The 144,179-nt window shown below is 40.0% G+C and overlaps 2 protein-coding genes and 1 long non-coding RNA gene across 6 annotated transcripts; 1 reads left to right on the forward strand and 2 right to left on the reverse strand.

The window, feature by feature from the left end:
• On the reverse strand, nucleotides 10,813-13,675 carry LOC102177798 (oocyte zinc finger protein XlCOF19-like). Its single transcript, XM_013966073.2, has 2 exons — nucleotides 13,610-13,675; nucleotides 10,813-12,443 (listed from the first exon to the last, which is right to left on the reverse strand). Exons 1-2 carry the CDS (start codon nucleotides 13,673-13,675, stop codon nucleotides 11,685-11,687), a joined length of 825 nt encoding a protein of 274 aa, XP_013821527.2. The 3' UTR covers nucleotides 10,813-11,684.
• LOC106502429 lies at nucleotides 14,184-65,852 on the reverse strand. Of its 3 annotated transcripts, none has more exons than XR_001296011.2 (4): nucleotides 65,555-65,852; nucleotides 31,339-31,539; nucleotides 29,777-29,833; nucleotides 14,184-14,203 (listed from the first exon to the last, which is right to left on the reverse strand). It is a non-coding gene; the product is annotated as an uncharacterized LOC106502429 (long non-coding RNA). The 3 variants fall into 3 exon arrangements; XR_001296013.2 differs by lacking the exon at nucleotides 65,555-65,852 and adding an exon at nucleotides 35,596-35,699; XR_001296012.2 differs by lacking the exon at nucleotides 14,184-14,203 and adding an exon at nucleotides 18,769-18,857.
• On the forward strand, nucleotides 74,135-99,476 carry LPL (lipoprotein lipase). Of its 2 annotated transcripts, XM_013966067.2 has the most exons (10): nucleotides 74,135-74,525; nucleotides 79,977-80,146; nucleotides 86,423-86,602; nucleotides 88,222-88,333; nucleotides 89,324-89,557; nucleotides 90,911-91,153; nucleotides 92,391-92,511; nucleotides 93,424-93,606; nucleotides 95,129-95,233; nucleotides 97,516-99,476. In XM_013966067.2, coding segments are annotated over exons 1-10 (1,437 nt in total). In that variant the 5' UTR covers nucleotides 74,135-74,437; the 3' UTR covers nucleotides 97,517-99,476.

Here is a 144,179-nt window from a genome sequence, read left to right on the forward strand (position 1 = left end):
AGGCCAGACTAGCTGGGGAATAGTTGAAAAGGTAAAGGACTACAGTGCCAGGGTCCAGCCCCGGTGGATCCAGGGTAATTTGAAGCAGGGACGGAGTCAGCGTCCTAGGAATTAATTGCTTAATTAAAGATATAGAGGGAGATTAGAAAGAAATAGTGTAGTAGGAAAATTAGTGGAGAAAAAGAAGCTGAATAACTTGGTTTACGCGGGATACCAATAAAGCTTCAAGACAAGAAGCTTGCACCACCTACGTAGGCCACTGGCGCCCACTTGAATATCAGAGGGTGCCCCGCCTTGGGCTCCCTCTGGCGTGGAACTTAAAAGCCAGGGCAAAATTAGCAGGCTTGGTGAGCACCCACGCTCCAGATGGGAATTCAGCCAGAAAAATGGAGAACAAGAAAGAACGACATGGGGGCATCAGTCTTTCCAGAAACTGATCTGATTTCTTTATTTTCAGCTTTGCTTTTATACCTTTTGTTACACATAGAGACAAATGGAAATTTTAAAGCCACGTGGGGGTCAGCAGTCCTGACCTTTATCAAAATCAGGTGCTTCATATAAATATACAAAAGGTCTTAGGGGTTTTAGATCATCTTCTGGCCAGGGGGCCTACTAACATTTTATGATCCTTTCTTTCTGATAACGGTCAGTCAACCAAAAACTTATTTTCCAGGGGTGATTTTTCTTAAACCAGGTACCACCCTCCGAAGGTACCAGATAAAGTTGCATTCCTATAGGGTGAGGGTGTAGTGGGTTACAATTAAGGAAGGAATTTATTTAGCCTAAGGTTAACATGATTAATCTTAAAGGTTAATACTTATTTCTTCTATATGCTAGTTATATTCATTATAAGGGCAGGGAATATGGAGACTTAGCAGCAAATATTGGTCCAACAAATGAAAAACCCTTCACCAATATAATTTCTAATCAACCCACTATACTAATAATTTCTAACTTCCTAAAAGAATCTGCCTTTAGTAAGTCTAAAACATCTCGTGCCTCTCACAGTTGGGAGGCTGTAAACAGTCATGTGGCCGGACGAACCCGTACAGGCAGGCTAGATAACCTTCAGAGGAGTTCGTTAGTTGAAACACTCTTGTCATGCCCAGGAATTTTTATTAACTGGAGCTGTAGGTTAACTCCTTCTCCGAAAGAGGTGATGGGGGAGAGCCCCCTGTAAAGTCAGACGTGTAGGTGAGAGCATAAAACAGTAAAGTGGGTAGACTCTGGTTTTGGGGGTAGATGCTCGGGAACAGGGGGTTTCCTGAGGCTCATTCCCACCTTTGTGTATGCCGAAGCCTCCTTCCTCATGACCTTTGCCATGGGCGGAGTTCCTCACACTGGCTCCCGGCAGTACAGATGGTGTGGGGCATTGAAGGCCATCACAGTTCTCACTTTACATAATACTTTGGAGATTCACCCATGTTGTTGCATCATTTTTCCAGTGAGTAGATTTATCTATTAACTGGTTAATGGACATTTGTGTTGTTCCCAGCTTATTGCTATAAACTTCCCTCTCAGAACTGCTACAGTAGCTCACATAAGGTTTGGTAAGTTTTGCTCTATTTTTTAATCTCAAGTATTCTTGGTTTTTCTTTTGATATTTTAGTTGACACATTGGTTATTCAAAGTGTGGTGTTTAATATTTACAATTGTAGATTTTCCAGCTTTCAAGTTACTGATTTCTAATTTTATACCACTGCAGTCAGAAAAAATTACTTGTTACTGATACTGATCCAAACATGGATCCACTTGCATGATGCCAGTTTGCAAGTGTGGCACATGGGAGTGTGGTAGAGGAATGTACACTGTTCATTGCATGATACCCAGTGTGAAGCCAAACAAAAATGGGCAGCTCATCCTCAAAAGAGATTCAGCTCTACCAAGCCTGGAATGAGCCTGAGTTGTTTTGCTAATATATCTGCATGGCAGTGAAATCTGAACAAGTAGTGAGAACTACTAATTCATAGTTTTGCTTTGGATCCATGCAATGTTGTACCAAATCATAAACATAACATGTTGAAAACAATAGATAATTGCACTTGGTTTTTGTGAGACCCCTGAAGGCCTCTGCTATTGAGGCTCCATTTGTAGCAGTAAAATGCCTCAATGATTAGCAAAATATTAAAATGATGCGTCTCAGCCAAACTTCCACTTGCAGCTCCCTGACTTCAAAGGGCACATGTTGGTGGTTTATGATCTAAGACAAAGTATATTCTCTCACAGCATTTACAGAGGTACCATAATTACAGCCCAAATTTGTCCCCTATAGATGCCTTGCTATAATACAGCTTTCAATGGTATTCATATCATTATTTAGATGTGTTACTACATTATATACTTTTCTTTCAATAAACTGTAGATTTATGAGTAGTCGTTGTGGGCTCTGTGTAATTTCTTTAGAATTTGAACGCATGTTACATGACACATTTAGTGTAGCTACCTGTCAAATATACCTACACACACACACACACACACACACACACACACACATACTGCATGGAAAAGAAAAAGATCAATCTCTTAAATAAAATGATAAATTTAACCTCTCTGTGTGCATATGGTTGCTGTCATGTCCAACTTTTTGTGACCCTATGGACTCTAGCCCACCAGGCTCCTGTCCATGGGATTCTCCAGGTGGCAAGAATACTGGAGTGGATTGACATACCCTTCTCCAGGGGACCTTCCTGACACAGGGATTGAACCCACATCTCTTACATCTCCTGCATTGGCAGGTGGGTTATTTACCACTAGTGCCACCTGAGAAGCCCTTACCCTCTCTGCTGCTCTTCAATTTTATCTTGTAGATACAAGTATTCATCTCATCTGACCTTACTACAGCCTGAAAAACTCTCTTTTCTTGCAGTTTTAAGTAGCAGGAGTTTCATTAAATAAAGCCAAAGTACAGACCTGAGAAAGGATGAGTGGGTTGCATGGAAACCAGCAGCAGCCTGGTTTTCATTTTTATACGGCATATCTGCTGTAACAAAATCTCTCAGTTGTCATTTTTCTAACCTCATTTTTGCAATACAGTCCCTTGATATAGATTTCTGGATTAACTTTTTTGTGATGAGAAAGATGTCATCCGCCAGGTTGTTTCCATGTATAATAAGGTCTCTATATTCCCTCCAGAAGCTTTATTAAAAAATAATCTGTTGTAATTTGTCATGCCAACTCAGCCTATTGATACCTTCCTTTTTTTCCTGCCAAGAATGCCTGGGCAAGTACATTTAATGTGTTGATAAAGTGAACTCCACAGACCTCTCCCACCATCAGCACTGGGGATGATGTTATAACTGCACCAGCCCTTTTGATTTTAATTATGATTATAGGACACAACACAGCAAGAAACCATCAGGCTACTTTGAAGAACAAGGTTTTTTACTCACAGGTCCTTGCATGTAGGTGGCAAATGGGGGCCACTCTGAGTTATGTGGAGAATGGGAGGAAGGGCACCCATGGGGATCTCTGTTAATTAAAATTAGGAGGGTGTGGTGTCAATAATTTCATGGGTTCACAATTTTATGGTGAATATAAATGATAGGAGCTGTAATTAAGGAATGGGAAAGCGCTCCAGCAGGTCAGTTATAAGGTTACCCAGAAAAATCTTTTCCTTTATGTACATATTACTTTGGATGCTAAGGGTCTTAATTGCAGAACATAGGAGCTTCGATCTTCATTGTAGCATATGAACTCTTAGTTGCAGTATCTGAAATCTAATTCCCCAACCAGTAATCGAACCTGGGCCCCCTGCTTTGGGGGAATGGGGTCCTGGCCACTGAACCACTAGTGAAGTACCCATCCAGTACTTTCTAAAAGGGAAATTTTATGGGCAGGGCAGTCTGTTTCCTCCATTAGTAGTTTTGCTAATAGCTTTGTCACACCACTGGCAATACCTTTGAGATAGATGTCTTTAAAATTGATGCCAGGGCAATCAGAAGTTTTGTGTAGGCACTTATACTACAATCCACCCTATGATGTCAAGGTATCAGATTTAATGGTGAGGACATTAACAGCCTTGGTAGCAAATAAGCTAAGTCAGGGGTAGATACCAAGAAAGTATGCATCTGATTTCGATTATGATAGCAAATCTGATAATTATACAAACAGTTGTCGGAAATCCAAACTCAAAAGGTACAGCCATGAAAATGCATCATTACTCTTGGAGGCCTAGGGACTCTTTTGAAAGCTGTGGATAAAATTATGGAATATTTTATTGTTTTGGACCATGTAAGTCTGAACTTGTCTTAACTAGTGATGAACATGCAACAAGTGGTCCCAAGGAGAGCACAAACTGCTTTTCCTTGGCCAGAAGACAATCTAGTGCTGGGTGGTTTTCTGAAACCACAATCTAGTGCTGGGTGGAGCAAGAAACACACGGGACTGTTGCACAAAGGAGAGGGTTTCATGGAAACTTTGTGTATGTTTGGTTAAGACTGACAAAGTTGTATGTTGGCCCCAACTACCCAATTTAGGTGAACAGGGCCAGTATTCTCATGCCCAGTTCAGTCAGAGTAGAATGCCAAAACCCAAGACTGAAATGAAAATGGCTTTTTGTCAGTAGTAGACAAGCAGATTAGGAAAGAGATTCTTTGTGTCCAAAGGTTCACATCTTCAGAGGCAGGAAGAGGGATACAAGGGTGCACTTGGTAGGTAGCCCTGGGCAAGTGAATCAGAAGCCTGAGGTAGAGTCATGGACTGTGTGGGATTCTCTCGCTGTGGGCTTACAGTGCAATCTAAAGGTGACCATTCTTTTTCTTTTTTTTTTTTTTTACTTTATTTTACTTTACAATACTGTATTGATTTTGCCATACATCAACATGAATCCGCCATGGGTGTACACGTGTTCCCCATCCTGAATCCCCCTCCCACCTCCTTCCCCATACCATCTCTCTGGGTCATTCCAGTGCACCAGCCTCAAGCATCCTGTATCCCGCATCAAACCTAGACTGGCGATTCATTTCTTATATGATATTATACATGTTTCAATGCCATTCTCCCAAATCCTCCCACCCTCTCCCTCTCCCACAGAGTCCAAAAGTCTGTTCTATACATCTGTGTCTCTTTTGCTGTCTCGCATACAGGGTTATCATTACCATCTTTCTAAATTCCATATATATGTGTTAGTATACTGTATCAGTGTTTTTCTTTCTGGCTTACTTCACTCTGTATAATCGGCTCCAGATTATAGAATTGATTCTCATTAGAATTGATTCAAATGTATTCTTTTTAATGGCTGAGTAATACTCCATTGTGTATATGTACCACAGCTTTCTTATCCATTCATCTGCTGATGGACATCTAGGTTGCTTCCATGTCCTGGCTATTATAAACAGTGCTGCGATGAACATTGGGGTAGACGTGTCTCTCTCAATTCTGGTTTCCTCAGTGTGTATGCCCAGCAGTGGGATTGCTAGGTCATAGGCAGTTCTATTTCCAATTTCTTAAGGAATCTCCACACTGTTCTCTATAGTGGCTGTACTAGTTTGCATTCCCACCAACAGTGTAAGAGGGTTCCCTTTTCTCCACATAAAGGTGACCATTCTTACTGTAAAATATTCACTGGGCCTTCAGTGAAACAAGGACTTCTTGTCTGTCTCTGCTGAGTTTCAGTGGCATGGTTAAAGGGGTACATGACCAAGATTTGTGTCTGGGCAAAGACTTACCAAGGAAGTTTGAAGGTTAATCTCAAAAGGATCCTTTAAGAGCTACTGGAGTAGAAAATGGGTGCAGCATGTAACTGAAGAGTGGACAGGTAAAAGACATCATTTGTTAAGTGGAGTTGACTGAAATTGAATATGTCATTAGAGTATCAGTTCAATTCAGTTCAGTTCAGTCACTCAGTCATGTCCCAACTCTTTGCAATCCCGACTGCTGCACACCAGGCTTCCCTGTCGATCACCAACTCCCAAAGCTTACTCAAACTCATGTCCATCGAGTCAGTGATGCCATCCAACCATCTCATTCTCTGTTGTCCCCTTCTCCTTCCGCCTTCAATCTTTCCCAGCATCAGGGTCTTTTCCAGTGAGTCAGTTCTTCGCATCAAGTGGCCAAAGTATTGGAGTTTCAACTTCAGCATCAGTCCTTCCAATGAATATTCAGGACTGATTTCCTTTAGGATGGACTGGCTGGATCTCCTTGCAGTCCAAGGGACTCTCAAGAGTCTTCGCCAACACCACAGTTCAAAAGCATCAATTCTTCAGCACTCAGTTTTCTTTATAGTCCAACTCTCACATCCATACAGGTAAAGTATAAGAGACTGTATGAGATTGAAAAGTCAAACAACAAGCCTAGCAATTTCTGACTTCAAAGTAGGGGCAGCCCACTTAGCTACTGGGTATAAATGTTGGTAGTATTTGCAAACCATCTTGCCGGTGATGTGGAAAGTGTAGGGGAAGTGTAGTGGATGAGGTTGTGAGTATAAGCGGTAGTCCTGGTAGGGAATGGTTGCAGCCAGCAGGCATCCCGGTTGGGAATTCTCATGCAACCACAGTAAACTGGAAGGTCATGGGAGCAGGGGAAAGCAGCAAGTCTGAATAAGTAGTACTTCTTGGAAGGAAAGCTATCTGCTCTGACAAGAGAGTGTATGTGCAGTCTGACAGGCATATTCATATTAGGTAAGCTGTGCTATCAAGCCATGCCCAGAAAGTTTCTACATGGGTTTTCAGTTTATGAAGGAGTTACTGAATCTCCTCAGGAGCTTCAGAAGGCAGTGGCACAAGATGTCCACAATACTTAGAGTTGTTCATTAATTTTTTTTTGCAACACTGTATTAGGGATTAGAGCCATTGCTTTGTTCTTACCCAGCAGTAAGGCCAGTTAAGAACCACAGGGCTGGATATATATGAAAATAGCCAATATGCAACAAGTTTGTACTGTGCTGTGCTGAGTCGGTCATGTCCGACTTTTTGTGACCCCCATGGACTGTAGCCTCCCAGGCTCCCTCTGTCCATGGAATTTTCCTGGCAAGAATACTGGAGTGTGTTGCCATTTCCTACTCCTGGGGATCTTTCCCACACAGTAAACTCACCAAGTTTATTGCACACAATACAGGTTAATCACAGCAGTGAACATTCAAAGGAAATAATGAACCACACTAAAGGAGAAGTTGAAGAAAGAAATGTTTCAGCACCAGCAGCAGTCTCTGGTCAAGTAATTAGTCTATAGAGACAAGCAGGAGTGGGAAGTCACCTCTTGCTCCCATACTTACTCTAGAAGAATCAGCCTGAACAGCTGTGAGTATGGTAGAGAGGGGTCATCTAGCAAAGTACCTTCAAGTTGCTGAGTTGAATGGTCTCATTTGAAGGAGTCTGCCAGGAGGGCATAATGGTTACACCCCAAGGGGTCACCACATCTCTTATTAGCTGCTCCTTTTGACCCACTGAAGTCTTTTCTTGGATCTGGTCAAAAAAATTCCCTATCTAAAAAAAATTTTTTTTTTAATTCCAGTATAGTTGGTTTATAATGTTGTGTTATTTTCTGGTGCACAGCAGTAATTCAATTATATAAACACACACACACATACATATATATACACACATACACATAAATACAACAAGAGAAAGAAAAACAAAACCCAAAGTCAGCAGAGAGGAAAAAATCATGAAGATCAGAGCAGAAATAAATGAAATAGAAACAAGAAACAGCAAAGATCAATAAAATTGAAAGCTGGTCTTCTGAGAAGATAAAATTGATAAACCTTTAGCTGAAGTCATTAAGCAAAATAAAGGGGGGATTCAAATCAATAAATAAAATTAGAAACCAAAAAGGAAAAATTACAGCTGACATCCCAGACATACAGAAGATCCATCCTAAGAGACTACTAATACAAGCAACTATATGTGAATAAAATGGACAGCCTGTAAGAAATGGAGAAATAATTGGAAAGATTCAACCTTTCAAGACTAAACCAGGAAGATATTAACAGACCAGGAACAAATAAGGAAATAGAAACTGTAATCTTCCAAGAAACAGAAGTCCAGTGAAAATGGCATCACAGGTGATTTCTATCAAACATTTAGACAAGAGCTAACACTTATCCTGCTCAAACTCTTTCAAAAAGTTGCAAAGAGAGGAACACTACTAAACTTCTTCTATAAGGCCACCATCACCCTGATACAAAAATCAGACAAAAAAATTCAAGTTACAGACCAATATCACTGATGAACACAGACACAAAAACCTCAACAAAGTACTACCAAAGAGAATCCAACAACAGATTAAAAGAATCATACACCATGATAAAGTGGAATTTATTCCAGGAATGTAAGACTTTTTCAATACAGGCAAATCAATCAATGGGATACATCATTTTAACAAATTAAAACCATATAATCATCTCAATAGATTCAGAAAAAGCTTCTGACAAAATTTAACACCAATTTATGACAAAATCTTTCCAGAAGATGGGCAGAGAGGGAACTTACCTCAACATAATAAAGGCCATATATCACTAATCCATAGCAACCATAATTCTCAATAGTGAAAACCTGAAAGCATTCCCTCTAAGATCAGTAACAGAACAAGGATGTCCCCTCTCATCATTATTATTCAACATAGTTTTTGAAGTCCTAGCCATGACAATCAGAGAAGAAAAGGAAAAAAAAAAAAGGAATGCAAAGTCGAAAAGAAGTAAAACCATTACTGTCTGCAGATGACACAATCCTATGCATAGAAATTCCTAAAGACACCACCAGACAACTCCTAAAGCTAATCAATGAATCTGGTAAAGCTATGGGATACAAATTAATGCACGGAAATCTCCTGCATTCCTATACACTAAAAACTAAAGTGCAGAAAGAGAAATTGACTACACGACTCGAAGAAATCTACAGATTCAAATGCAATCCCTATCAAACTACAAATGGCACTCTTCATAGCATTGAATTTTGCAAAGAGTTTTACAATTTGTATAGAAAAACAAGACCCCAAATAGCCAAAGCAATTTTGTGAAAGAAAAACAGCTGAGGGAATCAAGCTCCCCAATTTCAGGTGATAATGCAAAGCTACAGTAATAATGACAGTGTGGTACTGGCACAGAAATAGTAATATAGATCAATGGTACAGGACAGAAAGTCCAGAGAAAAACCCAGGCATCTATGGTCAACTATCTATAACAAAAGAGGAAATAACATGAAATGGAGAAAAGACATCCTCTTTCCATTAAGTGGCACTGGGAGAACTAGACAGCTGCATGTTAAAGAATGAAATTAGAACACTATCTAACAAGATACACAACAATAAACTCAAAATGAATTAAAGACGTAAATGTTAAAGACCAGATAGTATAAAACATTACAGAGGAAAAGATAGGAAAAACACTCTTTGACATAAATTGTAGCAAGATCTCTTTTGACCACCTCCTCAAATAATGAAAATAAAAACAAAGAAATGAGACCCAATTATAAATAATGGCTTTTGCACAGCAAAGGAAACCATAAACAAGATGAAAAGACAACCCTCAGAAGGGGAAAAATATTTCCAAATAAAGAAGTGAACAAAAGGTTAATCTCCAAAATACAGAAGCAGTTCATGAAGCTCAATTTAAAAAAAAAATCCCAACAATCCAATCTAAAAATGAGCAGAAGACAGGAAATAAAGACATTACTAAATAGACATTACTCCAAAGAAGGGATACAGATGACGAAGAGGCACAAAAAAAGATGCTTATCATCACTAATTATTAGAGAAATGTTAAAACTACAATAAGGTATCATCTTTCACCTGTCAGAATATCCACCATTAAAAAAATCCACAAATAGTAAATGCTGGAGATGGTATAGAGAAAAGGAAACACTCTTGCATTGTTGGTGGGAACATAAATTGATACAGCCACTGTGGAAAAGTATATGAAGATTCTTTTGAAAACCAGGAATAAAACTACCATATGACCCAGCATTTCCTAGTGGGCATATACCTGAGAGAACCATAACTCAAAAAGATGCAGGTACCCCAATGTTCAAGGAGGCAATATTTACAATAGCCAGGATGGAAATCATTGAATGTCCAACAGATTAGCAGATAAAGAAGATGTGGTACATATATACAATGGAATATTTCCAGCCATAAAAGGGAACGAAATTGAGTCATCTGTACACAGGTGGACAGATTTGGACTCCTTCTTGTAGAGTGAAGTAGGTCAGAAAAGGAAAAAAAAAAAATATTAACCCAGGTACATGGAATCTTAAAAAACGGTACCAATGAACCTAGTTGCAGGGCAGGGAGAGAAGATGCAGGCACTGAGAACCAACCATGTGGACACTTGAAGGGAAGAGGAAGGTGGGATGAATTGGAAGATGAGGTTTGACATAAATACACTACCACCTGTAAAATAGAAAGCTAATGGGAATCTGCTGTATAGCACAGGGAGCTCAGCTCAGTGCTCTGTGATGACATGAATGGATTGGATAGGGGAGGGAGATCCAAGTGGGAGAAGATATATGTATACATATAACTGGTTCACTTCTTGTATAACAGAAACTAACAAAAAATTGTAACAGAATTATATACCAATTTTTTTTTAAAAAAAAAAGTAAGTTATCAAAATGGAGGATTGCATAATGATAAGGAGGTGGAGTCAAACAGAAGATATAAAAATCCTTAAAAGTATGGTTCAGAAAACAGTTCATCAAAATAAGAGGAAAAAACTGATAAAAATTAGCTTGAAAGTTCAGCAGAATTCCATTTGCACTTAATGGATTCATCAGTCAAAATAAGCACACAGTTGAACTGAGCAGCACCATCAATCAATGGGATCCAATCAACATTTATACAATATTTTATTCTATGACATTAAAACACACATTATTTAGCTCAAAGTCTGAGATAGACAATATTGTGGGTAAAAATGCACAATTTAAAGTTCGCAGAAGAAATCCTTCAAAGTAGGATCCCACTGAGTAGCCTGGCTGAATCAGTAGTCTGTCCATAATTGATTAATATCAAGGACTGTTCTCCTGTGTGAGTCTTCTAATGTCTAAAGTGGGCTGAAATCTGGTTCAAACATTACTCATTCACAATAAACATAAAGGATGTCTCTGAGTTTTGTTGATGGATGGTTGATTTCTCATAGACAAAATTTCCTGTTTTATTATATTCACTGAACTTCCTCTGAGTTCTCTGATGCTGCACTACCGGTCAGTTTCCACCCACCCCACCCCACTCTCTTTCTAGTACATCCGTACAGTTACTCTGACAGTTTCTAAGATCTGACTTTTAGGTAAAAGCTTTCCCATGATAATGGGGTTTCTCCCCTATGTGACTTCTCTGATGTATTCCTAGGCCTGAAAGGCTGCATCAAGTTTTCTAAAGCTCATTACATTCATAGCAGGTCTCTTATGTGTGGAGTGATATACTCTGAAGATTAGTTTATAAGAAAAAACTTATCAACTTTCAATACCCATAAAATTTCACCAAGTGTGAGTTCTCTGAAAACATTATAGGACTGGCATCTGTCTACAATCTTTTTCACAATCGATGCATTCATAGGATGTCTCCCCTGTGAATTCACTGATGAAGGATTAGATGAAAATTTCCACAGGATTTACCACACTTATTAATTACACTCCTCTGGTTTCTCTCTTGTATGAATTTTCTGATGCCTAGTGAGGTGGCACTTCTTAGAGAGACATTTCCCACACTTACTTCATAGGTTTTCTCCCTATTATGAGTTCTCTGATGCATTTTTAGGAACGATTACAAGGCAAAGGCATTTCCACATTCACTGCACTCAAAGGTTCTTCCTGGGTGTGAATTCTCTCATGAACAGTGGGGTAACTTTTTGTACTGAAGGATTTTCCACATTTATTACACTCATAGGGTTTCTCTCCTGTGTGACTTCTCTGATGAATAGTGAAGTAACTTTTTGTACTGAATGATTTCCCACATTTATCACACTCATAGGCTTTCTCCCCTGTGTGACTTCTCTGATGAACAATAAGGTAACTTTTTCCATAGAAGCATCTTCCGTATGTGTTACACTGATACGCTTTTTCCCTTCTGTGAATTCTCTGATGCACAATGAGGTATGCTTTGCTAGAGATAGATTTCCCACACTCACTATATTCATAGCGTTTCTCCCCTGTGTGAATTTTCTTATGTTGCTTGAGGTATGACTTGCGGGTAAAAGCTTTCTTATATTCATTAGATGCAAAAGGTTTCTCCCCACTATGAGTTGTATGATGGTCAATGAGGTTTGACTTCCTAGAGAAGGATTTTCCACATTCTTCACATCCATAGGGCTTCACACTTATTTGAGCTCTCTGATGCACACTAAAGGTATTCTGAGAAGATAAGGTTTGCTGAAATATTGTACCATTGCAGAAGCTCCTCTTTGTGTCAAGTTTCTGGGATATGGTAAGGGCTGCATGAGAGTTTAAGTGACTTCTAATTTCAAAGGTCTTGATTCCTGAGTGACTGTTCTCATGTTCTCTGCAGTGTGACTTCTAGCTGAAAGTTTTCTCACTTGTGTCTGTAGTTTGAATTGACTAAAGTCTTGCTGCAAAAGTTTTCCTTCATTTGCCAGGCTTTTCTTTAAGAGGTTATCAAGTCTGCATTCTTAAGAAAGGAAAAAAAATGGTTAATGAAGATGAGACAACACATTTCTGTTTCAGGATGCAGCCTTTATATGTGTCTTATATTTTATTTGACCATTTGGTTTTTAGTCACCAAATCTTACCAAAATAAACAAATTCCAAATGTGTTCCCATACTCCTTGAGAAACAAAGACACCAAAATTATGATTATCACTATAAACCTGAATTTTAAAAATAACAGAAAATCAATAACTAGAGAACTCTCAAAAGTGGTCCACTAAGAAACATGAAAATTAGAGTTTGGGATGACTGATTCTCAGCAGTAGGTATAACTGCAAGAGAAATCTGTCAGTAATGGTTTTCAACACTATATCAAAGAAGGAATTGGACTGTAGAATAAAATCGATGTCTAGGTTCTTATACATTCAACTAGAGATCACAGTGGTAGGATACTGAGTAGTCAATAACCTTCAGCTGGAGTTTCCTCATTTCAACTCCACATATAAACACTAAAACAAATTCATACTTGCACCGATTTTTCTCCTGATTAAAGAAGCAATTCTATAGTTCAAATCCTCCTGAAGAAATTCACAGGTATATAAATGTACAGAAGTTAAAAACTGATGAGACATAAAATAACACACTGACCTGCAATGAACCCATTTTTTATATGCTGGCTGTGATGCCTCAGTTTATCACATCAGGGTTGTTCAACAAAACACTGTTGAACATCAAATCATAACTTTTCCCTTTCATTATGATTACGCACTCTCCTGAGCATAGTCTTTTTTATTTTTATTTTTTTGCCATACAACATCCAGTGTGAGGTCTTAGTTCTCTGACCAGGGATGGAATCCCTGAACCCTGCAGTGGAACTAATGACAGGAACGTCCAGGGAAGTCACCCTGAAACTCGTCTCAATCAGCACGAAGCTCCATGTAAGTATTCCATGCACTGATGAACATATAGTAACAGTTTCTATTAACTGAGACCCTTTAATCTCATGCTTCACCCTATTTCCAAAAGCCTACTTTATTAATTTCTCATAAGTTTCTTTTATGTTTGACTGCTCTTACCCAGGATGTTTCACTTCCCATGTAACATGCCAGACCTACGCCCAAATCTAAGATGGCAGTGAGCATGCCACTCTAAATACAACAGATAAAAAGGGTCAAGTGGCATCATGCTGAAAAGCAAACTTTTAAAAAATCTGCTTTTAGGCATATTGGATATTCAGGTTCAGTTCAGTTCAGTCACTCAGTCGTGTCCAACTCTTTGCGACCCCATGAATCACAGCAGGCCAGGCCTCCCTGTCCATCACCAACCCGCAGAGTTCATTCAAACTCATGTCCTTCGAGTCAGTGATGCCATCCAGCCATCTCATCCTCTGTCGTCCCCTTCTCCTAATGCCCCCAATCCCTCCCAGCATCAGGGTCTTTTCCACTGAGTCAACTCTTCACATCAGGTGGCCAAAGAGTATTGGAGTTTCAGCTTCAGCATCAGTCCTTCCAATGAACACCCAGGACTGATCTTCTTTAGGATGGACTGGTTGGATCTCCTCTCAGTCCAAGGTACTTTCAAGAGTCTTCTCCAACACCACAGTTCAAAAGCATCAATTCTTCAGTGCTCAGCTTTCTTCACAGTCCAGCTCTCACATCCATACATGACCACTGGAAAAGGATATTCAGGTTACTATTTCATAACTCTGTGATATTTTTCTATTCTAGTCTGGCCAGGCCATATGTCTCCCATTCTGTCTCTTAGTTGTTCAGTCCTGTCTGACTCTTTGTGACACATGGACTGTAGCCACCAGGTTCCTGTCTTCCTTAACTATAATAATACTTATCATTTTCAGTAAGTATCTTCTACCCACATTCTTTCTCTAAGTAACTCTACATCACAATTTTGAAATTAAAGATTAATCTAGATATCTTTGAGGCCATGCTATTTTCAAAAGTTAACCAAGAATATATATTCTAGAGTTTCCCAACACTAATTTACACTTTCACAATACTGCCTATGTCATTTATCTTAACAATGAATACATGAAGAGCACACACATTTTAAAGTAAATTACTATTATTTAAATCAGGATCACTTTAAATTGATGGCACACTCAGTTCTTAGCAATCCCTAAAACAATGATTTGTCTTTTAACTGATACCATTTCACATCCTAGAAAATATATTGCATGCAGCTTTGAACTCCTAAATCTGGAACAGAACCCTCATTCTGTGATTATTTTTGCACCCCTCAAGGAGATCCAACCAGTCCATTCTGTAGGAGATGAACCCTTGGATTTCTTTGGAAGGAATGATGCTAAAGCTGAAGCTCCAGTACTTTGGACACCTCATGCGAAGAGTTGACTCATTGGAGAAGACTCTGATGCTGGGAGAGATTGGGGGCAGGAGGAGAAGGGGACGACCCAGGATGAGATGGCTGGATGGCATCACGGACTCGATGGACGTGAGTCTGAGTGAACTCCGGGAGATGGTGATGGACAGGGAGGCCTGGAGTGCTGCGATTCATGGGGTCGCAAAGAGTCAGACACAACTGAGTGACTGAACTGAACTGAACTGTGATATAAAATAAATTAACAAGTCCTTAAAATACAGTCCTTAAAAAACAGAAACTAACCTCAGTTTTGTTGGCTCAGATTCAATGCAAATATACATGATATTTCACAAGTGAAAGACATCTGACTGATGCATCAATAAATATGAAATACCACCCTCAAAGCCAACTCTATATTCAATCCAATGTAATGATACATTACCAGTTATACAAAATATTCCAGAAGAGGCAGGAACCAAGTAGGGAATAATATTTTGTGTTGCAGCGTGGGCAGCTGCGATGGCGCACAAGCACGTCTGAGAGGAGCTACCCCACGTCCGAGGTCAGGGGCAGAAGCTGGGAGGTCCCCATGCCTGAGCGGCAATGACCAAGAGGCGCTACCCCACGTCTGAGGTCAGGGGCAACGGCCGGGAGGAGCTACCTCACATCCAAGGTCGGGGCAGTGGCTGAGAGTGCCAGGCTGCGACAGCTCAGGAGCAGCCGAGAGGAGCTACCCCATGTCCGAGGTCAGGGGCAGTGGCCGAGAGGAGCTACCCCATGCCCGAGAAGCAGTGGCTGCATGGGTGCAGGAGGGCCTAGAGCAGCTACTACACGTTCAAGGTCAGGAAGGGCAGTGGTGAGGAGATACCACTCGTCCAAAAGAGTCTGAAATGCAGTATTTGGATGCAATCTCAAAACCAACAGAATGATCTCTGTTCGTTTCCAAGGCAAACCATTTAATATCACAGTAATCCAAGTCTATGCCCCAACCAGTAACGCTGAAGAAGCTGAAGATGAACAGTTCTATGAAGACCTACAGACCTTTTAGAACTAACACCCAAAAAAGATGTCCTTTTCATTATAGGGTACTGGAATGCAAAACTAGGAAGTCAAGAAACACCTGGAGTAACAGGCAAATTTGGCCTTGGAATACGGAATAAAGCAGGGCAAAAGCTAATGGAATTTTTCCAAGAGAACGCACTGGTCATAGCAAACACCCTCTTCCAACAACACAAGAGAAGACTCTACACATGGACATCACCAGATGGTCAACACCAAAATGAGATTGATTATATTCTTTGCAGCCAAAGATGGAGAAGCTCTATACAGTCAGCAAAAACAAGACTGGGAGCTGACTGTGGCTCAGATCATGAGTTCCTTATTGCCAAATTCAAACTGAAATTGAAGAAAGTAAGGAAAACCACTAGACCATTCAGGTATGACCTAAATCAAATCCCTTATGATTATACAGAGGAAGTGAGAAACAGATTTAAGGGTCTAGATCTGATAGAGTGCCTGATGAACTATGGATGGAGGTTCATGACATTGTACAGGAGACAGGGATCAAGATCATCCCCATGGAAAATAAATGCAAAAAAGCAAAATGGCTGTCTGGGGAGGCCTTACAAATAGCTGTGAAAAGAAGAGAGGCGAAAAGCAAAGGAGAAAAGGAAAGATATAAGCATCTGAATGCAGACTTCCAAAGAGTAGCAAGGAGAGATAAGAAAGCCTTCCTCAGCGATCAATGCAAAGAAATAGAGGAAAACAACAGAATGGGGAAGACTAGAGATCTCTTCAAGAAAATTAGAGATACCAAAGGAATATTTCATGCAAAGATGGGCTTGATAAAGGACAGAAATGGTATAGCCTAACAGAAGCAGAAGATATTAAGAAGAGGTGGCAAGAATACACAGAAGAACTGTACAAAAAAGATCTTCATGACCAAGATAATCACGATGGTACGATCACTCATCTAGAGCCAGACATCCTGGAATGTGAAGTCAAGTGGGCCTTAGAAAGTATCACTAAGAAAGAAGCTAGTGGAAGTGATGGCATTCCAGTTGAGCTGTTTCAAATCCTGAAAGATGATGCTGTGAAAGTGCTGCACTCAATATGCCAGCAAATTTGGAAGCAGTGGCCACAGGACTGGAAAAGGTCAGTTTTCATGCCAATCCCAAAGAAAGGCAATGCCAAAGAATGCTCAAACTACTACACAATTGCACTCATCTCACATGCTAGTAAATTAATACTCAAAATTCTCCAAGCCAGGCTTCAGCAATACGTGAACCGTGAACTTCCAGATGTTCAAGCTGGTTTTAGAAAAGGCAGAGGAACCAGAGATCAAATTGCCAACATCCGCTGGATCATGGAAAAAGCAAGAAAGTTCCAGAAAAACACCTATTTCTGCTTTATTGACTATGCCAAAGCCTTGATTGTGTGGATCACAATAAACTGTGGAGAATTCTGAAAGAGATGGGAATATCAGACCACCTGATCTGCCTCTTGAGAAACCTATATGCAGGTCAGGTAGCAAGAGTTAGAACTGGACAGGGAACAACAGACTGGTTCCAAATAGGAAAAGGAGTACAGCAAGGCTGTATATTGTCACCCTGCTTATTTAATTTCTATGCAGAATACATCATGAGAAACCCTGGGCTGGAAGAAGCACAAGCTGGAATCAAGATTGCCAGGAGAAACATCAATAACCTCAGATATGCAGATAACACCACCCATATGGCAGAAAGTGATGAGGAACTAAAGAGCCTCTTGATGAAAGTGAAAGAGGAGAGTGAAAAAGTTAGCTTAAAGCTCAACATTCAGAAAATGAAGATCATGGCATCTGGTCCCATCACTTCATGGCAAATAGATGGGGAAACAGTGGAAACAGTGTCAAGATTTATTTTGGGGAGCTCCAAAATCACTGCAGATGGTGACTGCAGCCATGAAATTAAAAGATGTTTACTCCTTGGAAGAAAAGTTATGACCAACGTAGATAGCATATTGAAAAGCAGGGACATTACTTTGCCAACAAAGGTCCATCTAGTCAAGCCTATGGTTTTTCCAATGGTCATGTATGGATGCGAGAGTTGGACTGTGAAGAAAGCTGAGCACCGAAGAATTGATGTTTTTGAACTGTGGTGTTGGAGAAGACTCTTGAGAGTCCCTTGGACTGCAAGGAGATCCAACCAGTCTATTCTGAAGGAGATCCGCCCTGGGTGTTCTTGGAAGGAATGATGCTAAAGCTGAAACTCCAGTACTTTGGGCACCTCATGCGAAGAGTTGACTCATTTGAAAAGACTCTGATGCTGGGAGGGATTGGGGGCAGGTGGAAAAGGGGACGACAGAGGATGAGATGGCTGGATGGCATCAATGACTCGATGGACGTGAGTTTGAGTGAACTCTGGGAGATGGTGATGGACAGAGAGGCCTGGCATACTGTGATTCATGGGGTCTCAAAGAGTTGGACACTACTGAGCAAGTGATCTGAACTGATAATACATTATAATTTACACAGAAACATTTGTATATTTTGTGCATATGTGTTACTTTTAAAATTCAGGTATATAGTGATAACCGTATAATTTTGGTGTCACCAAAACTTCCACTGTCCATGAAATTTTCCAGACAAGAATAATGGAGTGGGTTTCCATTTTTGATCCCAGGGGATTTTCCCAAGCCAGGGATCAAACCCACATCTCTTGAGCCTCCTGCACTGGTAGGTGGACTATTTACCATTGGGCCTTCTGGGAAGCCTATACTAGGTTTACTGTTTCTAAACTTCAAGATTTAAGTCCCCACAAAGAACACTGTTTAACACTGTTTCACAATGGTCACCTCTAACTGAAACATTTTCAATCTTATTTCCCCAGGAGTTGTATTGACACTTCAGCTCACCTGCATGAGTCTTGTTTATAGACTCCTCCTTTAATAAAAATGGATCTTTTCCTTGCTTCAACTTGACAATTACATCTGGTTTTGTAAAACAATAACCTATAAATGGGAAATAATTTAGGATTTAGTTCAACTCCAAGTGCTTTCACATACATGAATGAAGGAAGGCACTGTTACAGGAGTGCAGCATGCTGACGGTGCTCATTTGACCTTTCCTTTGGAGGGAAGCTGAATATCTTTTTTTCTGGATCAAAAAAGAAACTGATCTCATTAAACTCCTGTATCATAATCAGTCTACATATACATAGGTTTAAATAAGGCTCTGCAAACAAACTTCCATATCATGGCCTTGATAGTGTAAGAGGAATGGCATACACCCTGCAACTGGAAACTGGTCAAAAAATAAAGAAAATAAAAAGACACAAAAAGGAATCAGTTAACAGAAATCATGAGGCAGAAGAATGAATAAGTGAGCTGAAAGACAGATTGGTAGAAATCACTGCTGCAGAATAAAGAATGAGAAGAAACAAGGATAGGTAAAATAATTTTTAAAATGGGGAGGGAAGGTTCACAATTTGCAATTTCAATTACTCTGTTTACATCAAACCCTCCTGTTTCTCATTTATATTACTGTCTCTACTCACAAAATACTTTTGTATTCTCAATACTACCTCACTTCTGATTGCTGAGTATGGGTGTTTCAATTCAGTTCTGACAGTATCTGCAGATCCCACTGTCCAGGGGTTGAGTCCCACAAAATCACCTCCCCAAAATTTAGATGTCAATTACAAGTCTAGATTGCGACCTGTCACTCAGATCAACTGCCTATAAATCAGAGGTCCCATATCTGATTTAATTTGCTAGAACTGCTCACAGAACTCCAAAGAACAGTTTCTTACCTCTAATAGATTGCCAGTTTTATTACAAAGCATGCATCTCAGTAACAGTCAGATAAAAAAGCTGCATAGGGCAGACCTTCCAGGCCATCTAAGAGCCTCACCCTACCACCACCTCCAAATGTTCAGCAACAATGAAGTTCTCTGTACCCAGAGTTCAGAAATATTTATGGATACCTCAACATATAGGAATAATTGTTATTAGTAATTAAGTCAATCTAAACCCTCCCCGCTCCCTCCCTGCCTGAAAGTCAAGAGTGTGGGACTAGAAGTCACAACCCTCTAATCATTTGATTGGTATTCTTGGAACAAGCCTACATCTTCAGGTTTTCAAAGTCACCTCTTTAACATGAACTCAAGTATGGTTGAAAGGGGTTTGTTATGAATAACAAAAAGCATTTGTTATAAATATTGTTTTGAATATTCTGTTACAGAAAACAAAATAATATCAATCTCTCTCTTATCATTTAAGAAATTGCAATCATTTTAGAACTCTGTACCAGAAACACAGATGAAGACTAAGTACTTATTATAAATCACAATATCATACATTACTACTTCTTATTATTCATCACAATATCATATTCTACTTTTTTTAAACCTTCAGTTTTCCAAATATCTTTTTTTTTTAATTAACCATTTATTCTTGGTGTGCTGGGTTGTCATTGCTGTGCTCAGGGTTTCTCTAGTTACAGTACATGGGCTTCTCATTGCAGTAGCTTCTCTTGTTACAGAGAGCACATGATCAAGTACAAGGGCTTCAATACTTGTGGCTCTTAGGCTCTAGAGTGTGGGCTTGGTAGCTGTGTCACAAGGGATCTGTTGCTCAGAGGCAAGTGGAATCTTCCCATTGCAGGAACAGAACTCATGTCCCATACATTGGCAGGCAGATTCTTATCCACTGTACTACCTGGAGAGTCCTACCTTACTATACTATTAAGGTAGTACTGATGTAAGAATAGACATGAAAATAGAGACCAAAAATGAGTAATGAATCTAAACACAGAGGAAAAAAAATTGTAAAATATGAAGAAAAAAACCTAGCAGTGGGAATTCCTGGGGCAGGCGGCAGGGACGGGGTGGGGGTCCAGTGGTTAACAATCCACATGCCAGTGCAGTCAATCCTGCCAATATCCCCATCTGGGAATATTCCACATGCCTCGGGCAACAGCCCCAGTACCACAATTACTGATGCACATAAAAACTACTGAAGCCTGCATGCCCATGAGCAGATATTCTGCAACAAGAGAAACCAGCGCAATAAGAAGCCTGCACACTACAACTAGAGCAGCCTCTGCTCACTGCAACTAGAGAAAGCCCACGTGCAGCAAGAAAATCCCAGCGCAGCCAAAATTACATTTAAAAAATGATTAATGTTTTTATTCTGAGTTAGGTAACCTTTCTTAGATTTGACAAAACCAAGTAAAACAGAAAACAGTTCAGCTGGATGGTATCAAAATAACAAACTTTTGTGCTTCAAAGAGCTCCATGTAGGGAGTGAAAAGACAACTCAATGAATGGGAGAAAATATTTACAAAATATGTAATTGATAAAGAAACTTGTATCTAGAAATTTACTAAAAAAAACTTATAAGTCAACAGTAAAAGGACAAATGACCCAATCTATAACTTGAGAATTGATATGAACAGATATTTTTCCAAGGAACATATATGAACAGGCAATAAGCAATTAGCACATAAAAGATCCTCAAAGTCAGGGAGATACAACTCATAACTATAATGAAACTCATTCATATTCCTTAGGAGGGCTTTACAAATAAAAGACAGAAAATAATAATCATTAAGGTATATGTGGGAAAATGGGAACTCTAATTCATTGTCAGTGGGCTGCTAAAAACTTGCCACTGCTTTGGAATAGTGTTTTGGCACTTAAACAGTGTTACTATATCTCCCAGTGATTTCACTCAAAATATATACAAAGTAGTATGAAAAACTGAACACAAAAATGTTTCTACAACTACTCATAGCAGCATTATTCACAACTGTCAAAGTGGAAACAACCAAAGCTCATCAAGTGGTAAACAAAATATGATATAACCATATAATCAAAGATTACTTAACCAGAAATTGAAGTGGATGATAGATACATACTATAACTCTGGTAAACTATAAAAAGATCATGCTTAGTGGAAGAAGCCACAAAAGGCTATATATTTTGTGATTCTATTGATGTGGAACCTCTAGAATAGTCAAATCTTACAGACACAAAGTAAGTAGTTCCTAGGGGCTGGGGAGCAGAAACGGAGAGTGACTACCAATGGGTACAGAGTTCCTCTTGGGGGTGATGAAAATATAATAAAAAAAAGTAGTGGTGATAGTCCCATATGTCTGTGAACATATTTAAAAGTACGTTTTAATTGTATAAACTAAAAGGATCAATTCTGGGTACATGAATTATACTGCAGTCAAGTTGTTATTTGAAAAAAAAAAAAAATGTTCTGACAAAGAAAACTCCAGGTCCAGATTGCCTCCTTAGTGAATTCTAGTATGAACATTCAAGGAAAAAATGATACTAATTTTATGGCACTAAGAATAGGAAGAAAAGAAATAGGTAACAATGAGCAACTATTTAAGTCCTATGACTAATATCATACTTGGATATCAATAATAAATTATTTCACATTAGATCCTAGTCAAAAAAACAAGTTAAAAGAAATGAAGATTAGAAAAATATAAAAATATCTTTATTTACAAATGATATTATCTAATATATAAAATAGTTTAAGGAATCTTCAAAATAGCTAGTAGGAATAACAAGTGAAATATCAAATAGAAACAACAAAAATGAACATAAATTATATATCTCTATAAATCCAAAAAACAATTGAAACTTGAAGTTTGAAAAGTATCATTGTAGTATCAAAAGACTTAAGGGCACAGCTCACAACAAAGATTGAAGATATGTAAGTGAAAACTATAACACATTCCAAAGGAACATTAAAAGCTAAGGAAAAGGAAAGACATTGTGCACAGATCATAAAATTCAGTATGAGATGCAAAATTTCCCCCAAATCTTCTACATATTCAATAGAATCCTCACAAAATACTACTAGAGTTTCCAAAAAATATTTTTTTTAATTTATAGGGAAAGAAACTAACTATCTAAGAAAAAACTAAGAGGACTTATTCTTTCTGATGTGAAAACATACTGCAGAGCTAGATTAATTTAAAAAGTACATGATTCATATTCACATAGCTATTTAGATCAATAAACCAGAATGCTATTCAGAGATAAGCCTATGCATATATACACTATTTAAAAAGGTGCCAAGGCAACTAAATAGGGAAAAGATAATCAGTCCATTAAGTAGATTTTTGGCTGCAAAGAGAAAGACAAGTAATATTTCACACCAAGTACAGAGATTAACTGGAAAAAGTCAAAAGACTTAAATGTAAAACCTAAACCAAGGACATTTACAGAAGAAAAATACAGGACAAAATCTGAATGACCCTGGCTTAGCCAATTTATTAGAGGGATGGGGGGCAATGGAATGGAAACTGAAGCAAATGATACACTGAACCTTATTACAACATGAAAATATTTTGCCCAATTGTTTAGCAAATGGTCAACCATAGATTAAAAGAAAAAATTTCCAAAAGGTGTATCTTATAAAAGTTATCAAGATTATATAAAGAAGTATATTTTGAATTACTAGACGAAAAACTCAAACAAAACAAACGGTAAGAATCTGAACATACCTTTTTAAAAGCTATGTGAATGGCCAACCAGCATACGAAAGTTGTTCATCATCATCAAAGAGAAATGAAACCAAGTATATACAACAGACACCCAATAAAAGGATCAAAATTCGTCAGGTTTACAACACAAAATGAGGGTGTACACATGGAGTAAGCAGAACTACTATATCTTGCTAATGCCCCATAAATGACACACGTACTTTAAACAAATCTGGCAACTGCTTTTTTTTTTCCTTCATATACAGGCAGATCTTAAAAGATACTGCAGGTGTGGTTCCTGCAATAAAGTGAATATCACAGTTGAATCACAAACTGTTTGCCTTCCTAACACATAAGAAAGTTGTGTTTAAACACAGGGAAGCCTAATTATGTACAACAGCATTATGTCTAAAAAATTATATATTCCTTAATTACAAAACACCTCATTGTTAAAATATTATTAACAATCCTCGGAGCATTTTGTGCCTGATAACTTTGCTGCTGGAGGATCCTGTGTCAATGCTGACATCTGCTGAGTATTAACAGTGATGGCTACTAAAGGATGGAATGGTTCTGGCAATTTCTTTAAAGACAACAATGAAGCTTGTCACACCAATTAACTCCTTTCAGGATCTCCCCATAAAATGCAACATAAATTGACAGTATTTTTCAATAACCCTAAAATCTCTTTAAAAATTATTGAATCCTCTCAAACCCTGCTAAATCAACCTATGTACTGTCATCCAGGCTTTGTTGTTGATTTATGAAGCTCAGGCAAAGAAGATTCAGCACAATTCTTAAGGGCCCTAGAATTTTCAGAATGGCAAATGAGCACTGCCTTCAACTTAAAGTCACCAGCTGCACTAGCCCCTAACAAGAGAGTCAGCGTGTGCTTTGAAGCTAAGCATGGACATCTGTCTACCCATCATCTACCTATGAAAGTCCTACATGGTATCTTCTTCCAACAGAAGAGTATTTCACTTATTCTGAAACTCTTGTGAAGTGTGGCCACCTGCATTAATCATCTAAGCTATAGTAGATCTTCTGGATAATAACTTCCTGCAGTTTTTTTGTCAGCCCTTGCTGTTCCCCCTGACACATTCATCTTATAGAGATGGCTTTCTTCCTTAACCTTCATGAATCAACCTATAGTAGATTCAAACTCTTCTTTTGTAGGTTTCTTGCCTCTCTCAGCCTTCATAGAATTGAAGACACTTAGGACCTTGCCAAGGACTTAACTGAATGTTGTGGGTGGTTTGACCTACTTTTCAGAACACTGAAATATTCTCCATATCAGCGATCACGTTGTCTCCCTTTCTTATCCTCCATGTGTTCACTGGAGTTGGCACTTTAATTTTTCCCTCAAAGTTTTGCATTCATAAGTTGGCTAACTGGTGTAATAGGCCTAGCTTTTTCAGTATCATCTCGCCTTTCAGCATAACTTCCTTACTAATAATTTCTAACTTAAAGTATCATGTAACTCTTCCTTTCACTTGAACAGCTATAAGCCATTGTATGGTTATTACTCAGCCCAGTTTCAATCTTACTGTGTCTCAGGGAATAGGAGGCCTGCCTGAAGAGAAAGAGACTGGGGAATGGCCAGACACAGGGGAAATCTGAACACACACAATATTTACGAATTAAGTTCACCATCTCATATGAGTGCAACTCATGGTGCCCCAAAACAATTACAATATAACATCAAGATCACAGATCACCATACCAAATATAACAATGAAATAGTTTGAAATGTTATGAGAATTTCCAAAATGTGACACAGAGACACAGAGTGAGCAAATACTGTTCAAATACGGATATGTGGTCCAACCCAGGGGATTGACACAAACTTTCCATTCATAAAAAACATTCTCAGCTGGGAAGCCTAATAAAGTAAAACCAGGCATTCCTACAGGTATAATTATTTCATGAGACCCAGGAAACCACCCGAGATTCTTTTCACAAGGGAATAAAAATATGGCCTCACATGATGTAGATGCAAATATTCATACCACATTTAATTATGATTAGCATCAAACTAAAAAGGATCTAAACATCTATAATTAAAAATACACTGCTGCTGCTGCTAAGTCACTTCAGTCGTGTCTGACTCTGTGTGACCCCATAAACAGCAGCCCACCAGGCTCCCCCATCCCTGGGATTCTCCAGGCAAGAACACTGGAGTGGGTTGCCATTTCCTTCTCTTCAATAAAAGGAATAAATACAGATAAAACAACATCAACAGTCACCAAAGAATTATACAAGGAGAAAGAAGTCATACAGACAGTACATAAAGTGTGATTCCATTTATATGAATTTCCGAAAAAGGGAAAAGTAGGGAACGTCCCTGGTGGTCAAGTGGCTAAGACAACACACTCTCAATGCAGGGTGCCCAGGCTTCATCCCTGGTTAGGGAACTAGATACCACATGCAGCAACGAAAGATCCGGTGTGCCACAATTAAGACTTGGCACAATCTTTTAGAAAAAAAAGGGGAGGCAAGGAGAAAGTATTGAAACAAAAAGAGGATCAGTGATTATCCGAAAATAGGTGTCAAGAGAGGACAGAGAACGGCCAACAAAAACTTGCACGTGGCAGAAATAATCTGTATTGTGATTTTGGTGGCATAGCTGTATGTATTTTTCAGAATTCATTCTGTTATACACAGAAACGTGTTAAATTTTCTTTTCTGTCAATTACTCCTCAATACAGGTAATTTACTTTAAAAAAAAAAAAAGCAGGAACAGATCAACTGCACCCGAGTCAGAGTCCTATAATAAAGTAGGCTCACCCTATAGTTCTCCAGCATCACATCTCTGTACAGGGTCCTCTGAGCAGGATTCACATGCTGCCACTCCTTCCAAGTAAACTCCACACTCACATCCTTGAATGACACTGATGCCTGTGATTGATTTCTCATCAATCTGAAGAATTCAAATTTAGGTGGTGTGGAAAACACCTTTGGAACTAATTTCTATCAGTTTATGGTTAAAAATATAAGACAAAAACTGAAAATTGTTTCATATTATCAAAAATAAAAAATATCCAACAGTACACTCTTTATATGCAATGTCTTAGTGAAGCAGGCACACTTTTGGTTCAACCTCCAAAATCCACACAAATATTATTTTCCTTTAGAAAAAAAGGTTAAAAGAAACATATTTTATTCAAAGAGTTCTTTTTCCAAATTATATCCATGACCACAATGCAAGCTTGGGTGAGAGTTTTCACATCAATATTTACGAAGTATCATTCTCAGACTCAAGTTTAACAGCTGGCCAAAGCATCCCAGGCTCTTTCCATTTAAGCTAAAGTGGAATCAAGTAAAATCAGCTGGGGCTTCCCTGATGGCTCAGTGGTAAAGATTCTGCCTGCCAATGCAGGATACTTGAGCTCAATCCCTGAGTCAGAAGATCCCATGGAGAAGGAAATGACAACCCACTCCAGTGTTCTTGCCTAGAGAATCCCACGGACAGAGGAGCCTGGTAGGCTAAAGCTGATAGGGTCTCAGAGTCGAACATGGCTCAGCAACTAAACAACAAAATCATCCAACCCATCATCAAATCTTGGGAGAACTGAAAGAGCCTGCTAACTCATCTGTTTCTGCAACTGCTTCACTAGAGTCCATTCTGAGAGTTGTACCTTAAATTATAAGTCAGGCCATGCCCTTTCTTACCTCAAAATTCTCTAAAAAACTACTAAACAGAGATAAATATTGAATTCATAAATTAGGAGATTCAATATGGTGGAGCTATCACTTCTCCACAAAGAGATCCACAGATTCAGTGAAATCACAGGTCTTTTTTTTTTTTTTAAGAATCACAAGCTAATTCTAATATTTATGTTGAAAGGCTCAAAAGCATAGAATATGAAAAGCATTTTGAAAAAGAACAAAGTTGGAGGACTAATATTACTTGATTTCAAGACATACCATACAGACACTAATCAAGACAGTGTGTAATATTTAAAAAACAAAACACATAGATCAAAAGGAAAAGCTAAAAACAATATATACTAGCACACATGCACACACACACATTTCTTTAATTGTCCAGGCAATTCCAGGAAGAAAGTACGAAAATCATGCTAGACTAAAAAACTCTATTAGAAAACAATAATAATATAAAGTTGATTTATACTTTGTACCACAAATAAATAATTTGAAATGATCACAGACCTCAATGAGTCTGATTTCTGCTTAGATTTTAGACTCAGAGTGTTAGAGAAATTAAAATGGAGGAAGTCCTGTTCAGGCTTCAGAAGCAGGAGAGCAGGCCTCAGACCTGCTTCTGACCTGACTGGACAATGCCCGGATATAATGCGAGCCTGTAAGCACAGCAAGTCAGACAGCACTCAATATAAGAAAGGGAGTGGGTCTTAGAATCTCTTAAGCCCTCTGGAGTCTAAGCAGTCTTATGATTCACAAGGTGAAACAAACAGCATTGTAAAAGCTAAACCAGAGCTGAATTTTTATATGCAAACTGATGATGACATCAGGTTTTGGTCTGGGATTATAAGCAGGAGCCCCCATACTGCAGTTTGAAGTCTCAACCATAGTGTGGCTGCACCGGCCAGGACCCTTTCCCAGCTGGGACTGCAGACTGCTGTTAACAATGGACAGCCCAACACTTTCAGGTCTGGATGTTGGTTGCCCCACTTTGGTGATGTACACCCCGTTACTTTTGTTAAGTCAGTCTTCTATTAAAAAAAAAAAAACTGAAATTGTTTATTTGTGAGTAACGAGTGGTTTAACAATCCTTTATTTTGAAATTGTTTATTTGTGAGTAATGAGTGGTTTATTTTGTTAACAAATTCTTCAAACCTAAAACGAAAAAAAACTTTCAGCAAAACACAGAAGAACATATCATCTATCTGAAAAAGAAACTGACAGCTGGCATACAAAAATTGTTGTTGCCGATTAGTTGCCAAGTTGTGTCTGACTCTTTGCAACACCATGGACTGCAGCACACCAGACTTCCCTGTCCCTCCCCATCTCCCGGAGTTTGCCCAAGTACATGGAGGAAACAGCAAAAGTGTTGAGTCTATGTTCCCTCAATTCAGTATTTAGAATATGCTACCAATAAAATTTCCAACCCATCCTCAGACCCTGAAATTCTAGGTTTCTGACAGGGCCAATGGGCCACACATTTGGTTGTTTTCTGATCAGCATTCCCTCTATTAAATAAATTTAAATAATATATGAAAACAAAAATTATAGACATAACAAGAGACATAATACTATCAATAATGTTATGAAAATATATTTAAAAACAGACAAAAATGTACAATTTTCTGTGAAAATGTAGTAAAAAAAAAAACCTATGATTTTTTAAATAAACTAATTCAATAATTGACATGGTTTAGTTGCTAAGTCATGTCTGACTCTGACAACCCCATGGACTGTAACCCTCCAGGCTCCTCTGTCCATGGGATTTCCCAGGCAAGAATACTGGAGTGGATTGCCATTTCCTTCTCCAAGGAATCTTCCCAACCCAGGGATCAAACCTGGATCTCCTGCATTGGAGGCAGATTCTTTACCAACTGGGACACCAGGGAAGATGTACTTACAAAGTCCAATTTTAGAGGTAAGTTTAAGGAAATATGTGACAGGGAATTTTCTCCTATTAAAGAGAGAAAAGGGTGAGGGACAAGAGAGAGGGGAGGGGAGGGGAGAACAGAAAAGAGCAGACAGTGCTCCAATAAGACTAATAATAACTGAGATACCACAGGGGGAGACCTGGCTCAATTCCTGGGGTGGGAAGATCCCCTAGAGAAGGGATAGGCTATCTACTCCAGATGTGCACAGTTCCTGGCCGTCTGATTTTCTCTTACAGGCCTCTTCCTTCCATCACAGCCTATAATGGGGGCAGGTGAAGGAAACTATCATGTCCTTCAGCCTTTGCAGTAAGGTAGAGAAGAAAACAAAACTATAGGTTAATCTAGTCCGTCAATACAAGAATAAAAATTCAAACCTGCGTGCTCAGTCACATCCAAATCTTTGCGACCCCATGGACTAAAGCCTGCCAGGCTCCTCTGTCCATGCAATTTTCCAGACAAAAATACTGGGTTGGGTTGCCATTTCCTACTTCAGAGGGTCTTCTCCACCTAGGGATTGAACCTACATCTCCTTTTCTTCTGCATTGGCAGGTGGATTCTTTACCACTGAGTCACCTGGGAATCCCCCAAATCCACTTACGCTACCTCTAATAACTGCAGATTAAAGAAAACCAGCTATACCTTTACTTCAATAGATACAAAAAGGTATTCAATATAATTCAGGATATGTTCATGATTCAAGCAAAAGTTTAGCAAACTGATAATAAAAGGGAAATAAGTTACATTCATAAAAGATGAGTAACACAAATGGAGAGCAATCTGAAATCGAGTTAAATGCACACCACAAATTGGGGGATGAATAAAGAGCTCACCTCAGATATGTTCATTTTCAGTGGGTCTCGGGAGAGTAGAGGACAGTGACGATTCAGCTGCAGGGGCAGAAAGAAGACAGGGTCAAGACACCTGGCCTGCCACACAGTTCCTACATTCACCTCCCAATCATGTCGGCAGGCCAGCTGGGGGGTAGCCTCCGTACAGCATCCCCTCAGACCTTGAAAAGGGAAGGACCTAGTGGAAGCACCACCTGTCCATTTTTCAGTTTAAAATTATTACAGGGCTTAAACCTACCACTTCTGACTTAGTGAAAATTTTGTCTATTGATTTAAATAGATTTAAATAGGACTTCCCTGGTGGCTCAGTGGTAAAGAATCCACCTGCCAATGCAGGAGACATGGGTTCAATCCCTGATGGGGGAAGAGTCCACAGGCTGCAGAGCAACTAAGCCGCTGGGCCACAGCTATTGAGCCTGTGCTGTGGAGCCCCACAGCCACGATAACCAAAGCCAGTGTACCCTAGAGCCAGGGCTCTGCAACAGAAGTCCCCACAGTGAGAAGCCTCGCACTGAAACTAGAGCAGCCCGTGCTCTCCACGAGAGACAAGCCCGAACAGCACCTACGACCCAGCACAGCCAAAAAGAAATATCAATAAATAAAATAAACAGATTCAATTTGTGTCTGTTGATTTCTATTTTGTCTATTGATTTAAATAATACAAACAGAAACCTAACAACAGCTGACTGAAGAACATCAAAGGATAATACTATTGCATTAAAATTCACAGCAGAATACACAACTGTATTCTTTATGTTCTTCAGTTTTCCTAGCAAAACTGTTTACCCACTGAGGTAAGGAATTTACAGGAAGCCAAGTAAAAAGGATGGCGAACTTTAAGGTAATTAAAAAAAAAAAAAAAAAAAGACTGAAGTGGACTGCAGTTTCTCAAAAAGGACTCTTAGTAAGTGTCTTCTGATGACAGAAAAGTATGAATGACCGTTCAACTCCTGGCTGTGGCATAAGCTGGGTGAGCCTAGAGAAATCAACAGTCCTCTCAAATTCAGGACCACCTCACCAACCTGGGACTCAGCTTTGCTTCTTGTTTCCTGTGTTTAATGCAGGTCACACCGTTATCACGAGATAACTAGGAGACTTAAATAAACCACCCAGTGAAAAGAACACAGCGTCTTTTAAATACAACAGCTGTTACATTTCTTCGGCGGTTAGTACCTAGCACTTGGCTAACTCCTCTACTAATGACGCCGCCTCGAATCCTCGGATCAATCTCATGAAGCAGACGTTACCCATAGCCTTCTTTGCAGACGAGTGACCTGATTCTGCTCCACATTAGTTCTCCCGCCCACAGTACATGTGGCGCAGCGGGGAACTGACAAGGTCTCTCTGGTTCCGGAGCAGGGCTGCCCAGCACACCTGCTCACGCTCCGCCAGCGTGACGACCGCTGTCCGCCCAGTGTTCCCCCGTCAGATGCAGGCGAGGCCGGGTATTCGCACCCAACACGGACCAAGCCCCTGCTCCTAACGGATCTCAGCTCCACCTGCGCTGGAGCCTACCTGAGCCGAACTGGGAACACCGCACCCACCTTCCCAATGCTAAGGTCCAAGCCAGACCGGGGCACTGCGGGGTCCCGCCTGGGCATTAGAGCGGCCCAGGACTTCCTGCTTCCGCCTCCGCCACAATAAGGCCGCTCTCACCAAAGCTCGAGGCCGCTCGAGGTCCGGTTGTGCTGCCTAGCTCTCGCACCTGCCGGTAACTGAGAAACTCCACGAACTTCTCACCGGACCTGCAAAGGCGGACAAGAAGAGACCAAGGCTGCACATGTGCAGAGGGAGCCCGCGGAGACCAGGAGCGCTGTGGGGCGGAGAAAGACTACACTTCCCATCCTCCGCGCGCTCCCTGTGACTCTGAACGGAGCTATCAGGTTCTTGATGCAGAGTAGGAATACGGGATAAATGTGTGTCCCAGAGTCCTGGTTCTCAGAGGCCCCAGATGGGGTGTGTCTCCACACTGCTGGTCTTAGGCCGTCTCTATACCTGGCTTAGGTGAAGGTTCAAGGACAAAACTGGAAAAGTTCATGGATGAAACCATTCTCCAAATTGCTAGAAGTCTGGAGAAAATATTCTCCTAATGGAATACAATTTTCTATCTCTCCATTAATCAACCTGCTTGCCATCATGTAGATTTCCTTTGTAAAGGACAAATAGCGTCTTTTTTAAAAAGTGAGGTTACTAGTTAGTCACAATTGAACAGACTTCTTTTTCATTTCTTGTAATTCTGTAACCAGTTAGGACTACACAGGGCCCTGCTAGATACAAAAGGCTTTTCCTGTCCCTTGAGTTTTTAGCAGGAAAAAGGCATCAGCCTCCAAAGCCTTTCCTGAATTCCAAAGGGCAGATTCGGACAATTACTGGCAAGGGATGCAAGGTAGAAGAAATGTGGAGCAGTCAAAAAACAATGGTGAATTACTTTGCTGTACACTGGAAACTAACACAACATTACAAAGCAACTATACTTCAATAAAAATGAAAAAAAAAAAAAGATTAAAAAGAATAGTGCAGCTAAAAAGTAGAGACCTGGTTCCTCCTTAAGAGATATACGTAATAGCTTATCTTTCAATTCTTATGAAGGAACTAAGGCAGCAACCCAGGTGGAGGATGGCAACTTCAGGTGCAGAAGGTGAGCCCCGAACACCACACTGTTAGCTCACCACCAACCAAAGCAACGCACACTGTGCCTTTTGCCTGACCTTTGCCTATAAAAACTCTTCCCCCCACCCCAGATAATACAGAAGATTAAGTCTTCAGCACACGAGCCACCAGTTCTCGTCCTTTAGCCTTAGCAGTAAAACTGCTCCAAATCCCAGCGTTTTGGTTTTTTGGCTTCAGTATTCAGCAGGCACAGGAATTTGTATTTGGCAGGGATTTTCTACAAAAAATTTCTTGAACTCCAAATTCTAAATCTAAATGTCACTCTTTTGTTGTTGCTGTTGTTCAGTAGCTAAGTTGTGCCTGACGCTTTGTGACCCCATGGACTGCAGCACATCACACTTCTCTGTCCTCCACTATTTCCCAGAGTTTGCTCAAATTCATGTCTATTGAGTTGGTAATGCCATCCAACCGTCTCACCCTCTGTTAGCCCTTCTCCTCTTGCCTTAAGTCTTGCCCAGCATCAGGGTCTTTTCCACTGAGTCAGTTCTTCACATTAGGTGGCCAAAGTATTGGAGCTTCAGCTTCAGCATCAGTCTTCCCAATGAATATTCAGGGTTGATTTCCTTTAGGATGGACTGGTTTGATCTCCTTGCAGTCCGAGGGACTCTCAAGAGTCTTCTCCAACACCACAATATGAAAGCATCAGTTCTTCTGTGCTCAGTGTTCTTTATGGTCCAACTCTCACATCCGTACGTGACTACTGGAAATCCCATAGCTTTGACTAGACAAATCTTAGTTGGTAAAGTGATGTTTCTGCTTTATAATATGCTGTCTATGTTTGTCACAGTTTCTCTTCCAAGGAGCAAGCATCTTTTAATTTCATGGCTGCAGTTACTGTCCACAATGATTTTGGAGCTCAAGAAAATTAAGTCTGTCACTGCTTGCATTGTTTCCCCATCTTTTTGCCATGAATTGATGGGACCAGATGCCAATATCTTAGTTTTTTGAATGGTAAGTTTTAAGCCAGCTTTTTCACTCTCCTCTTTCACTGTCATCTTTAGTTCCCCTTTCGCTTTCTGCCATAAGGATGGTGTCATCTACATATTGGAGTCTGTTGATATTTCTCCTGGAAATCTTGATTCTAGCTTGTGATTCATCTAGCCCGGCATTTCTCATGATGTACTCTGCATATAAGTTAAATAAGCAGGATGACAATATATAGCCTTGATGTACTCCTTTCCCAATATTGAACCAATCCATTGTTCCATGTGTGATTCTCACTGTTGATTCTTGACCTGCATACAGGCTTCTCAGGAGGCAGGTCAGGTGGTCTGGTATTCCCATCTCTTTCAGAATTTTCCAGTCTGTTATGGTACTGAGTTGGCCCAAAGGCAAGAGATGCCAATTTGAGCAGGCAGTGAAGATTCCCCAATGAACATGCCCAAGAAATGTGGAAATGATAAAATATCTAGTCTGTGTAAACATTTAGAAATAAACTACTAACAGGAATTGGCATCAGTTCAGTTCAGTTCAGTTCAGTCGCTCAGTCGTGTCCGACTCTTTGCGACCCCATGAATCGCAGCACACCAGGCCTCCCTGTCCATCACCATCTCCCGGAGTTCACTCAGACTCACATCCATCGAGTCCATGTTGCCATCCAGCCATCTTATCCTCGGTCGTCCCCTTCTCCTCCTGCCCCCAATCTCTCCCAGCATCAGAGTCTTTTCCAATGAGTCAACTCTTCGCATGAGATGTCAAAAGTACTGGAGTTTCAGCTTTAGCATCATTCCTTCCAAAGAAATCCCAGGGTTGATCTTTAGAATGCACTGGTTGGATCTCCTTGCAGTCCAAGGGACCCTCAAGACTCTTCTCCAATACCACAGTTCTAAAGCATCAATTCTTCAGTGCTCAGCCTTCTTCACAGTCCAACTCTCACATCCATACACAACCACAGGAAAAACCATAGCCTTGACTAGGCGGACCTTAGTCGGCAAAGTAATGTCTCTGCTTTTGAATATACTATCTAGGTTGGTCATAACTTTTCTTCCAAGGAGTAAGTGTCTTTTAATTTCATGGCTGCAGACACCATCTGCAGTGACCAATGGGAAAAAGTAAAAGCTAGCAGAAAATGATACAAATGAAAACAAATACACAATCAAGGAAGAGCAAAGAGAATAAGAAAGGTGATAAAGTGATTTTACACTAGGAGACGCATAAGTAAAGAGTAATGTAAAATTGTCATATAGTTCAGCAATGTAAACCCCAAGTATGTAACCAAAAATTGCAAAGTAAATGTTTACTGTAATGGGAGTAAGGAAGAAGGAAAGCTAAACAGAGATTTATAATAAAATGGAATCAACAGATAATGTGTAAAATGAAGAAATCAGGAGGCACCACTTTAAAACTAATATCAAAATGATGTTTAAAGATGAATACAAGAAAACACAGCTAAAAAGATTGAAGGTGCTTACTAATTTCTGTAGAACAAGAGAAAGGAAGGGAGAGAAAGAGTGTGGGGCTATAGACTGTGATTTTTGTTGTGTTATTTAATTACACTGGATTAAACATTTTAAAATTCTAATTGGAGGATAATTGCTTTACAATGTTATGTTCGTTTCTGCTGTATAACAAAGTAAATCAGCTATAAGTATACATATATCCCTTCCCTCTAGAGCCTCCCTAATACTCCCCTCCATCCCACCCCTCTAGGTCATTTCAGAGCATCAAGCTGAGCTCCCTGTGTTACGCAGCTGGTTCCCACTAGCTATCTATGTTACACATGGTGGTGAATATATCTGGGGCTTCCCAGATGGCTCATTGCAGTAAAGCCTGCCATTGCAGCAGACATGGGTTCAATCCCTGGGTCGGGAAGATCCCCTGGAGAAGGAAATGGCAACCCACTCCAGTATTCTTGCCTGGAAAACCCCATGGACAGAGGAACCTGGTGGGCTACAGCCCATGGGGTCACAAAAGAGTTCGTCATGACTTAATGACTAAAACAAGAACAAAGTGTATATATGTCAGTACCACTCTCTCAATTTGTTCTACCCCCTCCTTCCCCTGATGTGTCCACAAATCTGTTCTCTACATCTCCATCGCTATTCCTGTCCTGCAAATAGATTCATCAGTACCATTCTTCTAGAGTCCATACATGTTCATTAATATGTGACATTTGTTTTTCTCTGACTTACTTCTTTGTATGACAGACTCTAGGTTCATCCACATCACGACAACTGACTCAATTTTGTTCTTTTTTATGGCTGAGAATTACACTGGATTTCAAAACTGTGGTCCATGTCTGCTGATTAAAGTTTAGAAATCTATTTTAAAATTTAAACTTAAATTTTAAAATTATAATGCTCTTGTTTAAAGAAAGAAAATGAAAAAAGTTTTATACTCACCAGCAGGTGGCACTATTTTCCCTCAGTGTGAGACTTTTCTTCCAAATCCTGTCACCTCTGCTTTTTCCTCACTCATTCCATTATATTAAATTGTACAGCTTTTCCTCACAAGAATTAAGAAGCCCAAGCTGATTGGTCTTTACTGAGAAAATTGTTTGTTTATATTGTTTTCTTAGTCGTTCAGTCGGTCCGACTCTTTTGCAACCCCATGGACTGTAGCCCGCTAAATTCCTCTGTCCACAGGGATTCTCCAGGTAAAAATACTGGAGTGGGTTGCTATGCCCTCCTCCAGGGGATCTTCCCAACCCAGGGATCGAACCCAGGTCTCCCACACTGCAGGCAGATTCTTTACGGTTTGAGCCACCAGAGAAGCCCAACATAAATTTTAGGCAATCACAAATATGTCCAAAGTGATTACATTAAACTGAAATTATCACATTTTCTTCTTCTTTTGTAAAGCAGAGGTGATTTCACCAAACTCTTCTCTTTTTAGAAAGTTTTTTTAATTTAATTTTTTATATTTGGCTGTCTTGGGTCTTTGTCTCTGCTCTGGCTTTTCTCTAGTTGCAGCAGCAGACTTCTCGTGGCAGTGGCTTCGCTTGTTGTGGAACACTAGTCTCAGATGTTCAGGCTTCAGTAGTTGTGGCTTGTGGGCTCAGAACTTGCAGCTCCCGGGCTCTAAAGCACAGGCCCAATAGCCGCAGTGTGAGGACTTAGTCGCTCTGCGGCACGTGGAGTCTTCCCGGACCACAGATCTAACCTGAGCCTCCTATACCAGCAGGTGGATTCTTCACCACTGAGCCACCAGGGAAGTCCAACTCTTCTCTTATTCATAAATCTTGGCCATCAAAGAAAACCAGCAAAATTTTCACAGAACCGTTTATTTGTTTAGCCCATCGACAGTGGAGCCTGGCGGGATACAGTCCGTGGGATCTCAGAGCCGGACACAACTGAGGGACTAAGCACACCACTTAACCTACAAGTTCGTGAAAAACTATCGAATTTAAGGGTGACATTAAAGATTGATTTTATCCAACTCCTAGTGCTATATAACGCTGCAGAAAATAGATCTCTGTGCTTTGTTCTTTCTTTATAGGTTTAGGTTAGGACAAGATTAGGGTTAGGGTCAGGGTCCTCCATATTTCTTTCTTTTTACTGCCCTTCTGAGGCAGTTATGTGTTCTCTGTTATCAAAAATCAGCAACAACATCTCCCTTATAAAGAGAGGTAACGTGTATGGTGGACTATGAAAATGATAAAGGGCTTTACAAATAAAAGTCACCAGTGTCTGTACAAACAGGATATTGAGACTTTTTTCTTCTTCTTCTTCTGATATTGGATAACCTGGTATGGGTTAAATGGTGGAAGTATTTTTTAATAACTGATTTATTTTTGACACCTACACACTTATTTATTTATTTATTTTTGGCTGTACTGGGTCTTTGTTGCTGCAGGCAGGCTTTCTCTAGTTGCAGAGAGTGAGGGTTACTCTCTAATTTCAGTGCATGGGCTTCTCATTGTGGGGCCTTCTCTTGTTGCAGAGCACAGCCTCTAGTTGTTGCATCATGTGCCTCTGTAGTTGCAGCTTGCTGACTCTAGTGTTCTTGGGTTTCAATAGCTGTGGTACAGGGGCTGATGAGTTGTGGTTGGTGGGCCCTAGAGTGTACAGGCTTCAGTAGCTACAGCACGCAAGCTTAGTAGTTGTGGCACACGGGCTTAGTTGCTCTGGGGCATGTGGGATCTTCCTGAACCAGGGATTGAACCCTGACTTCTGCGTTGACAGGCAGATTCTTATCTACTGGGCTACCGGGGAACTCCAGTGGTGGAAGCATTTTTGTCTCAGCTTTAAAATGAGACTTGTAAATGGTGAGACTGAGGCTGAAAATGAATTAGCTATGAGTAGAATGACAAAGAACAGAAAAGTATGGGACAAGTAACCTTACTGACATCTTCACTCCTCACAAATAAGCAAGCTGAAACAGGGCTCTTTACCCTCAGTTTCTCAGGACTGTTTCTTTATCTGTAAAAAGGACACTATAATATTGATAACACACATGCTTGAAGCCACACCCCTTGGACCTGGAGAAATCTTGATTTCCTGTCCATTTTTAAGATCTGTAATTTTAATCCACAGCTGGCTCAGAGGTTAAAACGTCTGCCTCCAATGCGGGAGACCTGGGTTCGATCCCTGGGTCAGGAAGATCCCCTGGAGAAGGGAATGGCAATCCACTCCAGTATTCTTGCCTGGAGAATCCCATGGATGGAGAAGCCTAGTAGGTTACAGTCCACGGGGTCACAAAGAGTCAGACACGACTGAGCGACTTTACCTTCACCTTCACCTTCACCTTCAAACAGCTTCTGGAAAGAAAAGGCTTAATAAAATAAAAACTTTATTCAATAATTCAAGAGTCGAGTCATTCTATGAAAATAGAAGGGCAGGGGACTTCCCTGGAAGTCTAGTTGTTAAGACTCCAGGTTTCCACTGTAGAGGGTGGGAGTCGTGGGGGGCACACAGGTTTGATCCCCGGTAGAGGAACTAAGAGCCCACGTGCCATACTGCATTGCCAAAATAATTAAATAAATAAAACTGGGGGGAAAAAAGGGGGGGGGGGAGATACAATGCACAATTTTTTAAAAAAAAGAAAATATAAGGGCATTCTTTGTGCCACTAAAGGAAATTGAGGAAACTTGGCTCCATGACAAGATGTTAAGAAACAGAACTTCACACTTTTCCCAGACAATGATCCTGTCGTTGACTGGGATCTGCACATAAAACTTCCCTGCTTCCGACAGGGGGTCTGGTCCATAGGATCACTCAGTTTCTTCCACAGTCATTGGGTGGGATTCCTAATCGCTCCTTGGGTGGGATTACTAATCAATCCCTTAACATGCTTATATTTATTCATTTTAAAAAGCGCTTGTTAATCCTACTATGTGCAGATACTCTGCTCTGTGATTTCCTGAGACATGAAAAGAGGAGATGGCATGGATCTGCTTTCCATGGGAGTAGGGACAACAGGTGGCGCTAGTGGCAAAGAACCTGCTTGCCGATGCAGAAGACACAAGAGATGCTGGTTCGATTCCTGGGTTTGGAAGATGCCCTGGAGGAAGGCATGGCAACCCATTCCAGTATTCTTGCCTGGAGAATCTCATGGAATGGAGGAGGCTGGCAGGCTACAGTCCACAGGGTCACAAAGAGTCAGATACAACTGAAGCGACTTAGCACACACAGGGACAACAGAAAGGGATTTTAGAAAGTGGCATTAAGAGCCTTGCAGGCGTGTGTGCTGCCTTGCTTCAGTGTCTGACTCTTTGCGACCCCATGGACGGTAGCCCTCCATGCTCCTCTCTCCATGGGGTTCTCCAGGCAAGAATACTGGAGTGGGTTGCCACGCTCTCCCTGAGGGATCTTCCTGACTCAGGAACCAAACCGGAGTCTCTTATGTCTCCTGTATTGGGAGGCATGTTTCTTACAATGAACACAGAACAATCTGGGGTTTCTACCATTAACATCTGACACAGCACAGTTTTTCACACCAGCCAGGTCTGCTCAATAAGTATTTCCTTCTTTTTGTATCTTTTGCCCTACAAAATTAAATCTTAACAATCAAACGTCTTGGTAATACCAGTATTACGAAGTTAAAATAAGTTTGACAGACATTCTTTCTTTGAACACGTGTTTATTGAGCACCTTCTATGTGTGAGGCATTGCTCTGTGTGCTAGGGTTACAGCAGTGAAGGAGGCAGTTAACATGACTCAGCAGGAGCTTCTATTCTGATGAGGGGAGACAATTCTTTAATCAACTAATAATTAAATTGGAGAAGGAAATGGCAACCCACTCCAGTATTCTTGCCTGGGAAATCCCATGGACAGAGGAGCCTGGCTGGCTATAGTCCATGGGGTCATAAAAGAGTCAGACACAACTTAGCGACTAAACAACCACAACAAAATAATTAAATAAGCTAACAAGAAATTTTCAGATAGTGGTGAGAGAGTGGAGATATCTATGACTGCACTGTTACCTGTCGAGTTTAGTAGACATCTGGGGCTGAGATCTGAAGGATAGAGTGGTTCGCATAATGAGATAGATGGAAACTGCTTTCTGGGCGTAGTGAACTGATGGCATAAACACCTAATGTGCAACCAAGCCTGAAGCTCAGAGAGACTTCTGTAACCAGAACAGGCTCACAGAGGTGAGAGTGGGAAGATAAACTGGCAGGAAAGGAGGTAGCAACCAGGCAGTGTAAGATTTAGCATTTTGGATATATGTGCATGTAAAGAAAAAACAAGTAAATCATAAGTGTTGCTCAGTGCACAGCAATGTAACATACATATGAATTTTGGCATTATTAAAACATTTTTAAGGTGAATTCACATTAATAAACTATAGTACTTTAAATGTGTTGCAGAAAGTTGTATGTAAATAGCATGTTTTAAGTAATTTTAAAGGAACTGTAGTTTAATCTGCATTTGTTCAATCTCTTCTGAAGTAAACTATCACTTCCATTTTATTGTGACTAGAATGAACCAAGTGTAAGGAGAATGCTACTTTGTCAGGTGAGTAGACTATTTTAAAAGTAATTAGAGCACCTAAAAGACAAAGTCTAAATTTTTGAAACTGAAATTTGAATCAAATAAAATTAAATGCTTAGAAAAACTTTCCAAGCTCACTTTAAGGTGCAAAAATAATTCCTTATAATGACTCAGTAGCTATTTAAATTTGCTCTTGGTCAAAATATTTGTATGCTCAGTATTAGGAGAAGTAATAGATTTATTTCTTTAAAAATAGGTGTAAGTTAGAATGACTAGTCTAGAACAAGGAGCAAATATTTGTAAGAAATTTGGGAATCTTATTTCTCTGTCTATTTCTTTTCAGTTACACTCCCAGGCCAGAAGCCATAGGAAAAACAAAATGTGCCATGAGCTGGGAAAAATTAAATCATTTCTAGACAAATTTTAGAGTTGACCAAGTTGAAAATACAGTGATGAGGTCAATATCAACTTGTACCCGTTACCTGGTATTTAATTATTTGCAAATAACAAGAAACTGGGCATGATTTTGCTTTGTTAATGCACTGTAACACTAAAATATAATTGCTAGTACAGAACACTGCATATTTTAAGCGTGAAATTAACACGAAGGCTAGTCTAGTTTGAAATAAAGAAGAAGGAGGCCCATAAATATGTAGGAATTTGATAAGCAGCTTAGGAATTCATGAATTTATAGGTTGAACATCATTTTGCCTACAGAGTTGCAAGCTCTAGCAGCAATGTAGAGAGGCTGCTATGGAGGTCACAGGACTTGTTCTGTTTTATGACCTTCTTGTGCAGAGACTTGGTTCCTTTGAGCAAGAATCCTCTCTTTTCTGAACTTCAGATCTGACACTCCAGGATATTTTTATTATTATTATATCACATTATTTTATTATTTAAACTCTTCTCTCATATCACCTTCAATCAGTTCAGTTGCTCAGTCATGTGCAACTCTTTGCAACCCCATGAACCGCAGCACCGCAGGCCTCCCTGTCCATCACCAACTCCCGGAGTCCACCCAAACCCATGTCCATTGAGTCAGTGATGCCATACAACCATCTTATCCTCTGTTGTCCCCTTCTCCTCCTGCCCTCAATCTTTCCCAGCATCAGGGTCTTTTCCAATGAGTCAGCTCTTTGCATCAGGTGGCCAAAGTATTGGAATTTCAGCTTCAACATCAGTCCTTCCAATGAACACTCAGGACTGATCTTCTTTAGGATGGACTGGTTGGATCTCCTTGCAGTCCAAGGGACTCGCAAGAGTCTTCTCCAACACCACAGGTCAAAAGCATCAATTCTTCAGCGCTCAGCTTTCTTTATAGTCCAACTCTCACATCCATACATGGCCACTGGAAAAACCATAGCCTTGACTAGATAGACCTTTGTTGGCAAAGTAATGTCTCTGCTTTTTAATATGCTGTCTAAGTTGGTCATAACTTTCCTTCCAAGGAGGAAGTGTCTTTTAATTTCATGGCTGCAATCACCATCTGCAGTGATTTTGGAGCCCAGAAAAATAAAGTCAGCCACTGTTTCCACTGTTTCCCCATCTATTTCCCATGAAGTGATGGGACAGATCCCATGATCTTAGTTTTCTGAATGTTGAGCTTTAAGCCAACCTTTTCACTCTCCTCTTTCACTTTCATCAAGAGGCTCTTAAGTTCTTTTTCACTTTCTGCCATAAGGGTGGTGTTATCTGCATATCTGAGGTTATTGATATTTCTCCCAGCAATCTTGACTCCAGCTTGTGCTTCCTCCAGCCCAGCATTTCTCATGATGTACTCTACATAGAAGTTAAATAAGCAAGGTGACAATATACAGCCTTGACGTACTCCTTGTCCTATTTGGAACCAGTCTGTTGTTCTATGTCCACTTCTAACTGTTGCTTCCTGACCTGCATACAGGTTTCTCAAGAGGCAGGTCTGGTGGTCTGGTATTCCCATCTCTTTTAGAATTTTCTAGTTTATTGTGATCCACACAGTCAAAGGCTTTGGCATAGTCAATAAAGCAGAAATAGATGTTTTTCTGGAACTCTCTTGCTTTTTTGATGATTCAGCAGATGTTGGCAATTTGATCTCTGGTTCCTCTGCCTTTCCTAAAACCAACTTGAATATCTGGAGGTTCCCGGTTCACTTATTGCTGAAGCCTGGCTTGGAGAATTTTAAGCACCACCTTATATTAGTGTGTGAGATGAGTGCAATTGTGCAGTAGTTTGAGCATTCTTTGGCATTGCCTTTCTTTGGGATTGGAATGAAAACATATCACCTTGGCCTATCTCTATTTTCAACCCCAGCCTTCTGGGAGATTTTGTGCAAGTTTAGACCCATTCTACAGAGCTAGCCTTTCACTTAAAGAAGCTATGTCTCTCTGCATTTTGATGTAGGATTTTACCTTCTCCACTTTGGGCTCTGGCTGTAAGTACTGTCTGGAAATGTAGGGCCATTAAACCTCACTTGGGACTTCTCTGGTGGTCCAGAGGTTATGAATCCTGTGGATTCGATCCCTGGTAGGGGAACTAGGATCCCAAATGCTGTGGGGCAACTCAGCCGGTGCACCACTGCTAGAGAAGGCTGTGTACTTCGATGAAGAGCTTCCATACTGCAGTGAAGACCTAGCACCACCAAAAACAAAAACAGCCTCACTTCCTCACTTAACCAAAAAGAGGTTGAACTGTCTTGAAGGATTTTTTTTTTTTTTCTGACTGTGTTGGGTGTTCATTGCTGTGGGGGTTTTCTCTAATTGTAATGCTTGGACTTCTAATTGCAGTGGCTTTTCTTGTTGCTGAGCACTGGCTCTAGGATGTGAGGGCTTCAGGAGTACATGGGCTCCTGTACATGGGAGCAGGACATGGGCTCAGTAGTTGTGGCTCCCAGACTCTAGAGCATAGGCTCAGTAGTTGTGGCACACAAGCCTAGTTCTGCGTTATACAGGATCTTCCCGAATCAGGGATCGAACCTGTGTCTCTTACACTGGCAGGCAGATTCTTTACCACTGAGCCACCAGGGAAGCCTGTCTTGTAGTTTTGAGGGCTAATTCTCAGTGGTATTCTGCCCACTTCACAGGAGATCACAGAATTGGCACACACCCCCACCCCTGGCGGCTCCCAATGATAATCTCTCATTGTGCACCCTTACTATTGACTTTCTCTCTTGCCTTCCGCACTCTCTACTCCCTTACTCATACTTCCTAAAATCATGTCTTATATTAGAGTGCTATTGCTCCCTACCAAATTACCACATCTCTATTACATGTAATAAATGTATCACCTATCCCATAGGTCAGAGATCTGGGTGGGGTGCATGGATTTTCTAATTGCAGTCTCACAGGGCTGAAATCAAACTGTTAGCCAGGCTGAGCATTTAGGTGCAAGATTTGAAAAAGACTCTGCTTCCACGCTTAGCTTCTTGAAAGTGAAGTTCCCTGCTTCCTAGCTATAAGTCAGGGGGCCATTCTCGGCTCCTAGAAGCTAGTGTCAAGGCTATTCCAAGGCCTTTCTCCTTCCATTTTCACAGCCTATGCTGGGGGCATGTCAGCTCCTTCTTGTGCTTTTAATCTCTTTGACTTTCCCTTCTACAGCCAGCCAGCGCAAACTTTCTGCTCCAAAGGACTCATGCTATTAGATTAGGCTTACCTGAATCATCTCCTTTTTGATTAACTCAAAGCCAAGAAATTAACAGGCTTCCCAGGTGACACTAATGGTAAAGAATCTGCCTAGCAATGCCGGAGATGTAAGAGGCATGGGTTTGATCCCTGGGTTGGGAAGATCCCCTGGAGGAGGCATGGCAACCCACTCTTAGTATTCTTGCCTGGAGAATCCCATGGACACAGGAGCCTGGCGGGCTACAACCCATAGTGGTGCAAAGAGTCAGATATGACCAAAGTGACAGATATGACCAAAGTGACTTAGTACGCACACAAGTAATTAATAACTCAAAGCTGCAAAATCCTTTTTGCCATGTAGTGTTAATGTAATCCTGGTCATATTTCATCATATTCACAGTCCCAGGATTTAAGATGGAAAATCTTGGAGGAATTCTGCATACCAACTTCCCAAATAAACTAATTGTATCCAAATCTTTGCCCTCGGCTCTGCTTTCAGGGGGGTCAAAAGTAAGACATCCCATAAATAGCAAATGACTACTTTTCCAAATTCTAATATTATGAGCTTTCCATCATTCCAAGATTCAAGTTTCTAATTTCAAGATTCTAGAGATGTTTTCTAATTTAGCTGTCATTTTCATGACTGGAAAGTTGTAAGAAAAGTAAGTATAAAAATTAAATAATTTCTGGGACTTTCCTGGTGGTCCAGTGGTTAGGACTCCACGCTTCCACTGCAGGGACTATGGACTCAGTCCCTGGCCAGGGAACAAAGATCCTGGCATACTAAACAGTCAGCTCCTCCACCGCCACCCCCCCCACCAAAAAAAACAGATTAAACAATTTTTCAAGCTTTCTTACAGATGTCTGAACTATTTAATCCCAACTAAGGCTAGTAGCTCCTTTCCTTTTGATCTTCTAACTTTACAGTACATCACACTTAATATTTGTATATTCTTCTAATCTAGCAGATTTGTTGAATTTATTTCATTTCCTCTTCACAAGAAGCCTGAGAAACTTTATGACCCTAATGTTAGAAACAGAAACTTTCCATAAACAGAAATTTTCAGACAGTCACAGAAAATTTCTTAAGACTACATGGCTAGTCATGTCAAAAATGGATTGAAAGTCCAGTTCTCTCTGATGTCAGATACCCACTCCTTCCATTTTACCCTACCAGTCTCCACTACTTAGCAAATAGACAGGTAATCTGGGAGAAGGAGGTACTGCTTAGCCCTACACAAAGACACTTCAAGTGACTGAGTTGGACAAAATGATGTTCAACACAGACTGGCTTTACAGAAATTACAGGGACTTACCTGGTGGTCCAATAGCTAAAACTCTGCACTGCTAATGCAGGCAGGCCAGGTGTGATCCCTGATCAGGGAACTAGAACCCGTGTGTTGCAACTAAATGTTCCATGTGCTGCAGCTAAAAGACCCCACATGCTGCAACAAAGATTGAAGACCCCATGTGCAGCAACTAAGACCCAGCACAGCCAAATAAATAAATATAAGCCACCTTAGCATTATATATATATATATATATATATTTTTTTTTTTTTTTTTAAGAAATTGCAGTTTCCGTGGAGGCTCAGAATCTGCCTACCAAGCCAGGAGACAAGAGTTTGATCCCTGATTCGGGAAGACCTCACATGCCGCAGAGGAACTAAGTTCATGTGCCACAACTATAGAGCCTGTGCTCTAGAGCCGGGGAGCTGCAGCTCCTGAAGTCCATGTTCCCTAGGGCCCATGCTCCTCAACAAGGGAAGCCAGTACAATGAGAAGCCCGCACACGGCAACTGGAGAGTAGCCCCTGCTTGCCACAACTAGAGAAAAGCCCCAGAAGCAACAAAGACCCAGCACAGGCAAAAATAAATAAATGTATTAATATAAAAAAAGAAATTATAGTCATAGTACTGATCCCAGATCATGGGCCTGATTTTCTCTTACAAGCCTCCTCCTTCCAGAAAATGTAACAAACCTCAGAAAACTCAAATGTAGTACTATAATTGTTTCCATGATTGCATTTCAACTAAACCATTCATTAAAGAGTAATTTAGTTGCTCAGTCATGTCAGATTCTTTTGTGACCCCATGGACTGTAGCCCACTAGGCTCTGCTTTCCATGGGATTCTCTAGGCAAGAATACTGGAGTGGGTTGCCACTTCCTTCTCCAGGGTGTCTTCCTGATCTATGGATTGACCTGAGTCTCTTGCATGGGCAAGTGGATTCTTTACCCCTGAGCCACCAAGGAAGCCCAGTTTTATTCTACATGTAATCGTTTTATGCCCCAGCTCTCTCCTCAGTTCCAGTACACTCTCTCCTGAATGTTTTTCAAACTCTCTTTCATGAGAAGCATCATGGTGACCTGAAAAGTCATAGGCTGTATTCTGGAGTCTCAGTACTGCCGTTACTCACTAGGGATAGACCTTGTGGAAAGATAGTCCTTTCTGCTTCCATTTTTGGATGTTCTCTATGCCCCTTTAGCAAGAACATCCTGGGAGTTCGGCATTTGGTTAACTTTATGACTATCTATTCCCTTTCCTCTGAAGATTCCCCACAAATTCAACCAGAGTAAAAATAATCTAAAACATTGCTGTTCAAAGAGTTGCCCATAGACAATCAGCATGGGCATCACCAAGAAGCTAATTCAAAACCCCAGGCTGACCTCAGACCTGCTGAGTCAGTATCTGCTTCTCAATGAGGTCCTAATGATCAATTATACATTGAATTTTAGAAGTTCTTATCTGAACATATACTTAGGCATTGACTCCAGAGCTTGGGAGCACAGTTCGTGGCAGTCTGAGGGAACAAGTTTCGCTGGGTCACACGATGGAGGGTGTCCAGAAGATTCAAGGAAGCCTATTTTTTATGATTTGAGTTTTTAGTCATTGACGTCAGTGACCTCAGAACTTCTTCCTGGTGCTATACCTGGAATGATGTCACTGTAAGATTCAGGACCATGTCTTTCAGCAGTCACAAAGAGCCAAAAAGATTATGCCTCCAAAATAAAGGGAAAACCAGTGAGGAATGAGCTAAAAGAAAAATCCTCCTAGTTCTTCCTGCCTCGAGGAGATTTTATCCTCCTGTCTTTTTATGTCTTCTGTCTTTCTCTGGCCTCCCATTTCTCTATTCCTCTTCCAAGTGGGGATATGGCTGAGATAAACTCTCTCTTCTGCTTCCTTTCTGACTTCTTTGAATCTAGCGCTAACATTTTTCCTTGAAATAATACTCACTAAATAAGATAATTATCAAAAACTAGTGAAAGTTGGCAAGATATCTGGCTTAGAACCAAAGTCTGGCCTGGCTCTTCTCTTGAGACCGAAAGAATATTGCCCTACAACTCGCTGCTGTGTTCCCCTCAAAGATGGCATATGTTGCTGTAGCTTCAGCTGCCATTGCCAATGTCAAGTCAAATGTGAAGGTGAGAGATTGAATTTAGTTAATAATAACAGCAAGAAATTCTGAATTTTCCATTATCTCATAGCTTCAGCCTTCCTCTTTGCAAGAGAGAAGCAGAAGCTAATTTTTAAAGTACTCTGAGCTGAAAAAATAAACATTATATAAGCACCATGCATGAGAGTTGATGCATTTTATATTGTCTTACTCAGAATGTATGCACCCTTGCTTGATACTTTGTTCCAATAAGCTTGTATATCTGATTTCCAAACCACAATAAATTAGAAAAGAGATAAACTATGTAAGTGCGTTATGACAGCTATTGGGGATGGAGGATGCAGTAAAAGGGAGAAACTCTGCACATACACGCACACAAGCAGATACACCAGAAGTAGTATGGACTATTTTATGTAGAGGCAAAGATCGATCCTTACATCTGTCCTTTAGCCCTGAAAGCTTTATTGTATTACAACTCAGTAGTCCAGTTAATATTCTTAATAACAAAGCTAAGTTATGCATAAAAATGTAAAATAGTCTCCATTAAGCTGAAAAACAAAAAGACACTTAAGCATAAGTTATGATTTCCCTGGTGGCTCAGACGGTAAAGATCTGCCTGCAAAGCAGGAGACCCAGGTTCAATCCCTGGGTCAGGAAGATTCCCTGGAAAAGGGAATGGCAACCCACTCCAGTATTCTTGCCTAGAGATTCTCATGGATAGAGGGGCCTGGCAGGCTACAGTCCATGAGATGACAAAGAGCTGGACATGACTGAGAGACTAACACTAATGCTAATGGTTTAACTATAAAAAGTGTAACCACAGCATAAGTAGAATTTAGACAATTTTTCATTTAAAATAGTCAAATAAAACCTTGTGGGGCTATGCAAGGATTATGACTAAAGCTTCACAGCACCTTACAATTTGTACAATCTTTAAAGTTTTTTAAAGAGGTTCTCATATACATCATTTTTCTCTCATTCAAATGGGGCTAATGAAACTTGAAATGAGTTAGAGTAAATAAATGAGGGAAAATAAATGTATTTTTAAGAAAAAAGTAGAAGCCATGTCTATGGAAGCAGAATAATTCCTATGGCTCTCTCTCTCTCTCTGAAATTACAGATAAAATGTTTTAGAGAAATGGAAAAAAAATATGTGTTAAAAAAAATCGTACCTCTCTGGCTACAAGAAGTTTAGTGATTACATGGTCCAATCACCCATATAATACTCAAGGTCTTTCTACAATATCTGTGATAAGTGATTCTTCAATTAGAATTTAATCATCTTAAGAGATGTTTCCACTTCTTTTATCTTTAAGTAACTCCCTCAGAATATTCCTTTTTATACTGAGTCATTCATTGGAACGACTGATGTTGAAGCTGAAATTCCAATACTTGGGCCACCTGATGTGAAGAGCTGACTTGTTAGAAAAGACCCTGATGCTGGGAAAGATTGAGGGCAGGAGGAGAAGGGGATGACAGAGGATGAGTAGTTTGATGGCATCACCAACTCAATGGACATGGATTTGGGTAGACTCCAGGAGTTAGTGATGGACAGGGAGGCCTGGCGACCTGTGGTTCATGGGATTGCAAAGAGTTGGACATGACTGAGTGACTGAACTGAACTGAACTGATAATCTGCCTCCTCCAGCCTCTACCAATAATATCTAGCTTAATCTGTTTTGGTGTTTGTTAGTAGGGAAAGGACTCAGGAATAGAGATAAAGAGAGGTGAGGCTCTTCTCTTCAAAGACCATTATGTGAAAGAGAAACTGGACTTGTGATCTATGCATAGAAGTTATGAAAAGGCAAAAACAAAAGCCATTTATGCAATCATTTCTGTCCACCAATGTGATAAACTTCCTTGAGAAATTCTGAGTTTCCCATTAATGGAAGCACTCTAACTGTAGTATGATGACAATTACCAGGATACTATAGAAAATCTTCCTTCTATTTCATGGGAAATTATGTTTCACTAACTCTAACTTAGTTTTACTTACAACGTTGTTTCAATTTCTGGGTTACAACTCAATGCTCAACATTTTAATCATTATTATCATCAGTAACATTTATTTTGTGCTATTAATGTGTCGGATATTTCATATTTTGTTGCTCAGTTGGTAAGTCGTGTCTGACTCTTCACAACCCCATGAACTGCAGCACACAGGTTTCCCTGTCCTTCATTATCTCCCCCAGTTTGCTCAAACCCATGTCCATTGAGTCAGTGATGCCATCCAACTGTCTCACCCTCTGTTGTCCCCTTCTCCTCCTGCCTTCAATCTTTCCTAGCATCAGGGTCTTTTCCAATGAGTAATATTTATATAATCTTATTATTTAATCCCAGGAAACAAGTGATATCATTAATGTTTCCTTTGATAAGTGAGAAAACCAAGGCTTACAAAGATTCAGAATCCTGCCTTTAAACTACAGAGATTGAGAAAAGATCAGTGGTTGCTAAGGACTGAGTGGGAGGAAAGATTGACTACAAAGAGCACAAAAAATTGGGGGAAGTGATGGAATTGTTCTATATCACAATGGTGGTTACCACATGGCTGAATGCATTTATCAAAACTCATAGAACTGAACAGTAAAGAGTGAATTGTACAACATAATGTTAGTCGCTCAGTCATGTTGGACTCTTTGCGACTCATGGGCTGTAGCCCGCCAGGTTCCTCTGTCCATGGAATTCTCCAGGCAAGAATATTGGAATGGGTTGCCATTCCCTTTTCCAGGGGATCTTCCCAACCCAGGGATTGAACCCAGGTCTCCCATACTGTGGGCAAATTCTTTACCACTAAGCCCCCAGGGAAGCCTGTACAACATAAAATATATCTTAATAAACCTGACTGTAAAAGCCTTGTCTTTGATCATACAGTTGGTTAGTGCTCTTCTGTGGGCTGAGATAGTCACAAGTTTGGATTCTGTGATTATTTGTTCCTTGCCTGTGATCTATAATTTGGGTAAGGTGCCACATTTGTAACTTTGATGCTCAGCCCAAGCCCAAAGACTATGTGGATATTATCCTATGGAAAACTCTATGTCTTAATAAGTTCTATTAATTTTTACTATATTTATCACTGTATTCACCTCTATAATTCATTTATCCTATTCATGGTTTCCAAATTTGCTACAATCTGATTGTCTTGAAAGAGATCATTTTCTTTAGAAAGATACAGTTTCTTTACCTCTATAACTATAATAATCTCTACAAACCTAGTATCTTTCACAGAACCTTATTCAGGCACAGAGGGTCTTTTTCCTTAATAAATAACACCAGGAAAACTGAGATTTGGATTCAGCATGAGGAAACATTTCAGATAGTCACTGCTGCTCAGAGATAGACCAGGTGCCCACTAGAACAAGTGTGTCTCTGCATCAGAGAGCAAGTAGCAGTGTGTTAGGCACTCAGTCATGTTTGACTTTTTGCTACCCCATTGGCTGTAGCCCGCCAGGCTCCTCTGAAGATCCAGTGATCTTCCCAACCCAGGGATCGAACCCCTGTCCCCTGTATTGTAGGCAGACTAACTTCTGAGTTAAGCATTTCTAAAATCACCTTTAACTGAATTTATCAAAGCTCCCACTTTAAAAAATGCTCAATTATTTCTCTAAAGGCATGAGGAAAATTGACTTTATAGATTTATAAGTGCAGAATATTATGAGCGATAGAAGAGGAAGACCTTGCTTTACTTCCACTCCCACTTAGCTTCTGTGCTTGCTGTGTATGTGAGTGATCATGTGTCCTGTTGAGTGCAACTTAAGGCAAGATTTTTAAGCAACTGATAAATGAAATCACTATGAGAAATCAGTTTCATAGTAGTCAATTTCATAAAAGAAAAATGTTTTTATAATGATCATAGCTAAAGACATTGATCAGATGTTTTTATTATAACTGAAAATTGTTACAAGTGAAAATAATCTAAGTGAGGTCTTTTTTTTAGTAATAATAAGAAAAATGAGTAAGAGGTTAAATCCACCTAAATTGTAAACATTTTTGAAAAACACATAATATAGCTTGTATTTCATTCACACAGATCTCAGATGCTCAGGTCAGATTTGTGCACACAACAGTAATCTCTGAAAGTTTCTAGCCAATAGACTATAGACTTGCCAATAGACTAACCATGGCTGTAAATGCAAGATACTGAAATTCACGCAGCACCTCATCCTTAAGAAAGAGCTTGCATAGATACGTACTCAAGGACAGAGTCCTACAGGAAATAAGGTTGGCAACTCTCTGCAACAAAACGGGTAAAAAGCAGGTGATCCAACAAAGAGAAAGTCAAGTGGGGCTCCAGGGCTCTCCTCCCACCTGCATGCATGATCTTAAGTCACTACATCCTGGACTTTGGTTTCTTACCTACAACATGAGACGTACACAACTGCATGCATAGATTACAGGACAAACTGTTATCATCTCAATAGCTAATGCAGTAAACATTTCAAATAAAATTCTGATCTGACATTGAGTGTGTCTGGAAAACTCTTAACTTTCAATATTTGCAAGAATTTTGAAATGCCAAGCCATTGTGAAAATGTCTTTTACAACTTTCCTGTGTCTGGACAACTGGGACAAACAGCAACCCGTGTGAATTGAGTAAGATAAAGATTTATTTTAAAATAGAAAAATCTTGCCCCATAGAACTTGTGTCACTATGAACACTGAGAAATATCAAAAAATAATTTCTTATAGTTGCTCAATAGTGTTAGAAAAGGTTAAATAAAAGGGACAAATTACCTAATACACACTCCTTCTTTAAACCATGAAACAAAATTAGACAATTACATAAAACCAGGAAGTCCTAAAACAAAAGAGTAAAAAAATGTCTACTGGAATAAAAAATATTATAAAGCAAGAAAATATGCATATTAAATTCTATAGAAGACAAAAAAATCAAAGAATTGCATAGCCCAGTGTGAAGTAACATTTGATAGCACGTACTTAATTTACAGCATTACTAGTGGCAATGTAAGATCACAAAGATCAGTTAATCTAACAATTTATTTAGCATATTTATTTATATGCTTTTTTGTATAGTGTTTCAACATTTTCAAAGAGTTTTCACATACACTATCAATTTAAGACTTCACAAAACTGATGGAAAAAGAGTAGCCTAATTCCATCAGGATACCTGTCCCTACCTTATGCCCAGGTGCCAGTGGGAAGAGACTGAGGTTCACAGTAATCTGCTTTTACAAGTGAAACCACCACCTTTTGACAATAAGGAAGAAACCAATGGACAGCATAGCTGCTGCAATCTCCTTGCATATTTCACCAGGCGTTCACACGGGTATTTGAATTCATTGACTCCAGCCACCTAAGTCCTTCTCGGATCCCTCCCTCCACCTCCCAGAGCCCAGGAATTGCACGAGCAGCCAGCCCAGGCTTCTGCAGCTATAAAAGACAAGTATATAAAATGCAAGTCTAGACCCCTGTGGCTGCACCCCACCAGCAGTTGTGCACATGCTTGGGTCTAGCCCCTCTAGTTGTACATCTGCACGCTGCTGCCTGACATCCATCACCAGCCTTCACCGCAGGAAAGACTCTGCAGCCCCAGGAAAGCACATCTGACAGTCATAGTCACCATAACCGCTTGTGGGCCCAGTCGAGACCTTGTCTTCTGTCGCTGCCCTTTACCACCCTGATTACCTGCAACCAGCCCCTATAGCTGAGCACCTGCAGGCTGTCAGCCCAAGCACCTTACCATGCTGCACTGCCAGGTACCTGGAGCAAGACCCAACAGCCAGAGTTGTACATGCCAACAGCCAGGGCCTCTGAACTATCAGTGCACCAGCAGTTGCCCGTCCCACCCTAACAACTACATAAATGCCATATCTTATCCCTGTCACTACATAGGTAGCTGCAGCTGGCCTCCAGAGCCAAATGTGTGCACACTACCAGCTCTGGTCACCACCACTGCTTGCAGTGGTCCCTAACCACTGGACCTGGAGGCACAGCTGAAAAACCCAAGAACCTTTGCAACTACGACAGACACCCAGTAACACTCACAAGGACCGCATTGTTATCAATACCACGAACTCAATGGCCTGAGTTTAAGAGCCATTATGCCTCCTCTGCCACACTGCCACCACACACTTCTCACTTGGCATCCTGCAACCCTAGACCTAGGGCCACAAGATGCACCAGTGTGTCCACACGTGCAGGTAAAAGCCTTTCTTACTGAAATCACTTCATAAAGTCTGAAAGTGGTGACTGCTTCAGCAAATGAGCAGAAATCTACACAAAACTACAGGGACCAGGGAGAATCAGGGAAACACTGACTCCACCAAAAGAATGCTGTAAACCTTCAGTAACAGGCCACAAAGAAATAGAGATAAAGGAATTACCTGACAAATAATTCAAAATAATTACTATCGAAGTGCTTAGAAGTCTACAGGAGAATACACAAACAATAATATCAGGAAAGAATACAAGAACAATATAAGAATTTCAAAAAAGGTAATAGAAAAGATAAAAAAGAACCAAGGAAATTTTGGAAATGAAGGCTACAATGGCTGAACTGAAAAATTCAATAGAGACTTGACTAAGCAGAAGAAAAAATTAGTGAGCACAAAGACTCAAATAAAATTGTAAGTGAAAAAGAACATGCTACAACTAATACCACAGAGAGAAAGAATCAGAGACTACTAAGAACAGAAGCACTCAGTAAGGAAAGGATAGTCTCTGAAACTAACATTAGGAGAATTAGATAGTCACATGCAGAAAAAAGAAACTGGACCTTTATCATATACCAATCACAAAAACTAACTCAAAGTGGATTAAAGACTTAAACATGAGACCTGAAGCCACAAAACTCCTGGAAGAACACATAGAGAAAAAGCTGCTAATGCTGACCTTGGTGATGATTGCTTTGGGGATATCTGACACCTAAAGTATACGCAATAAAATCAAAAGTTAGCAAGTAAGACTACAGCAAACTGAAGAACTTCTGCACAGGAAAAGAAGCATTCCAAAAATGAGAAGGCAACTTATGAAATGGAAGAAAGTACTTTCAAATCATATATCTGTTGAGTTAATTCCAAAAATATATAAATAACTCATACAACTCAATAGCAAACAACCATTGAAAAAATGGGCAAAGAACCTGAATAAAAATGTTTTCAAAAAAGACACCTGAATCATTAATAGGTACATGAAAAAGTGCTCCACATCACTAATCATCAGAGAAATAAAAATAAAACCACAGTGGGCTAAAACCTCACACCTTTTAGAATGACTATCATTAAAAAGACAAGCAACGTCAATTGTTGGTAAGGATGTGAAAAAAAGATCCCTTGTACACTGTTAGTGGATAAATGGAGCATCCAGTGTGGAAAACAGTATGGACGTTACTCAAAACATTAAAAATAGAATTACTGTACAATCCAGTAATTCCACTTCTGGTTGTATATCCAAAGGAAATTCAAATAGGAATTGAGAGAGATATATGGACTCCTAATATTCATTGCAGCGCTACTCGCAGTAGCCATGATTTGGAAACAACCTAGGTGTCCATTTAGTGCTAATTAAGTAAAGGAGATGTGGGGCATGTTTATTGATATGTGTGCATATAGACAATATTATTCATCTGTGAGAAGAAAGGAAATTCTGTCATTTGGGACATGGATTGACCTTGGGGACATTATAATCTGTGAGATAAGTCAAACAGAAAAAGTCAAATATTGTATTATATCACTTATATGCAGAATCTTCAAAAGCAAAACTATAGAAACAGAGTATAAAGTTGGTTACCAGGGGCTGAGGGGACAATGAGAAGATATTGGTTGAAGTGTATAAACTTCAGGTTATGAGTAAGTTCTGGGGATCAAATAGCCTCAGATATAATCTCCTGGTGAATATAATTAATAATAGTGTATTATATATATGAGAGTTGATGAGAGAGAAGATCTTAAATGTTCTCACCATGAAAAAGAAATTGTAATCATATAACATGAATAAGGAGTTAGCTATGGCTCTGCTGGTGGCTCAGATAGGAAAGAATCTGCCTGCAATGCAGGAGACACGGGTTCAGTCCTTGGGTTGGGAAGACCCTGGAGAAGGAAATGGCAACCCACTGCAGTATTCTTGCCTGGAGAATCCCATAGACAGAGGAGCCTGGCAGACTACAGTCCATGGGGTTGCAAAGAGTCAGACATGACTGTGCAACTACCACTTCACTTCAGTGGTGGAAATCATTTTGTAATATATCAGTGTATCAAGTCAATACACTGCCCATGCTAAATTTGCATAATAGAATATGTCAATTATATCTCAATAAAATTAGAGAATAATAATAAGTAAATGTTATGCCTTAAGAAAGGAAAAGCGCTTCATGAACAGTAAGGACTTATTTAAAAGATTGTACTCATTTAAAGGATATGAGAAAGATGGACCTAACTCAAATGTCACTAGTGAAAAAAAGAAAGTGGATTCCTAAAGCCTCCTGTCTTGGGGTCCTGTTTAAGCTTCCTGCATATAATGGTGCCTTGACTCCTAACTAGGACTTTTATGAGTAAAACATCTGTAGAATTGGACTAATGATTACAACCATGTTATGTAAGAGAGACTTTTATATATAAGTGCAGCCAGAGTGTTTTCACACTTCAGTCATGTGAATGCTGGGGCAAGGCCCTCTGTGGTCCAAGGGATGAAGCCGTGACAGTTATTCTCTGCCCACAACACCATCCCCTCAGCTTTCCACAGAAGCTTTAGTTGAAATGAAAACATGGCAGGCAAAACACTTGTCCAAACTAGGGCATGCTGAAATGAAGACAAAACTGTTCTTTTGGTTTTTTTGACAAATCGATTATTTTCTTCCAGTATGTCAAGTTCTCACAACACTCACCACACACAATGAGATCTTTGCAAATACATGGAAGTAGAAATGTATAAAGAGGAAGGAAGAAACGAAGAGAAAGGTGTTGGGGTAAGATTTGTAGAGTTAGCTATAAAGGTGAGAGCAGTGAAACAAGAGATAAACCAGATAAAGAGCTGGAATGCCTGCTTCTTTCCATGAGAATGGTAACTGCTGTAGTTCTGGACTCCCGGCAAAACCTTGGATTATTGTTTTGCTGAAAATTTTACCCTCATTTTAGGTTCAAAGGATTCATTAACAAAAGAAATCACTCGTTCCACACAAACAGTTTCAGTTTTTTATAGAGGACTGCTTGGCTCAATTTCAATATACGGTCATTGAAAGAAAAGAAACGGCAGAAGTAACAGCATAAATGTCACCGAATTGGGCCGACAACCTACATCCAGACTGGAACAGCACTGAGAAGACCCTCGTTAACAGCAATCTGGAGTCCCGATTGGGAAATGGTCCCAGATAGTGTGTTCATCCCACATCCCACAGGTGAGACTTCAAATTGCAGCTTTGGGGGCCCCTGCTTATAATCCCAGCCCCAAAACTGATATAATCATCAGTTAGCATGCAAAAATGCAGCTCTTGATTTTCTTTAACTTTTGCAGTGAAGCTTGTCTCACCTTGTGAGTCATAAGACTTCTTAGACCCTGGGACAGGTGCGGGGGTCGGCCAGACCTCCAGCAACTCAAGAATTCCAAGACCCACTCCTGTTCTTATCTAAAGTGCCACTGATTTGCTGTGCTTGCAGGCAGGCAAAGAATCCAGGCAGTGTCCAGGCAGGTCAGAAGCAGGCTTCTGAAGCCTGAACAAGACTTCCTCCATTTTAATTTTCCTAACATTCCTATATCCATTAACTTATTGGCAGCAATAGTAGTAATCACAGATGTTCTGCAAGGCACAATTCTGTTCATCTCTGAAATTTTGTAACACTGGTTCCTTGCAAATTCTTACCTGAGGATTCTAAGAGGAAGCTAATATTGGAGACAGAAAGAGTAGGAAATAACATTTGAGTCCATAATACCTGAGTTCTCATGGGGGGGAAGTAATAGGCGGCACCCTTTCAATATAAACGATCAACATGTCCTAGACATCAAAAAAAAAAAAAGAAAAAAAAAAGAGTTCCTAACTGATACATGAAGTAGTTTCTACATCATTGGTTACAATACATACAATTCAAGGGGCTGTTTCAAAAAACATATGATAGGATTTAGGCAAGATAGTCGATGACCTCTAATAAGTAAGGTTCCCAAATTTGAGAGGTTGGTCCACATAGCAGTCTCTCAGTGCATTGTCACAATCTTTCAGTAAGTGGGTATGATTATTAAAGTCCAGATAATTCCCAGTAAAATGTAGCAACCAATACTCTTCCAAATACAATATATAACATATAAAATAGGTACGTAATACTTGTGTTGACTGTATTATAATGCTATTCGGTTCCCTGCAACCAAGTATCAGTGCATTTTGTAATGCCTTCAGGGATAAACATACAGGAGTTCTCAGGAACCCATTATCTAAAGAGTTTTTTCCATGCATATGCATTCAGTTCAGTTCAGTCACTCACTCGTGTCTGACTCTTTGCAACCCCATGAATCGCAGCACTCCAGGCCTCCCTGTCCATCATGACTCCTGGAGTCTATCCAAACTCATGTCCATTGAGTCAGTGATGCCATCCAACCATGTGATTCTCCGTCGTCCACTCCTCCTGCCTTCAGTCTTTCCCAGCATCAGTATCTTTTCCAATGAGTCAGCTCTTCTCATCAGGTGTCCAAAGTATTAGAGTTTCAGCTTCAAATCAGTCCTTCCAGTGAAAACTCAAGACTGATCTCCTTTAGGACGGACTGGTTGGATCTCTTTGCAGTCCAAGGGACTGTCAAGAGCCTTCTCCAACACCACAGTTCAAAAGCATCAATTCTTCGGCACTTAGCTTTCTTTATAGTCCAACTCTCACATGCATACATGACTACCAGAAAAACCATAGCCTTCACTAGATAGACCTTTGTTGGCAAAGTAGTGTCTCTGCTTTTTAATATGCTTTCTAGGTTGGTCATAACTTTTCTTCCAAAGAGTAAGTGTCCTTTATTTTCATGGCTGCAATCACCATCTGCAGTGATTTTGGAGCCCAGAAAAATAAAGTCAGCCACTGTTTCCCCATCTATTTCCCATGAAGTGATGGGACCAGATGCCATGATCTTCATTTTCTGAATGTTGAGATTTAAGCCAAATTTTTCACTCTCCTCTTTCACTTTCATCAAGAGGCCCTTTAGTTCCTCTTCACTTTCTGTCATAAGGGTGGTGTTATCTGCATATCTGAGGTTATTGATATTTCTCCCACCAATCTTGATTTCAGCTTGTGCTTCTTCCAGCCCAGCGTTTCTCATGATGTACTCTGCATAAAACTTAAATAAGCAGGGTGACAGTACACAGCCTTGATTTACTCCTTTTCCTATTTGAACCAGTCTGTTGTTCCATGTCCAGTTCTAACTCTTGCTTCCTGACCTGCATACAGATTTCTCAAGAGGCAGGTCAGGTGGTCTGGTATTCCCATCTCTTTCAGAATTTTCCACAGTTTATTGTGATCCACACAGTCAAAGGCTTTGGCATAGTCAATAAAGCAGAAATAGATGTTTTTCTGGAACTCTCTTGCTTTTTCCATGATCCAGCGGATGTTGGCAATTTGATCTCTGGTTCCTCTGCCTTTTCTAAAACCAGCTTCAACATCGGGAAGTTCATGGTTCACGTATTGCTGAAGCCTGGCTTGAAGAATTTTGAGCAGTACTTTACTAGCATGTGAGATGCATGCAATTGTGCAGTAGTTTGAGCATTCTTTTGCATTGCCTTTCTTTGGGATTGAAATGAAAACTGACTTTTTCCGGTCCTGTGGCCACTTCTGAGTTTTCCAAATTTGCTGGCATATTGAGTGCAACACTTTCACAGCATCATCCTTTAGCAGTTGAAATAGCTCAACTGGAATTCCATCACCTCCACTACCTTTGCTCATAGTGATGCCCCCTAAGGCCCACTTGATTTCTCATTACAGGATGTCTGGCTCTAGGTGAGTGATCACACCATCATGATTATCTAGGTCATGAAGATTGTTTTTGTACAGTTCTTCTGTGTATTCTTGCCACCTCTTAATATATTTTGCTTCTGTTAGATCCATACCATTTCTGTCCTTTATTGAGCCCATCTTTGCATGAAATGTTCCCTTGGTATCTCTAATTTTCTTGAAGAGATCTCTAGTCTTTCCCATTCTGTTGTTTTCCTCTATTTCTTTGCACTGATCACTGAGGAAGGCTCTCTTATCTCTCTTTGCTATTCTTTGAAACTCTGCATTCAGATAGGTATATCTTTCCTTTTCTCCTTTGTTTTTTGCTTCTCTTCTTTTCACAGCTATTTGTAAGGCCTCCTCAGATAGCCACTTTGCTTTTTTGCATTTCTTTTCCATGGGGATGGTCTTGATCCCTGTCTCCTGTACAATGTCACGAACCTCCGTCCATAGTTCATCAGGCATTCTGTCCATCAGATCTATTCCCTTAAATCTATTTCTCACTTCTACTGTATAATCATAAGGGATTTGATTTAGGTCATATCTGAATGGTCTAGTGGTTTTCCCTACTTTCTTCAATTTAAGTCTGATTTTGGCAATAAGGAGTTCATGATCTGAGCCACAGTCAGCTTCTGGTCTTGTTTTTGCTGACTGAATAGAGCATCTCATCTTCGGCTGCAAAGAATATAGCCAATCTGATTTCAGTGTTGGCCATCTGGTGACATCCATGTATAGAGTCCTCTTGTGTTGTTGGAAGAGGGTGTTTGCTATGACTAGCACATTCTCTTGGCAGAACTCTGTTAGCCTCTGCTTCATTCTGTACTCCAAGGCCAAATTTACCTGTTATTCCAGATGTTTCTTGACTTCCTACTTTTGCATTCCATTCCCCTATAATGAAAAGGACATCTTTTTTGGGTGTTAGTTCCTGAAGATCCTGTAGGTCTTCCTAGAACTGTTCAACTTAAGCTTCTTCAGCATTCCTGGTTGGGGCATAGACTTGGATTACTGTGATATTGAATGGTTTGTCTTGGAAATGAACAAAGATCATTCTGTCATTTTTGAGATTGCATCCAAGTACTGCATTTCGGACCTTTTTGTTGACTATGATGGCTACTCCGTTTCTTCTAATGGATTCTTGCTACAATAGTAGATATAATGGTCATCTGAGTTAAATTCCAGATTCCAGTCCATTTTAGTTTGCTGATTCCTAAAATGTTGATGTTCACTCTTGCCATCTCCTGTTTGACCACTTCCAATTTGCCTTGATTCATGGACCTAACATTCCAGGTTCCTATGTGATATTGCATAGGCATTCAGTTCAGTTAAGTTCAGTTCAGTTGCTCAGTCGTGCCCAACTCTTTGCGACCCCATGAATCTCAGCACGCCAGGCCTCCCTGTCCATCACCAACTCCCGGAGTTCACTCAGACTCATGTCCATCGAGTCCGTGATGCCATCCAGCCATCTCATCCTCTGTCATCCCCTTCTCCTCCTACCCTCAATCCCTCCCAGCATCAGAGTCTTTTCCAATGAGTCAACTCTTCACATGAGGTGGCCAAAGTACTGGAGTTTCAGCTTTAGCATCATTCCTTCCAAAGAAATCCCAGGGCTGATCTCCTTCAGAATAGACTGGTTGGATCTCCTTGCAGTCTAAGGGACTCTTGAGTCTTCTCCAACACCACAGTTCAAAAGCATCAATTCTTCGGTGCTCAGCTTTCTTCACAGTCCAACTCTCACATCCATACATGACTACTGGAAAAACCATAGCCTTGACTAGACGGACCTTAGTTGGCAAAGTAATGTCTCTGCTTTTGAATACGCTATCTAGGTTGGTTATAACTTTTCTTCCAAGGACTAAACATCTTTTAATTTCATGGCTGCAATCACCATCTGCTGTGATTTTGGAGCCCAAAAAAATAAGTCTGACACTGTTTCCCCATCTATTTCCCATGAAGTGATGGGACCAGATGCCATGATCTTCATTTTCTGAATGTTGACCTTTAAGCCAACTTTTTCGCTCTCTACTTTCTCTTTCATCAAGAGGCCTTTTAGTTCCTCCTCACTTTCTGCCATAAGGGTGGTGTCATCTGCATATCTGAGGTTATTGATATTTGTCCCAGCAATCTCAGTTCCAGCTTGTGCTTCTTCTAGTCCAGCGTTTCTCATGATGTACTCTGCATAGAAGTTAAATAAGAAGGGTGACAATATACAGCCTTGATGTACTCCTTTTCCTATTTGGAACCAGTCTATTGTTCCATGTCCAGTTCTAACTCTTGCTTCCTGACCTGCATACAGATTTCTCAAGAGGCAAGTTAGGTGGTCTGGTATTCCCATCTCTTTCAGAATTTTCCTCAGTTTCTTGTGATCCATACAGTCCAAGGCTTTGGCATAGTCAATAAAGCAGAAATAGATGTTTTTCTGGAACTCTCTTGCTTTTTCCATGATCCAGCAGATGTTGGTAATTTGATCTCTGGTTCCTCTGCCTTTTCTAAAACCAGCTTGAACATCAGGAAGTTCACGGTTCACATATTGCTGAAGCCTGGCTTGGACACCTCTAACTGTTAGTAAATTGGGAGGTTCTTCTTTTTGTATTTTGAAAATTACACATGAAAGAATCCACAATTGGACAATTCAATCACATTTATTAATAAATAGATCATCCTTTCCTTCATTTTGTAAAATTAGTTGGATTTCTCCTTGGTAATCTGGACCTATGATTCCCCTACAGACACAAATACCCTTTAACACTAAACTGGAGCATTCTTTGATTAGCCAAAGTGTCCAGGGGGCATTTTAATTCCAATACCAGTTGAGATTGCACATATCAATCCCTTAGTAAGTGTATGATCAGGTATAGAGTATGATTCCAGTCCAGTGACCTCAGGAATAGCTCAGAAAGGAGCTGGTGCTCTTGGGGTAATTTCCAAATACTCAATTGTTAAAGAAAAGCTGGAGCTGCAGTTTTGCAAGTGAAGTGATGATAATATCAGTTTGCATCCCACAATTATAAGCAAGAGCCTCCAAAGCTCAATTTGAAGTCTCACCCGTGGGGTGGATGCACCGCCTATGACTCCTTCCCAATTGGAGGATTGTTCCCTTATCCCGATTAGAGTTCTTTGGCAGATGCCCCTCCCAGAGTTCCTATTCAAGTCCTATCAGAACTTTCACAGGCGACATTGCAGGTAGGAACCACAATGAAAGAAGGAGCGGGGTTCTAATCCAGCTGCCCAGCATGGCCTCAAGCAGGTCCCAAGCATCAGTGAGCTTCATTTTCCTCTTGTGTAAGAAGAAACTATAACTTCTTGTCCTGCCTAGCTCTGAAGGCTATTGCGGATCAAAGAGGATAACATGGAAAGTTTTTTGAACTCCGACGTACCATTCCAATGTCAGTGTGAGAGGAGAGCAGGGGATAAGAATCTGCACCATCAGATGCCTCTTGGTCACAGCTGGACAGCGACCATCAGCTCTCTTAGGTTATCACTTATCCCCAGGGGGTGTTAGGGAAAACTCAGGGCTCACGCATCCTCTAATTCACTTAAGAATTTGGGTGCTGAAGTTTATTCTTTAATACTCAGCACATGAGACTTTAAAGAGGGAACATTCTCTCATAGTGTTAGTTCTAGGGAAATCTATATCAATGCTGTCTTTCTTTTGCGCAAGCAAGTAGGAGAGTTAAGCATGTTGTATCATCTTGTGGGTCCTAAGTCGCTTCAGTTGTATCTGACTCTCTGTGACCCTATGGACTGTAGCCCCTCAGGCTCCTCTGTCCATAGGATTCTCCTGGCAAGAATACTGTAGTGGGTTGCCATGCCCTCCTCCAGGGGATCTTCCTGACCCGGGGATGGAACCCACATCCTTATGTTTTCTGAATTGATAGGCAGGTTCTTTACCATTAGCCCCACCTGGGAAGCCTGTACCACCTTACAGCACAGGTCATGTACCTCTGTACAGAAATGTTAAATTATTACATTATAGAAAGTAGGAGTACATATTTATAACTGTAGTATCAAAGGCTAAAGAAGATGGTTTTACTTTATTCTGATTCTCTGCTCCTTTTCTTTTCTGAAAGACCGATTGTGCTTCTAACAAGGAAAGCATGTTCTAAGAAAACACATGGAAAGAGTCCCAAGTTTGCCCCTTTATTATCTCTAGATCTTAACTCCATCCATTGTTAATTTTCCTCACCAGTTTCAATTCCATGGTTCTCAGCAGAGTGCCAATATATTCTTCATGCATGATCCTTGGAAAAAGTTACTACTTTTATTGATAAATGACAGATCACAAAAGAAGTTTGAAAGAAGCCATCATGTGTACTTCTGTCATTAGTTCAAAATTTTTTGTTCCTTTTAGGTACCAAGATAAAGGAGATTTGCAGTTAAGCAGTAGGAAAATAAGCAAATGATCAAAAGGATTTTGGACTTTTACAAATGATGTCTGTCTCCTCATGTGTGTTCTTAGTCAAATAGGGCAGGAAAATAAGCTCTAGGTAAAGTAATTAGATCTTCAGAACAACATAAAGAGGGCTGAGTACTCATAAAAAGAAGCCTAGAGTTCAGTCAGAATTGATGTCTTTACTTGACTGCCTTCTGTTTATTTTGACACTCCTTTTATATATACACATTTAAACCTCAGTGGAAATTATATAGTGATGATACAAATAGTGACAAAATGTATAAATAAAGCATAGGGTCTAGGTTTGAAGTCATATAAAATTAAACATATATGGTGACATGTCTGTGTTATGACATGAATCACCATCATACAGTAGGGTTCTGATACTGGATTCATATATAGCAATGCATGTCTACACTGAAAATTTGAAAAAGAATTACCAAGCTGTTTGTAAGTTTGCAAATATTCAGATTTTCTTTATCATAAAAACAACTTGTCTGAAAAACTTCTATATACTTTTTCTTCAAAAATTATTTATTTGGCTGCTCTGGGTCCTAGGTGTGGGAGATGGGATTTTTCTTTCGGACATGAGAACTTTTAGTTGCAGCATGCAAAATCTATTTCTCTGTCCAGAGATTGATTCTGAGCCCCCTGCATTGGGAGCACTAAATCTTAGCCACTGGACCACCAGAGAAGCCCCAGCTTCTATATATTCTTGATGGAATAAAGGCAAACTCTAGAAACCATAGCTGCTACACTGCTACAGAATTCTTCTAACTCCCAACTGCGCTACCGAACCAATGTGACAAAAAACAATATCTCTGCTTACCAATAGTTCAGTTCAGTCACTCAGTCATGTCCAACTCTTTGCGTCCCTGTGAACTGCAGCACACCAGACTTACCTGTCTATCACCAACTCCCGGAACTTGTTCAAACTCATGTCCATCGAGTCGGTGATATCATCCAACCATTAATCCACTGTCATCCCCTTCTCATGCCTTCATTCTTTCCCAGCATCAGGGTCTTTTCCAACAATAACTAGGCACTCAAATATATTATACAAGAGCAGGTATTTTTTTACATCTTTCTATAGCATGTCTTTGCAAAGCATGGGCTACTCTTCACTGAGATGTAGCAAATGATCACAAGATTATGTATTCAGCCCCCTATTTTATATCACCACATAGCCATAGATTAAACATTTCAACCATTAGAAAAAATCAACCCAAATTTTTATCATTTAAGAAAACAAATCCTATTTGACTAAATCTATAAGGGCAAACATTTTTACAAGGAAATATTTCAAACACAGAATGATTCCATAGACACCATAAAAATAGCCACCAAATATGAGAGCTCTCCGACGAACTCAAAGAACAGAAAATCAAAACCAAAATCCAAAACAATAACCAAAGATTCTTACTGCCTCTCTCAACAAATCTACAAATTTACATTCAGTGCAAACTCCTGTTTACAAAAACAAAACAAAAAACATTGTTTTCATCTTATACATTTATTCTTCACTTCTTAAAAATAAAGCCATGTTTATAATAAAGACATTAAAATAGAAAAACTTTAATTCTTTCTCTCCAATCATGGTTTTTCTCTTGTTTAAGATGACTGAGATTTTCTGTTTTAGAAGAAAACAAGTACCCGAAAAGAATCTATGAGACTGAGAAATAAAATATTAGACTTGGGAATAGAGTGTATAGTCCCGTTCTCTATAGAAACCTCACAGCTCTGATCTCTTTGTTGACAATTGAGATTCCAGGAATTTAGGGTTTAGAATATTTGTATTCACTAGTTAGTTTGTAAGGGAAAACAAAAGAGGAAGGAGAAGAAATTTGCGCACATGTCCAGTCCCAGCCTTCATGCCTACAGAATCCTGGTGTATGTGTTTCAGTCCAGGGAAAATGCCACCTCTCACCTAGAACCAGACCACTGGGCATTGGAAGCTGAGCTGCCAAAAGAGTGAAGAAACAGAGGTCAATGGTCACCAACCAGCTGCCACATCCTTCCAAAGTCTTCATGTTCTCAAATATCATCCATGCAGATGTCTTCAGTGCATCTTAAAGAAAATATAATTAGGAGCTAAGGCATCAGTTGGGTTTGCCTCCTGACTCTTCTAAGATGACACCACAGTAACAGAGCACGAGAGATAGCTCTCTTATAAAACTTCAGATGCAGGAAATTCACAAGCACACAAATCACTCCACTCAGGTACATGGAGTGGTAGACATTGAACACACATGATGTACTGTCTCCCACATTTTTACTAGTAAATTCCCACAATGGAGAAGCGGCCTTGGGTTCTGGGTTCCAAAGACATTTCCTGGTGAACTTCTTAGAACTTTGACTTATGAAGGGTAAAATTCTAAGCATTAGGAAAAGCTCCTACTTGTTGCGATAGTACAAACTGAGCCAGAACAATTCTGAGTGGAATTCACTTTCCACTTAGACGTCAGCACAGTTTCAGAAACACCATCAAGTTGAGTAAGCATGAAATGAAACTTCTTTCTTGTTATGATTTTTAATTACCAACTTTGAAAGTCTACTTCTGGGGAGCAACATAACATTTCAAAATGCTCCTGTGTCATACCTTAGAAAGAAGCAATGTCAAGAAGCTATGAATAATCCTTAAACCTCAACATATGTAAAACATCCTTCATTTCACTAAGTCCTTTAAAAATTGACCTCATTTGATTTCAAAATCCCCTAGGAAGAAGCCAGGGAAGATACTATTATCTCATTTTCACAAATGAAGAATCTGAGAAGCTCAGAGTGGTTAGGTAAATTGCTAACCCCCAGCCCACATTATAAACTGGAAAACAAGGACTTGCACTTCACCCTCACGACAGCATGGGATAGTAATAGTCCCCTGTATCTCAACTTCCTTAACAAAATAATAGCAATAAGAAGAAAAAGAAAACTTCCATTCTTGACCTCTGGTGAGGTCAAGTTCTCACACACCACATCCCAGTTTCAGAGTGAGTGCGTTCTCAGTCGCTTCAGTTGGATCCAACTCTTTGTGACCCTATGGATTGTAGCCTGCCAGGCTCCTCTGTCCATGGGCTTCTCCAGGCAAGAATACTAGAATGGGTTACTATGCCTTCCTCCAGCGGATCTTCCCAACTCAGGGATCAAACCCTCATCATCTGTTTCTCCTGCATTGCAAGTAGATTCTTCACTGCTGAGCCACTGAGGAAGCCCAGATTCAGAGTAAATCTACATATAGGCAAATTGTAACATTTTTCTTTAATTCATATTCAAATATTGCACAGAAAAATATTATTAATAAATGTTTATTGGGGGCTTGTGATGCAGTCAGTATTTATGACAATAAGCTAAAAATTTACATTTTACTTACAATTTTTGTTTTGCTGAATATTCATATCTATCAAACTGTATAGAATGTTTGATAAATTTATATGCATAAAAATACATAGGCAAAATATGTTGGTGACTGCATTTTTTTCATTTTTCATCTAAATATTTTAGCATCTTATCATAGAAAAATCAAAGATCAAAGGGGTAAAAAAAAAATCTGCTATTCTGAATCCCAGGCTCTTCCACTGGGAACATGGTCTTAATAAAAAGAGTTCTAGATTTTCAGGCAGGAGACACAGATAGTAATATTAGATTTATCCCAATAAATGTTTTAAGAAGATTCCTTTAGTTCCTTACCTTCTGAATCTGGTAAATATAAATATGGGCTCTTATCAAGAGGACAAAGAAACTCAATATTATCTTTAAAAAAAAAGTGAAGAAAGTTTTAATGGTGAAAAGTCAATTGGGAGTTGGAGGAACTTTGCAAGTAAAAAATTTTTAAATACTGTTGCTGCTGCTGCTGCTGCTGCTGCTGCTGCTGCTGCTGCTGCTGCTAAGTCGTTTCAATTGTGTCCAACTCTGTGCATCCCCACAGATGGTAGCCCACCGGGCTCTCTGCCCCTGGGATTCTCCAGGCAAGAACACTGGAGTGGGTAGCCATTCTCTTCTCTAAGGGATCTTTATCCAATGGGTCTCCTGCATTACAGACAGATTCTTTACTATCTGAGCCTCCAAGGTTTAATAAATGATGGTACAACTTAGCCATAAAAAGAAAGAAAACGGGGAGAACCCTTCTGCACAAGCTCATTTCTGCAAAACAACAACAACAACAAAGTTGTGCATGTGTGGATGAATAAGCACAAGCACACTTTTAGAAACACATGTATGCGGGAAATGTATGGCCTTTTCTAGAAATATACCCATGAAAGGAAACTATTAGCTTCTGGAGAGAGACTACAGGATTGGAAGTCTGAGATTACAGCCTTTCTGGTGTCTGTAAGAAGCTCACAGGCAAGTATGTTGATTTTGAATTCCCAGAGTTTCAGTTGTAAAGAGAAACTACTAAATAAAATATTGCTTACACAAAAAAGAAATCCTGCTTTCTCCCATTTAGCATTAGATAATCTTTTGTTGTTGTTCAGTAGCCCAGTCGTGTCCAACTCTTTGCAACCCCATGGACTGCAGCACATCAGGCCTCCCTTTCCCTCACCATCTCCCAGAGTTTGCTGAAGTTCATGTTCATTGCATCTGTGATGCTGTCCAGACAGCTCATCCTCTGACAGCTCTGTTCTCCTTCTGTCCTCAATCTTTCCCAGCATCAGAGACTTTTCCAATGAGTCATCTGTTTGCATCAGATCCCCCTTCAAGGATCACTGCCTTGTCGTTTCCAAGGGGCTTGAGTAACTCAATGAAGCTATAAGCCATGCGGTGTAAGCCATGCGGCCCAAGACAGATGGGCCATAGCAGAGAGTTCTGACAAAACGTGATCCGCTGGAGGAGGGAATGGCAAACCACCCCAGTATACTTATTGTGAGAAACTCATGAACCCTATAAAATGCCAAAAAGATAATCCTTTCAGTTCAATTAGTTCAGTTCAGTTGCTCAGTCGTGTCCGACTCTTTGCAACCCCACGAACTGCAGTATGCCAGGCCTCCCTGTCCATCACTAACTCCCGGCGTTCACTCAGACTCACATCCATCAAGTCCGTGATGCCATCCAGCCATCTCATCCTCAGTCGTCCCCTTCTCCTCCAGCCCCCAATCCCTCCCAGCATCAGAGTCTTTTCCAATGAGTCAACTCATTGCATGTGGTGGCCAAAGTACTGGAGTTTCAGCTTCAGCATTATTCCTTCCAAAGAACACCCAGGACTGATCTCCTTTAGAATGGACTGGTTGGATCTCCTTGCAGTCCAAGGGACTCTCAAGAGTCTTCTCCAACACCACAGTTCAAAAGCATCAATTCTTTGGTGCCCAGCTTTCTTCACAGTCCAACTCTCACATCCAACATGACCACTGGAAAAACCAAAGCCTTGACTAGATGGACTTTTGTTGGCAAAGTAATGTCTCTGCTTTTTAATATGCTGTCTAGGTTACTCAATGTTAATTCATCCACCAACGATTGATGAAGAACGTCCTAATTTCCCAGCACAGTTTGCTGCTGTGGGAGGTACCACAGAGGTGAAAAGAGCAAAAAAGTTCCTTCACCTTGTGTATAACTTAACAAAAGAAACAAGAAACCCCAAATAACAATACAAGAGCCTGAAGATAAGTCCGTTCTGTGTCAAGTCCCTTAAAATAGTGTTTTGATACTTTGCAGTATCACCAAGACGCCAGCAGGGGGCACTTTAAATATGTCTTTGGTGAGTCAGGCTCAGCTCATGTTCATTCTAGGCCTTTGATGTTCTGTCTAAAAGTATCGCAGAATGTGAAGCCCTCGGCATAAAACTTTCATGCTCTCCTTTGATTTAACTACATGGACTTAGATTTTTAACTTTGGTTTTTGTTTTTCTTTGAAAATGGAAAATAAAAATTGCTTTTAAACAAATAGGGATTATAAATCCATGGATTATGTTTGTGACATTCTTTTTCGTTTTTATGAGCTGTCCTCTAGGAAAGGCCTAAATCCTTCTCTCCCTCCACCGGCTGCAGCTCCTCTGTCCAGAATCTGTATCTCTGGTGGTTCTGATGCAACCCCTCGCTGTAAAGCCTTATTCTCTGTGTGTGTGTATGTGCGTGCTCAGTCGCTCAGTCATGTCTGACTCTTTGCAGCCCATGGACTATAGCCTGACAGGCTCCTCTGTCCATGGAATTTTCCAGGCATGAATGCTGGAGTAGGTTGCCATTTCTCTCTGACCCGGGGATTGAACCCGAGTTCCCTGTGTCTCCTGCGTTGGCAGGCGGATTCTTTACCATTAGTGCCCCATGGGAAACCCCAAAGCCTTATTGGGCTTATGCCGTTGCAGAAGCCATTGCAGATGCCATTGCAATGCGTTCTCTTTTTTTTTTTTTTTCAATTATTCTCTTTAAAAAAAATCTTAAAATTAAAAAAAATCCAACTATATTTAAACAAATACTTTAATGTTGATATTAGCACATGATTTTTTTCTTTCTCTTCATTTTTTGTTTTCTTAAGTGTTTGGAAGAAGGGAAGAGATGAATATCTCCAACCCAATGAAATGAAAATCTTTAAAATGGGTCTGATTTATTTAACACCGTACTTTTATCATTTAAAGCAATTTTCCCTACACCTCACAATTCCTTTGCCCCAAAACAAAGAAAGTAACCCTGCTCCCTTTACTTGATTCTGATGGAGGAGAGAGATAGTAGCAAACTGACAAAATATAACATTTATTTGTACTTTAAGTTTTTGAGAGGATAACTCCCAGCTTTACCAATCAAGAACTAATTCTGTCTGTCTGAGATTAATTCCCTCTTGGATAGGTAGCTACTTGGGTAGCTTTGTTAGGCAATGAATAAGAGAAGAGATGTACAAGACCATTATGTTCGCTTATCAACTGCTCCAACCTCAAGTCCTAGATTCCAGAGCTATAACTTCAGCTTCATTCTCATCCTCATCCTTATTGTCATATTATCATCTCTGTTTAGGTACAGTTTGGGTTTCTCCCTCTCTACAATTCAATCCTAGGATACAGTTGGGTAGCAATGGGAAAGTCTTTCATAGCAATATTTAGTAACATCTTGTTTTTGTTTGTATTAAAGTCAGTAGATCTAAATATTTTTTCTGGGTTGGCTTTCAGTGTCTCAAGATGTTCCTTTCCTCTTGCCTTTGCTGACTTCTTTTGGTTCTCTTATTTTAAGTTGTGGCTAGCATCATACTCTATCCTTCAGGCGTGCATGCCTGCTTAGTTGCTTAGTTGTGCAGTGACTCTTTGTGACCCTATGGATCGTAGCCTGTCAGGCTTCTCTGTCCATGGGAAATTTTCCCAGCAGGAATACTGGAATGGGTTGCCATTTCCTCCTTCAGTAAAGCTTTTTTAAATATTTAAAATTTTGAATTTATAAATTTTATTTGTATTACCCATGTTTTTTTCTAGGTTAAATATAATTTTGGTGATAGAGACCAGGTTCACTTCAATATAGATGCTCTTTCAGAGTCCACTTAGACATTTCATCATATTAATTTAGCAAAGGAGCCACAAAATAAAAGCTGCAATGAACCATGAATGTAGGAAAAATATCTGCTTCCCAGCTATTTTGGGTTTGGACAAGGTTTAGGCAAGGCACTTTGTTAAGGCACAGACAGTCTGGACTTGGAGATCATGTGAGCCGGTGCAAGAGAACACAGAGCAATTGGCAATTAGAGCAATATTAAAATATAATGCATCAAATACATTTTCATTCTTTCTTTGGATCACAAAAAAACACAAACAAACCCCAAAACACTTTGTGATTTGTGGTTACTTCATTTAATCTTTCTTGAGTTTCATATTTCCTCCTCTATACAACAAGAATGTCATTAAGTTCAGGCATTTTGAAATGATTAAGTGCATAAAGGGATGAAAAGTAGCCAGCGTGTGCAAACAACAGGACTTTAATTTAAATGATAGATATATAGATAGGTAAGTAGATAGAAAAAACTTTCCTACATGTGGAGTTCTGGAGCTTTCTGGTCATTTCTTTAGGCATGCCCATTTAACGTTTTACATTGTTTTAAGCTTTATACCGCAAATGTCCTGCCTATACTTGTTTGTTAAATGTTTATAAAAAGCTTAGTATCTTTTAACCTGAAGCTTTTTATATCTGTTACAAAGGAAACGTCACTCAGGGAAAAAGTCAAGGCTCACACTATCAGTGATCAGATAACGTTGCTGAAGTTTGGGCGAGGCACTTTGTTAACGCACAGACAGTCTGGACTTGGAGATCATGCGAGCCTGTGCGAGAGAACACACGCGCCTAACGCTCTGAGGGCAGCCAATCAAGAGAGCGTCTTGGCGCCACACCCACCTGCCCACTGCTTGTTCCAAGGATTGGAGCCAACCTGTCTCCTTTTCTACCACGCTGAGCTGCTGTGAGTGAATTCTTCCTGGAAATCTCTGCAACTCTGATGCACACGCAGTATAACCATACAGGCCACTACAAAGCCTGTTTCATATTTTTAAAAATTACTCTTAACTCTTGATTGCTTTAAGTTTGTGTCTGTCTGTTAACCTGAAAAATCAGTTCAAACATACATTATAAGCATCACACTTCCCTTTAGCAACTATTATTAATACTTAAAATTTTGCAGTTCTCTGAAAAGCACAGCAGTGCAGATTGATTTGGCTGTCTTGGCAAATATTTCTGGTAAAAATAGGCTTCATTTGTATTCTATATAAGATAGTAAACATTTCTCCACTTTTGTTTATATGTTGTTTACACCTTGCGCAATGTGATGCAAATGTACTCATTTTATATCTTTTTTAAAGTTAGAATTTACTATAGAATTTTTAGAAGACTGCCATGTCATAGTTGTTCATCCACTGCTTGGTCTGTTTGACTACTTCTAAAGCTCTTATAGGAATCTAATTCCTTTACATGTTTTGCAGGATAGAATGAATGTGCAGAATACTTTTTAATAATTGTAATACAAGACAAATTGTGCTGTGGCATTTAACACCTTGAGGCTTCCCAGGTGGCTCAGTGATAAACAATCTCCCTGCCAGTGCTGGAGACCCAGGAGACTTGGGTTCAATCCCTGGATAGGGAAGATCCCCTCGAGAAGGAAATGGCAACCCACTCCAGTAATCATGCCTGAAAAATCCCATGGATAGAGGAGCCTGGTGGACTATATATAGTCCATGGGGTCTCAAAGAGTCAGACACGACTGAGCACAGCACACATTTAACACTTAAAGATAGAAGTCTATTCCATAGAATAACAAACTGAATTATTTGAGCACTATCAAGTATTTTGTTTTTGAGAAAAGCTTAAACTGTGAGCCTAATTTAAATTGTATGCTCTTCATCTGTCTAACATATAAATGTAGATTGTGTTTGTGTGTGTGTTTGTGTGTCTGTGAGAGAGGGGGATGGAAGAAGGAGGGATGAGTAGAAGGAACCATTAGAAGTATTCAGAGAAATAATCCAATATAGACAGTGAATTGGAGGGTTTGGGTTATGAGCCCATTTCTCAGATGTAAAGTGGAGTGTATAGAGTTAATTATCTCTCCCGGCTAATTCAAGTTCTTTACATTTAAAAAGACATTTGAAAGTAATCTGAGCATTTTGTCAAAGAAAATACAACATCCAAAGTGATTTCATTGTTTGTGTTATTTTACTTGCATACCTGAACACATCTTTTTAATAGCTTTATTTAAAATATAATTTATGTACCATAAAGCTCTCCCATTTAAAGTGTATAAGTCCATGTTTTTAGTGTATTTACTCAGTTGTACAACCATCACCATAATGTAATTTTTGAACATTTCCATCACCATCCCCTCCAAAATCATCCCCATTCTCCTGCCTCCCCTAGTCCCCAGCACTAGGTAATCATTAATCTACTCTCTGTCCCTAAGGTTTGCCTATTAGTGGACATTTTATGCAAAGGAAATAATAGGATGTGCATCTTCTGTGACTGGCTTCTTTCACTTAGCATAACAATACACTTTCAAGCTGTCTGGCTTCAACATTCTGCCTCTGAGGATAAAATGTTACTTTGCATTTCTTGATGAGTTTGAGGATTGAATATAACTTGCATTAAGGCAAAAATTAGAAACTAGTTAGAGCAAGAGGGCTTTTCTCAACTACATAAGCCAATCCATTTTACCAAAGTTAAAATACCAGATTGTGCAAGCTCAAGCTGCAGAAAAACGTGTGTCCATGGGTCCTTAGATTGACGTTGTCCAGGAGAATTGGCGGGGGAGGGAGCAAACAAAAAACACAACAAACAGACACTGCAAGTTACAAACAGGAGCCATCAAAAGAAGCTGGGTATTGCCCAAATGTAGTTTGACAACTTAACTTCCCTTTCTTAGAAAACAGATGATTACAGAGTATTTCACATAAAGCCATAAAAACCTTTGTTTGGTGTTTGTATAGGGGACCCAAGAGAGCCAGACCCCTTAGGAAAAGCAAATTGCCCTCCTAGAGAAAGTAAAATTTTTCCTTCTGCCCTTTCCCCTTCTTCTCCCTTGCAGAGTTGAACCGCATTTCAGTTTGCTCAAATATTTGAAAGTGAATTTAGTATCCTCCCCCCAACTTATGATTTTATAGCCAATAGGTGATGAGGTTTATTTGCATATTTCCAATCACATAAGCAGCCGTGGAGTGGAAACAGTGTCAGACTCATTTTCTCCTCCCCCACCTCCTCCTCCTCCGAGGAAACCTGCCGCTTCTAGCTCCCCACCCTCCCCTTTAAAGGGTGACTTGCTCCGCGCCAGACCGCTGCTCCAGCCTGCTGCCGCCTCGGGCTCAGCGGTTCTACCGCTCTGTCCGCGCTCGCGCCCGGTGCCCTGCATCTCCTACAGAGGGACATCCCCCGAGATGGAGAGCAAGGCCCTGCTTCTGCTGGCTCTGAGCGTGTGGCTGCAGAGTCTGACCGTCTCCCACAGAGGGCTGGTCGCCGCCGACAGTAAGTTTTTTGCGCGCAGACTCCCCACTTGCAGAATAGGCTCAGTGGCCATTTGCACACGTTGTGAGGATGAGAAGGAAAGCAAGTAGGAAGGGGCTGCGATGAGCACCGGGGCCTCTCCTAGCCCGAGCGCTTGCCTCAGATAGGGTCGCGGGGGTGGGATCTGGAAGGAGCACAGAGGAGACTTTTCCTCCGATCTCTCTGGGGCGGCTCCCAACACCCCTTTCTCTCTTTCGCGCGCAGTCCTCTCTACTCCAGTTGCGGCTGAGTTCCCTGGAGCCTGGGCTCTACAGGGAAATGAGCCGGGTAGGTCCGGTAGAGTGTGAGGGGCGGGGCCCGGAGGCGGGAGGAAGGGCTCTGCCCGCGGTGACCTGCTTTAACCTCGCCTCTTGCAGGGGCCCTGGAATGAAATGAAGGGGGCCAAGGTGACCCTGGCTTGGCCTTGGTCGCAGCTCAGCCCCAGCCAGTGAGAGCGCGAGTAAAAAGTGGCCCCTTCTGGAGAAGCCGGCCCGTAGTGGAGCGGGGGGAGGCCCTGACCCCAACTCTGGACACTCTTGCTCTCCACGTGGAGGGACGTGGAGGAGAGGACGCGGGGCGCGAAGTCCTGGGCACGCGGGGTCCTGCACGCACTGGCGCGCCGGGGAAGCTGTCCATTTTCCACTCTTGTACCCTCGGCTTTACTTAGCTGCCAGCAAACCTGGTGAAGGGTTGACCACCGCTCCCCTCACCCCCACCCCCCGCCGTGAAAAACGTGGCAGAGCGACCAGCAATCTGACCGCTGACTTGGAGATTGCCAGGTTTGCGCTTGGCTACCCTTACTGTCCTCGGACTGTTCTCTGAGCTGAGCCCGACTCGGGCGCCCTGCCCCGCGGTGCGGTCCGAGCTCTTGGGGCTTCTTGGGCGCCACGGGGAGGCCACTGGCGGAACCCCAGTCACCGCTCACCAGGGATAAGGCGTCCAGGCCAGATGTGAGTTTATTGCAGGGAAGAAGAGCACCCAGCCCGAGACCTGCCCACAATAGAGGCAGCCTGTGTAACTTGAGCCTTGGTTCAGCTAACACACAGCAGAACTAAAAAGGTAGCTGAAGCAAGTCATAAAAAGAGGCAACGTTTTCTTTTCTCTTTGGTGGAATTGCAGTTGGGGCGTGTCTCCTGGATGTGCTTTCAGGCGGCACGTCCTGCAGTGGCTCATTTTATAGTGAAGTTTGTCTCTGACTTTGCTACTAAGTTTGTCCCTGACTTTGCTATTTCAGCACAGAGTTGTGAAATAACATTTTTAATGTATTTAAGTCGGAGTAAAGTTGCTTTACCATGTTTTGTTAGTTTCTGATGTACATGAAATAGCATTTTTCATAGGTTAAAAAATGGAAAGTTGATAAAAGTATCTTTTCTGTCAGATCAGTTTGAGAACACTGGAGGTTCAATTTGTTGTTGTTCAGTCACTAAGTTGTGTCTAACTCTTTGCAACCCCATGAACTGCAGCACACCAGGCTTCCCTGTCCTTCACCATCTCCCGGAGTTTGCTTATACTAGTGTCCAGGGAGTTGGTGATGCCATCCAACCATCTCATCCTCTGTTGTCCCCTTCTCCTCCTGCCTTCAGTCTATCCCAGCATCAGGAGAAAGGAGACTCAGGAGACATGGGTTTGATCCCTGGGTCGGGAAAATTCCCTGGAGGAGGGCATGGCAACCCAGCCGGGTATTCTTGCCGGGAAAACCCCATGGATGGTGGAATCCAGCAGGCTAGGGTCCATGGGGTCCCACAGAGTCCTACAGAACTAGGGCGACTGACCAGATACACAGGCAAACATCTTACCAAGTAGCATGTGTGTTTTACACTGTCTGAGAAAATGGTTGGAAGAAAGTCCAAATTCTTGTTTCAGATAGTACATCACAGGATAGTGTTACTTAGACCAGAAACACACACAAATAAGTGTCATTCACAGTTTTAAAGTTTTTGTCAGACTCCCTGAGAGATTCAGGACCCTAAATTACTGGGCTAGTAAGTGTCACCTCTCTGGATTTTGCTTCCTCAGTCCTAAAATGAGGAATTTAGACCAGACTCAAAATCCTCTTAGACCCTTTAATTCCTTACTCTTCCATGCAAATAGACACAAGTGATTAAGGAATTAAATTGGATTTTAATCAATCTGTTTTTCCTAGCTATAAATGCTTTGTAAGGGAGGAATCATTTGGAAATGGACTTGAAATTAATCCCCCCCATCCTTCCTTCCCACTCTCACTCTAACCCCCATCCCCTCTTTATATTATGCCTCTTCTATCGCAGCAACTCTCTGCTCTCTCCTCCAAACTAATTTAGGTAGGAATGTAAGACATTCAGAGTAGAAAGGAACAAGTGTGAGGAGCGAATGGTAAGTACCACCACCTCTAGGCTCTGACTATACTTCTCTGTTTTCGATTTCTAAGAAAAATATGAGGATACGGGCACTGCCCTCAGGCTCTTTTTTTTTTTTTTCTTGGAGCCACCACAATCTCTGCATGGCCTCATTAGGAAATTTGAAGAGCTCAGTAGCTACAAGTCTGTTTGACTGGCCATAGAGAATTTCTAGGCTAATATCTGAGTTAAACATGGTGAGTGATGGCAGCAAAATAGCACATAGCACCTTCAAATGAAGCAGAGCTCAGCAAGAGCATGACTGATTAATGTGTGGAAAGGTGGGAGTCAGGCACCGGGGAAGATCTGGCAGCAGGAAATGTTCACTTTCTTTCTGGCGGTGTATTTTTAGCTCAACCATCCTTTCTTGCTTTATTTCAGGAGGAGAAATTAGGCTGTAGAGTTTACAGCTGATATTTTTGCAAACATTTTTTTCTATAAAATTAGAAAGTCAATCTGCTTGTTAGGTAAGCAAGCGCCTTGTCTACATTGGAATGTCTGAAAACTCCAATCAATTCATTCAGATAGCAACACTGATTTTTTTTCCCCAAACCTTTTTTTTTTTTTTGGTGGAGGGGAGGTCAGCATTCTATAAAAGCTGAGCTGATAATTATGACCATCAGCCTCAGAGAAGAAATGAATTACTGATGACATTCTTTAGGAGTGTATGTTTGTGTGTGTCAGAGAGGAAAAACAAACAGAGACAGGAAGGAAGTAAAAACTTTAAGAGAATGGCATTATAATTGAGCTCATATACCTCATGTCTTCATATAAATGTTAATCTTATTTATCTGATAACTGTGAACTGCCTTTAGAGTCATTTTTCTGGGATGCTCAATGCTCCTCCTATAATGTACCTTCTATAAGTATTCCTTTAAAGGGTTTGGACTTGACCTAATTTCATCTCTGTGAGTTATTATCTGTGTTAAGATAACTCCTAGCCTTTGTCGACACACTTTGATTTTTTGTTGTTTATTTAGGAATTTAGAGATAAAGATTACATAGTCAAGAAATGCATTGACTTGTAACTTACCTGATGCCCCCAATCTCTCCTTAGTGTTTGATGAGGACACATCTCATGGTGCGATGTTACGAATATGATGAGTCAAATTCAGAACAGAGGCCTTAAAAAGGATTAAATGTTAGGCAACTGCCCCTGTAACACACACTATTCTAAGGTGGCTTTACTTCTAAGGGGATCTAGTGAAAGGTCCTTCTATTATCATCTCCATGTATAAAAAACAATAATTTCCTTAGTAGCAGTTGAGTCAAATCAGTTCAATCTGCCAGCCAGAAGCAATCCCCAGTGTATATATTATGATGACTAAACATACTGTTGACCCACAGTCAGGGTCCATCCTTCTCCCTAACTCTTCCTGGCCTAAGTCAGTTGTATGAGGGCTGGTAGAAATTGGGAAACCACACTCATCTTTAGAATGCCAAGACATCCTTAAGGGATTGCAAACAACCAGGTATGTGGAAATACCTTTGGTATGTGTCAGAACACCAAGGAGAGGGAAAGACTGATTAAACACCAGTAGCATCTATAATTTCATATACAGAATAGACAAAAGAATTGAAAACATCACATAGCATATAGAGGGGTACTGTTTTCTTGTCAAAGACTTCATTATGCTTTCTGTAACTTAAAAAAAAAATCCATGAAAAGCGAAACAGAAGTTTCCAAATACAAATTTTCTTGTAAATGTATGAATTGTCTTCTATTTTTCTTTACAAGCTATGTAGCCCATAGAAATGATGGTGTGGGAAATTGGAGCTCTGAGTGATCCAATGGTAATCTGGTACAAGAGTTAAAGATTTAACAGACTTTTCTTTTTCATAGAAATATACAAATCCTGCCTTAATAATTTCAAAGAATATTCTTAGTCATTTCAAAACCACCAGCAACTCTAGGGCCACCATGTTGCATAATTCTAGAAAAAAAATAGACTAAAAGTGACTGTTATCCTCTGGAGTTATGCATAGCAATAATCTTAAATATCAGTTTGGCAACCAGGTGGTGGGCGAGATCTGTCTGCCAGATTGTTCAGGTTATTTCTGCTTTAAAAAGCTTGCTGATCGAACATGTTAAAATAAGACTGTTAAGAAGGGAAACATAAATTATTTGATACAGAGTGATGTGGGTGAAACTAACCTAGTTTGAAATTTTCTAAGGCAGTTTCTAACAGTAAAATAACTTCTTGGGCAAAATCAAAAGTAAATTGCAATACAATTTACTTAAAATGTACTTAAAATGTTTACTATGATATAGTATGTACTTCCTACAAATACCCTGTGAAGATTCATCAACATTTAGAAGTATTGTCCAGAGACTCAGAAATAGGCCAGAGTTTTCTTACTCTCCTGACTCAGTCGGGGCTTAACAATGAAGAGTGGATTCTTTCCAAAACCGCCTCTGCTGTAGTATTTTAAGCGTCAGTTTTGTGTGGAATTCTGTGAAGACATAAGTGAGGAAAGAAATATTAGGGGAAAGAATTAATCATAATTCATACATAGCACAGATATTTCTGAACAAATCACTAAAGCAATTTTGAACTGATGTACCTTGCCATGTGGGGAGGAATAATTCCATACAAAATTTCCCCATGCTTCCAACTTTTCTTCTTGTTAAAATTTTTAAAAATAATGCTAGGAAAGGGAAACAGTCTTCCCTCAAACAAGCTTTGTTGTTGCTTGTCTTTGTTGTTGGGTCATTATGTCCGACTCTCTGTGACCCCAAGAGCTACAGCATACCAGGCTTCCCTGTGCTTCTCGGTCTCTCGGAGTTTGCTCAGACTCATGCCCATTGAGTTGGTGATGCCATTCAACTATCTTATCCTCTGCAAAGTGTCAGATACAACTGAGCACTGGAGCACTGTCAACTTTGAGTACCGCTGGAGGATCAGCCATTCTCTTGCAATCTAATTTCTTTTTTTTTTTTTACTTTAGAAACAAAAATAGCATTAGTGGTATTTGCTTGTGAATCTAAAGCACACTAGTCCAGCAAATAAAACAAACCACCCTCTAATTAACCTCCTATCCAATTTTTCATTTTCAGGGATTACAGGAGGAAAAGATTTTAGAGACATTGAAAGTAAATTTGCTCTCAGGACTCCCGAAGACACAGCTGAGGACACTTGCCACCTCATTCCTGGAGTGACGGAATCTGTGGCTAACTGTCACTTCAACCACAGCAGCAAGACCTTTGTGGTGATCCATGGCTGGACGGTAAGGAAGGCTCTTCTTTAGGTAGGAGTAGACTGGCATGAACTAAGCATTCTAACAGGCTTGTTGAGAGCCCAGTGAGTGATGGGAACCCAGTGATAACTTTGCTTTAAACTGGAATAAAAACAGTTCTGGCTCAGGTGGGGATTGAGGAATCTAAAGCAACAAGTTGCCCACTATACAGAGTGAAGTAAGTCAGAAAGATAAAAACACATTATGTATGGAATCTAGAAAGCTGGTACTGATAAAATTATTTGCAGGGCAACAACAGAGATACAGACATAGAGAACAGACTTATGCACATGGGAGAGAGAGGAAGAAGAGGGTGGGATGTATGGAGAGAGTAACATGGAAACATACATCACCATATGTAAAATAGGCAATGGGAATTTGCTGTATGACTCAGGGAACTCACACTAGGCTCTATAACAACCTAGAGGGGTGGGATAGGGAGAGAGGTGGGATGGAGGTTCCAGAGGGAGGGAGCATAGATATACCTATGGCTGATGCATGTTAATGTTTGGCAGAAATCAACACAATACTGTACAAATTTTTCAATTAAAAATAAATTTTTAAAAAGTATATAAGAAAAGCCACATGGGTACTTCCTCTGGACAGTGCTAGCCTTCAGTTTACCATGGTGCCTAGCTGTGACCTCAAACTGGCCATTCCCCTAGCCTTTGCTCAAGTACAGAGCAGAGTGTAGGTTAGAGGAACTGGTGGAGACTGATTCATCTGGTGCATCGCCCAAGTCCATTCCTAAGGAAGATGACGTGTGAGAGGGAGGAGAGGGCTGGGGTGGAGGGAAGAGACTGTGTTCTGCTTTGCCATTCTCTAGCTCTGTGACTGGATCCAGCCACTTCTCACCACTGGGCCTCAGTTTACTAATCTGTTAAAAACATGAATTTAGGCTGGATGTCCCTCCTCTCTCAACATTCTCCAACTGTAAACTTTAGGGAGCTTTTCTAGAGATGAAAGAGGGTTAGCCAGGGAACTGTCATGCAAGATGATAAAGGTGAAAACTGCTTATATTTACTTTTCAAGAATATGAAAAAAGTAGTTCTCTTTAAATATACCAGCTAGTCCCTTTATATGGTATAGTTCTTACTCAACTAATTTGTTTTCAGTATTTTCAGTCCTTAATGAACAGATTTTTATAGCTCATTAAAAAGAACTTAGATAAAATAGATGCTTAAAGAAATATTATCTTTCCATTATGTCCAGAGTTTGTGAATGTGGTAATAGATACTCAACTTTAATGAGATGAATCAACTAATGGTTGTTCTTTCTACTCCTGATTTTTTTTTCATACATAACTTAAGTGCCTTTGTTATTGACAGTGTAGGACAATTGCTATTACTTTTATAAAGATGAAGGCAACAACTAACAGATTTCACAGGAATATTTATTTTAACAAAACACATATATTTGTTAGAGTTCAGGAGCATATTATATATCTTATGTTAAAGTTGCATTTTCAAATTTTTGACATAGATTTTTTTTACATTTTAAGAGGTTTATATTGAAAATATAATCTTTGGTTATTTTAGACACATTTTGGCTACATTTAGAACTTGGCTTTTAATACTTTTCTAAAAAGTTTAAGCTTAACATTCATATGACAGAAATAAATTAGGTATCTCAGGTATCTCAACTTATCCCTGAGAGAATTTTGTAATTTAGGAATTTTTGAAAAATATTTCCTCCTCACACTAAGATGATATGACTCACCCAGTATCAGTAGATAGTGGTAATTTCTATCATTAGCCCCACTGCTTAATAAGACTACTTATATTCTTCACATGTGTCCTGACATTTTTGAGTGCCTGGGCTCAGAGGCTGGGCCACTGGCTATGGGACTGTTTCACTCTGCAGAACTAGATGGTCTGTGCAACAACTCATCTAGGCATTTCAGTGAACAACCTGGCTTCTTCAGTGGGACCACCAGGTGCAGGTGGCAAGGAAGACTTCAAGGGCAGCTATGTGCCTGTGCTGCTGCTGCCGCTAAGTCACTTCAGTCGTGTCTGACTTTGTGCAACCCCATAGATGGCAGCCCACCAGGCTCCCCCGTCCCTGGGATTCTCCAGGCAAGAACACTGGAGTGGGTTGCCATTTCCTTCTCCAGTTCATGAAAGTGGAAGGTGAAAGTGAAGTCGCTCAGTCGTATCCGACTCTTAGCAACCCCACGGACTGCAGCCCACCAGGCTCCTCCGTCCATAGGATTTTCCAGGCAAGAGTACTGGAGTGGGGTGCCATTGCCTTCTCCATGTGTGCCTGTGAATCAAAGCTATTAAAAATTAGTACTGATTTAAGGAAACTGAGAAGGAAAAAAGCTAGGAAATATTACCTTTTTGGAACTGAAGAAGGTGGGTCCTTGTTTTCCAGTCCTTTGTTGGGTTGTTGTTACTGTTCAGTCACTCAGTCGTGTCTGACTCTTTGTGACCCCATGGATTGTAGCATGACAGGCTTACCTGTTCTTCAGTATCTCCCAGAGCTTGCTCAAACTCATGTCCATCAAGTCAGTGAAACCATCCAGTCATCTCATCCTCTGTCGTCCCCTTCTTCTCCTGCCTTCGATCTTTCACATCATCAGGATCTTTTCTAATGAGTGGTCTTTTGTCTTCGCATCAGGTGGCCAAAGTATTGGAGCTTCAGCTTCAGCATCAGTCCTTCCAATAAATATTCAGGACTGATTTCCTTTAGGATTGACTGGTTGGATCGCCTTTCAGTCCAAGGGACTCTCAAGTGTCTTCCCCAGCACCACAGTTCCAAAGCATCAATTCTTCAGCGCTCAGCCTTCTTTATAGTCCAACTCTTACATCCATACATGACTCCTGGAAAAATCGTAGCTTTGACTAGACAGACCTTTGTTGGCCAAGTAATGTCTGTGCTTTTTAATATGCTTCTAGGTTGATCATAGCTTTCCTTCCAAGGAGCAAGCGTCTTTTAATTTCATGGCTACAGTCACCATCTGTGGTAATTATTGAGCCCAAGAAAATAGTCTGCCATTGTTTCCCCATCTATTTGCCACAAAGTGATGGGACTGGATGCCATAATCTTCGTTTTTTGAATGTTGAGTTTAAGCCAGCTTTTTCACTTTTCTCTTTCACCTTCATTAAGAGGCTCTTTAGTTCCTCTTTGCTTTCTGCCATAAGGGTGGTGTCATCTGCATATCTGAGGTTATTGATAGTTTCCTTATAATTGATAGTTTTCTTAAAATTGATAGTTTTTTCTTATAAACGTATCTTATGTTAAATTTTTAAAAGAAAGGATAAGATTGTTAGGCAGTTACTAAAAGTATCAGTCGCTGTAGGGGTAGGTTGGGTTCCTTGCCCTTTGACAGACTGCCCAACTCAGAAGCACTGATGGTACAGAAAAAACTTATAATAGGGATTGAGAGAAAATAAGATTTTCCTGCCTTATCTGAGGTAAGCTGCTCAGCCATTTAAGGGTATGGGACTAAGTGAGGAGGTTCTGCAGCTTTGTCATGAGAAACCCAAGGGAATGCTTAGCATGCAGGGTGCCCAGGACACTTCCCAGGAGGCAGTGCAGCCACAGATGTCCTGGAGCTTGGCCACCTGCTTGTGTTTAAGTACAGGGTTCTAATGGTGATGTTGGAGCTCCTCACCCTGGCTAAAAGGAGGAGTGATTAGCTTGTGTTCTGGAGAAATGACATCATCCTCTATGGAAAGGCGGCTGCAAACGGTGGTTAGCCTTCAACCTACAAGAGAGGAGAAAGATAGGGCAGCACCAATTCTTTAGGGTTTTATGCTGGGCGGGCATTGCATCTGGTTCTTCCAAAGACCCAGGCTCTGCACCCTGACTGGAAGCAGCTACACAGAGATGTGTTCATAGAAGATTCCAACATGTTCCTAGTGATCTCACATCACCTTTGTGCTTTTTTGGCTTTGCTTTCTCTTCGTGCTTGAGATAACTTATCAGTTCAGTTCAGTTCAGTCACTCAGTCATGTCTGATTCTGTGATCCCATGGACTGCAGCATGCCAGGTTTCCCTCTCCATCACCAACTCCCAGAGCTTGCTCAGACTCAGTGTCCATCAAGTCGGTGATGCCATCCAACCATCTCATCCTCTGTCGGCCCCTTCTCCTCCTGACTTCAGTCTTTCCCAGCATCAGGGTCTTTTCCAATGAGTCAATTCTTCTCATCAGGTAGCGAAAGTATTGTAGTTTTACCTTCAGCATCAGTCCTTCCAATGAATATTAAGGACTGATTCCCTTTAGGATTGATTGGTTTGATCTCCTTGCAGTCCAAGGGACTCAAGATTCTTCTCCAACACAGACCTTTGTCAGCAAAGTAATGTCTCTGGTTTTTAATATGCTGTCTATGTTGGTCAAAGCTTTTTCTCCAAGGAGCAAGTGTCTTTTAATTTCATGGCTGCAGTCACCATCTGCAGTGATTTTGGAGCCCGAGAAAATAAAGTCTGTCACTGTTTCCATATAGCTTATAGAGCTGGCCTTTTATCACTGCAAATAGATTGGGAACCAAAGTGGTCACAAGAAGACATTTAGGAGTGGAGAGTAACTTCCAGATCATGTGATCCCTTTGTTTCATAGGTGCCCTGACAAGATTAAAACAGTGCCTGTGTTCATAGACGTAATTAGGGGAAGAACTGGGATTGGAATCAACATCTCCTGAGTCCCAGGCTTGCTTTTTCCTTCTACAAAGCACAGCAATGTGGTGAAAATTTGTCCACTTTGTTAGTGTCAGGCGTGAATCGAGAGTTCATGTTTTAATGTTTTATCCTACAAAATAGATTAAACAGAACGGAAGTATATGGCTGATTCATGTTGATATATTGCAAAAAACAACACAATATTAGGAAGCAATTATCTTCCAATTAAAAAATGAATAAATTTTAAAAAAGAAAACAAATACAAAAAATAATAACAATAAAGGAAGCAGAGCTGAAAGGACCCACCATCTAAGATCAAAGTTTCAAACGAAGTCCCTTGGTTTGGGAATTCAAGAGTCTTATTTTTTCTATTGGCATTACTCTAAGAAGAATACAGGTTTTACAGATTTCCCCTTAAAAGCAGCCTAAGACACTTATTTCAGAATTTTCTTTGTCTGTTGAGTCATAACGTTTACTAGGGCTACAGTATGATCAGCTCTCAGGTTGTAATAGAGGTGGGTAGATTTCAAACAGGTTGTTGCTATGTATAGGCTCCTGGCGAGATGGCATGGAATTTTGTCATCTGTATTTTTTTTAATGTGTTCGATTATTTTAAAATAAGCATATTTGCCAAGATGTTCAGTGTCTCCTCTTTGATGGCATAAATCTTTTCACTTTGAATTTGGGAGTCTTTATCAACAAGAAGCAAAGAATTACAGATAGCAGTTTGCTTATCTCCAAAACAAGACCAATCTCATAATTTTGGAAATTTGATAATTAAACCTCATTAATTTGCACTCTGATAATCAAGAATTTGAAAGGATGGTGAAAAAGTCTGAGCTGAAACTAATAATTTTCTAATGTATTAAGAGATTGCTAAATAAAATTATCTTCTGTTAGAACAGTATGTTTAAAACTATTTTGTTCACTATCACATCAAATTTTGTATGTAAATAACCCTTTATAAGAATAAAGGTATGGAATCTAGAAAGACAGCAATGATGACAATCCTCCTTGCAGGGCAGCAAAGGCAACACATACAGAAAGAACAAACTTTTGGACACAGTGGGGGAATGAGAGGGTGGGATGATTTGAGAGAAAAGCATTTAAACATATACATTACCATATGTAAAACAGATAACCAGTGAGAGTTTGATGTATGACACAAGGAACCCAAAGCCAGTGCTCTGTGACAACCTAGAGGAGTGTGATGGGGAAAGAGGTGGGAGGGTTCAAAGCGGGGGGACCTATATACACCTATGACTGATTCATGTGGATGTATGGTTGAAGCCATTATAATATTGTAAAGTAGTTATCCTCTAATTAAAAACTTAAAAAAGAAAATTAAAAAAAAAGAAAAAACGATACTCACATTCCCCAAAATATTTCTGTTGGGAAATATGTATTAACCCAATTGAAAGTATTTAAACTAAATTTCTTTTAAAATAGTCTGTCATTCTACTGTAAATTTTAACTTATTCAGACTGATCTTTCCTTTCAATACTATAAACTATTGAAGTTTTACTGATGAACCAATGGGCTTCCTATGGATTTCCCCCCATTTAATATATGAGGTTGACATATGTATCTATTGATATAACAAGTTGTAGGTGGGCATTTTAAGGATGCTTGTATCATCCTCCTCAGGTGACAGGAATGTATGAGAGTTGGGTGCCAAAACTTGTGGCTGCCTTATACAAGAGGGAACCAGACTCCAACGTCATCGTGGTGGACTGGCTGTCACGGGCCCAGCAGCATTATCCAGTGTCTGCAGGGTACACCAAGCTGGTGGGACAGGATGTGGCCAAGTTTATGAACTGGATGGCGGTAAGACTGAGGGAAGGAGCCTTGTGTATCCAGAACAGACCAGTTGGCTAGAGCTGAACTAACGGCTGGTTTCTGTTCCTTTTTGGAAAAAAAGAGAAAGTGTCACTCACTCAGTCGTGTCTGACTCTTTGCGACCCTGTGGACTGCAGCCTGCCACTCTCCTCTGTCCATGGGATTCTCCAGGCAAGAATACTGTAGTGGGTTGCCATGCCTTCCTCCAGGGGATCTTCCTGACTTAGGCATCGAACCTGGGTATCCCACATTGTAGGCAGATTCTTCACCATCTGGGCCACCAGGGAAGCCCTTTATTCTTTTACATTTAGATATAGATATTTTGGGGATCAACTCATATCTTCAGAATAAGCATAGACATTATTTTTTTCAGCTAAAAGTAGCATTATGATAAAAAATGATAATGCTATAAAATCCATAAAGCATCATAGTCCTGCCCTGCACTGTCCTTTGATATTTTCATGGTGAATAGATTTGCTGAGACCAAGAAATAAGTGGGCAGAACAGACAAAAGCTTGTTATTTCAGGGCAGAGGAAAGATGTCATGTTCTGCCAAATCCTTCTCTACCAGTTGGCTGGCACATAGAAATTTTATCCAGGCTGTGACCTGTTAGAATACCAATCTTTTGATGAAGATTTTAATATTACTTTTTCCTTAGTGTGGATTAAAGATCTGAATTTTTGTTGAGAGTTGGAGGAGTGATGGAGATGAGCTAGGGGAAAAAAATGCAGGAAAAGTGTATAGGATATGAAGTAGCTGAGGGTCAGGAGCTTTATTCACTTTGACTCTCTGAGGTCATCCTCTGAAAATTACCTTTGGAAAGTATCTTGGGGTTGAAATGAAGATAATACTCTCACAGGCCATTATTTAAGCCAAGTACTTAAAAATAAGCTCAGTTTATTGAATCAATCATTAAAAGATAAAAGTTATTTTCTTGACTCTTTTGCTAACCAGGAGAGTGAACTTGGGCAAATCAGATCACATTCCTGGAACTCAGACTTCTCATCTGTTGAATGAGAAGGCTGGCCCATATGTGTCCCATATTCTGTAATACTTTCCAATTTTAAGTCATTGCTTGAGTAACCTTAAAGAATAAAGTAACACAGGGTATTTGAGTAGAAAATGATGAGTTAAATATATATTTGTATGTGTGTCTATATATATAGAGAGAGAAATACCTATATATAAATATGGTGCTTGGTCACTTAATCATGTCCAACTCTTTGTGACCCCATGAACTGTGGCCAGCCAGGCTCCTCTGCCCATGGAATTTTCTGGGCAAGAATACTGGAGTGGGTTGCCATTTCCTACTCCAATATATAAATATACACATATACATATATTTTCAGATGTATGGAAATTCAACGTTTCTATTTCAAACATTTGGAAAACTCTAATTGAAATATTAGTAAGGAAAGAGAAAATCTCAACAATATAGTCTATGTTCCTCTTACCTGTAACAAGAAATTAAATAGTTAAGTTTCAGTATTGCCTCTATTTTGAAAATTATATTTATTTATTTGAAACACTATTCAACTTTTATTTCTTTTAGCATTGATATTTTGCAAAGAACTGTAAAACTCCTTTTTCTGTTCGTCTTCCAAAGGATGAATTTAACTATCCCCTGGGCAATGTGCATCTCTTGGGATACAGCCTTGGGGCCCATGCTGCTGGTATTGCAGGAAGTCTGACCAGTAAGAAGGTCAACAGGATTACCGGTAAGAAAGCAGTGCCATTTTCTCTTAAAACAAAAGAACTGCATTGCCTGTTGCTCTGAAAGAGAATCAGGATGTTTGTCAAACAAGCATATGTGTGTTACCCTCCTGAGTATGCCTGGCCATTTGATTATCACATGGGAGGGCTCTTTTTCTGGAATAAAATAAAATTCAGACCCTTGCTCTCATGGGCTCACTATCTACTGGCAGAAGAAGAGAAACGATGCAGAGTTGAACACAGAAAGCCCAGTGGCATCTCAGAAACCCGTTTCCCTCCTCGCTTTGCTCTGTGCTTTGATAGTGTATTGCACACATATCTGTCACCTCTCACATCAATACTGGAGAAAAGAAAAAAGGACCCACACCAGAGGCCATTTGGAAAAAGGAGACCTGTCATCCAGGCCAATAGCAATAGATAGTTTGACCTATGTAGAGAGGAAGAAAGAGCCCAGCCCCATTTACAGGCCTTCTAACCAGGCACAGAAATAATTCACAAAAGAGAATCAAGTCATCCTGTATGAAAATTGTTATTTAATGATTAGTTTGAGAAATTCAAATTTTTATTTTTGAAGAAGAGATAAGCCTTCTCTTACGAATCTCAGTAATTTAAAACTCAGTCACTGCAGAATTGGAGCTGATAACAATCTGTGACTGCCAGTTACATTCAAATGATGAGCAATGGAATGCTAAGGTGATACTGATGGAGGCTAAAACTAATGGGAATTTAAAAATCTCTGAGTGACTTCCCTGGTGGTCTAGTGGTTAAGAATTCACCTCGCATGAAGGGAACACAGGTTCCATCTCTCCATGGGGAACTAAGATCCCACGTGCGGTGGAGCAACAGGCCACATACCTCAACTAGAGAATTCATGCAGCCCAAAGGAAAAATCCCAAGTGATGAAATGAAAGATCCCACATGCACAGCTAAGACCTCATGCAGCCAAATATATAAATAAATAAAAATCTCTGAGGACTTTTTGCTTTCCCTCTAAGGCCTAGATCCAGCTGGACCTAACTTCGAGTATGCAGAAGCTCCAAGTCGCCTTTCTCCTGATGACGCGGATTTTGTAGACGTTTTACACACATTCACCAGGGGGTCACCTGGCCGAAGTATCGGAATCCAGAAACCAGTAGGGCATGTTGACATTTACCCTAACGGAGGCACTTTCCAACCAGGATGTAACATTGGGGAAGCTCTCCGTGTGATTGCAGAGAGAGGCCTTGGAGGTAAATATAATTCAGAAGTTAACTAAATATAAGTTGTTGTCTTAACTCTTACTGACCAAGTGCCCTGCCATTCTCCACAAGTACATAGTTTGAATATACATTTAGCCAAGATGTGTTTTTGAAGAAGTCTGTCACATTTTACCACGATCACCTTGGAGCCTCAATACTTCCTGGGGTCAGATAGACGTTTCATCTTGTATTATATTGTAAGCTGCACTGAAAACTGCATTTGCAGTAATAAAAGGGAAAAAAACAAACAGTGATATGGCAGGAAAACTGCCTTACCTTTGATAAAGTATTATCTTGCTACACATTAAACTTTGAATACAGTGCAAAACCAGTAGAGTTATTTTTAATTCTACTAAAAGTAAAGGACATGTCAATTAGTCCAGATTTCTTTTGCGAGCCTTTTAAAGAGATGTACAAATCAAAAACAAATCACCATTCCCTAACAATAAATATTCCAAGTTTTTAAGAAGAAAATACAGTTTAATATTAGTTTTTAATGTTGAATAATCATGTTAAAGTGAAAGTGAAGTCGTTCAGTCGTGTCCCCGACTCTTTGCGACCCGTGGACTATAGCCCACCAAGCTCCTCTGTCCATGGGCTTCTCCAGGAAAGAATACTGGAGTGGGTTCCCGTTATGATTTGTTTTAAGGGATCTTTGCATACCTCGTGGGCAATGGGACCTACCTATAACCAATATACTCCTGGGTTTGGGTCATACATTATAGAATTTACAGCATAATGTTACTAATTTTAATTGGTAAAAAAGCTTATGATAAAAAACTGTACTTTTATGACATTGCTGATTATTTCTATAATTCTATAATTATACATTTATAGAAATATATAAATAATATGTTTTATAATTATAGAATTATAGAAATAATTATTAATAATTCTATTATTTCTATAATTTAATGTAAAAATCATGAACAGTGACACACTCCTCAATTATTCTGTTAATATGGCAATTATACCTATGATGTGGTTTCTAGGGGTATACTTCCAGAATCATCTAGAGGTATTATATACTTTCAATATAAACAAAAGGTGTCATGAACTGGGGGAAATCAACTTCTATCTTGGATGTCCTTATTACAGCTTCGTAAACATACTCACAAATATAAGACAGCAGAAGCGTCTAAAGTTCCTGATAAAATTGGCGACTTTAACACTCTTGGGGTAGGGAAGAAGCTACTATCAAGAATGCCTCCTTAAACAGGACCTACAGTCGAGGAGATCATTTTGTTCTAACACCACATCTCAGCTGTATTAGACATGCAAGATGAAACATTCATTGTGAACTGTCACAGAGTTGAAATGTTCCTTGTGTCTCTTTTTCCCTAGATGTGGACCAGCTAGTGAAGTGCTCCCACGAGCGTTCCGTTCATCTCTTCATTGACTCTCTGTTGAATGAAGAAAATCCAAGTAAGGCGTACCGGTGCAATTCCAAAGAAGCCTTTGAGAAAGGTCTCTGCCTGAGCTGCAGAAAGAACCGTTGCAACAACATGGGCTACGAGATCAACAAGGTCAGAGCCAAAAGAAGCAGCAAGATGTACCTGAAGACTCGTTCTCAGATGCCTTACAAAGGTAGGCTGGAGACTGTTATAAATAGGAAAATGGATTTGATCCTATCTTTTTATTATCATGCTTGTTGCATCACATGTACTGATTTTGTCCATTGCAATAGAGATGATAAAACAATGTTGCTAAGTTCTGAGCCCTCATTTGTGTTTCTGTTGGTAGAGGGGAAGTTGCACTAATCCATTTTGCTGGAGTTCCTAATTCCCACTGCTAGTAAGGCCCAGGGCACAACTGCACTGCCTTGTGCAGCAGTTCTGCCTGCCACCATCCTCTGTGCTTGTGCCCATTAGCATGGGCCACCACATTAGTACCAGGCTCTGAGTTCATTTGAAATCATTCATACAGAGGCATCAAACTGTGGCCCTTGAACCAATTCCAGCCCATCATCTGCTTCTTTAAAAAAAACTTTTGTTAGAATGTAACCACATTAATTTATTTCTGTATTGACTAAGGGTGCTTTCATGCCTCCATGGCAGAGTTGAGTGGTTGAGACAGAGACTATTTGGCCCGCAAAAGTTAAACTCTTTACTCTCATCCTTTGCAGAAAAAGGATGCCAACTCCTAAAATCTGCTTTGGGGCTTCCCAGGTGGCTCAGTGGTAAAGAATCTGACTACAATACAGGAGATGCAGGTTCAGTCCTTGGGTTGGGAAGATCTCCTGCAGAAGGAAATAGCAACCCACTCCAGTATACTTGCCTGGAGAATCCCATGGACAGGGGAGCCTGGTGGGCTACAGTCCATGGGGCTGAAAAAGAGCTGGACACGACTGAACTACTAAACAACAAACAACAAAGTCTGCTTTAAGTGAAGGCAGGAACCACCTGTATTTGAAAATGAAACTAGTCCTGAGAGGGAAGAATATACCAAACCTTCTAAGACACTCCCATTTTGTTAAGAATCTGAGTCTCCTGCATTGCAGGCAGATTCTTTGCCATCTGAGTCGTTTAGGAAGCCCAGTGCCTGATCTTTCTGGGTCTGCTTACCAAGTCAGATACACCTGAATTCTTCCTATCCACTAGAACCACACTCTTCTGCAAGGGAGTAGAGTTCAAAGCCTGAATATTCTAGTAGTAAGCACTGTACAGACATGAAGCAGTCTTTCCGAGTCGCATTTATAGTCATGCATGAACACTTCCTGTCGATCACTAGTGAGATGCGGTCTGCTGTTGAGAGTGCATGCTTCTTTGTGCTGCGGTGTTTCCATAAAGACTGATCAGAGCTTGTTCTGATTTTCTCTCTGCAGTCTTCCATTACCAAGTAAAGATACATTTTTCTGGAACTGAGAGTAATACATACACCAACCAGGCCTTCGAGATCTCTCTGTATGGCACTGTGGCTGAGAGCGAGAACATCCCTTTTACCCTGTGAGTAGCCGCAGGATTTTACCTTCAGCATGGGGGCTTATCATGGCACTGTTACCTGCCCTGACCATCAGTCTGAGGAACAGAAAGGGCATAGGATAGCAGTCCCCAACCTTTTTGTCACCAGGGACCTGTTTTGTGGAAGACAATTTTTCCATGGACCGGGAGATGGGGGATGGTTTCAGGATGATTCAAGCTCATTACATGAATTGTGCACTTAATTTTTATTATTATTACATCAGCTCCACCTCAGATCATCAGGCATTAGATCCCAGACCCCTGGCATAGGACTCCTAAAAAAGAGGTGTACTCAACAGAAAAATTTTTAAAGAGCTTTAAATTTTTTAAAAGGCAAAAGATGTTCATTACAGTGGTACCCACAGTAGCATAAATTAGAAGCAAAGTAAGTGTCCAAAACTGAGGCAATGGTTAAGTGAATTGTGGTTCAACAAATCAATAAAATCAATCTAGCCTCTAAAAAGTGTAGTTATAGAAAACTAGGTAAAGCATGTTAAAAAGTGGAAGGTAAAACATGAAGTGAATAAAGAAAAAATAGAGAATTGCATGTACACTATGATTGTGACAAAGGAAACACATGTTCACATATCAATACAAATAAGGGAATATATGAAAATGAAAATAATATCTCTAAATGATAGACATGAATTTTTTCTCTTAGGAATTATATTACATAATTCATATTGTTAGGATAAAAGTTGGAATACTTTAAAGGGGTGTAGCCATCTTTCAAAATACACTAAGTGCCATTGACATTCATCTTGTGTATTTTGTTGGACATTTTTTGCATTTTTAAAATATTCCCCAAACAATAAAGCTATTTACCTTTTAGGAGGAAGAAAAAGGGAAAAAATTCTGATTTTCAGAGCTAACCAAATATGTTGATCTTTTATTCAGGCCTGAAGTTTCCACAAATAAGACATACTCCTTTCTACTTTACACGGAGGTGGATATTGGAGAATTGCTAATGTTGAAACTCAAATGGATTAGCGATTCCTACTTCAGCTGGTCCAACTGGTGGAGCAGCCCCGGCTTTGATATTGGGAAGATCAGAGTAAAGGCAGGAGAGACTCAAAAAAAGTAAATAATTTTTCTCCATTCACTTCTGATTCACTCAAATGTCTTTACCTAGAAATAGTATTTCTGGAGCCTCCAACATTCAGGTGAAACTTTAGTAGGCTTTGTTTTTAAAACTATATACCTATACCCAAGGATTGAATCCAGCTCGCCTGCATTGTAGGCAGATTCTTTAGCTTCTGCGCCATCAAGAAAGCTCCATTCAGTATAAAAGTTTTAAATCCTCTGAGGCTCTCTATGCAATTCATTTAAAACTATATACCTAGATAATTATTATTCTTATTTTTAAGAGTATTATTTTATTATTATACTAGAGAAGTAATGGTATTTCTGCATTTCATGGAAAGAAAACATAAACAACATTGAGTTGCCACAATCATTGAGTAAAGCTGAGATTAGAAGTCAAGAATCTCAACTTCTCATTTAACATTGATTCCTGCAAGCACAAAACAGTTATGCAGAGAAACTTGGTGATGCCACTCGGACATTCAGAGATTAAAACCAATCTCAGGACTTCCCTGGCAGTTCACTTGTTAAGATTGAAAGTTTCCACTGCAGCGGGTGTGGGTTTCGTCTCTGGTTGGGGAGCTAAGATCCCACATGCCAAGAGATATAGCCAAATGTTTTTTAAAAATAAAATAAAAACCAACCTCTTCAAGAAGCATGAGATTCCAAGATAATCTCATCCTCTCTCCCCTACCCAAATCCACATAGATCTATAAAATGAAATGCATAGAGAGCCTCAGAGGATTTAAAACTTTTATACTGAATGGGGCCTCCTTGGTGGCTCAGAAGGTAAAGAATCTGCCTACAGTGCGGGAGACCTGGGTTCAATCCCTGGGTTGGGAAATCCCCTGGAGAAAGAAATGGCTTACCTACTCCAGTATTCTTGCCTGGGGAATTCCATGGACAGAGGAGCCTGGCAGGCTGCAGTCCATGGGAATGCAGAGTCGGCCACGACTAAGCGACTACACTTTCACTTTCTTTCATACTGAATGTACAGGGATTTTGTAAACTTCAGTATACCATTATTGTAAATAAAAATGACTCTTTAAATTAGGATCAATAATATATTTCTCCTTTGTCATTTTCTTCTATAACCAAAGTAGGTGAGGGAAAGAAGTTGTGAATGGAGAGGCTATACAGAGTAGTGTTTCTCTAGCAGGGCCAGTTGAAGGCTGCTTTCTGAATTCCTTAATGCAGACACTGAGAAGTGGTAAAGTTGATCTTGTATCATCTTTTGGTAAGAGCCTGGTGATTGTAAACCTGCTCCAGGCTATCTGTATGCCTGTCTATACTAATGAATGAGCTTTATTGCCGAACAGTGCATTAGGCCCGCAAATAACCATCTGATTCAGATGTGTTGCTGACTGGAATGGCCTGAGTATAAATAGTTAATTATTGGAAATATCAAAAGAGTCAGAAGAATCATGTAAGTTTCAGACAACCTGAAAGAAGAATTTATTTTTGAACAGTCATTTTTATTGTTCTAATATTCTGTGTTCACATACATTTTCTTCCACAGGGTGATCTTCTGTTCCCGGGAGAAAATGTCTTATCTGCAGAAAGGAAAGTCACCTGTGATATTTGTGAAATGCCATGACAAGTCTCTGAATAGAAAGTCTGGCTGGTGAGCATCATGGGCTCAGGCCCTCTGGGTATCTTGAACATGCTCTCCAAAGGATGCTGCTTCATGCTTTGCCCTTCACCCCTGAACTAGAGACTTGGACTGAGTCTTGTGATGAGAACCTTCAGAAGGTCTTTCTTAAAGTCTTCTATTTACACATTAGGGGGCTTCCCGATGGCTCAGTAGTAAAGAATCCGCTTGCCAACGCAGGAGATGTGAGTTCAATCCCTGGGTCAGGAAGATACCCTGGAGGAGGAAATGTCAACCCACTCCAGTATTCTTGCCTGGGAAATCCCATGGACAGAGGAGCCTGGAGGGCTACAGCCTATGGGGTCACAAAGAGTTGGACACAACTGAGTGACTGAGCATGCACACACACACGCACACACACGCACGCACATTAGACCTGTCCATTTGCTTTTAGCAATACTTCCTCTATTTTCTTTTTCCTGTTCTTTTTGCCATCTCTGGTGCACTTCGTAGGTTTTATTTTACTTCTTGAATTACCACAAAATCTTCACTTCTGCTTTTTCCTGTACTACAACCCTGCTCCCTTTACAGACCTGTGTGCAGAGCATATATCACAAGTTTGTAGCCATCACTGTGGCTATGGGCACAGCTCCTCCTGGGAGGTACCCAGGGGAGTGAACCATCAGCCAAAACCAGAGTCCGCCTTGATTCTGAGTGCCAGCAGATTCCAGGACAGGGAGCCAAAGGGGTAGCCACCACGCATCCGTCTCAAAACCCCCAAAGATGGAAAGCTTATGGACTTAAGAGTTTAGAAGATGGTTCTCTTTTCCACCTCAAAACAACTGCCTGGCTCTTTTCTACCTGACCTTTTAATCCACATGGCAGCTGGCAGCTGAATTTTTCCAGAGCGTCAGTACTAAGTAGAGACTGAACATGTGACTGCCTCTCTCTCCACCATGTCCCCTCCTGGAATTCCCAAAGTATGCCACTTCCATTCCTCCACTCATCCCCCTGCCAGGTGCAAGTGCTGAAGGGTTGTAGGTATAAAGGGGGAAAGCTTAGATCACATCATACCAGCCAGTGACACGGGAAAACAATGGGCAAAGTTGGTCACAACATCATCCGGAAATAGAAAAGCTAATTGCTTTTGGTTTGTCTTCCCCAGTTACATTTACAGACAAAAGTACAGAAGAATTCTCTAATCAGAAAAAGCATGTTAAAGGCTCTATGTGACATATCTCTTTTATTTTTAATTTCTATTTTATAATACAGTTTATCAATGGATAAGTATGGATTTCAGACTTTCTCTATACATGTATAATATTTACCTTATTTTAGTTTTTTACATTATGGTTTTATGACATATATACTTTGGACAAAATGAAGCCATCTGGATTAAAAACATTAATGTAAGAGCGTTCAAGATAAACTTGAAAGGGAGAATAGTTACTGGTGTTGAGCGAGGGAGAATAATTGATTTTATCCAAGTGTATACTTCTACTAAGAGCTTCATTGCTTTTTGTTCTTCATCACAAATCTGAGGCAATTCATATTTGTTTTAACTCTTCAAAAGGGACTCCTATAAGAAGTTTTATATATGAATTTATATTATGTACAAACATACACAAACATTCTTATGTATATATTATCCCAAGGTCATCCACAACTTTAATCTGTAATGTGAATTAAAAAAAAAAAAAACTTGAAAAATTAGGAACCAACTCTTATCTGTCTATCAAGTATTTTTTGTCACATTTGTGTAAGTTATAAGACTTTATCTAAGATAGTCTCAGGATATGTTCTTCATCTGATGATAAGATGACTGAAACAACAGAAATTTAAGGAGTTTTTTTTTTCCTTTTTACTCCTGAACTTTATCTAGGAGGTAATTATGACTCAGACTAATAACCTTCTGCCGTTTTTCACCTCTGTGACTAAGTCAGTGAACTAAAAGCTTCTCTCTCATCTTCTGGTAAAACTCTTTAGAAGACTCGTAACACAAGAAAAGGAAAAAATATAGGTATTTTCTTTAACAAGTTTTAGAAGTAAGAAATCTTGCTAAATTTTGAAATCATTCAATTCAGTCTTCTGAAAAGGATACTCCTTATCGAGACATGGCTAAGTAAATACTAGACTGTCTTTGACTCCTATGAGCCTGCCACTTCCTCTGATTAGGTTTATTCTCACAACCTTTGTTCTGAACTTCTGGTTGACTGGTTGACTGCCTTTTCATCTTGAAGGGGGTGAGGGACGGAAGAGGGTTATAAAACACTAAGCAGATAATAAATTGCCATTCTTCCTCTGTTTTCTCTCAGAAACTTGGCAAAGCTACGGAAGAAAGAACAGCATATGAATTCTATGAAGAATGAAGTAACTTTTACAAAAGACGCCCAGTGCTTTAGATGGTGGAAAGTGGATTTTCCTGAGTATTAACCCCAGCTCTAGCCTAATTAGTTATTTTAAGATACAGTCTCAAATACTAAAACTAATTCAATTTGAGGTGTATAGTGCCAAATAGCACATCTTCCAACATTAAGACAAATAACAGATATGAAAAGCACTGCATTCTGTCCTTGGAGAAAAAAATGAGTTCTTTAAAATGGTAAAATAATCAGATCTCTTCATGTAGTAAGTTTAGCCATAGCCTAAAATTGATTAAAATCTCATTTTTAATTGGTATTCTGCATTTTCTAGATTGATAACCTTCTCAAAGCTTTCTCCAAGTCTAAATATAGAAAGTAGGATTTTTTGCAGCATGAGTAGGACCCGTTTACTCATCAATCGAAATCCCTACTTCCTTGGAATTACTCTCCTCTTGCCATTGGAATGTAGTTCAAGGGTGAACCAGGAACTAGTGACTTGGAGATAGAAATGAAGAATAGAGTTGATAAAACACTGAACCTTTAAATACCCTCTACAGTTGGTTGCATCATAACTAAGTTACAAATTAAAGGAGATATATAAAGTTGAGATCAATTAAATCTTAATAAACTTTACAGTTTATGGTTTAGTATTTCCCCTTCCTTTTCCTGCTTTGTCTCAAGATTATATTTTAATAGTTTTTCCCTAGATAGGCTTTTCAAATGAGCCTGTTATCATCAGCTGATACAGAATTTTAACTACAGAGAAAAAAAAAGATACCGTAATTTTATTATCAGATTTTCAAAATTATATTCATTGAAGTCCTTTAATGTATGATAGTTACTGTTTAATTTTAGGCTTATTTCAGCCCTGCTTCAGTCAGACTTCGAGCATGTCTCTTTCTTCCCTAACTACAATAAGAAAATATGTGTTCAAGATGAAACTTTGCATCATGCAAAGTCCTACAAATTTTAGACAAAGGTTGTTTTTACTAAGTAAAGGAACAGAAAAGTTACAGTCAGTCATATAAGTGCTTAAAACCATTGTGGACAATGAAAAGGATCAATTTCTATATCCACGTGAATTGTCATGAAAGTTGTTGTTTTTAACAACTAGTCAAGAGTGAGTGAACATTTATTTATAAACTAGATCTCATTTTCAGAATGCTTTTCTATATATTATTATAAAATGATAGAGAAGTCAAATATTTCAGAGGCTATTACTGGAAATCCAAACTGTGAATGCGTGTGGGTGTCTGAACACATATTCACGTATGAAGCCCCACATATATGATTATTCCTCAGCATGGCTTGGAAGGCAAATGATGAAGAGGTGCGTTAGAACACAGTGCAGGAGAAAGTGTTCCAGTGGTGCCGGAACACTCCTTCATCTGAGAGCTACGATTGTGCCTGTACAAAGTAGAATGAATGCTGTGATTGACATCAGCCAGTTTGGAATGAATTCTCTCTAAAAATAAAATGTTGTGCGACTTGTTGTTGGCATCCCCCTTCATTGTTATAATTCATTAATTCTCGGGATTTGGGTTTTGAGCAAGGGTGCATCAACTTGAGAAAGTATAAATTCAATCAGTATATGGCCTTGGGAACTCTGACTTCTACAGACTTCACTATATATATATATCAGCAATGCTTTGACTTTCAATGTTATTTATTAGCTGTAAATATATGTGTGTATGTGTAAAGGGAGATTGTACATATTGCAAAGGTCCCTGTGGCTATCTGCATTTATAGATGTTTGGTGCTAATTTTGTACTTGTTTTTATCAGTGACAGTTTCACTGAGCCAACTTACTCTGATGAAACAATACAATAAAATGGGCTTTAAAAAAACACAAAACTTACTTGTGTGAAGAAATGGAATCTACTTTTAATAAAACTGACAACATTTTATTACAATGCTAAGTCATTATTTTGTATCATTTAAACTCCCCTTTGGAGAAGGCAGTGGCACCCCACTCCAGTACTCTCGCCTGGAAAATCCCATGGATGGAGGAGCCTGGAAGGCTGCAGTCCATGTGGTCGCTGAGGGTCGGACAAGACTGAGTGACTTCACTTTCAATTTTCGCTTTCATGCATTGGAGAAGGAAATGGCAACCCACTCCAGTGTTCTTGCCTGGAGAATCCCAGGGACGCGGGAGCCTGGTGGGCTGCCATCTATGGGGTCGCACAGAGTCAGATACGACTGAAGCGACTTAGCAGCAAACTCCCCTTAAAAGAAATTTATTCTTAGAGCCAGATTCATTCAGCAAATTTTTACTGAATAATCCCTATGCTCAGTAAAAAGTACAGCTTCTAAAAATTACAGTGCACAGTATATTTTATTTTTTATATTTACATTTGTACAAAGTCTTAGAGATCATTTAAACTGTAGCAAAAAATGATACAGAATTATTCCTAAATAAAACACACAGAACTTTTCTTGCCTGCCAGATACTTCTTCACAAGTAACATGTTAGACTAATACTAAATATCTTTCACCATTTCCTGGAATAATGTCTCTGTTTCTGAGATCTGATCATTAGCTATGAAGCGGATGGCATTTGTATAATAAAATGAACACTTTGGAAGTACATTTTTAGACCTTTTCATTAAATTGTTTTGATAATGGAAAAGAAAAACATACAGCCCACCCATGTAACTAAGTAGGGATTGCTTCTTCACACAGTTAGTACTTAGTATTCTTGAACAAATTCTTGGAGAATGGATTGTTGTTCTAAGACTCGGAATAGTTTACTATTGGTTTGACTTCCTGGCCCACACTTTCTTCATTTAAAGTGTTATGAATTGCATATTTTGTTTTTCTAGTTACCTTAAACTAAAATAAGTATCGTTTTATAAAATCTGTAATGACCTCTTAAGAAATTTACACAGTTACTAATGTTTAGACACAGCCTCTATCTTGTTCATTAAGGAAAGTCTTTTGGAAAGCAGAATTATTACACTGAATCTGAATGACATGCATGCTTATCAGCTACTTCTGGACAACCCAAGCTTCTAATCTACCCTATTAGCATTCCAGCTGTGCCCACTGAGTTTTAGAAATGCAAGATCAATGCCTGATTGTTCTCATTTCTACTCTATAAGTGTCAAATGACTAAGGAACACAATCAATAATATTGTAGTAACTTCATATGAGAATGGATGATTACTAGACTTATTATGGTGATCATTTCATAATGAACTCTGGAGTTCAGCTGAGGATGCCCCTGAGTCTTTGAGTACTGATCACTAGGTGTCTGTGTGTGTGAGAGGGATGGGGAGGGGGATAGTGAACTACCAAAGGTTCAGGAAAGAACTCACCAAAAGGAACAAAGAAAATAGTACCTATACAGCTCACATAGAAATAAGATAGTGCCCGTTTCCAACTCACAGACAGGAAAAACCTCATAATTAGTGCTACCAAGTACAATGAACAAAAGAGCTTTGCTTCAATAATTCAACAAAAATAGGTCTAAAACACTTCACTGGTCCTGTCAACACAGCTTAAAAGAAAGACTCAGAAACTAAAGCTGTTTTCAAGAACCTGTATCCCAGAACAAGGCTAAAGAACATTTATAAGAATTTTGAGCATCCACAAAGGCAAAATCCACAAATGTACCTGATCAAAAACTATTAAGAATGCAAAAGGCAAAAAAATGTGACCAGTACCAAAAAAAGAAAAAGAAAATAAAAACCAACCATACGACAGAATCAGTAGTTCAGGACCTTAAAACAGTTGAAATGACTATATTGCATATGTTTAAAGAGCTAGAGATAAGAATGAGTGTGTGAAGTAGAATCATGGAAGCTCTTTTAAAATAATCAAAAATCCAGAGATGAAACTATACTGTTTGAGATGAAAAGATAAACTGGAGGAAATTAATGGCAGACTAAACATTGAAAGGAATGATGCTAAAGCTGAAACTCCAGTACTTTGGCCCCCTCATGCGAAGAGTTGACTCATTGGAAAAGACTCTGCTGCTGGGAGGGATTGGGGGCAGGAGGAGAAGGGGACGACAGAGGATGAGATGGCTGGATGGCATCACGGACTCGATGGACATGAGTCTAAGTGAACTCCGGGGGTTGGTGATGGACAGGGAGGCCTGACGTGCCGTGATTCATGGGGTCGCAAAGAGTTGGACACGACTGAGCGACTGAAATGAACTGAACTGAACTGAAGCATTGCAGAAGAAAGGATTAAGGGCTTGTAAGACATACTATACAAAATGTAAAAGAGAATAGAAAGTATCAAAAATTAAACAAAGCCTCAGTGAACTGTGGGAAAACTTGAAGTGTTTTATTAAATGTATCATTGGAGACTTCAAATGAAAGGAGGACTTCTTAAGGAAGAGAAAAAATATGAAATGAAAAAATGGTGCAAATATTTTAAAATCTGATGACAACCAGAGATTCAAGAAATGAAACCTGGAAACAAGAAAACTACACCAAGGTTCACAGTAATCAAGTGTCTCAAAACAAGTGAGAAAGAAATATTTTAAAGCAGCTAAAGAAACAAGATATACAGAGAGGAAGAAGTATAAAGATGGTAGAATAATTCTTGTTGAAAAAAAATGCATGAGATACAATCGAGCAACATCTTTAAAGTACTCAAAGAAAAAAACCTGCTGCTTAGAAGTGTATACCTAATAAAAACATCTTTCAAAAACAGAAGTGGGTGGGGGAAAGAGCTTTTCAGACATTGTTGTTCAGTTGCTCAGTCGTGTCCAACTCTTTTTGACCCTATAGACAGCAGCACGCCAAGCTTCCTTGTCCTTCCCTGTCTCCTAGAGTTTGCTCAAACTCATGTTCATTGAGTCAATGATGAGATTCAACTGTTTCATCCTCTGTCGCCCCCACATATAAAAGCTAAAATAACTCATCAACAGTAGATTCACACTACAAGAAATGTTTCAGAAATATTAAATATTCCTTAGGTGGAAAGAAAATTGTACCAAATGGAAATATGGATCTACACAACATAATGAAGGCCATTAGAAATGGTAACTATTTGAGTAAATATTTAAGATCTTTTCTTATTATTTATATGTGTTTAAACAATCGAGCGATTAAAACAAAAAAATAACAAAAGAATAGTGGGGTTTCTCACATATGTAGAAATAAATAGATGACAATAGACCAGAGATTGGGAGGGGAGAAATGAAAGTATACAATTGTAAGGTTATAATGCTGAAGTGAAGTTGTATCATATAACATCTTTAGAACAGAAGCTGTCATAAGGTAAAGGTTTACACCATAATTAGTAAGGCAGTGAGTAAAATTACAAAACAGTTCAAGCTAATAAACCAAGGAAAGGGAGCTAAAGTTTATGCTAACAAATTCATTATCTTCTATTACTCCTTGTTGCAAATATCTTCAACAAGATACCTCTGAGTTGTTCTTCCTAATCAACGTTTTAGCATCTAGCTCACCCTCTTTCCCACCAATGCTAGTCCTATTATTACCAATTTCAATGTTTACAAAAGCAGATTTTCTTTTCCAAAGATGGCCACAACAATCTCTCTCATTCCGCGTGTTTGTTCTTCTGCAATGTTACTTTGCCAGCCTTTTTAAGAGCTAGTCTCTATCCTTCACTCCCCCTGGAATCTATGTGGGCCCTGAGACTGCTTCTATTAATAGAATATGGGGAACTTCCTGGCGGTCCAGTGGTTAAGGCTCCAAGCTTCCAATACAGAGGATGCAGGTTTGATCCCTGATTGGGAAACTAAGATCCTGCATACTGCATGGCCAAAAAACAGAATATGGTAGAAATAACACTCTATCACTGTACCAGTTTGGGTGTAACGCTGTACTGGCTTTGTGGTTTCTGCTTTCTTCTCCTTGGAACACTCGCTGTTGGGACACTTCCCTTTGTAACCCAGTGCTTGTGATGTGAGAAGTCCAAGTTACATAAAGCAACCGTATGTTGGCACTCTAGTAGGCAACAGCCTAGCTGAGCTTCTGGCAAGCAGCCAGCATCGACTGTCAGCCCTATGAGTGAGCCATCTTGGACTTCCACCCAGTTGAGTGTTTGCTGCTGTTGCTAAGTCACGTCAGTCGTGTCTGACTCTGTGTGACCCCATAGACAGCAGCCCACCAGGCCCCCCAGTACCTGGGATTCTCCAGGCCAAGAACACTGGAGTGTGTTGCCATTTCCTTCTCCAATGCAGAAAGTGAAAAGTGAAAGTGAAGTCGTTGAGTCATGTCCAACTCTTAGCGACCCCATGGACTGCAGCCCACCAGACTCCTCTGCCCATGGGAGTTTCCAGGCAAGAGTCCTGGAGTGGTTAGAAGATGATAATTTCAGCTAACCACTGGAACTAACCACAGTGCTATGAGATAGTACATTGTTGTTTCACCTAAGTTTTGATTAGCTTTGTTATACAAAAATAGATAACTGGAACAGATACAGATAATGTGTTCAATATAATGGCTTCATAATTTCTTCTTTAAAAAAATTTTTTTTGGATGCTCTGTGAGGTATGTAGATTCTTAGTTCCCAGATTAGCGACTGAACTCATGCCTCCTGCAGTAGAAGTAAGGATTCTTAACAACTGGACCACCGGGGAAGTCCTTCATAATTTCTCTACATCCTGTCCTCCCATGATCTTATCTTTCAATAGACTACTTTTATATAGACTTCCTGACTCACATTTTCAGTTTAGTTCAGTCACTCAGTCGTGTCTGACTCTTTGTGACGCCGTGGATGGCAGCACGCCAGGCCTCCCTGTCGATCACCAATTCCAGGATTTACTCAAACTCATGTCCATTGAGTCAGTGATGCCATCCAACCATCTCATCATCTGTCGTCCCCTTTTGATCCCTTCTTCAATCTTTCTCAGCATCAGGATCTTTTCAAATGAGTCAGTTCTTTGCAGCGGGTGGCCAAGTATTGGAGTTTCAGCTTCAACATCAGTCCTTCCAATGAATATTCAGGACTGATTTCCTTTAGGATGGACTGGTTGGATCTCCTTGCAGTCCAAGGGACTCGCAAGAGTCTTCTCCAACACCACAGGTCAAAAGCATCAATTCTTCACCACTAACCTGTCTTTATAGTCCAACTCTCACATCCATACATGACCACTGGAAAAACCATAGCTTTGACTAGATGGACCTTTGTTGGCAAAGTAATGTCTCTGCTTTTCAATATGCTGTCTATGTTGGTCACAACTTTTCTTCCATGGAGTAAGAGTCTTCTAATTTCATGGCTGCAATCACCATCTGCAGTGATTTTGGAGCCCCCCAAAATAGTCTCCCACTGTTTCATTGTTTCTGCATCTATTTGCCATGAAGTGATGGGACCAGATGCCATGATCTTAGTTTTCTTAATGTTGAGTTTTAAGCCAACTTTTCCACTCTCCTACTTTGCTTTCATCAAGAGGCTCTTTAGTTCCTCTTCACTTTCTACCATAAGGCTGGTGTCATCTGCATATCTGAGGTTCTTGATATTTCTCCCAGCAACCTTGATTCCAGCTTATGCTTCATCCAGCCCAGCATTTCTAATGATATACTCTACATATAAGTTAAATAAACAGGGTGACAATATACAGTCTTGATGAACTCCTTTTCCTATTTGGAACCAGTCTGTTGTTCTGTGTCCAGTTCTAACTGTTACTTCCTGACCTGCATTCAGATTTCTCAAAAGGCAAGTCAGGTGGTCTGGTATTCTCATCTCTTTCAGAATTTTCCAGTTTCTGGTGATCCACACAGTCAAAGGCTTTGGCCTTTGTTGCTGTTGCTACTAAGTTTCTTCAGTCGTGTCTGACTCTGTGTGACCGCATAGACTGCCGCCAACCAGGCTCCCCCATCCCTGGGATTCTCCAGGCAAGAACACTAGAAAGGGTTGCCATTTCCTTCTCCAATGCATGAAAGTGAAAAGTGAAAGTGAAGTCGCTCAGTCGTGTCTGACACTTCACGACCCCATCAACTGCAGTCTACCAGGCTCCTCCATCCATGGGATTTTTCAGGCAAGAGTACTGGAGTGGGGTGCCATCACCTTCTCCGTTTGACCTTTGACCAGTCAATAAAGCAGAAATATATGTTTTTGTGGAGCTATTGCTTTTTCAATTATCCAGAGGATGTTGGCAATTTGATCTCTGGTTCCTCTGCCTTTTCTAAAACCAGCTTTAACATCTGGAATTTCATGGTTCACGTATTGCTGAAGCCTGGCTTGGAGAATTTTGAGCTTTACTTTACTAGTGTGTGAGATGAGTGCAATTATGCGGTAGTTTGAGCATTCTTTGGCATTTCCTTTCTTTGGGATTGGAATGAAAACTGACCTTTACCAGTCCTATGGCCACTGCTGAGTTTTCCAAATTTGCCGGCATATTGAGTGCAGCACTTTCACAGCATCATCTTTTAGCAGTTGAAATAGCTCAACTGGAATTCTATCACCTCCACTAGCTTTGTTCATAGTGATGCTTCCTAAGACCCACTTGACTTAACATTCCAGGATGTCTGGCTCTAGCTAAGTGATCACACCATCATGATTATCTGGGTCGTGAAGATCTTTTTTGTATAGTTCTGTGTATTCTTGCCACCTCTTCTTAATATCTTCTGTTAGGTCCCTACCATTTCTGTCCTTTATTGAGCCCATCTTTGCATGAAATATTCCCTTGATATCTTCAATTTTCTTGAAGAGATCTCTAGTCTTTCCCATTCTATTGTTTTCCTCTATTTCTTTGCACTGATCACTGAGGAAGGCTTTCTTATCTCTCCTAGCTATTCTTTGGAACTCTGTATTCAAATGGGTATATCTTTTCTTTTCTCCTTTGCTTTTTGCATTTCTTCTTTTCACAGCTATTTGTAAGGCCTCCTCAGATAGCCATTATACTTTTTTGCATTTTTTTTCCTTGGGGATTGTCTTGATCCGTCTCCTGTACAGTGTCATGAACCTCTGTCTATACATCATCAGGTACTCTACCTATCAGATCTAGTCCCTTAAATCTATTTCTCACTTCCACTGTATAATCATAAGGAAATTTATTTAGGTCATACCTGAATGGTCTAGTGGTTTTCCCTACTTTCTTCAATTTAAGTCTGAATCTGAGTCATATTTAAATACTACATTATATCATTACTAATAACTCATATACTCCATTTAAATTTCTCCTCTCTTTGACCACTACTTGTCTTTTTAGTTAATAAATTTAATCCAACAATTCCTCAAATGCTCTAGGAATTCCAACTCATTCATTTATCCATCTCTTGCTTCCTTACAAAGTCTCACTTCAAGCCTTACTCAGCTTAGATTTCAAGGCCTAACGTCATTATTACTCCACTGCCCAAACTCTCAAGGCCCTTGTTTCTCTCTCCCTGAATTGAGCTTTATAGGCAAAACACAAACAAATCCAAACATCACTTTCTCAGTAACTGCATCTGAGAATTTGAAACAGCTCAACTGGAATTCCATCACCTCCACTAGTTTTGTTTGTAGTGATGCTTTCTAAGGCCCACTTGACTTCACATTCTAAGATGTCTGGCTCTAGATTAGTGATCACATCATCATGATTATCTGGGTCGTGAAGATCTTTTTTGTACAGTTCTTCCATGTATTCTTGCCACCTCTTCTTAATATCTTCTGCTTCTGTTAGGTCCATACCATTTCTGTCCTTTATCGAGCCCATCTTTGCATGAAATGTTCCCTTGGTATCTCTAATTTTCTTGAAGAGATCTCTAGTCTTTCCCATTCTGTTCTTTTCATCTATTTCTTTGCATTGATCGCTGAAGAAGGCTTTCTTATCTCTTCTTGCTACTCTTTGGAACTCTGCATTCAAATGCTTATATCTTTCCTTTTCTCCTTTGCTTTTCACCTCTCTTCTTTTCACAGCTATTTGTAAGGCCTCCCCAGACAGCCATTTTGCTTTTTTGCATTTCTTTTCCTTGGGGATGGTCTTGATCCCTATCTCCTGTACAGTGTCATGAACCTCAGTCCATAGTTCATCAGGCACTCTATCTATCAGATCTAGTCCCTTAAATCTATTTCTCACTTCCATTGTATAATCATAAGGGATTTGATTTAAGTTATATCTGAATGGTCTAGTGGTTTTCCCTATTTTCTTCAATTTCAGTCTGAATTTGGTAATAAGGAGTTCATGATCTGAGCCACAGTCAGCACCTGGTCTTGTTTTTGTTGACTATATAGTGCTTCTCCATCTTTGGCTGCAAAGAATATAATCAATCTGATTTCGGTGTTGACCATCTGGTGATGTCCATGTGTAGAGTCTTCTCTTGTGTTGTTGGAAGAGGGTGTTTGCTATGTGGGTGTTTCCAGCAAAATTGGAAAACTCAGCAGTGGCCACAGGACTGGAAAAGGTCAGTTTTCATTCCAATTTCAAAGAAAGGCAATGCCAAAGAATGCTCAAACTACTGCACAATTGCACTCATCTCACATGCTAGTAATGTTCAAAATTCTCCAAGCCAGGCTTCAGCAATACGTGAACCGTGAACTTCCTGATGTTCAAGCTGGTTTTAGAAAAGGCAGAGGAACCAGAGATCAAATTGCCAACATCTGCTGCATCATGGAAAAAGCAAGAAAGTTCCAAAAAAGCATCTATTTCTGCTTTGACTACGCCAAAGCCTTTGACTGTGTGGATCACAATAAACTGTGGAAAATTCTGAAAGAGATGGGAATAGCAGACCACCTGACCTGCCTCTTGAGAAATCTGTATGCAGGTCAGGAACAACAGTTAGAACTGGACATGGAATAACATACTGGTTCCAAATAGGAAAAGGAGTACGTCAAGGCTGTATATCGTCACCCTGCTTATTTAACTTCTATGCAGAGTACATCATGAGAAACGCTGGGCTGGAAGAAGCACAAGCTGGAATTAAGATTGCCGGGAAAAATATCAATAACCTCAGATAAGCAGATGACACCACCCTTACGGCAGAAAGTGAAGAGGAGCTAAAAAGCCTCTTGATGAAAGAGAAAGAGGAGAGTGAAAAAGTTGGCTTAAAGCTCAACATTCAGAAAACGAAGATCATGGCATCTGGTCCCATCACTTCATGGGAAATAGATGGGGAAACAGGGGAAACAGTGTCAGACTTTATTTTTGCGGGGACTCCAAAATCACTGCAGATGGTGACTGCAGCCATGAAATTAAAAGATGCTTACTCCTTGGAAGAAAAGTTATGAGCAACCTAGATAGCATATTCAAAAGCAGAGACATTACAGCCTAAGGTCCGTCTAGTCAAGGCAATGGTTTTTCCTGTGGTTATGTATGGATGTGAGAGTTGGACTGTGAAGAAGGCCGAGAGTCGAAGAATTGATGCGTTTGAACTGTGGTGTTGGAGAAGACTCTTGAGAGTCCCCTGGACTGCAAGGAGATCCAACCAGTCCATTCTGAAGGAGATTAACCCTGGGATTTCTTTGGAAGGAAGGATGCTAAAGCTGAAGCTCTAGTACTTTGGCCACCTCATGTGAAGAGTTGACTCATTGGAAAAGACTTTGATGCTGGGAGGGGTTGGGGGCAGTAGGAGAAGTGGATGACCCAGGATGAGATGGTGGGATGGCATCACGGACTCGATGGACGTGAGTCTGAGTGAACTCCGGGAGATGGTGATGGATAGGGAGGCCTGGTGTGCTGCGATTCATGGGGTCGCAAAGAGTCGGACATGACTGAGCGACTGAACTGAACTGAACTGCATCTGAGAATGTACTGGAAGCACTCCAGTGTATACACGTGCACACAACATCCTGCTGGCTGTCTACTTTAAATTTGTTACCACTTCATTCAAACAGTACCTTATAATTGCCGAACATTCCTCCTACATTTACAAACATTCTTTTATTCTCCCCGATGATTATTTCACCTCACACCTCCAATAATTCCCTACTTCTCCTCCGTCCCAGCTGATGGCTACACCTCTGATTTTACAGAGAACATGGAGGCGATCATAAGGGCATGTCTATGTGCACCACTCCAAATGGTACCCATTCTCCTGCTCCATCCCTGCTGCTTTCCCTCCAGAAAGAAGAGATGTTTTCCAGCTTCCCTGGTGGCTCAGTGGTAAAGAATCCACCTGCCAGTGCAGGAGACACAGATTCAAGCCCCGATCTGCGAAGAGCCCACATGCCTCGGAGCAACTGAGCCCGTGCACACAGGGCTGAGTGTGTGCTCTACAGCCAGGGAGCCCCAGCTGCTAAAGCTGCATGCCCTGGAGCCTGTGCTCTGCAGCAAGAGATGCTGCCTCAACGGGAAGCCTGTCCACCAGCTGGAGAGAAGCCCCCAACTAGGGAAAAGCCAGCACAGCGATGAAGACCCAGCACAGCCATAAATGAACCTTTTTTTTTTTTTTTTTTTTTAAGAGAGGGATGTTTTCCCTGTTTCTATCCAAGGCCAATTCATGCACAGATTGATTGTTCAGGAAAAAGAATTCCTTCTTTCCTACTCAGACATCACTCTAAAGTTATCCCTGTTCTCCCCTGTCCTTCAATTTTTACTTCAGGGTGGGTCATCCTAAAATGTTCCTCAGTGGTATATAGATGGTTTTACTGAAGAAATGGCCAATGCAAGAGGGACACTCTGACCCACCTTTCTGTCTGCCTTAAAGTAGGAAATAAATCACTCATGTGAAAATTATCTACCTGTATCTGGAGACAGAAGGACATCCTCACCAGAGACAGAGAATTCAGGCCAAGAAGTCTGTATAAACATTTTTTAGTCCTTTAATTTATTATGTCAACTCAAATTCTGTTTAGATTCTTCACTAATTGAGCACCCAAAACCTAATTTTCTTTGTCCTCTCAGTTTTCCATAGATATAGATTCGTTGTTTCTTTGTCTAAAAAGGTATAAAACCTCCCTGTTCTGGTTACGTCTTAGGTCTTATTGATATGAGACCTCCATGCACACAAATGAAATTTACTGTGCCATCATGGTAGTTTGAATCACTTTTATGGGGCATTTCTTTTAGGTTTCTTCTGGCAAATCATCTTGCTTTGCCTGGTTCTGAGTCCATATTTGGTTTATCTCAGGGCCTTCCCATGTATGCATGCGCATCTCTTAGCAAAGATAGATTCTTGTGAAGAGGCCTATGGTGGGTTGACATCGCCTGCTATGGGGTGTCACCCCCTCCTTTTTGACTTTTGGGGAAGGTCTCCTTGACCTTGAGAATAAGAAATATGTAGTTTCATATCTGGGCAGGGCTTAACTCCTCCCCCTCTTCATCTTGGAGTATTTATCCACAGGGGACAAACTCTAGCTGTTCAGCCTGAGGTCTATCTAGCTCCTGCCTCAATTTCTACTTAACACCAAACAAAAGACCCATGATCCCACATTCATCTCCAACTACCATGCTATGTATACATTCTCCTTTACAGCAAAGTTGCCTGATGCGTCTCCACTTGCTGTCTCTTCTTCTCTCCATTCTCGAATGCTAACGAAGCTGTCAATTTCACTCTACCAAAGTTAGTTTTTTTAAGGTGATCGGCAACTGTTGCTGCTGCTGTTCATTTGTTCAGTTGAGCCTGACTCTTTGCAACCCCATGGACTGCAGCACACCAGGCTTCCCTGTCCTTCACTACCCCTCGGAGTTGATGATGCCATCCAACCATCTCACCCTCCCCTTCTCCTCTTGCCCTCAATCTTTCCCAGAATCAAGGTCTTTTCCAATAAATCAACTCTTCAAATCAGGGGGCCAAAGTATTAGAGCTTCAGCTTCAGTATCTGTCCTTCCAATAAATATTCAGGATTGATTTCCTCAGGATTGATTGGCTTGATCTCCTTGCTGTCCAGGGACTCTCAAAAATCTTCTCCAGCACCACAATAGGAAAGCATTATTTCTTCAATGTGCAGCCTTCTTTATGGTCCAACTCTCACATCCGTACATGACTACTAGAAAAACCATAGCTTTGACTAGACGGAACTTTGTTGGCAAAGTAGTATCTCTGCTTTTGAATATGCTGTCTAGGTTTGCCATCGCTTTTCTTCCAAGGAGCAAATGTCTTTTAATTCCATGGCTTCAGTCATTGTCCACAGTGATTTTAGAGTCTAAGAAAATAAAGTCTGTCACTGCTTCCATTGTTTCCCATCTATTTGCTATGAAGTGATGGAGCCAGATGCCATAATCTTTGTTTCTTGAATGTTGAGTTTTAAGCCAGCTTTTTTACTCTCCTCTTTCACCTTCATCAAGAGACTTTTTAGTTCTTCTTCATTTTCTGCCATCTGGGTGGTATCATCTGCATATCTGAGGTTAATGACATTTCTTCCAGCAATCTTGATGATAATGTTTATATCAACCATCAACTTAAAAAACAAAAAACAAAAAAAAACCTCAGAGTATGAAAATAATTTTGCATGTATTTAACAACTCTTCGTTAAATAGAAGCATAAATAAATGAATGATGACTATCATAATTAAGTACTGTTAAAACCTTGGTGAATAATACAAATGAATAAAATTCTTCACTCCACTCTCTGTATCTCCACTTCTGTAGGTTTCCTTCAGCAGTAGGTGTAATTGAACTTAACCAGTATATGCATTCTTCCTGGGATGTTCTAAAAATACATTCTTCTTTGATTTACTAAAATAAATTGCTCGAGTGTAGCAAACATGAACATAATTAGCTCTAGAAAGAGATTTTCCTGTATGTCCTAAGAAGAAGAAAAAAGGAACTAAGATATGGATCCAAAAAAAGCTAAGGAAAGAGTGGGTGAGCTGAGTTTAGGTTAACAAAACAGCAACAAAAAACAGAAGTTAGAGACAAGGAAGGAAGATAATTATGTCATAACACATTTTTAAAATTAATTTTAAAAGAAAAAATAACTTTTGTTTCCATCGTATGTGCCAACATCATGTGAGATTGTGTTATACACAGAATGCAATGACAGTACAAGTTAAATAAAGAGTTGACTGAATTCATCACTGTGAACTCAGCACTTTGATATCCAAGTAAGGGCTAAAAAAATTAGGCTATCAAAAATCCCCAAGTTGGAGAGTCCAGGTTGGAAATGAGGCCTTGGGACTCCCCTATTATCACCACATGTGACCTTTGGGCTAAGATATCACTGATTAGCACACTATCAGAAGTAAGGAATATTCTATTTGAATCCAGACCACTAATCATTTCAAGGTGATCATGAGTCAAGGGCGCATAATAACTCCATATGCATCAGACAGTATCACCCAGTTCCTTTACTGCTCCTCTAATACTGAAGAAATGATAGGAATAAGTGAAGATAGTAGCTTTTATCCACACCAATTAAAAAAGAAGCAAGTTATATTCATTACTTTCTGTGAAAAAAAAAAAATTAGCGGCAATCAGCTCACTATTATTATGAGTTTTACTGCTGTGGACAACTTTCCACAAGATGATTTGTCAAAGGAACTGATAAAACTACAGTATTTCCCACATTTTCTCATAAGGTCCATTTCTAGCTCATCAGAAATATTAATGGAAATAATGAGATTCAAGTTAAAATATCACACATATCAAAAGCAAAGTCAAAAGAAAATAAATTGACTAAGAAATATTGATAAATAAATAATATCCTAAAAATCTATTTAAAAAGTCATTCACATACACACACACAAATACACATAGAGTTAAAAATGGGCAAAAGATGGGAAGAATGAATATTAAAAGCTTCTTAAATAGAAGAAAAGATATTTATAATCAGTCATAAAAAGAGATGTAATTTATACACTTACTGAAAAGAGTTTTTACCTGATAGTGGGAATATACATTTGTAAAGTTCCTAGGAAGGGCAATTATTTATACTTATCAAAATTATAAATATACATCCTTTTCAATATTCCTGCTCCTGGAAATTTATCTTCAAGATATTAGCCTGATGCCATTTATTATGATCATGTTTGTAATAGAAAATTTGTGAACAGCATATATGTCCATTAATTAAGATTATTTTTTAACCATTAAAAAAAGAGGATAAGAAAACATTTGTCAAAATTTTATATCCATTCATGATTTTTAAAAGAAACTCTCAGAAAATTAGGAGTAGAAGGGGATTTGATGAAGGGCATTGGCTTAATCAGAATTCTCCAAGAGAAAAAGATAGATTATAGGATACATCCAAACGGATATAGATAGATTAGATGCAGATATAGATAGATAAAAGAAGAGATTTATTTATAGGAATTGACTCAAACAGTTATGGAGGCTGAGAAGTTCCACAATCTGCTGTCCACAAAGCAAATAAACCCAGAAAATAGATGGTGCAATTCTGTCCAGTGGTGTAAATTAGTTCTGATCTGAATCCCAAAGCCCCAAAACCAGGAGTGACACTGTCTGATGAGAGATGATGGATGTCTCAGGTTGAGTAGACTGGCCTGCCTTTTGTTCTATCCACACACTCAATGGGTTGGGTGATGCCCACCAGCATTAGTGAGAACTATCTTGACTCAGTCTCCTAATTCAAATGCTAACCTCTTCTGAAAATACTCTTACACACATACTCAGAAATAAGGTTTACCAGCTATGTGTACATCCCTTATCATGGTCAAATTAACACATAAAGTTAACCATCATAGGCACCTACAAGCTTAGAGCTTGTAGAAAAATCTTAGAGCTAATACCATTTACTGGTAAAATACTAAATTCATTTTCCCACGATCAGGAACAAAGCAAGAATGGTCACCTCACCACTCTACACAACATTGTACTAAAGGCCCCATTCAGTGCAAGAAGGTAACAAAAAAGAAAGTAAAAGGTATCCAGATTGGAAAGGAAGAGATAAAACTGACTACCAAGAGTAAGTTCAATTACAAAATGTTGCAGAAATATAGGTACAAACTCAAAAACCTGTGATTTTTGAAGGGAGATAGATAGGAGAAGGGTTTTTACATGATGTAAAATAACCAACTTTATTAAAAATTTTTCAGCTTTTCAGTAAAGTTTGTACTGCCTACAAACCCTGCTTTTGGAGTGGGCACAGAAATATATAAAATATAGTTGTATAAACATATAACATCTCATATCTACTTACTCTTTACTGTCTGCCAGTTTTGTGCTAAGTCTTTAATGCACATAGACTGATTTAATATTTACAAGAGATGTATGGATAAAGTTCCTTTATTATTTATATTTCTTCTTTTTTTAAATTTGGCTGCACTGGGTCTTAGTTGCAACGCTCAGGATCTTCACTGTGGAATGTGGGTCCTAGTTCCCTGACCAGGGATTGAACCTGGGCTCCCTACACTGGGTGCATGAAATCTTAACCACTGGACCACCAGGGAATTGCCTATTATCTGTAGTTGATGAATGAGAAAATCAAGACATGAAAAATTAAATAACTAGGTTGAGGTGATGTGTTTAGTAAGTAGAAAGTTGGTATTTTGTAGAACAGCAATCAATACAAAGGCTACAAAGAACAGAGTTTCATGTATGGTCTTAGGAACTGCAATTTGGAAGACACAGATTTGGGTAAAACCAAGAGTGTACAGGGAAGAAAAACAGTCAAAAGTTTGTAAAGGCAAAAGGCATATGACTGTTAAAGTTACAAGAGTTATGACTGATTCTGATGCAAGCCTCTCAGCTCCATTTTATAGAGCTTTCTTAGCAATATCCATTCCACCTTGATTTTCCATTACAATTCCAAGCTCACGCTAGTGCCCTCCGCACAGGTGAAGTCCATGGATGAAGGCAATAGGGCCATTGCTGAAGGTGTAGACTGGGCTCTAACACAGAAGGGACAAAGGGGCTGGGAGAAATGTTGAAGGAATTTAGAGAATTCTGGCAAAAAATAAGATGGTGAGGTAAGAAATAGCAGCCAATGAAGGTAAAAGGTTGGGAAATCTGTGAAAACCTTAATTAACATAGCAAAGAGAGTGAGGAAAAAAATAGTCTGGGATTGAACAGAGAGGCCTAGCAGAGGGAAATAGAACTTAATTTAGGACTTAATTACCACTGGAATGTTTCTTCTGAGAAGCACATACCCCCTTTTCTGGAGAAAAAAATAAATTAGCATAACAATGCTATTGATGCTGGGTAGCTGTTATAAAGGGGTAAAAGTATTCGGGGAATCACTGAATAAAACTACCCCCAACTCCCTCACCCCCTCATTCCACCCCTCACCCCTAGCCAATAGTAACCACTTGAATGAGTTATCTTACAACAGGAGGTCCTGGTAAGGAACATGGAACTATTATAACAAGCTACCACCAGCCAGAAGAATTCAGGAAAATATCAAAAGGAGAGAGATGATACCTGTCCATATACTCTACCAACCTCTCAGAATCCTTCTTGCTGGAATCCATCTTGGCTGAGAGATGTTTGTGCTACCAGGAAGGACTCTAAGTCAGAGTGATTGGCCAGAGACAACCTGGAAAATAACCCCAGGACTCTAAAACCTGGGACTGCAGCCACGTAACAGAGCAGTTCTGAGTTCTCTTACCCTGCAGCTCTGCACCTGGGCGCCCTTTCCCAATAAAGTCTGTTGCTTTGTCAGCTCGTGGGTCTCCTCAGGCAATTCATTTCCAAATGTTAGGCAATTTGAAAGACTGTCTAACAATCTTCGGGCCCTAGAGGAAGTCCCCATTCCTGCAACAAAAGGAGTCTATTGCCTGAATTTAAACACAAATTACACAAAAAAGTCTCAACCTCTCAGTCAGTTCCCCCTCTTTCTTCTGACAGGTCACACTTTTACATCAGTAATTGAAATGGGAAATGGTGGTTTACTTTCCTGTGTTTCTCGCTTGACTGTGATAAGCAAGAACAGATCCTATTTCCTTTCCACAAATATGTGTTTTGAGATATTTGTCCCTCCCCTCCCCTCCAACACATTAATGATTTAAATACATTTATAGTACCAAAAAAAACTGGTAGGGACTCAGTGCTATCCTTTTATCTTACAAATGAGAAAACTGAGACTTCCAGGAGTGAAGTGACTTGCTCAGGGTCACACAGTAAATTAAGGGATTCCAGATGAATGTGAAGTCACTCTCTACCCAATTCTACCAAAATACATCCTAGCGCTCACACTGTCCCCTGGCTGCTCCTCACTGTGCTGATACGAATGCACTTGTGTGCACACACACACACTTCCAACTGAAACAAGAAGGGAGGGGCATGGCACAACCTTTAAAAGTGTCAGGGAGTGTATGCTCCTCAGTTTTTGTCTCGTCACAACAAAGATTTGGAGTGACGGACATTAAAGCCCCCTCGGCGTGTCACAGCTCCCAGGTCTTCGACAGACCGTGTTATAGCTCTCAGGTCTCAAACAGACCATGTTATAGCTCTTAGACAAATCAGTGTTACAGCTCAGTGTTGCAGCTCTATTTTATTTAGAAGATAGCAGGAAAATCCATCTTTGAAGCGTGAGGGCACGTCGATTCAAAGACACGAAAAGAGAGAGAGAGCAAGAGAGAGAGCTAGCTTTGTCTCCTCTTTTTATAGGGTTTTTTTCTTTCCCCTGGGCCTGCCCTATGCAAATTGCGCTTAGTCAAGAGTGCTGTTCTACCTGAAGTCCTCACTCTGGTCCTCAGACCTTCCTTTGACCTTCCTCTGTTCTATTTTTGCCGGCTTTTCCCTTCCTTGTCTTTTTGCCGTTGCCATTTTGGACTCCTTTTCCCTATTCTAACTACGTTTGTGAATAACGTAGACAAAGGACATGAAAAAAACTGCTTAGAACCAACTGGGTCCAAGATGACAGGCAAGTCAACTTCAGGGGAACTTGAACCTCAGTGTACGCTTATTGTAATACATCAGCACACTAAATGACACACCAACAGGCACCATGAAAGTACTGAAGCCAACCATCAAAGACCAAGAGGTGAGTTATGTCCCATTTCCTGAAAATTCCTGCCCCTTATCTAAGATAGTTGGAATAATCCTCCTACTCAGTCAGTTCAGTTCAGTCACTCAGTCATGTCCTACTCTTTGTGACCCCATGAATCGCAGCACGCCAGGCCTCCCTGTCCATCACCAACTCCCGGAGTTCACTCAGACTCACGTCCATCGAGTCCGTGATGCCATCCAGCCATCTCATCCTCTGTCGTCCTTTTCTCCTCCTGCCCCCAAACCCTCCCAGTATCAGAGTCTTTTCCAAGGAGTCAACTCTTTGCACGAGGTGGCCAAGTACTGGAGTTTCAGCTTTAGCATTATTCCTTCCAAAGAAATCCCAGGGCTGATCTCCTTCAGAATGGACTGGTTGGATCTCCTTGCAGTCCAAGGGACTCTCAAGAGTCTTCTCCAACACCACAGTTCAAAAGCATCAATTCTTCAGCTCTCAGCTTTCTTCACAGTCCAACTCTCACATCCATACATGACCACTGGAAAAAACATAACCTTGACTAGATGGATCTTTGTTGGCAAAGTAATGTCTCTGCTTTTGAATATCCTATCTAGGTTGGTCATAACTTTTCTTCCAAGGAGTAAGCTTCTTTTAATTTCATGGCTGCAATCACCATCTGCAGTGATTTGGGAGCCCAAAATAAATAAATAAATAAATAAATAAAGTCTGCCACTGTTTCCCCTATTTCCCCATCTATTTCCCATGAAGTGATGGGACCAGATGCCATGATCTTCGTTTTCTGAATGTTGAGCTTTAAGCCAACTTTTTCACTCTCCTTTTTCACTTTCATCAAGAGGCTCTTTAGTTCCTCTTCATTTTCTTCCATAAGGTTGGTGTCATCTGCATATCTGAAGTTATTGGTATTTCTCCTGACAATCTTGATTCCAGCTTGTGTTTCTTCCAGCCCAGCGTTTCTCATGATGTACTCTGCACATAAGTTAAATAAGCAGGGTGACAATATATAGCCTTGACGGACTCCTTTTCCTATTTGGAACCAGTCTGTTGTTCCATGTCCAGTTCTAACTGTTGCTTCCTGACCTGCATACAGATTTCTCAAGAGGCAGGTCAGGTGGTCTGGTATTCCCATCTCTTTCAGAATTTTCCACAGTTTATTATGATCCACACAGTCAAAGGCTTTGGCATTGCCAATAAAGCAGAAATAGGTGTTCTTCTGGAACTCTCTTGCTTTTTCCATGATCCAGCGGATGTTGGCAATTTGATCTCTGGTTCCTCTGCCTTTTCTAAAACCAGCTTGAACATCTGGAAGTTCACAGTTCAAGTATTGCTGAAGCCTGGCTTGGAGAATTTTGAGCATTACTTTACTAGCGTGTGAGATGAGTGCAATTGTGCTGTAGTTTGAGCATTCTTTGGCATTGCCTTTCTTTGGGATTGGAATGAAAATGGACCTTTTCCAGTCTTGTGGCCACTGCTGAGTTTTCCAAATTTGCTGGCATATTGAGTGCAACACTTTCACAGCATCATCTTTCAGGATTTGAAATAGCTCAACTGGAATTCCATCACCTCCACTAGCCTTGTTCATAGTGATTCTTCCTAAGGCCCACTTGACTTCACATTCCAGGATGTCTGGCTCTAGGTGAGTGATCACACCATTGTGATTATCTGGGTCATGAAGATCTTTTTTGTACAGTTCTTCCGTGTATTCTTGCCACCTCTTCTTAATATCTTCTGCTTCTGTTAGTTCCATACTATTTCTGTCCTTTATTGAGCCCATCTTTGCATGAAATGTTCCCTTGATATATCTAATTTTCTTGAAGAGATCTCTAGTCTTTCCCATTCTGTTGTTTCCCTCTATTTATTTGCATTGTCCACTGAGGAAGGCTTTCTTAACTCTTCTTGCTATTCTTTGGAACCTATTCATTAGCCTATGAAATTATCCACCCCTATAAAAACTGACCACCCTCCACCCTGATGGTACTCTTGCCTTCTGAGATGGCCCACGCTCTGTCAGTGGGGTGTTGTTATTATTGAGTCACTAAGTCACGTCCAACTCTTTGAGACCCCATGGATTATAGACAACCAGGCTCTTCTGTCCATGGGGATTTCCCAGGCAAGAATATTGGAGTGGGTTGCATTTCCTTCTCCAAGAGATCTTCCCAACCCAGGGATCAAACCCATGTCTCCTGCATTGGCAGGCAGATTCTTTACCATTGAGCCATCAGGGAACCCCTTGTGGCCTGTGTATCTGAACCTATCTTCTCTTACTTTACTATGGCTTGCTCTTGAATTCTTCCCTGCGCAAAGTCAAGAAATCACACTTGGTGGCCACCCCAGGGACTTGCTTGAAAATTGGGATGTGACCATCCTCTCCAGCCCCACTTTCTTTCCTGCACAAAATTAGTTAATTGAAAAGAAGGGCAATATATCAAGCCCCTTCTTTCCACCTATGATGTCCTTGGTGGAGACTAAATTCTCCATGGTTTTTAATTCTTTCCTCACTTTCTGCTAATCACTTTACAATTAAGTTTCACATGAAACAGTGAAGGAGAAGTGTTACTAATGCAGATTAAACCTAAAAGTAAGTAGTGACTGTTGCCATTACTTTGTGAATAAGACAAAGAATTGAGGAATATTTTTCCAATATTTAAAAACTGCTATCTGATTTGGCAAAAACGTCCTTGTGTCATTAGAAAAACAAGTGAAATTTTGACATACATCATTATTTCACTTTCATCTTACTTGTTAAAATAAAGGAAAATATCAACAAATATTTATGGCAGAAGTACACGTAGAGAGATTGCTAAATATTTACAAGGGTAGCTCAGACAGTAAAGAATATGCCTGCAATATGAAGACCTGAGTTTGATCCCTGGTTCAGGAAGATCCCCTGGAGAAGGAAATGGCAACCCACTCCAGTCTTCTTGCCTGGAGAATTCCATGAACAGAAGATCCTTGGGGGCTATAGTCCATGGGGTCACAAAGAATCAGACATGACTTAGCAACTAATACTGCTATTTCTGAACTAAGATCTGCAACCTCTTCCTAGACCTTTGCCCACAGATGAATTTCAGAATGTCCATTATATTATATTTAACATCCATAAGCATACAATATACTTCTCTATGAGGTAGTCCATAGCACTCATTAGATTCTGAAAGAATATAACAAACCAAAAAAATGTGTGAATATCTAGTGTAACATATGGTGCACCAGCCTGGCAGGAAAAATATTTTAGGCAACCTGTATTCTAAAATCCAGCTCTACTCCTTATTTGGCCTAATCATTTAACTTCTCTGAATCCCATTTTCACATCTAAGTAGATTTAGGACTTGCTTCTTAGGTTATTAGAATCAAACAGGAGAGGACACACATTGATAACCATTCTCAGGAGACCTAAGGTCTCATCTATTTACTTCTTGAGTGACCTTGAGCAAGTCATTTAACCTAGCTGGATCTGAACTCTAGCAGCTTTGGCCTGTAATGGCTAGAAGCAGGATTTTGGTTCCCTGGCCAGAAACTGAAGTCAAGTCACAGCTGTAAGAGTGCTGAATCCTAGCCACTAGACCACCAGGGAAAGTGATCCTGGTCTGTCGGCCTTGTAGAAATGAATTTCTGCAAAAAGCCAGAAACTAGTGAAACAAGTGTTTATTAGGAGGAAAAAAGTGTATGTGGATAGACTCACATGGGCAGTTCAGAGAGACAGTTGTACCCTCATGGTATGAAACGCTTATACGGAGCAATATCTTCCGGGTTTCCTCTGGCCAATCATCTTGCTTTGCCTGGTTCTGAGTCCATGCTTGGTTTATCTCATTCCTCCGCTATGTGTGTGCACGCATCTCTTAGCCAAGATGGATTCTAGTGAAAAGGACTATGGGTGAAGTCTAGTGAAGAGACCCATCTATCTCCTGCCTCATTTCCATTGTAGTGGTAGGGGAGGGTGTAGTTTCCCCACATCCAAGCGATTCTCTAGCACCTGCCAGGTATCTTACAATTCAGTTCAACCTTGACATTATTTACCTGGCAATAGCCTCAGATTCCACAGGTGAAGGGTTCAGTCCTATAACTTCAAATGTAAATCACAAGCCTAGGTTGCTACCTGTATTTCTGACTGACTGGCTGTCGGTTGAAAATTTCTATGACCTCCTCCTTGGGTTCAACTAATTGGCTAGAGTTGCTAATATAATTCAGAGAGACATTTTACTTACTATATAACTGGCATATTATAAAATGATATAACTCAGGAACAGGTTGATGGAATAAATGCATAGGGCAAGGTGTGGGGAAAAGGCCTGAAGCTCCCATGACTTCTCTGAGCATACCACTCTCTCCAAATCTCTACCTGTTCACCATCTCATAAGATCTTGAACTTCATCCTTTGGGGTTTGTATAGAGGCTTCATTTCTTACATATGATTGATTAAATTATAGGCCATTGGCAATTGAATTCAATTTCTAGTCCCTGTCTCCTCTCAGAAAGTTTCAAGAAATGGGGGGAGGGGGCAAGTGGTTGGAGGAATTGAAAGTTTTCAACACTCAAACCACCTTGTTGGCTCCACTGGCAACCAGCCCTCATCCTCACATTAACATAACAAAAAAACATCTTCCCTACAAAATTCCAAGTATTTTAGGAGCTCTGTGCCAGGAATGGAATCAAAGACCAAATATTTATTTCCTAGAATAAATCACAATATCACAGCATTTTTGAAATTTTTAGTTTTAGCAGAACCCTTTCTTCAAATGAAATCACACATGTAGAATTATTATAAGAAGTATATGAACTATTATAAAGAATATGTGTGTATATTTTATGCCATCCCAAAATATGCCTATTTGGTGTATGGAGTATTTTGAGCTGGTTATTTTTAAGGAACAGCAGACACAGGGAAAGCTCTGAAAACTGAGTATAAATAACCATTTTGTAAGGGAAATTTACATTTACAAGGGCAACTTTTACTTGTAAGGGTGTTTCCTTCTCAATTCCCTGAAGAGAAAGATAAACAAACATTTTAGAAACTCTTATCAATGGAGAGGATTAAGCACCAACTAAAATCTGCATTAGAGCCATACCCTTCTTTACTGTGCTTTGTGTGATAACCTCCCATAGCTAGCTACTCCCCAAACCCCACCCCACCTCAACTTTTTCTTTTGTCTGTGGACAGGGAATGTTCCCTGCTTCTCCAGTAAATAAAGAATTTTGCCCACAATTGCAGTTCTACAAAGATCAAGTCATCAGTCTCTAGCTGCCCTGATGGTGGATTCTGAGAGAAATTCAGGATGGAGAAAAGCAGGAAGAATTTTGTGCTTTGGATACTGATCCTCAGACAGTTTAGTTGTATATCTAAGGAATACTTTCAATGAAGCCAAACTCTTGTATCTTCTCATAGCACTAAAATCATTAACTTGAGATGCCTGTTCTTTGTGATTAGCAGTACAGTAAGTCCCCTACATAGGAACAAACCTTCAAGTTATGAAATTTTCAGGGATGCAAACCTGAGTTCCAGCAAGTTCTGACATCACTGAAGTTGGAGCTTGCCCTCCATCTCGTGTTGCTGTTGATCTTTCAGCTCTACCATCTTCCACCTTCTCTCTCTCCTCCAGTCAGTAACTCTTCTTGCTTGTTCACTCAATGCCAATCCCTGTATGCCAGCTGGTGTACTGTACCACTGTACTTTTCAAGGTGTTGAAAGATTGAAAACATTTTCTTTCTGTATGGCTTTATTTATGGGCTTCCCTGGTGGCTCAGACAGTGCAGAATCTGTCTGCAGTTTCTTTCCTGCAGGGTTACTACCTGGAATAAAGAAACCTAATCTGCCTGGGTTCCATCCGTGGGTCAGAAAGATTCCCTGGAGGAGTGAATGGCTACCTGTTCCGGCATTCTTGCCTGGAGAATTCCCTGGACAGAAGAACCTGATGGGTTGCAGTCCATGGGGTCACAAAGAGTCAGACACGACTGAGCATGCATGCACACTATAAGATTAAAAATATTTTCTTTATTCTTTGTGTCTTTTTTGTTTTGTTTGTTTTTTCACGTACTATTTGTGTGAAACAAATCTATTACATTAGAGTACTATTAGCCAACTGTGTTAGTTGGCTAACTTTGTTGGACTTACACACAAATTGGACTCATAAACATGCCCTCGGAATTGAACTTGTTCATATATAAGGGACTTACTGTAATCTTTCAATGCTCCACTAAATGGTTTGTTTTTTTTTTCCCCAGAAAAACCTATTATATATCTTTTTCTTCCTTTACCTGTCTGTTGTAGTTCCTCGGCGGTATCTGAGAGGATGTCTCCCCAGGTTATAGCCTTCAGTAAGATCCCTGAATAAAAATTAACTTTTAGGTTGTGCATTTTTCTTCAGTTGACAGTTTTGATGACCATGAAGGGATTCAGAGCAGACTTCTCTCCTTCACCTGAACTCTCCAAGGATCCAGAGCCTTGGTACCAGCAAAGGCCTCTTGTGTCCATTTACCTCGTTAGTGAGAACAGATGAATCTGGATAAGTATCTCCTGGTTCTCAGATATCCCACCTATTGGTTGATGAACCTGAGTTTTTTTTGGTGCATGTGTGTTGAGTCCTTTCAGTCTTGTCTGACTTTTTGGGACTCTATGGACTGTAAGCCCGCTAGGCTGCTCTGTCCAAGGGATTCTCTCTCTAGGCAAGAATACTGGAGTGGCTTGCCATGCCCTCCTCCAGGGGATCCATGCAAAACAATATGTGGTTCCCCAGTTGGAAGATACTGAAGGAAGCCCCTCTAGTTGAAAAATCCTACTGTAGTGGGGAAACAGTGGAAACAGTGGCTGACTTTATTTTTAGGGGCTCCAAAATCACTGCAGATGGTGATTGCAGCCATGAAATTAAAAGACACTTCCTCCTTGGAAGTGCTATGACCAACCTAGACAGCATATTAAAAAGCAGAGGCATTATTTTGTCAACAAATGTCTGTCTAGTCAAGGCCATGGTTTTCCAGTGGTCATGTATGGATGTGAAAGTTGGACTATAAAGAAAGCTGAGCACTGAAGAATTGATGGTTTTGAACTGTGGTGTTAGAAAAGACCCCTGAGAACCCCTTGGACTGTGAGGAGATCCAACCAGTCTATCCTAAAGGAGATCAGTCCTGGGTGTTCATTGGAAGTACAGCTGTTGAAGCTGAAACTCCAATCCTTTGGCCACCTGATGCAAAGAGCTGACTCATTTGAAAAGACCCTGATGCTGGGAAAGATTGAAGGCAGGAGGAGAAGGGGACGACAGAGGATGAGACAGCATCACCGACTCAATGGACATGGTTTTGGGTGGACTCTGGGAGTTGGTGATGGACAGGGAGGCCTGGCATGCTGTGGTTCATGGCATCACAAAGAGTCGGACATGACTGAGCAACTGAACTGAGCGGAACTGAAGTATAGTCCAGTTGAAAAATTCTGAGAAGATTTTGTTCAGTTTAAAGACATTTAAGTAGGTTAAGTAGGTTGAGAGACACTGGGAAGATTTCATTATGAATGTACAGTACTTATACTGACAAGTACTCGCTTAATTTCTTACTTGGGAATTAAAGGAAATCTTGTCCTAAAAGTGATAAAGTTGCTTTTTTTTTTTTTTTTTGGACATTCCAAAATTAATTTTTTTGTGTGCACATCTAAAAAAATCTATTTTGGAAAAAATATATTTTCAGAATTCTAACCTTAAAAGAACAAAAGAACACCTCCTTCCTTCTAGGACGAACTTGTATTTCTCTCTCTCTGCCTTTGAGATGTAAATTTTCTTCCTAATCTTCTTAGGCATTTTGTTCTGTGTTCTGAGAGCTTTATCTCTGCCATCCTGAAGGTACACACATGGTGTGCATTTGGCGATCAGTCAAATGGATTCCGATTCCAAGTAATCCTTTTGTCTGGTTATGCCAGCTCTCAGGAAAACCTGGCCGATGGGGTCGCAGTCCATGAGGAATCTTTGTTATCTTGGCCTAAACCTGGCCGATGGGGTCGCAGTCCATGAGGAATCTTTGTTATCTTGGCCTCAGTTGTGTCTACCTGTGTACAATGAAAATCTTTACTTTCTTAAAGTATTTTGGAGAGTAAACTTTCTAGATCTAACGTAAGTTGCATCTTTTGCACTTTCTTATGGGAATGCTTCTTGCTTTTTATTGGTTTGAATTACTATTAAGATACTACTGGTCAATGGCAAGATGATAAATCTTTTAAGTTGGAGAAGTTTCTAAATTTGGTAAATTTTTAGAAAGCTCTTGCTATAAACAGCTGTTTTATTAGTATCTATAAAAAGATCAAATTAGAATGTGCATACACATAGATAATGACTAAGCTTAAGAGTTGACTCATTGGAAAAGACCCTGATGCTGGGAAGGACTGGGGGCAGGAGGAGAAGGGGACTACAGGAAGAGAGGATGAGATGGCTGGATGGCATCACCGACTCGATGGACATGAGTTTGGGTGAACTCCAGGAGTTGGTGATAGACAGGGAGGCCTGGCATGCCGCGGTTCACGGGGTCGCGGAGTCGGACACAACTGAGCGAGTGAACTGAACTGAAGCTTAAGAACTCCCCTTTTTCAAAACAAATAAAAAGAATCATTTGGGAAGCCTTATTTGTGGTCTTGGTTTCCCCTCAATGAATCTTACTGCTGCTAACTCGCTTCAGTCGTGTCCGACTCTGTGCGACCCCATAGACGGCAGCCCACCAGGTTGCCCTGTCCCTGGGATTCTCCAGGCAAGAACACTGCAACACTACGTTATTAAAAACATTAGATTAATGTTCATTAGCTTCACAGAGGAATAAGAAGAAGCTGAGAGAAAAATCCAGAGACTTCTTCCCAATAGGTGAAAATTTTAAAGAGACTTGTTCCAGCAGAATGGTAATCTTCAGATAGTTATTTAAAAATAGAGATTAAGCATATTCATATTCATGGAATTAAAACAAAGTTCTGATATAGTACTATATCTAAGATTGTACGAGCCAAAGGGACCTCCTTTTGGTTCCCCCAGTCTTAAAGGACCCCAAAGAAGTCAACTCTCTCTGCCCTAGTTTAAAAAAAATAATAAGGATGGAAGACAATTACACTGAACAACAATTGCTTGGGTTTACAGTTAGGTCAATTAAGTTAAAAGACTGATAAAGGGATCCGCCTAAGTCCCTTGTCTCAATTCCTCATTGGGAGCTCCAAAGCATTTTATACAAAAATACGTAAAATGGCCAAAGGACAAAAAGGAAAGTTTGTGGGACTGCTTGTCAGATCAGACTTGTTCATGGAGTCTTAATGGAGGCTAAAATTAGGTATAAGAGTTGACACAAGAGAAATGAAAGCTTATAAGAACTGATATATTTAAAGGGGCTTTATATAAGATGGTTACATCTCTTTAGCCTAATTATATTTTGGGATAGCCATTATATCTCTCTCGGGATGCTTGCCCTGCCTGGTATTATAAGAGAGGGTATATAAATCTGCTTCTAACATAATATTAATTAAACATACTAAGGGAAACCAATAGGGTTACCTGAGCCTAGAGAGTGTGAAATAAAAATCAGGAGCTAATATTTGGAGAGTAATAAAAGCAAGATTTCCCAGGTACCACTAATGGTAAAGAAACTACCTGCCAATGCAAGAGATGTAAGAGAAGAGCTTTTGATCCTAGGATCAGAAGGCATGGGTCCCCTGGAGGAGGGCATGGCAACCCACTCCAGTATTCTTGCCAGGAGAATCTCATGGACAGAGGAGCCCAGTCTGCTCCATAGGCTTGCAAAGAGACAGACACGATTGAAATGACTTGGCATACATGAAATAAAAGCAAAAATTGAGGGTTAAGTTACTCTGGCTAACTTTTGAGGGCATTGTAAATTTAACCTTAAAGTTCTAGAACATAGAAATCTTGAGTTCCAGTTTAATTGGAAATCTTCTTGCTAATATATACTTATATTTTTTAAAAAAAGACACAATAAAGTCTATGCACAATTTTTTAACAACAAAAAATAAATAAATAAAAAGCAAATTAAAGAAAACGTGGCTAGGCAAATCAATTTTTTAATATCATTTAGGTAATAGACCAATTCTTCAGGGAATTAAAAAGCAACTGTATTTGTCTTGAAAATCTCTACAAATCAGAAATTGAAATACAGCACACAATAAGCTGAGACTCAGTCTAACTAGTTCAATCAGGTAAAAACTGTAACTAAAAGAAAAAAAGGAGGAGGGGGGAGGAAAGAGGAAACTACTGGAAAGAATCCCTCACTCAAAATCTAATTCATAGCCTCCTTAAAGATTTATCAAGGAAAATACAAATCTTGAAAACCTTTTCTAAAAATATCAAAAAGCCTTAGTCATATCTGAGCAAATAACTTTAACTTATTCCAATTGTTATTTATAAGTTAGTAAGTTTATATTGTAATACCTGATTCATGACTAAGTTTTGAAATGAAACTATGAGATTTCTAGTTATGCCTGTTTATGTATCTGTGTGTATATTATACATATGATATATCTTTACCTTCAAATAGTATTTTCAAAATTATGATTAATTTAACATTAAAGCATTTACAAATTATTTCTAAATGTAATAGAGACTAGCCCAAATTACTTTCAGGTTCATGCTATCTAGAAAACATTTAGTATTAAATTAATATTCAATATTAAAGTTTGTTTGTTGGTATAATTAAATCAGACATGTCTTATGTTTATTGCACCTAGGTTTACTAAAAGTCAGATAAAGTCATGTTATCTCTGTTGTAAAATTTATCAGCAAGAAAGTAGCTTGGAATGACGGATGAACTGGCCTAATATCTCATAAAGTTTTCAGGAACAAATGAACTAAACAGATATAAATGGGGTAAGAACTTTTAAGTTAACTCTTTAGAAATTATTATGTTTTATGGTATGTCTACTTGAAAAGAGTTTGTCCAAATTTTTGGTAATTTGAAATTTTAGAGTTTGCTAAATTAATTTGAATGACAGAAATTATTTAAATATCTAGGTCATTCCCAAATAAGATAGTGAAACTTTACCAAATATAAGCCTCCTTTTACAGAGAAACTAAAGATATTGAATCTATTAATAAAAATGTTTGAAAATTTTTATTGAAAAATTTTCTATAAAAAAGCATGTTTTTTTTTAAACAGTCCAATGTTAGACATACTTTAATTCATCTATCCATTCTCTATTATGAATCAAATATTTTTTTTCTGTTTATCAGTGTTTTTATTTTTATTTATTTTATTTTATTTATTTATTTTTTAATTTTCATTTTTATTCTATTTTACTTTACAATACTGTATTGGTTTTGCCGTACATTGACATGAATCTGCCACGGGTGTACATGAGTTCCCAAACATGACCCCCCCTCCCATCTCTCACCCCATATCATCTCTCTGGATCATCCCCGTGCACCAGCCCCAAGCATCCTGTATCCTGCATCAAACATAGACTGGCAATTCGTTTCTTACATGATAGTATACATGTTTCAATGCCATTCTCCCAAATCATCCCACCCTCTCCCTCTCCCTCAGAGTCCAAAAGTCCGCTCTACACATCTGTGTCTCTTTGGCTGTCTCGCAAAAAAACATGTTTTAGAAATGATAAATAGTATTTACAATATTACAATCTATAGAATGCAAATGTAAAAGACTGTCCATAACTTCTGTCTTCTTAGTTTTCACCAGCAATTAAGGTTTTAAAAGTTAAGAACTTAATTAACATATATAATTAAAACTACTAAAATTAATAAGGAAAACATTTTGTATGAAAAAAGCATAAGGAATGGAAATCCATTTGCTAAGGAAAAGGAAGTAACTGTGTACTGGAGAGAAAAAGGGAAAAGAAAGCATAGGACAAAATCCAAAGGTAAAGTAAGATTTACAAAAGATTTGTGGGAATGGAAGGCTGAGAAAAGAGTTCTGTGCATGGTCAGGACTAAGATGAAGATAAAATTCAGCTAAGTAAACAAATAAATTTTAATATTAAAAGTAAGTTGATAAAAACTAGAATTTGATTTTTTCTCTGTGTTGAAAACAAAGTGTTTTGTGGTTTTTTTTTTTTCCGCTTACCGAGCTGCTTTTGATAACAATATGTGACATTTCTCTACCTTTTAAGTAATCTGCTGTAACTTTCTGTGTTTGCATTTAAAATATTTTACTGTCACTTTCGTTGAATGAAAAAGTATAGTTTCACAGTTACATATAATCCTCTTTGACCAAGTATTTTACAAACTTTTTATGTCTCTGGCAAAGTTCTCAAAATCAAATTTTAAATAAACTTCTTTTGACCTTTAACTAACTTTGAAATGCTTCAGTGGGCCACTGAAACATCCCGAAGAGAGAATTAGATCTATTTGATATGCTAAATTACATGGGAAACATTGTTAAATAAGCAATGATAAACCTTCTTTGATTATATTGTATGGGTAAATGTGATTAATGTAGATATTCCAAAAAATTATATGGAATTCCTAAAAGTCTAATATGTCCTGGTATAATGTTGGTAGTCATAATTCTAGTTATTGTCTTTAAATGTCATGACACAGATATAATCATTTGTCAACTGCATTGCAATCAGATATTTAACTATGCCTTTTTAAATCTTTTGTCTTTGATAGACAGTTACTGTTTTGGTGCCTTCCCTGGTGGCTTAGACAATAAAAGAATCTGCTATGCGGGAGACCCAGGTTCCATCCCTGGGTCAGGAAGATCCCCTGGAGAAGGAAGTGGCAACCCACTCCAGTATTCTTGCCTGGAAGATCCCATGGGCAAAGGAGCCTGGCTCCTAGACTACAGTCCATGGCATCACAAAGAATCAGACACATACTCTGATGCATTTACAAAATTAAGATCTTCAAGAAGATACATAGAATAACCAACAAGGACCCGCTGTATAGCACATGGAACTCTGCTCAATCTTATGGTATGTGGCAGCCTGGATGGGAGGGCAGTCTCGGGGAGAATGGACACATGTATGTGTATGGCAAAGTACCCTCGCTGTTCACCTAAAACTATCACAACGTTGTGTGTTAATCAGTTATATCCCAAAAAGAGTCAAAAAAAAAAAAAAAGATCCATAAAATATCTGATGGCTTCATCCAGGTAAATAAGGATTAATTACAAGGGATAAATAAACCGATCAATATCACTTATAATTGTATGACTTTTGGTCTAAAATATTGTCTTTTAATCTTTGTTTTTCAGAAAAACTTCTCCCCTTATGCTAAATATGACCCACATGAAAAATTAAATTATTGCCTTAAGTGATCTACCTCCTAGTTTTGGTGAACTGGTTTTGTTCTGAGAGTTCATGATTTCTCAATGTGAAACCAAGTTTCTGACAAAATTAATGATACCTAAATGACTTGAGGCAACTGATCATATATATAACCCTATATAGGATAATTGTAATAGTATAACTCTAGATATGGAAGAAAACAACAAAGGAAAACATTTCATGGATTATAATAGACTAGAAAAACAGACAATCCAGAGAATTTTAGGTTATCAACATGGCCTAATCCAAGAATAACACATTGAGTGACCCATCAACAAAATCCTTGTCTGACCTAGGAATGAGGATTCCTAGCACTGTAGGACAAATTGATCATGAAATACCTCCCACGTGCATGCCCAATCACTTAAATTATGTTCAATCTTAGCAACTCTATGGACTGTAACCCGCCCAGCTCCTCTGTCCATGGGATTCTCCAGGCAAGAATGCTGGAGTGGGTTGCCATGCCTTTCTCCAAGATATCTTACTGACTCAGGGATTGAATTGGCATCCCTTGTAACACAGGCAGATTCTTTATTCACTGAACTACCTGGGAAGCTCCAAAATACATCCCCAATTTTTTGACCAACAGAGGGCTCTGTGGACAAGGAATGTTACCTGTTATACCAGGAAATTAAAAAAAATATTGCCTGCCATTCCAGTTCTACAAAGGTCAAGCCATCAGCCACTACTGCTACCCTCAGTGGTGTGCCCTTAGGGAAATTCATGATGGAGAAAAACAGAAAGTTTTCTCTGCTTCAGATACTGGCCATGAGATAGTTAAGACACATATCTAAGGAATAATTTCAATGAGCCCAGACTCTTGCATCTTCCCATACATAGAAAAAGCACTAAAATAATTAATGTGAGATGCTTATTCTTTGGGATTCCCAGGTGGCTCAGTGGTAAAGAATCTGCCTCCTAAGGCAGGAGACACAGGAGAGGCAGGTTCGATCCCTGGGTAGGGAAGATCCCCTGGAGGGAGAAATGGCAACCCACTCCAGTATTCTTGCTTGTTATTAGCAGTAATCTTTTGAAGCTCCACTAAAATTTTTCCATTGAAAACTCCTGTATATCCTGGCCCTTCCCTTCTTCAGAGTAGTTCCTCAGAGCTACCTGAGAAGATGCCCTTCAAACTAATCCTCAGTAAGATCCTTGAATAAGACTTAACTTGAAACTTTTAGGCCTTTTTATTCAATTGACGGTCTTTAGCTTGAGATGATGTTTAAGGTAGTGGCTTGGGTCATTTTGGAGAGCTTTCAGTTTTCTGTATACAAGGAGTGATGGGGGTGGAGGTTTAGTTGCTAAATCATGTCAGACTCTTGCAGCCCTATGGACTGTAGCCCTCCAGGCTCTTCTGTCCATTGGATTTCTCAGGCAAGAATACTGGAGTGGGTTGCCATTTCCTTCTCCAGGGGATCTTCCTGACCCAGGGATTGAACCTACATTTCCTGCATAGCAGGCAGTCTCCTGCATTGCAGGCAGATTCTTTACTGACTGAGTTACTGGGGGAACCCTAAAGGAGTATACACGTCATTAAGCTTCTGTTTGTTTTTCTCTTGTTAATCTGTCTTTTATTACAGGGAAGATTCAGCCAAGAACCTGTAAGTAAAAAGAAAATTATTCTTCCTCCCCCAGAGGGGAAAGAGCCAGAGGGGAAGTCTCCCTTGATGGTCCCTCAGGTTATTCTGGAACACGCCCAGTTCTCCATAAATATCACTGAAATAAATAATCTTTAGGAAACAGACATTCTAAAATCCCTCCGAGTGCTTTTTCCCTCAACACTGGCAAGAACCCCAGTGACAAGAAGGATACATTAGAGGAAATGATTCAGATCAAACCCATATTATCTCCACAGGTTAAGCAATGCCAGAAATATCTCTCCTGGGATGAAAATTTTATGCCAAAAAGACTGAAAAACATGGAGAGTGCTTTCTGAGGGATATTGGCTTTTTCTTACTGCTTGCACACTCCAGAGAAGCCTAACTGCCAAAATGACCTCAGTTGACGCCACAAGACACAAAACTGTCCTGTTAAGCCCCGCCTGAATTCCTGGCCCCCAGAATTATGGGCTTTAGTAAAACTGTTGTAGGTTTAGGTTGCTGACTTTGGGGATATTTTGTTATTCAGCAATAGATGAAGAAAATTAAAACAGTAGTATTTCAGAAACAGTAACTCTCTGACTCCTACACCTGAAAAATCCAAGAGGAGTTCTGGTTTCAGATACAGCTTGATACAGGTGCTTCAATTTTTTAAGTTTCCTGGTCTGTGTTTTTACCACTCTCAGGGCGACTTCCAATCGTTATAAGAAGAGAGCTGGCTGGTCTTACATTCACAGCTCCAAGATCAGTGGAGAGGACCCTCCAAAAATGTTGCTGATTACTTTCCAGCCAATATCTAGTTCTGAAATTCAGCTCATTAATATTGGCTCAGGCCCCAAAACAAACACTAACTATACTGTTGTCAGAAAAATGGGATACGTTGACTGGATTCCAGCCTGAGTCTCATGCCTCACATTTGGATCCAGGATGCTATCCTGTATTAATATTTTTTAAATGTTTCTATATTTATGGTGATTTGAACCCCATCAGGCCTTGCACACTTGAGATACTACCCTTCCAAGAGCTAGATAATTTCTAGAGTTAGGAAACAGCTTGCTTGTGAACGTGACTTTAATATATAAACCAACCAAGTCAGAGTCCTTGCCACCCCCATCTACCTTCTTTTAACTGGTTTCTGTAGTTTTGACAAGCTTCCTTCCTTAAATCACACCAGACCCTGGTACCAAATAACCAACACCCCTATAGCCTAGATCGCAAGAAAATTATTCAAAATTGCCAGTCTTAAACCTGTTCAACTTCTTACCTTGCCTCCCGTATTTCTTCTTGCATAAAAACACAATAAAGTCTTTTGTCGATATTTTCATCACACTTCTTCCGCTTCACGTAAACTCAGGTGCTTCCCCATGTGGTCCTGCATGGTATAGCATGCCTTCTCCTCTTGGAAACTGTGAGCAAAAAATGGCAATTGTCTTCTGATCTGTGGGCCTCAACATACCTAAATAAAAATAAAGCCACAGGTACATTTTAAAACATAAATTTATCCAGACCATGTGTCCCATCAAAACCCCAGGAGATATTATTGGAAAGTTCATATGTCATGATTATCCACAATTTACTATAGTTATTATATTAATTTCCTTTTGCTATTGCAATGAATTATTACAAATCTAGTGGCTTAAACCAGGAGTATCCAACCCTGGGCAATAGACTGGTACTGCTCCATGGCCTATTAAGACATCGGCTGCACAGCCGGAGGTGAACAGCAGTTGAAGGAGCAACGCTTCATCTGTATTGGCAACCACTTCCCATCACTTACATTACTACCTGACCTCTGCTTCCTGTCACATCAGCAATGGCATTAGATTCTCATAGGAGCAAGAACACTTACATTTATGTAATGCACTTGAAGCAAAATAATAGGATACTGAAAGAGGAACACCCCCGGTTGGTAGGTGCCCAATATGCTACTGGAGATCCAAGGAGAAATAACTCCAGAAAAAATGAAGGGATGGAGCCAAAGCAAAAACAATACCCAGCTGCGGATGTGACTGGTGATAGAAGCAATGTCCAATGCTGTTAAAGAGCAATGTTGCATAGGAACCTGGAATGTTCGGTCCATGAATCAAGGCAAATTGGAAGTGGTCAAACAAGAGATGGCAAGAGTGAATGTCAACATTCTAGGAATCAGTGAACTAAAATGGACTGGAATGGGTGAATTTAACTCAGATGACCATTATATCTATTACTGAGGGCAGGAATCCCTCAGGAGAAATGGAGTAGCCATCATGGTCAACAAAAGAGTCCGAAATGCAGTACTTGGATGCAATCTCAAAAATGACAGAATGATCTCTGTTCATCTCCAAGGCAAACCATCCAATATCACAGTAATCCAAGTCTATGCCCCAACCAGTAACGCTGAAGAAGCTGAAGTTGAACGGTTTTATGAAGACCTACAAGACCTTTTAGAACTAACACCCAAAAAAGATGTCCTTTTCATTATAGGGGACTGGAATGCAAAAGTAGGAAGTCAAGAAACACCTGGAGTAACAGGCAGATTTGGCCCTGGAATACGGAATGAAGCAGGGCAAAGGCTAATAGAGTTTTGCCAAGAGAACGCACTGGGTCATAGCAAACACCCTCTTCCAACAACAGAAGAGAAGACTCTACACATGGACATCACCAGATGGTCAACACCGAAATCAGATTGATTATATTCTTTGCAGCCAAAGATGGAGAAGCTCTGTACAGTCAGCAAAAACAAGACCAGGAACTGACTGTGGCTCAGATCATGAACTCCATATTGCCAAATTCAGACTTAAATTGAAGAAAGTAGGGAAATCCATTAGACCATTCAGGTATGACCTAAATCAAATCCCTTATGATTATACAATGGAAGTGAAATAGATTTAATGGACTAGATCTGATAGACAGAGTGCCTGATGAACTATGGACGGAGGTTTGTGACATTGTACAGGAGACAGGGATCAAGACCATCCCCATGGAAAAGAAATGCAAAAAAAGCAAAATGGCTGTCTGGGGAGGCCTTACAAATAGCTGTGAAAAGAAGATAGGCGAAAAGCAAAGGAGAAAAGGAGAGATATAAGCATCTGAATGCAGAGTTCCAAAGAATAGCAAGAAGAGATAAGAAAGCCTTCCTCAGTGATCAATGCAAAGAAATAGAGGAAAACAACAGAATAGGAAAGACTAGAGATCTCTTCAAGAAAATTAGAGATTCCAAGGGAACATTTCATGCAAAGATGGGCTTGATAAAGAACAGAAATGGTATGGACCTAACAGAAGCAGAAGATAGTAAGAAGAGGTGGCAAGAATACACAGAACTGTACAAGAAAAGATTTTCATGACCAAGATAATCACGTTGGTGTGATCACTCATCTAGAGTCAGACATCCTGGAATGTGAAGTCAAGTGGGCCTTAGAAAACATCACTACAAACAAAGCTAGTGGAGGTGATGGCATTCCAGTGGAGCTATTTCAAATCCTGAAAGATGATGTGTGAAAGTGTTGCACTCAATATGCCAGCAAATTTGGAAAACTCAGCAGTGGCCACAGGACTGGAAAAGGTCAGTTTTCATTCCAATTCCAAAGAAAGGCAATGCCAAAGAATGCTCAAACTACAGCACAATTGCACTCATCTCACACGCTAGTAAAGTAATGCTTAAAATTCTCCAAGCCAGGCTTCAGCAGTATGTGAATGGTGAACTTCCAGATGTTCAAGCTGGTTTTAGAAAAGGCAGAGGAAGCAGAGATCAAATTGCCAACATCCGCTGGATCATTGAAAAAGCAAGCAAGTTCCAGAAAAACATCTATTTCTGTTTTATTGACTATGCCAAAGCCTTTGACTGTGCGGATCACTGTGGAAAATTCTTCAAGAGATGGGAATACCAGACCACCTGACCGGCCTCTTGAGAAACCTATATGCAGGTCAGGAAGCAACAGTTAGAACTGGACATGGAACAGACTGGTTCCAAATAAAAAAAGAAGTCCGTCAAGGCTGTATATTGTCACCCCGCTTATTTAACTTCTATGCAGAGTACACCATGAGAAACGCTGGGCTGGAGGAAGCACAAGCTGGAATCAAGATTGCTGGGAGAAATATCAATAACCTCAGCTATGCAGATGACACCACCCATATGGCAGAAAGTGAAGAGGAACTCAAAAGCCTCTTGATGAAAGTGAAAGCGGAGAGTGGAAAAGTTGGCTTAAAGCTCAACATTCAGAAAATGAAGATCATGGCATCTGGTCCCATGACTTCATGGCAAATAGATGGGGAAACGGGAAACAGTGGCTGACTTTATTTTTCTGGGCTCCAAAATCACTGCAGATGGTGAATGCAGCCAGGAAATTAAAAGACTCTTACTCTTTGGAAGGAAAGTTATGACCAACCTAGATAGCATATTCAGAAGCAGAGACATTACTTTGGCAACTAAGGTCCACCTAGTCAAGGCTATGGGTTTTCCAGTATTCATGTATGGATGTGAGAGTTGGACTGTTAAGAAAGCTGAGAGCTGAAGAATTGATGCTTTTGAACTGTGGTGTTGGAGAAGACTCTTGAGAGTCCCTTGGACTGCAAGGAGATCCAACCAGTCCATTCTGAAGGAGATCAGCCCTGGAATTACTTTGGAAGGAATGATGCTGAGGCTGAAACTCCAGTACTTTGGCCACCTGATGCGAAGAGCTGACTTATTGGAAAATATTCTGATGCTGGGAGGGATTGGGGGCAGGAGGAGAAGGGGACTACAGAGGATGAAATGGCTGGATGGCATCACTGAATCGATGGACGTGAGCTTGAGTGAACTCCGGGAGTCAGTGTTGGATAGGGAGGTCTGGCATGCTGCAATTCATGGGGTGCCAAAGAGTAGGCGACTCAACTGAACTGAACTGAACTTGAATCATCCAGAAACCTTTCCACCCACAATCCCAGTCCATGGAAAAACTGTCTACGATGAAACCAGTCCCTGGTGCCAAAAAAACTGGAGACCACTGGCTTAAACAACACAAATGTATTATCTTACACTGAAGGAGGTCAGAGGTCTGAAATGAGTCTCACTGGGATAAAATCAAGGTGTCAGTATAGCTGTATTCTTTCTAAAGGCTTTAGAGAAGAATCTACTCTCTCGCTTCTTTCAGTTTCTAGAGGCTGCCTGCATCCTGTGACCCACTGTCCTTGTCCATCTTTGAAGCCATAATGGGAGGTAGATTCTTTCTACCATACCATTCCTGATTCTTACTCTTCTGCCTCCCTCCTCCCCATTTAAGAATCCTTGTGATTATACTGGGCCCATCCATATAGTCCAAGATTATTTCATTTTAAGGTCAGCTGATTAGCAACGTTAATTTCATCTAAACCACCTGATGCAAAGAACTGATTCACTGGAAAAAAAAAAAACCCTGATGCTTGGAAAGATTGAAGGCAGGAGGAGAAGGGGATGACAGGAGATGAGATGGTTGGATGGCATCACCGACTCAATGGATATGAGTTTGAGCAAACTCCAGGAGTTGATGATGGACAGGGAGGCCTAGCATGCTTCAGTCCCTGGGGTTGCAAAGAGTAGGACACGATTAAGTGACTGAACTAACTATAACCTTAATACCTTCAAGTGTGTGTGTATGTGTGTGTGTGTGGTCAGTCATGTCCATCTCTTTTTGACCCCATGAACTATAGCCTGCCAGGCTCCTCTTGTCCATGGAATTTTTCAGGCAAGAATACTGGAGTGGAATGCCATTTTCCTACTTCAAGGGATCCTCTAGACCTGGGGGTTGAACCCACACCTCCTGAGTCTGCTGCACTGACAGACAGTTTCTTTACCACTAGCACCACCTGGGAAGTCCTAATACTCTTACCATGTGACCTAATGTGTGACACAGAAGATGTTTCTGACTTGTAATGCTGAGGCACAGAGACTTGGAAAATTTACAATGTGGTATGAGTAGCAGAGAAAAACTGCCATCATCTCCTTTTTAATCATATCATTATAGCCAAATGCATGGTACCCAGCATTTAGTACACGCTGAATAATTGTTTGTTGAATTAATAAGCCAATACTTCAGTTGTTGCCCTTTTAATGAAGTTTAAAAAACCATTCGTTCCCTGTGACTAGCAGAGGGAGCTCAGTTCAGTGCTCTGTGGTGACCTAGATGGATGGAATAGAGGGGAGGGTGGGAGAGAGGTCCAAGACGGGGGGATATATGTATGTGTATAGCTGATTCACTTAATTGTATGGCAGAAACTAATGCAACATTGTAAAGCAACTATACCCCAATTTTAAAAAAAGTTAATCAGTAAACTGAAAAATACGCATTCTGCAAAAAGATTGGGAATTTTAAAGGGGAAGACTAAGAGAGAGATAGTACATTTTTTAAAAGAAGAGGCAGGAGGAATCTGAGTACTCTCAGGAGGCAGGTACAGTAAGCTCAGTATAGATTTAAGCTCCTCCTATGGAAGGTCAAAGATGGTTCCCCAAACAGTATTAATACAATCTGCTGGTAAAACAAAGTTGAGTATATTGCTTACTTCAGTGAGGAAGAATATCATATAGCAAAGTTTTGGCAGTGTCTTGGAGCAGGGAATGATAAGGTCAGAATTTACTGAGAATTGAAAGTTTGATCTAAGATAGAACTTTAAAAGCAAAGATTTGGAGAGTATTCAGTAAGGATTGTGATAGGGTTCAGGACGCTCTACCTCCCAGATATGGCACCTTAACATCTTGAATATTTTTAGTTGAAGGAGTTTGAGATGATGGCAGAGCAGAAAGGCCTGCTGACCTTCCCCTGTCCTCGTCTTTTGCAGCAGGTCATAAAATGTCCATGTAACAAGTGCCCGTCCTTTACCCAAAGAAAAGGACCATCATTACCTCTGAAGACAAAAGAACATTGGAAAGAATCCCAACAAAAAGGCTTTGCTAAGTATTCCTCAGCTTATTAAACTTACCTCACATTCTGACCTACCATACTTCCATGTGAGTGCTCACCCTTCATCATACCTAGCCTAAAATTACTCAGGTCTATTTCTGTGGGTCTTCATTTTCTTATGATAGTCCCCATGTCATGTAAACTTACATCTAGTAACAGTATATTTTTCTTCTGTTATAATAAATTGTCTTTGTCAGCTTAATTTTCAGACTCAGCCAGGGACCCTAACAGATTTAACAAGTCAGATGTTTCTGACTTGTAATGCTGAGGCACAGAGACTTGGAAAATTTACAATGTGGTATGAGTAGCAGAGAAAAACTCCCATCATCTCCTTTTTCTTCCCTTACAATCACAATCCAATCATCCAGGCTTGGAAACAGCAAAATAGGGAATATGTGGTGTATATTTGTTGATGCTTTTCACTGAAGAGTTAATAAAACTTTTGGAAAGTTTTCATAGTGATCAATCAAATTGCCTTTGCAGGACACTCCTGGAAGAATGCATGTTTAAGTGTTTACTCAGTCACATCCAACTATTTGAGACCCTTTAGACTGTAGCCTGCCAGGCTCCTCTGTCCATGAGATTCTCTAGGCAAGAATACAGGAGTGGGTAACCATGTCCTCTTCCAGAGGATCTTCCCAACCCAAGGACTGAACCCATGTCTCTTGTATCTCCTGCACTACAGGCAGATTCTTTACCTCTGAGCTGTCAGGGATGCCCTGGAAGAATAAGGCCATGCTGATATTAAAGACAGAGAAGAGCTGAATTCATGTAGATAATTTTATGGTTTTGGTTCTCAGTGTCTGGTTTAAGTAAGGATATAGACACTGTCTGTTCTTGGAGATTAGGCTTCCTTTGAGAAGAGGGGATAAAATCAAAGGGAAAAGTATGTCAGACGATCAGGCAAAGCCTTAAAGAGCCCCCATTTCTGGTGACTGAGTGATTTTATCCTTTTTTGTTTTAACATTAAAGATAGAAGGAAAACATTCCTTGGGGAATATGATAAACAAGAGAATATTTAGAGTGTTTTGTTCTTGCTTAAAGCTTATGTATTCATACAAATATAAAAACAACTTATTAGACAAGGAATAAAAATGGTAAGTGAAATGAAAGTGAGTCAGTGCGAAATAGGTTTGTGTGTGTGCTGTGCTATTTTATGATCTTGCTGAGATCAAACCATGCATTGTTAGTGCTGGCAAAAAAAAAAAAAAATGATGACTTCCAGATCAAGTGCTGATACTGATGAATAAGTCGCACTGCAAGTTACTGGCAATATTCTCTGTCCTTCCTGAAGAAGGAACAACGGTAAAGCCTTTCCAGAAAGGAGATATACCATGAAATGCCTCTAAGATCTGTGTGCTTTATGTAAATTATGCCTCAGTTTGGAAGAGAAAGGGGGAGAAAAAGGAAGGAAGAGTGGCGGATATCTCTATCCCTCTGTATTCTGTAACTCTGGGACCAGCAAAATGCATAGTGAGACAATCCTCAGCGGAGCCAGCTACATTCCCTGCCATCCTGGTGCTGTGAGATGCCTCTGATTGTCAACCAGACTTTTTCAGATCAATTTGAGTTATTCCGCCATTTAAACCATCTAGTCTAACAATGATTATGATTAAAACTGCTTTCCCAACATTTTTACAGCTCTACCATTCATTCACTGTTTGAATCAAGAAGTAGGGTGAACAGCCATTTGGGTTTACCTGGAAATTTCCATGTTTTAGCTGTGAAATCCAATATTTTGGGAACTGCTTACTCAGTCTTGAGTTAGTCAGCCAACCTCATCACCCTAATTAGAATCAATCTTCTCTTTTGTCTTAAAAGATCTTGGGGATTCTAGTATCTTAAATAAAAGCCCTAAATTTACAAATATCTACAAGTGAAGAAGACAGAAGACATTGTCCCTATCTTTAAGGAGCTCACAGATATAAAAAAATGAAAAAAAGAACAGGATGGGACATTAATAAAATATGAGGCAGGTATGCTATAAGAAATACATAAACCAAATATTCCAAAAGCACAGAGAATGGAAAGGTTTCTTCTCCCTCAGGAAATGAGAAAGTTTTCATAGCTGAAGGTAGTTGCTGCTGCTGCTAAGCCACTACAGTCAGGTCAGACTCTGTGCGACCCCATAGACAGCAGCCCGCCAAGCTCCCCTGTCACTGGGATTCTCCAGACAAGAACACTGGAGTGGGTTGCCATTTCCTTCTGCAGTTCATGAGAGTGAAAAATGAAAGTAAATATGGTCAGTCATGTCCGACTCTTAGCGACCCCAGGGACCGCAGCCTACCAGGCTCCTCCATCCATGGGATTTTCCAGGCAAGAGTACTGGAGTGGGTGGCCATTGCCTTCTCCGAAGGTAGTTGAGCTGAGTCTTAAAGGATGGACAGATAGGTAACAAAAGACATTTAGAGGGTCTTCCTTGGTGGTCTAGTGGTTAAGACTCCTTGCTTCTAATGCAGAGGGCCCAGGTTCAGCCGAGTGGCAAAGCTAAGGTTTCACATCCTGCATGCCATTTGGTGCAGCAAGAACAAATGAAACAACGACAGTAGCAACAAAAAGCATATAGAAGGGGTGGGGCAAACTCTCAAAAGTAGAGAGAACCTGGAGTCGTCTGGTTTGGCTGTAATGTATGTGGAGTTTCTAAAGGGCTCAGTGAGAGATTCAACTGAAAAAAGTGGGCTAGTCAAATCCCAGCAAGCCTTCAAAGGCCATGCTATTGCCTCTGTCTGGAAATTCACTTGCCCTTCCTTGAATATCTAAATTTTACATAGTATTTATCCATCATGGGGAATGTTAATTTCTTCAAATACTTCTTTGGTTGTCTTTCCTACTAGACTGTGAGCTACTTGAAGGCAGGAACTAAACCTATGTACAACCAACATATCACACGTCTCAGTTCAGTTCAGTTACTCAGTTGTGTCCAGCTCTTTACAGCCTCATGGACTGCAGCACCCCAGGCCTCCCTGTCCATCACCAACTCCTGGAGTTTAGTCAGACTCACATCCATTGAGTTGGTGATGCCATCCAACCATCTCATCCTCTGTCGTCCCCTTCTCCTCCTACCCTCAAATCCCTCCCAGCATCAGAGTCTTTTCCAATGAGTCAACTCTTCGCATGAGGTGGCCAAAGTACTGGAGTTTCAGCTTTAACATCATTCCTTCCAAAGAAATCCCAGGGTTGATCTCCTTCAGAATGGACTGGTTGGATCTCCTTGCAGTCCAAGGGACTCTCAAGAGTCTTCTCCAACACCACAGTTCAAAAGCATCAATTCTTTGGCATCAATCTGAAGAATTGATCAGATTCTTGATATGTCTACTAAATAATAAATGTAAAGGAAAGTGTGTATGTTTAGTTGTGTCCAACTCTGCAACCTCATGGACTGTAGCCCACCTGGCTCCTCTGTCCATGGGATTTCCCAGGCAAGAATATTGTAGTTCATTGTTATTTCCTACTCTAGGGGATCATCCCAACCCAGGGAATGAAGTTACATCTCTTTGTCTCCTGCATTGGCAGGCAGATTTTTACCACTAGTGCCACCGGGGAAGCCCATTAAACAGAATCTCAGTAAACGTTTGCTCAATTTATGAATAAACAAATGAATTAAAGTAAGAGATTCTTAAAAGAAGTTGAGACTTTTTTAGTAGACATTCAGTTCCGTTCTGTTCAGTCGCTCAGTCATGTCTGACTCTGCAAACCCATGAACAACAGCACACCAGGCCTCCCTGTCAATCACCAAATCTCAGAGTCCACCCAAACCAATGTCCACTGGGTCAGTGATACCATTCAACCATCTTATCCTGTGTCATCCCCTTCTCCTCCTGCCTTCAATCTTTCCCAGCATCAGGGTCTTTTCAAATGAATCAGCTTTTCCCATCAGGTGGCCAAAGTATTGGAGTTTCAGCTTCACCATCAGTCCCTCCAATGAACACCCAGGACTAATATCCTTTAGGATGGACTGATTGGATCTCCTTGCAGTCCAAGGGACTCTCAAGAGTCTTCTCCAACACCACAGTTCAAAAGCATCAATACTTCAGCGCTCAGCTTTCTTTATAGTCCAACTCTCATATCCATACATGATCACTGGAAAAACCATAGCCTTGACAAGATGGACCTTTGTTGACAAAGTGACATCTCTGCTTTCTAATAGGCTGTCTAGGTTGGTCATAACTTTCCTTCCAAGGAGTAACCATCTTTTAATTTCATAGCTGCAGTCACCATCTGTAGTAATTTCAGAGCCCAGAAAAATAAAGTCAGCCACTGTTTCCACTGTTTCTCCATTTGCCATGAAGTAATGGGACCAGATGCCATGATCTTCATTTTCTGAATGTTGAGCTTTAAGCCAGCTTTTTAACTCTCCTCTTTCACTTTCATCAAGAGGCTCTTTAGTGCTTCTTCACTTTCTGCCATAAGGCTGGTGTTATCTGCATATCTGAGGTTCTTGATATTTATCCCGGCAATCTTGATTCCAGCTTGTGCTTCTTCCAGCCCAGCATTTCTCATGATGTTCTCTCAGTTCAGTTCAGTTCAGTTCAGTCGCTTGGTCGTGTCCGACTCTTTGCGACCCCATGAGTTGCAGCACGCCAGACCTCCCTGTCCATCACCATCTCCCGGAGTTCACTCAGACTCACGTCCATCGAGTCCGTGATGCCATCCAGCCATCTCATCCTCTGTCGTCCCCTTTTCCTCCTACCCCTAATCCCTCCCAGCATCAGAGTCTTTTCCAATGAGTCAACTCTTCGCATGAGGTGGCCAAAGTACTGGAGTTTCAGCTTTAACATCATTCCTTCCAAAGATATCCCAGGGTTGATCTCCTTCAGAATGGACTGGTTGGATCTCCTTGCAGTCCAAGGGACTCTCAAGAGTCTTCTCCAAAATCACAGTTTAAAAGCATCAATTCTTCAGCGCTCAGCCTTCTTCACAGTCCAACTCTCACATCCATACATGAATACTGGAAAAACCATAGCCTTGACTAGATGGACCTTAGTCGGCAAAGTAATGTCTCTGCTTTTTAATATGCTATCTAGGTTGGTCATAACTTTTCTTCCAAGGAGTAAGCGTCTTTTAATTTCATGGCTGCAGTCACCATCTGCAGTGATTTTGGAGCCCCCCAAAATAAAGTCTGACACTGTTTCCCCTGTTTCCCCATCTATTTCCCATAAAGTGATGGGACCAGAT

This window comes from Capra hircus, chromosome 8 (assembly GCF_001704415.2).
Source record: "Capra hircus breed San Clemente chromosome 8, ASM170441v1, whole genome shotgun sequence".
Lineage (NCBI taxonomy): Eukaryota > Metazoa > Chordata > Mammalia > Artiodactyla > Bovidae > Capra > Capra hircus.

Excerpts from the sequence above, each read along its gene's own strand:
- LPL (XM_013966067.2), top strand. The coding sequence starts at position 74,438 with ATGGAGAGCAAGGCCCTGCTTCTGCTGGCTCTGAGCGTGTGGCTGCAG. Across the intron at positions 80,147-86,422 it reads TGGTGATCCATGGCTGGACG|GTGACAGGAATGTATGAGAG; the intron begins GTAAGGAAGGCT and ends CATCCTCCTCAG. Across the intron at positions 91,154-92,390 it reads TTCTCAGATGCCTTACAAAG|TCTTCCATTACCAAGTAAAG; the intron begins GTAGGCTGGAGA and ends TTCTCTCTGCAG.
- LOC102177798 (XM_013966073.2), bottom strand. The coding sequence starts at position 13,675 with ATGCTCACTGCCATCTTAGATTTGGGCGTAGGTCTGGCATGTTACATG. Across the intron at positions 12,444-13,609 it reads TGGGAAGTGAAACATCCTGG|AAGTCACACTGCAGAGAACA; the intron begins GTAAGAGCAGTC and ends ACTTTCAGCTAG.